Source organism: Pan troglodytes, chromosome 20 (genome assembly GCF_028858775.2).
Source record: "Pan troglodytes isolate AG18354 chromosome 20, NHGRI_mPanTro3-v2.0_pri, whole genome shotgun sequence".
NCBI lineage: Eukaryota > Metazoa > Chordata > Mammalia > Primates > Hominidae > Pan > Pan troglodytes.
Window position 1 is genome coordinate 3,648,683 of NC_072418.2, and position 120,806 is coordinate 3,769,488.

A 120,806-nucleotide genomic window follows, 5' to 3' on the forward strand; every position below is an offset into this window, starting at 1 on the left:
CCTGGGCCACAGAGCCAAACTTCGACTCAAAAACGTAAATAAAAATTTAAAAAAAGTGAAAGGTGAACATTCTCAACTTAATAAAGGAAAAAAAAATCAGTCGCTGAGGTTGCTGGGATCGACCGAAGACACAAACCTTCTATTCCCGCAAGTGTGAGAAGGAAAAAGAAGTTAGAGCCAGCTTTGCTGTCGCCCCTTCCCCTTGAGGAGTCGGGGTCAGTGCGTGACGAATGCTGCTATAAGTCTTTTAATTTTTTCCTTTTTTGAGACGAAGTCCCACTCTGTTGCCCAGGCTGGAGTGCAGTGGCGCGATCTCCCCTTACTGCAAGTTCAGCCTCCGGGATTCAAGCGATTCTCCTGCCTCAGCCTCCTGAATAGCTGGGATTACAGGCATCGCCACCACGCCCGGCTAATTTTTGTATTTGTAGTAAAGACGGGGTTTCACCATGTTGGCAATGCTGGTCTCGATCTCCTGACCTCATGTGATCTGCCCGCCTCGGCCTCCTGCTGGGATTACAGGAGTGAGCCTGTATCTTTTTTATAGAGATGGGGTCTCGCCATGTTGCCCAGGCTGGTCTCCAATCCTTGGGCTTAAAGGATCTGCCAATTCGGCCTCCTTTGCTTTTAAAGAACTGTGGGGGCTGGCGAGGTGGCTCAGGCCTGTAATCCCAATACTTTGGGAGGCCGAGGCAGGCGGATCACCTGAGGTCAGGAGCTTGAGACCAGCCTGATCAACATTTAGTATTCTCTACTAAAAATACAAAAATTAGCCGGGTGGGGTGGCGCGCACCTGTAATCCCAGCAGGAGGAGGCTGCAGTGAGCTGAGCTCGCGCCACTGCGCTCCAGCCTGGGTGACAGAGCGGGACTCCGTCTGAAAAAAAATCAAAAACCGCTCAGGGAAAGGCCTGACACTGATGGAGCGACTGCTCCGGGGCTCCCGCCACCCGCGGCTGTTTCCGGTGCCCCCGGCGGTCTTGGGACCCTCCCAAGGTGGGTCCTGCTCTCGTTCAGAAGCTTATGACGCCTTTGCGGGGATGCCTGGCTTTGGGATCGGTTGGGATCAGCCGGAATTGGGTCCGTGGCGCGCAGCTCCCGGGCTGGGAGGTGCCGCAGGACCTGGAAGATTCTCGAAAGTTCTGGAAGGTTCTCTCAGGGATCGCCGCGGGCGGGGGAGCCTGTTTTCCCACCGAGACCCGCGAGGGCGGTGTCCGGGGTCTGACTGGAGGACAAAGGGCCGGGAGCGCGGGAGGGCGGCGCCCGGGAGCGGCCACACATGCCCCGCCAACCGGTCTCCTCAGGCAGCACTCGCGGGAAAAAGGGGTAGACGCGTGGCGGAAGGGGCGGGGCCGGCGCGCGGCCGTGGACGCCGGAGAGGGTGAGGCCGGCGCTCCTTGGGAGCGCGCGCGTCCCATTGGGCAGCGGGCGGAAGGGGGCGGAGCTTGGCGCCGCCGCGAGGCAAACCCCGCCCCCGGCCCCGCGGGGAGCGGCGGCGGCGGCGGCGGCGGCGGCGGCGGCGGCGGCGGCGGAGGCGGTGAGCGCGGGCGGCGCGGACGGCAGCGGTTGGCGGGCGGGTCCTCCGCTGTTGGGGCCGCCGCGGCCTCCTTGCCCGGGCTTGGGGCGCCGCGCTGGGGAAAGCCGGGGGCCCGGTGAGCCCGCGGGATGCGTCCCCTCGGTTCCGCCGGGCGGGGCTGAGGCGAGGAGGCCGGGCCGAGGCGAGGAGGCCGGGCCTGTGGGGAGGGGGGGCCCCGGCCTAGAGACTCCTCCGGGAGCGCCCGGTCCCTACCGCCGTGGGCCCCCCACTCTGCCGGGACCCCCTTTCCCGCCCCTGGCAACATGGGTCCCCCACTCTGCCCGGACCCCCTTTTCCGCCCCTGGCGCCGTGGGCCCCTCACTTTACCTGGACTCCTTTTCCCGTCCCTGCCGCAGTGGGCCCCTCCACAACTGCCCGGACCCCATCTCTTGCGTGGACCCGCTCCCCGATCCTTGCTGCCTGGACTCCTGTCTCCTTCCCTGGATCCCCCTCACGTCTGCCGTGAACCCCATCTCTTGCCTGGACCCCTACCTGCTTCCCTGGATCCCCCCCCCCAACCGTGAAATCCCCCATCCCTGCCACCTGGACCCTCCGCTCCACCTCCTCCGTGAGCCCTCATTCTTGCTCCTTGAGCCCCCCCGCTTCTGCTGTGACCCCCTTCTCTGTTGCCTGAATCCCCCGTTCCTGCAAGCCGCAACCCTTCCTCCGCCATGAAATCTTGTCCCTGCTGCCTGGACCCCTACTTCTGCTGCTGCTGTGATCCCCTCTCTTGCTGGAAACGCCACCCCTACCTCTGCCGGGAACCTCCTCTTCCCTGCTGCGGGGACGCCCCCCTCCGTTGTTGCTAAATTCCACCCCCACCCCCAAACCGCCTTTTCATTTCTGTCAACAGCCAAGCCAGTCCTTCCCATTGATGCTATGAACGGTCTGCAGCTGTCCCCGTTCTTTCAGGGACATGGCAGCCAAAAGAGCAGTCGTTTTTCCGCTCTTATTTGTGTGTGTGTGCTGTGGTCAACTGTTAACTCCCCAAATTGGGGAGGGTTGTGAGCTTTGATTGTGTAAAATGCCTCTCCTGCCGAGGTCGGAGGCAGGTCTTCCGCACGGAGATGATTTATTCAGGAGCCTTTTAAAACTAATCTAGACAGAACCTTTGGGAGGGACTGTGCTGTATTTTATTTATGAAAAAATGCAGGCGCCTCCCTGGATACCGAGCCTCGTCGTTTCTGTTTGTCAGTCTGCTTTTTGGCATTGAGCATCTCAATGCAAGATTGTGGAATTAAACCATCTACTTGAGGCTAAGTCGAGCTAACCTTTGCCCCTGAGGGCCGTGTCTGCGTTAACATCGCCAGCAAACAGTTGTATAAACCACCGTGCAAATTTCGTTCCAGGACACATTGGCGTCAGACCTGGGAGTACGTTGTGCCAAATCATTGCCACTTGCCACATGAGTGTAAATGATGGCGGATGCCAAGTATGTCCTCTGCCGATGGGAAAAGCGATTATGGCCTGCAAAGGTGACAGCCATTATTCTGTAATTTCAGGAATTAGAAATGACTTTCGGGTGACAAGTAAAATCTTTATCAGGAGATACCTAGGATTTGCTTCAGTGAAATAATTGAGCCAGAACGGTTGGCACTGATTCTCGTTCCCCATTTAATGGGGTTTTGGTCTAGTGCTTCCAAGGTTACACTTCCAGAAATGTCTTTTTTTTTCACACTAAAAAAAAAAAAAAAAAAAAAAAAAGAATCAGCTATAAAAAGGCATGTAAGGCTGTAACTCCAGGAAAGATCTGGCAAGAATCCGTGTGATAGTAAATTATGGTCGTGTTCAGGGAATGCTTTCCAGCAATTCAGTAGACAGTGCTCAGCTGCAATGCAAAAGCCCGGGTCCTTGTCTTTGTCTGCCACTGGCCTCTCATGCCTCAGTTTCCCCATCTGTGAAACAATGGGGATTGGACCAAATATCTGAAATCCCATGGTTATAGGCCTTCAGGATTACCTGCTGCATTTGTGCTAAAGTTTGCCACTGTTTCTCACTGTCAGCTGTTGTAATAACAAGGATTTTCTTTTGTTTTAAATGTAGGTTTTGGCCCGAACCGCGACTTCAACAAAAAATAAGAGAAGAAAGGAATATTTTCTAGCTGTGCAAATCCTCTCCCTAGAGGAAAAGTTAAGTGTTGTGTTGTTTTACTACTGTTTTTTCCTGTGTAGATTTCTGATACTTCAATCCCCTACTCCCCCAAAACAGTTGAAGCCCACTCTTAATGGGCTTATTCACCATTTGTGTAATCCATTAATGCTCATAATAACCTCATGAGAAAGCAACTAGTTTGATTTTATGTCAGTTTGGAAGCTGAAGATCCAAACGAGGCATTCTGTGAGATCTATGGAGAGATTGGTACAAACACTGAATACATGTAGATTATACTCAGGGTAGACCCTATTTGTGGTTAAAATAGGGATATTTCCTTTTTTTTTTTTTTTTTGACTGTTTCTTAATCAGTGCCATGCCAGGAAAATAGGGATATTTCCTTCCCAGAGATCTGTGTGTCTTTTTTCAGAAACATCTGTGACAGGCCCATCAATTTTGAAATATTTGGTTTTTGAGCCTGTCACTCTAAACTAGTGTTTAACGTTCAAAAGGCAAATAACTGATGGCCAGGCGGCACATTGTTCTGCTCCGTGAGTGTCTGGCACTGGGAAGGTGTAGATTGTCTAGAATGACAGCAATTCCGACGCCCCAGTCAGTCCTGCGTGATTGTGGCGAGGGCGCGTCTGGCACTGGGAAGGTGTAGATCATCTAGAATGACGGCGATTCCGACGCCCCGGTCAGTCCTGCGTGATTGTGGCGAGGGTGCATCTGTCGTGAGAATTCCCAGTTCTGAAGAGAGCAAGGAGACTGATCCCGCGTAGTCCAAGGCATTGGCTCCCCTGTTGCTCTTCCTTGTGGAGCTCCACCTGCCCCACTCCCTCCTGCCTGCATCTTCAGAGCTGCCTCCGAAGCTCTCTTGGTCCCTAGCTCACACTTTCCCTGCGGCTGGGAAGGTAATTGAATACTCGAGTTTAAAAGGAAAGCACATCCTTTTAAACCAAAACACACCTGCTGGGCTGTAAACAGCTTTTAGTGACATTACCATCTACTCTGAAAATCTAACAAAGGAGTTATTTGTGCAGTTGAAAGTAGGATTTGCTTCATAAAAGTCACAATTTGAATTCATTTTTACTTTTAAATCCAGCCAACCTTTTCTGTCTTAAAAGGAAAAAAAAAAAAAAAAACCATTCACCAGGGTTCTTGCTGCCTGTAACCTCAGGCAGATGAATTCCTAGTTGGCTGTGACTTTTGGTTTAAGTGGAAGGTTGAGGAGGAAAATGAAAATAATTCTTTTGTTATCTAAAGGAAAACATGTTTGAAAATGTCTTGGCGGCGTTGGCTGGTGGTGTGTAACGTCGATTTTGTCTCTGCAGAATTAAGGTGAAAAGCACTGAAGTTGAGATCCTAGAGAAGTCTCAAATTGAAGCCATTGCTTCCTCGTTAGGTAAGAGCGTATTTTTAAGTGGCCACTAGGTTTTCATAAAATAAGAGGTCATTTGGGAGAATGTGAAGGCTCAGCTTTCTGGGTAAAAATTCACCCTGTTCACCATGTTTTTCTTCATACAAGGGAACGCGAATCCCCTGAGCTGAAGGAGAAGGAAAAATGGATCTGCTTTCTTAAACCTTTCCAGAATTTGCCCCTAGAACCACTCCTATTCTTGACGCCCAGAATGGTCAGTGGTGAGCATCAAGGTCATCTCGTACCCCCGTGGCCTCCAGTACACAAGACGAGGAAGGACTTTGCTGCCATAAGGGGGGAGGCCCTCCTTTTTCCTTTCCTCTTCCTGTAGTAAGACTTCCTGTGGTACTGTCGCTGCCTGGCCAGTCTGGTCTCAGCCCAAGGTTTGAGAAGCAGTTGGTTGTGTGTTTAAAATTCCAGAGCAGAGCCCAAGGGAGAGAACGGGTGGCCTGGCACCGGGGTTGGTGGCACCCATTGTTTGAGGCACTGTCATGGGGGGCACGAGGCAGGTCGGAAGTGGAGCTCTCGGCTTCCCATCCATCCGGGTGCGCTTTCTCCCAGGCCTTCAGTTTAGCACCCACCTCCTTTGCACACTGTGGGTGAGAAAAGCTTTGCCTGAGCCCAGCCGGGGACTGGTCATGCACACACATGACAAGTGAGGAGCACTGGTGACTGCCTGCCCCCTAGCCACAGTTGTGCAAACCCAAACCTGCCAGCCTTCCTTCTCAAAGTGGAACTGTTTATCCCATTTGCAAATAATTGTTTCTCTTGTGAAAAGATGGACCGGAATTCCTTCCAATGATGTTTATAAAATCAGGTCTATTTTCCTGTGTCTTCCGAAAAACAGCTCTTGTTTAAAGCAGGATCCATCTCTGCATAACTTAGGCAGGGCTGACCATCATCTTGGATGGCGTCGTCCTTGTTGGCGCAGATTGTGTTGGGGGGCTGGTTGTTTGTGGGTGCCTTTAATATTCAAAGGGGAGAATACTGTTCTGATTGAGGCATTATGCCCGCTGAGTTGTGATATTACATCCATCATCTTGTTCAAATAAATAGCGCCGTATCTATATGTTGGAATGAATAAATAAAAGTGCTGCAGCAGGGAGGTTGGGCTGGAAACCAGAGGCCCACGATGCTCTTTGCTGGCTTTGAAATGCCCTTGCAAAGAAGTATTGAAAATTTACCAGCCCACAATGAGTCTTTTAAATCTCCTATTCCTTGCTACCACCGACCCCCGCACCAACCAAGAATACGTTGCCAGCAGAGTTCTTTATTTAGTTGGCATTGGTTTTTATTGACCCTGATTGAATTTGAAATTGTAAGGCTGAGAGAGGATTTGCAAAACATTTGAATACATTTTGCTCACGGTATTGTTTTGTAACTTGGAGGAATTTATCTTTTTAGCCAATCAGGTTAAGGTCAGTAAATTTGGTTTTTAAAAAAATGAAGCCTCGAATCCCGGAATGAATAGCTGTCGTTCTGTAGCCTCGTCTCCTTTTTGGGAAAATGTAGGTGAGAAATGTTAGTCCTCCCCTTCAGTGATTTAGGTATGAAACTAGCCGTCAGAATGAGACAAGCGGGCTTCTAAAGCGATGCCGTGACCGCAGTGCCTGTGCAGTGAACGTAACCGGCATTGTGTGTGTTCGGTCCTTGCAGCCTCACAGAATGAGGTTCCTGCGGCACCCCTGGAAGAACTGGCCTACAGACGGTCGCTGCGCGTGGCTCTGGACGTTCTGAGCGAGGGCTCGATTTGGAGTCAAGAAAGCTCTGCAGGGACAGGTAGAGCCGACCGGTCTCTGCGAGGGAAGCCCACGGAGCACGTCTCCTCGCCCTGTGATTCGAACTCCTCATCTCTTCCCCGTGGAGACGTGTTGGGCAGTTCCAGACCTCACAGGAGGAGGCCATGTGTGCAACAAAGCCTGTCAAGTTCGTTCACTTGTGAAAAGGACCCCGAGTGCAAAGTGGACCACAAGAAGGGGCTCAGGAAAAGTGAAAACCCAAGAGGCCCGTTGGTCCTCCCAGCTGGAGGTGGTGCCCAGGATGAGAGTGGGTCCAGAATCCACCACAAAAATTGGACTCTTGCAAGTAAGAGGGGAAGAAACTCAGCGCAGAAGGCTAGCTTGTGCCCGAATGGATCTTCCCTTTCAGAGGACGACACGGAGAGAGACATGGGGAGCAAAGGAGGCAGCTGGGCAGCCCCGTCCTTGCCCTCCGGGGTCAGGGAGGACGATCCCTGTGCCAACGCTGAGGGACACGACCCCGGTCTGCCGTTGGGCAGCCTCACTGCGCCCCCAGCCCCTGAGCCCTCGGCCTGCTCAGAGCCTGGAGAATGCCCTGCGAAAAAGAGGCCGCGCCTGGATGGCAGCCAGAGGCCGCCTGCCGTGCAGCTGGAGCCCATGGCAGCAGGGGCCGCACCATCCCCCGGGCCGGGGCCAGGGCCCAGAGAGTCTATGACCCTGCGCAGCACCGCCAGGCTCGGCCCGCCTCCCTCCCACGCCTCTGCGGATGCAACCAGATGTCTTCCTTGCCCGGATTCCCAGAAGCTGGAGAAAGGTAAAAGTTTCTCGTGGAGGAGGAGAGCGCAGAGGGTGGAGTCCTGCTCTTCCGCAGCCAGACTGGGAGCCAGGCACGTGGGTGTTTTTGACCAGATTTTAATGAGATCGTTGCCAAAACAGACTTAGAGCAGAGACTTCCTCATTCCTTTTTGTTTGTCTCCCCACTGGGCTATAATTGCTTCAACTTCTAAATATTTGTCTTCTTATTTTTGTTTAGAAGGGAAGGGAGTTGAGTGAGTGGGGAGCCCGTAGAGGGGCGGCGGGCCACGATTGTCTGCGGCGCGGCTGGGAGCATTGTGGCTGTGCTGAGGCCGCAGCTGCGGCTGCACCCCGAGGATTAACTCTTTTACGGAAGCAGTAACGCATTCCTATTAAATTGGGCAGGAATCTCAAAAGTGATTCACTCACTCAAAAGACTGACTTTTTAAAGAATTCCTGTGCAGATATATTTTTGTGTGGTTGCAGGCAAGCACTGTGACTTTTTTCCTTTTAACACTGTAGCATCCTTTATTTTTTAAATGCTAGTTGAGAAATCTTAATTACCACATGATCAAATGTCTGGAAATCTACTTGCTACAAACTTACCGCGCAGATATTTCAGTGTGTACTCTGAACTTCTTTCCTGAGGTCATCATCTCCTTAGCACGTTGGAAGCGGCAGGGAACTGAGGTTGCCACGCTCTGAAGACAAAGTGACCGCACCCCTACCCTGTTCCATAGTCAGCTCCTGTCCCGGCCCCCTCCCTGCGTATCCGCACCCCTGTCCTGTTCCATAGTCAGCTCCCGTCCCGGCCCCCTCCCTGTGTATCCGCACCCCTACCCTGTTCTATAGTCAGCTCTTGTCCTGGCCCCCTCCCTGCATATCCACTGATTGCTTCAGATGTGAAGGGGCAGCCAGGCCGGGACAAAAGGGATTCCCACCCAGAGTGCGCGCAGCTTCTGTGGCCGAGGTGGCTGCTGCTTACGGCCCGCCTTCCCTTCACCGCAGGCCTCTCTCCCTCCCTCCTTCCCTCCTTCCCTCTTGCGTTTTTCTTTAAAATGTAGTTTATTAGAAGCGCACTCTGTTTGAATTTGGCAGTGTGGAGTTGTGTATAGCATGGAACCTTTTCTTTATGCATCGATGGTCATGTGTCATGAAATGTTTTCTCGGGATGAGTCATCAAGACAATGCAATGACCATGAAAGTCTAATATCACATTATTGGCAGAGTGCCAGTCTTCCGAAGAGTCCACGGGGTCTAATTCCATGCGTTCTATCCTGGAGGAAGACGAGGAGGACGAGGAGCCACCAAGAGTCCTTTTATACCACGGTAAGAAACGACCAGGGGGCGCCGGCAGTCCTAACGGTGCGCTCAGAGGCAGTGGCGGCGGGGCTCCGAGACCGGGCCCCACATTCTCCACGAAAGGTCTCCTGCGAGTTCATTTCTCTCCCGCTGAACCGAGACCTGGAAGGGACCTTCAGAAGTGTCACGTTTTCAGTCCTCTATCTTAAGAATAACCTACACAAAGGGACGAGAGACTCCTGGGAAGAGACGGCCCAGCCCTCCCTGTTAGAGCATTACTCCTGTCACTTACCTCAAGCTCTTGTCCTCCTGTCCCCTCGCGGGGAGTGAGGGATGGCCCAGTGAGCCGAGGGGCTGCGTCGCCATTGCTCGGGTGTGGCCACGTACTGTCTCGCGGCTTCCGTTGGTGATGGCGTTTGGGGAGCTGTCCAGGGAGGCAGGGTCTTCAGCCCAAGGGTGAACTACTCCCGCGCCCCTCCTGTAAGTAGCTGCTTGCACTAGAGGAAAACCTGCCTTTAGGTGCCCCTGAGCATCTACGTGGAAGGGACTAGAAATGAGAGACCCAAAGATCTGAGCCAGCCGCGAACAGAAAGTCGGCTTCGCAAACCAAGTCCCAAGAACCAGCCCCACTTGAGACTCGCCCGTGAACCATTCCTCTTAACCAAGTCTTGTTTTTCTTTTCTTTAACCTTCTAGTTTCAGAATAATTATAGATTCACAGGATGTTGCAAAAATAGTAAAGGGAGGTGAGGGGGCTTCTCACCCGGGCTTCCCCACTGGCAGCATCCGTAAGGCGCAGGATGTCCCCGGCCAGGAAGCTGGTGCGTGTGCAGCCTCGGGAGCACCATTCCACGCACACTTGCGTGCCGGTGGCCTTGTTATGTCGTTCTTTTTTTGTCCACACTGTTTGAGTGCTTTTCCATCATTGAAAGGGCTTCATTACAGTCTCACATTTTCCCTTTTTTTTGCCTAATGCTAATGGTCAGACTTTTTAACAGTTTTCCACATGCTCTTCTGATCCTTTTCCTCTGGGGTGAGCAGTCACCACTCACCAAACCCTGCCCCACCCATTGGGCACCTGTCTGGATGGTCCCAGGACCGCAGGTGCTGTGGGGCACCCATTGGGGACTTCCAGGAAATCATTTCTGCAGGATCCGTTCGCACACACGAAGAGCACAGTGTCCTTGGGAAGGGCCCTTTCCGACCACGCTGCCCCACTGGGGTCGGGTCACCGGGGACATACAGAGGCTGGTGCTGCCTGGCTTCTCCTGCCTGCAGTGGGAGCTGGGTTTTGCTCCCGTTTGGTTTTGTTTTCTACTTGTCAGGCTGGGCGTCTTTCTGAGGGTTCCCTGACCGGCCTCTGAATTGATTGTTTGTCCACGTGGGCCTGGAAGTTTCTCTTGAAGACTAAATGCCCCTCACTGGGGAAACGACGCTGTGCCATGTTCACAGCAGACACTCACCCCAGTGGGCCTCCCTTTTTCTCTGGTCGCGTTGGTTACTTCATAGGCCTTTAGGTTTTGATCTGTGTTTATGGACCACGGCACTTCCTTCCTTCCACAGTGCGGTCAGACACAGGCTTTGTGTGTCTAACGACAGACTGTTTCCAGTAGTTTTTCTAATACTTTAGTTTTAAAATTTTAAATAATTCACTTGTTTTTTGGCATTGAAAATATTTCATTCATAAATAGTTTCTAGTTATGATTTAAATAATTTTCCCATTTTTGACTGTAGTTTCCCAGAATCCTCTTTAGAATCTCAGTCCTTGTGTTTGGGTCTTCTCCGCGTGCCATTACCTCACCTCTGTTTTGTGCCACACACTCTTTAAAAATGTCTTCCCGCGGGGTTTAGAGTTATAAAAGTCGCGCACACATAGGACAGAGCCCCAGCCGCCCCTCATGGCACCCCTCCCATCCCAAGGGTGCGTTTGTCACAGCTGGGAACCCAGTGCAGCACCCCACTCAGCTGCTGGTTTCACTGTCTCATCATTGGTGGTTAGACTCAAGTAGTGTAGGGTATGTGAATCTGCCTTTCAGATTCTCCTGATCTTTTAAGCGAATGACACAAAGTCAGGTTTTAACAATATCGTGCTAACTGTGTTTTCTCAGGCTGTTACACCTGGTGCTTGATATGGATTTGACTTGTCTATTCTTTTTTTTTGTTTTTCTTTTTTCTTTAATTCTAGAACCACGTTCGTTTGAAGTAGGAATGCTAGTCTGGCATAAATATAAAAAATACCCCTTCTGGCCAGCAGTGGTAAGAACAGCTTCCTCCGTCTTCTAAGATGTAGTTACTTAAATTTCATGAATTTTTATTCCATCCATCTTTAGTTCTTGATAATTTGATCAGGATAAATGTTTTCATTGTTTTGTTTTTCCTGGGAAAAGTTGGTGGGTTTTTAGAAAAGACTTCAGGAGATGCCTGTACCTAAATTAAGGCACAATGGTGTTAAGTTGATAGGCCACATTTTCACCAAGCAGGCTTAGAAAGACCTGCTCGAAAAAAATATTTGCGGCCGGGTGCAGTGGTTCACGCCTGTAATCCCAGCACTTTGGGAGGCCGAGGTGGGTGGATCACCTGAGGTCAGGAGTTCGAGACCAGCCTGGCCAACATGGTGAAACCCTGACTGTACTAAAAATACAAAAAATTAGCCGGGCATGGTGGCGTGCGCCTGTAATCCCAGCTACTCGGGAGGCTGAGGCAGGAGAATTGCTTGAACCCGACAGGTGGAGGTTGCAGTGAGCCAAGACTGTGCTATTGTACTCCAGCCTGGGTGACAGAGTGAGACTCCGTCTCCGGGGGAAAGAAAAAGGAAAAAAAAGAATTGTGATTCGCTCATTTAAAATATTGTGCATTTCACCCCATTTTCCCCCAGGAGAACTCATTAATTTGGATTTTGTGGTGGGGTTGGTTGCATGTGTACAAACAGGAATTCGAAATCCTGTCCAAGTTCCCGGTGTGGGTGATGAGTTCAAGCCGGGGCAGATTCCCTGCTTCTGTCTCTGCAGGCCTGGAAGTTGCAGGTCATTAGTTTGATTGTTGTCCTGGGCACAGGTGCTGTCCTGGCCTTCACCTCTCCTTCATATTTTACCCCTTTTTTTCCTTTATCCTCCTAAGACACAAATGCCAAAAGGCATTGGCCCTGCAGTAATCCAGAGACGCCTTTGTTGCTCTAATGACTGACCTCACTCGAGTCACCCAGGCTCCTTGCATGTGACTGATTATGGTTCCGGGAAACCGGGGATTGAATCTGTGTGGTGTTTGCTGGGGAGGTTCAACACGTTTATGGCCTAGCTGGGCTCCTTGTGTCGCCTACTGGCCGGCGGTGATGGAGGCCGGGCTTCTGGACCCTCCGCCCTCCCTTGGCACTGGTTTCCTCTCCCGCACCTTGGTAGTCTTTCCCTTGTTTTCATCAGTTTCTGGGGTCCCTGCTGGGTTAACAGGTCACTGATGTGACAGGTTCCTGGGGCATAAGAGCAGGCAGCCTCCCTGAGAGCGCAGGGCGGAAGGGCCATCGGAGGCGCTGGTCGCCAGCGCTCCTCACTGCCTTCTCACGGTGGCCCTGGGAGGCCAGGACTGGGGAGGCTGTGGGGAGGTGGCAGCGCCCTGTAGTCCCTGCCCCTCCCCGTGTGGCCTGGGCTTGTTCCCGAGCCTTTCTGCACTTCCTCCACTCACCCAGAGCATTAGGAGGACAAACCTGCCCTGCTGAGCCGCTGGAGAATCTCAGGACGCTTATTTAAAGAGGCAGCTGGTAGTGGTAGCTGTGGTTCTTTTTATTAAAAAACCCAAACAAAACTGGCTGATTCCGCTCAGATGGGAAAGCGTTCAAGTGATGCGTGTGGCAGAGCATGGGGCCGTTTCTCAGCGCCGCCTTGCGGGAGACTTCGCTGGGGTCACCCCCAGAGCTGGGGTCAGCACCTGTTAGATGTATCATGTGATGTCACAAAAAAATATTTAAAATCCACGATCTCTTTCGTTTTGACGTTTTATTTTCTTGGATTTGTGAACAGGTCAAAAGCGTCAGGCAGAGAGATAAGAAAGCAAGTGTGCTATACATCGAAGGACACATGAACCCGAAAATGAAAGGGTAACCCGCTGTTCTTGGTTTCTGTGAATGGGCCTGAGGGGGCAGGCTGGCCGCTCTCAGAGTCAGAGCCAGCGTGGGGATGGAGGGACAGAGGGGAGACCCCGGCAGGAGTCCAGGCCCGGGCAGGGCTAGTGGGGTCTCACTGGAGGTGTGCCCTTCTTGTGACCTCTCACTCACTGGGATGGGTGAGTCAAACAGAGGCTGTGTGTGAAGGGTCTGGTCAAACACCCCAGTTTTCACAACTTGATTTGCTGGCTTTGAAAGGCAGCCCAACCAGACACTCACTGGGGCCCTGTTTCCCACAAACCAGCAAAATGTCCACGCAGGTGTGCAGACAGCATCCCTGCGTCCACCTGAGTTTGCCCCTGGGTTACCTGGTCGTTCCTTAGTCATGGGATGAAAGCACACGTGGATGGATCAGCCGGCTGAAAGCAGCCTTTAAAACCATCGCATTGCATATCCCCAAGTCGAACGCGCAGAACCGGTGTCATCTGGTACTTCTGTGCTGCCCCCGAAGGGTGGGAGGTGGAGTGGAGACCCAGGCCCCAAGGTCGGCCTGTCCTGGCGGGGCCCAGTCAGTGTTGCTGAAGTCACTGGACCCACCATGGTGCGTTGGGAGCTTCTTGGCAGCTGGGGAAACAGTCACCTTCCATAAATAAGCTGGGGCTGGTGGGGCCTCCAGCGGCCTCCACTAATCTTAATCAGAGACAGGGAAAGGTTTTAGCTTATTAGAGGAAGTTCATGTTAACTTTTCCCTCTCTCTTCTTCAAGTTTCACAGTGTCTCTTAAAAGTTTAAAGCACTTTGATTGTAAAGAGAAACAGACGCTTCTGGTAGGTGGATGATGTTTTGTGCTTGCTTTAAATGGTTTACTCTGTGATTAGTAAATGTGTCCTCTGTGTGTAGCTCTTGAAATCCATGGCTGCGGTGTACGCGTGTGAATGATTGTGGGAAGTAGCAGAGCCAGGCTGCGCTCTGGCCGTTAAGAGTTAGATCGTGGGCTCAGTCACTGCGCTGAATTCTCACAACTGTCCTGGGAAGTTGCGGCCCCATTTCCCCGCTTTACGGGTAAGGAAGCTGGGGCTCCGGCGAGGACAGTTTACCCAGGGCCACCAGGCAAGGCTGCAGCAGAGAGCCCCTGTGCAAGGCCACTGCCTTCCCTGGCTGACTGTCTCAGTCCACCCCATGGCACGGGGGCCTCGGTAGCCAGCCCCTTGCGGCCGGGGGCGTCCCTAGCTCAGCGTCGGGAGCCCTGTGGGCCCTCAAGTGCTGCAGTGAGCCTGGCCGATACCACGTGGCAGACGTCTTGCTGCAGAGTGGCTTCCTGCTCCCTGGATCTGCAGCCAGCTTTCATCATGTGCTGTCGATGAACTGCAAGGGATTTGTCTAACTCAGAAATGTCTATTTTCCCTCTGGAAATACTCATTTTGTTGTAGCGACTGCCAGCACCAACACGTCAACTCAGTGCAGTTATTTTTACTCCTCTGGAAAAAAAAGAAAACGTGGTGGTGTCTTTTCCACTCTCAGGGATCTGAGTTACTTTCTTTTGTTTTTTTTGAGACAGAGTCTCACTCTGTTGCCCAGGCTGGAGTGCAGCGGTGTGATCTCAGCTCACTGCAACCTCCACCTCCTGGGTTCATGCGATTCTGCTGCCTCAGCCTTCCGAGTAGCTGGGACTACAGGCGCGCACCAGCACACCCGGCTAATTTTTGTATTTTTAGTAGAGACGGGGTTTCATCATATTGGCCAGGTTGGTCTCGAACTCCTGACCTCATGATCCGCCTGCCTCAGCCTCTCAAAGTGCTGGGATTACAGGTGTGAGCCACTGCGCCCGGCTGGAACCGAGTTACTTTCTAAAAATGGATGAAGGTGTGGGGTGAGGAGAAGAGCAGAAAGTTCTGTGCCTTAAACGCAGAAGGGCTGCTGTTTATATAAAAAACCCTGGGTTCTGAGAGCACAGGGTGCCCGCTTCTTCTTCCTAAGAGTGCGCTCACATCTGCTTGTGAGTCAGGTGTGTGGTGGTCCCGAAGCCCACTTGATTCAGTGGTAGTCACCGTGGCTTCTGAGGGATGATATTGGGGAAGCCGTGCTTTAGGAAAGTGCGGGGGCTGCTGGGCAGGCAGAGAGCGGCGTCCACCCGGCCCTGGGATGTGCTTATGGGGCGCCCCCGTGCCCTTAGTGGCCCTCGGCTCCAGAGTCTTCCCTGGGTCATTGTGTGATGGTCGTGGCTTTGTGGCATCTTTGGGACGGCTGTGTCCTTTTCTGGGGACCAACCCTGCTGCCAGCCCAGGTGCTGTTAGAGCAGCCCAGGTGCTGGCCTAGCCTGGCTGCAGACAATAGCTCCCAACAAAAACGGCTGTTAGAGCAGCTTATTTCCAGGACTTGATGTCCTGTCATGTGGCACAGTGGCCACAGGGGAGGTGTTTGCACCGTCGATGCGTTCAGATCAGCCCAAGCCATCAGGTCCCCGGTGCCCACCTGCGTTCAGATCAGCCCAAGCCATCGGGTCCCCGGTGCCCACCTGCGTTCAGATCAGCCCAAGCCATCGGGTCCCCGGTGCCCACCATTTGGGCAGCTCGGGGCCCAGACCTGTGCCTGGGGCGTTTCCCATTTACCAGAGGGTCCCTGTGCGAGGCGTCTGCCAGAGCCCCCTTTGTCAGGGAGGGTCGGAGGTGCGGGCTGGAGCGTGAGCAGCCTGGACACCTGGCTGGTCCCTGGGCTCTGCGTGGCTTCTGAACCCAGGGTGCTTGGCACTACCTCCCACTGACGCCTGCTGCCCGGATCTCATTGTAGAATCAAGCCAGGGAGGACTTCAACCAGGCCATCGGCTGGTGTGTCTCCCTCATCACCGACTACAGGGTCCGGTTAGGTACGTGGGGTGCTGGGGAGGGGTGGAGCCGGGCAGCAGGCGTCCAGCCTCTGAAGAGCCCTCGGACGGGCTGGGCCGGAGCTGCCTGGAGGCGGGGCATATTTCCGTGGGCCTGGGGCATTCCCTGTGGGTGGGCTGGGGTTCTGGCCTGGCCTGATTATTTCCTAAACAGAGACGCCGGGCCAGCCCCTGGAACACACTTCCTGGGACTCCTCTTAGTTCTACACAGTGCTCTCTCCCCTCCACCCCCTGCAGGCTGCGGGTCTTTTGCTGGCTCTTTCCTGGAATATTACGCGGCTGATATAAGTAAGTCTACAGGCACATCTTGGAAAATGTGGTCTGCCTTTTAGCCCTTTGGAAAAACAATCTTGTATGTCTGAAGCTGTGGAAGGGGACGTTGGGGTCAAGGCACTGTCCGCAGCCACACAGCATTGTTCAACCTCTATGAGGTTTTGATGTGACCCCGAGGCTCCCTGGGACCTGGGGCTGCTGGTGTCCACTGGCACAGCTTCCCCAGCCTGCCCTGGGGCCCTCATCCCATGGGCCACATCCAGCGTGTCCCTGCTGTGGCTGGTGGCTGCACACATTAGATATTGTGAAGAATGTAGGCCAGGTGCGGAGGCTTACACCTGTAATCCCAGCACTTTGGGAGGCTGAAGCGAGAGGATTGCTTGAGGCCAGGAGTTCAAGACTAGCTTGATCAACAGAGCAAGACCCCATCTCTACAGAAAAATAGAAAAAAATGAGCTGGGCGTGTGGCTTGCGTGCCTGCAGCCCCAGCTACTCGGGAGGCAGAGGCGGGAGAATGGCTTGAGCCCGAGAGTTCAGCCAGGCTGTGGTGACCTATGTGGTTGCACCGCTGCACTCCAGCCTGGGTGACAGAGCAAGACCTGGTCTCAAAAAGAGAACGTGTCACGAACACCGGGATGTTTGGCCACCACTTCACTGTCGATCCAGCATTTTCCTTTATCGACAGTAGTGGAGTTTTCCATGCCTCCTGGTTGGTGGAGGAGTGGACGTGGCTGAATTGATTCTGCTTGGGCAGTGCTGCACGGGCAGGCGCTTTTCTCTGCTCTAAGGGTTAAACCTGGCTGCAGGGCCCAGTGAGGGGGGAAAGGCCGGGGGTCCCAGCAGAGGAAGTGTCTTTAGGAGCTTGAATGCTCCACTCCCGTGCTAACATGGAGCTCGAGCGCTAGGGTCTGCCCCCACCCCTGCCATGTCGCAGCCTCCCATCGGCCCTGACCCACAGCCGCCCGAGGAAGACAGCCCACGCGCTGGTCCCACGACAGGTGCTTCTTTTGCAGGCTATCCTGTCCGAAAATCCATCCAGCAGGACGTCTTGGGGACCAAGTTTCCTCAACTGAGCAAGGGGAGCCCCGAGGAGCCCGTGGTGGGGTGCCCCCTGGGGCAGAGGCAGCCCTGCCGGAAAATGCTCCCCGACCGCTCGCGGGCTGCCCGGGACCGGGCCAACCAGAAGCTGGTGGAGTACATTGTGAAGGCCAAGGGCGCGGAGAGCCACCTGCGGGCCATCCTAAAGAGCAGGAAGCCATCTCGCTGGCTGCAGACCTTCCTGAGCTCCAGCCAGTACGTGACTTGTGTGGAGACCTACCTGGAGGATGAGGGGCAGCTGGACGTGGTGGTGAAGTACCTGCAGGGCGTCTACCAGGAGGTGGGTGCCAAGGTGCTCCAGCGCACCAACGGCGACCGGATCCGGTTCATTCTGGACGTGCTTCTGCCCGAGGTGAGCCGCCGCGGACCGGTGTGTCACGTGGGCAGGGAGGGGCCTGCGCTGGGATTTTGCAACTCTGCACGAGGAGGCTGCCACGGTCCTCGCCCCTGCTCCCTGGCCGTTCGGCGGCCAACGGAGCGTGGAGGCCTCCTGTGTTTACATCCTGTCAGTGCTGGGAAATGCGAGTGCGTGCGCTTGACCCTGTGCGGAGACGGAGCCGCTTACTTGACCCCTGTGCAGAGATGGAGCTGCTTAGAAGCTGTCAGCACCAGGGGGTGCGAACTCCCTCCCCACTGCGGGCGCACAGATGCTCCCCAGCCTCGGTGGGTCAGTCCTGGGAAACCCACTGCGAGTTGGAAATTCCCAAGTCAGAATCGCATTTAGTACCCAGATAAACCCACTGTAAGTTGAAAAACTGTAAGTGGATAATGCGCCTCATACTCTGATAAACCCGTGGTAAGTTAAACACACAAATTAGACTGTCTGTGATTTCGAACTTCAGCTGCGGGTTTGGGGCTTGGTGAGGAGCAAATACAGATGATTTTGAAGTTTGTATCTGAAATTTCAGAGAGGACATTGCTGGGCATATGTGTACCTCTGTGGGAAAAAAACATACTCAAAACTATTTAACTTTATAACTATGGGAATTTTCAAATAGACCCAAAAAGAAAATAGTATAATGAACTCTATCTAATGTGCCCATAACCTGCCTGGAATTATTTTTTGGAGCATAAAAACCCTCAAGCTTTTTTTTTTTTTTTTTGAGTTGGAGTCTCGCTCTGTCACCCAGGTTGGAGTGCAGTGGTGCAATCTCGGCTCACTGCAAGCTCTGCCTGCCAGGTTCACACCATTCTCTTGTAGCCTTCCAAGTAGCTGGGACTACAGGCGCCCGCCACGACGCCCGGCTAATTTTTTGTATTTTTAGTAGAGACGGGGTTTCACCATGTTGGCCAGGATGGTCTTGATCTCCTGACCTTGTGATCCGCCCACCTCGGCCTCCCAAAGTGCTGGGATTACAGGCGTGAGCCACCGCTCCCGGCCACAGTTTTTTTTTTAAGCCCATAAATACTTTAGTGTGTGTCTCTAAAAGGAGGGTGATTCTGCCCCCTGGGGGACACTGGCAGTGTCTGGGGACATTTGTGCTTGTCACAGCTAAGGGTGCTTCTGGCATGGAGTGGGTTGGGGCAGGGACGCTGCTCAGCACCCTGCAGCGCCTAGGACAGCCCCACCTCAGAGAACAGTCTGGCCCCGACGTCCACAGGGCCGAGTGGGAGAGACTCTGCTCTGAACCAAATGGACTCTGTTAAACATGTGTTTACCATAATCACAAAAGTAAAAAATAGGGATGATTTCTTAATGTCAGGTATGTATTGTGTATTCAGGATACTCTTTTTTTTTTTTTTTTATAACAATAAACTTAAGGCCGGGCGTGGTGGCTCGCATCGGTAATTCCAGCACTTTGGGAGGCCGAGGCAGGTGGATCATGAGGCCAGGAGCTTGAGACCAGCCTGGCCAACATGGTGAAACCCCGTTTCTACTAAAAATACAAAAATTAGCTGGGCATGGTGGCGCGTACCTATAATCCCAGCTACTCGGGAGGCTGAGGCAGGAGAATCACTTGAACCCGGGAGGCAGAGGTTGCAGTGAGCTGAGATTATGCCATTGCACTCCAGCCTGGGCGACAGGGCGAGACTCTGTACCAGAAAAAACCACCACCAAAAAAAAAAAACTTAAAATTTTTGAGAAATGCTCTTGTGGGTTTGGGTCTTGCCTTTTATTCTCTGCTTTTAGTGATCTGAGCTACTGTGTCTAGTCTGAAAGATAATACTGATTTAATTAAGAAACATCATTACAAGCAGGGATTCATGGACTAGGTTTGCACCTTCTGAACCATGAGCTAGACCATGTCTGGAGGCTGGAACCTGGTGACCCAGGCTCCCTGTGGCCTTCTTAACCGCAGGCCACTTGGGGCCAGTTGGGCAGTGCCTGCTGCTATTGAGCCCCGTGCCCTCTCACAGGCCATCATCTGTGCGATCTCTGCGGTGGACGAGGTGGACTACAAGACGGCTGAGGAGAAGTACATCAAGGGGCCTTCGCTGAGCTACCGGTAGGCCGCTCCCGGCGCTATCTCCAGCCACTTGCGTCTCTGCCTTGCAGTTTCTATTTCCACACCCACAGGCAGTTTGACTCCAGGCTGCCGCGGCCCCTCTCCCTCATGAGGTGGCCCAGGTGCTGGGTGGTGAGCTGATCACATATGCTGAACTCACCCTGTGGGTCACTCCTGCCCCCCAGGAAGGCTGTGCCCGGGTCTCCCAGCTGGTCGCTGTGGGCAGCGCGGGGCCACGGGCGCGTGCCTGGGCCGTGTCTGTTCTTAATCTCTTTTTGCAGGGGCTGATGTTTGCTTTTTGCACTTTCCTCCCCTCTTTCCACAGCCCCATGGCTGTGTGAGAAATACAGCAAGATTAAGCAGCAGCACGGCCCGGTGCTTTCCAGCAGCCTGAAGAATGCTGTGATCAAGATGTTTCTCTCACATCCGTGTGCTTAGCCGCCCTTGGATGTTTGGCCCCCAGAGCGCCTAATCCTGTCTCTGGGCACGCGGCCAGGCCTTGCTGGGAGCCAGGCGGGGCCCACGGGGCAGTGACAGGCTGAAGACTCAACTAGAGTCAAGGACAGGGTCTCCGGCCAGGGTGGCTTGCGCAGCCACCGACGTCTCCCGGGCCCACAGTCACAGGAGACTCCTGGTGAAGACACTGAACTCCCTCACCAGCCCCATGTCCTCCCTGGGCAGGGCAGGAGGGGCCCCTGGAGAGGCCAGGGAGGAGGTGTGGGGCCTCGGTGGCATTGGCAGGCCACCCCCGCAGAGCTGCACAAAGGTGGAATTTGGCCTTGTTTAGGGAGTGTTGGCCCAGCTGGCTTACCAAAACAGGAAAGGCCTTTGGATACAGAAACTGGGTGTTTTCCTGCTGGATCTTCATGGTTCCCCCGTCATGCTTGCCGTAAGAATAAGTGAGGTCCGGGGAGGGGGTAAGGTCGGAGCCAGGACACCTGGCCCCAGCCTGCTGGTTTGTCCTCTCCCTCCGTCTCAGAAGCCTCTTCACCGCTCCACGCCCATCTGTGGAAATCTTTCATCCTCCTGATTTTTTTTTTTGAGTCTGGGTTGCCGACATCAAAACCCGTTAGGAGTTCATCACAGCTTCCAGTTGCCATGAAAGCCTCCCGTGACCTGTGAGAATGGTGCTGGTGCTGATGGAGAAGTTACTTGGGCTGAGCACACAGGCCGTGATTTCATCACGCCAGGGACATGCTCAAAATAACAAGCCAGTGAGCAGCATCGCACTTGATCTTTGGCCTCGGTGGAGCGTCGGGTCACACACTGGGCGTCCTGGGACCCAGTCTGCCCCTCGCACGGCGTTTCCCAGGCCCTCTTGTTCTTTTAGAGTTGCACCATGAGCCTCTCTGCACTCTTCCCAAGGCTGTCCTCCTCAGGTCTGCCTTTCTCTGGTGCTGCGGCCGGTGTGCTCTCCCCTATTTCCAGGTCTGCTGGGGCGCACATCAGAGCCAGCAGCCGTTGTTGATCTCTCTTGATCCAGGGCAGCCCTATTGCTGAGAGGGGTTGCTAGCTAAGCAATTGTTATAATTTTCCTTTACAGGGAGGTCACTTAGGACAATTTGGCATCTCATACTCTTTCGTAAAAAATTATTTTTAGTCAGTCACAGTGGCTCATGCCTGTAATCCCAGCACTTTGAGAGGCTAAGGTGGGAGGATCCCTTGAGCCCAGGAGTTTGAGGCTGTAGTGAGCCATCATTATGCCACTGCACCCTAGTCTGGGTGACAGAGCAACACCCTGTCTCTAAAAATAAATATTATTTTAAAACATTGTTAAGGCCTGGTGCGGTTGCTCACGCCCATAATCCCAGCACTTTGGGAGGCCGAGGCAGGTGGATCACGAGGTCAGGAGTTCGAGACCATCCTGGCCACCATGGTGAAACCCCATCTCTACTTAAAAAAAAAAAAAAAAAAAAAAAAAAAAAAACCAAGCATGGTGGCACGCGCCTGTAGTCAGTCCCAGCTACTCGGCAGGCTGAGGTGGGGGAATCGCTTGAACCCGGGAGGTGGAGGTTGCAGTGAGCTGAGATTGTGCTACTGCATTCCAGCCTGGTGACAGAGTGAGACTCCGTTTCAAAAAAAAAAAAAATTACACATCGTGTAAAAGTTACCATCCTAACCTTCTTAAGTGTATGGTTCGATGGCGGTGAGCACTTTCACAGTGCTATGCAGCCGGCACCGCTGCTCATCTCCGAACTTCATCTTTCCAAACTGCAGCTCTGTCCCCATCAAACAACTGCCCTCTCATATATATATAATATATATTATATATATAAAATATATATAGCCATATATATATAATATATATTATATAAAATATATATTTTATATATAATATATAAAATATATTTTTATATATAATATATAAATTATATATTTTATATATTATATATAAAATATATAATTTATATATATAATATAATTTGTATATTATATATAAAATATATAATTGCATATATTATATATAATTTTATATAATATATAAAATGTACAATTTTATATATTATATATAATTTTATATATTATATATACAATTATATATAATATATAGCAATTTTATATATTACATAATATATAATTTTATATATTATAAAACGTACAATTTTATATAATATATATAAAACGTACAATTTTATATATTCTATATAAAATGTATAATTTTATATATAATATATATAAAACGTATTTTATATAATATATATAAAGTATGTATACTTTTATATATATTATATATAAAATATATAATTTTATATATTATATGTATATGTAGACATACACACACACACATATATATTTCTTTTTTTTTTTTGAGACAGAGTCTTGCTCTGTCACCCAGGCTGGAGTGCAGTGGCACAATCTTGGCTCACTGCAACCCCTGCAACCCCCCCACCGTGCCTTGGTTCAAGCGATTCTTCTGACTCAACCTCCCGAGTGGCTAGGATTGCAGGTGCCCACCACCACGCCTGGCTAATTTTTGTTATTTTTAGTAGAGACAGCATTTCACCATCTTGGCCAGGCTGGTCTTGAACTCCTGATCTCGTGATCCACCCACCTCGGCCTCCCAAAGTGCTGGGATTACAGGCGTGAGCCAACGTGCCTGGACTCTCTGTCATACTCTTTTTTTTTTTTTTTTTTTTTCGAGACAGAATTTAGCTCTGTCGCCCAGGCTGGAGTACAATGGTGTGATCTTGGCTCACTGCAAGCACCACCTCCCGGGTTCAAGCGATTCTCCTACCTCAGCCTCCTAAGTAGCTGGGATTACAGACATGCGCCACCACGCCCGGCTGTTGTGTTGTTGTTGTTGTTGTTGTTGTTTTTTTTTTTTTTTGGTATTTTTTGTAGAGACAGGGTTTCACCGTGTTAGCCAGGATGGTCCTGATCTCCTGACCTTGTGATCCGCCTGCCTCGGCCTCCCAAAGTGCTGGGATTAGAGGCGTGAGCGACCACACCCAGTCCTCTCTCTCATATTCTTTAACACACAATGATTAATTACTAAAATGAAGACTCTTGTTTTCTGAAGGGAAAAAGAAATATTTGACAACCAGCTCCTTGAAGAGCGGAACCGGCGCCGTTGGTGAGGGAGCAGCCGGCTGTGCTGTCAGCGGGGCCTGGCGGTGGAAGCGCCTCCAGTGTGCTTGAGCGTGTCTGAAGATGGGGAACTCGGGGCACGTTTGCGTTTGGACCTGTCTGTGCTTTCTCCTGCGTGGCAGTCCTGATTTCCATACTTCTGGAAAATCCATTTCGTTAACACTGAAAGCCAGTTCTCTTTTCCTGGCAGTTTTGTTCATTTTATTTTTGGCATTTTTTACAAGATACCGTTCGGGAAAGGCTTTTGAAAGGACGGAAGCGTATTCACTGTGCGCCAGTACTCCTGGCTGTGCTGTGGTTTCTCCCGACGTGCACATTGATCTCGTGTGTGTGGCATCTGATATTAAACGGGAGGTTTTAAGAAGCGTCTGCCGTGATCATGGAGCTTCGGAAGCGGGAATGGTTCTTCTGGGTTTGCTGTTTTGTCTGTTTCCCCCTTGTGTGGTTTCCGCCTGCGACAGTTCCAGAATTTGCTCTCCCACTCAGTGTGCTCTGCAGCTGTGAGGAAACAGTCTTCGTTAGAGGCGGGAGCAGAGACGAGCCGCTGCTCTGTGTCGTGTTTGCTGTGGCCGCAGGGAGAGGAGCGGGACACGCACCTTTCCAGGGGCCTCTGTGCCCCGCACTGTGTGTGAGTGGACCGCAGCGTGCAGCCACATGCCCTGGCTGCCATGGGCCAGACCGCCTCCACCTCCCCCGCCCGCCTGGCCTGTCCTGAGTGCATTTCCCTGCACTGTGTCGTCACTGCACGGCCAGTCACCGCGGTCTCAGTCATCGGCGCGGATGGCTATGCTGGGGTCCCAGGGTGGCCGCAGCAGTCAGGGTCACTGTGGGAGCCCTGGGGTGGAGTGACAAACCGCATTGTCCTGTGCCCGCCATGGCAGAAGCGCAGCCTTTGTATGGAGACCCAACCGCGCTCCCGTCTGGAGAAGCGGCTTCCGGGGTGTGGCTGCCAGGTCGGCTCTGGTCCACAGCATGGTGCCGGGGCTGCAGGTTGTTGAAGGCTGTGACTCCGTGGGGCTCAGCCAGGCTCCAGCAGGGTCAGACGTGCTGTTAAGAGCAAAGCCACAGACGATGACTTGTCCATTCTCAGCGGATGCTCCAGGCTGTGCCTACACAGCAGTGCTGGTGACATGTCCAGGGTTCCAGGGCCCGGTGGCCTGGGAGCTGCTTTCTCCTCACTGGCTGGGCTGCATCTGGCCCTGGCTGGAGACCTTGCTTTGAGGGGCTGTGACCCTCTTCCCCCAGGCCCTCTCCAGCCAACGACAGCCACCGGAGAGGAGATCGGAACACGATTGTCTCAGATGCAGGGCGCTGTGCGGGACGAAGCCGCAAGGACTCTCGTATCAGGCCCTTGGGACTCGGGAGGTGCCAGAGGCGGCGGCTGCTCTGGACCTCCGTGTTCACTGACCTTTGTTTCACTTGCCTCTGCTCGACTCCGAGAGCAGGAAACCCGGCCCTGGCCTGGCAGCTCCGCTTCCCATGCCCGCACGCTGGGGTCTGTCTTGTCTGGAGCAGTGGGGCACACCCCGGAGGAGGCGGGGGTCAGGGGCGTCGGCCTTGGCCCCCTGCTGGTCGCTCTTTCGGGGACTCGGGGCGGCCAGTACCACCGCCTGAGGCGGGGCTCAGCAGCGTTGCATGTACGGGCCTCGTACTGCCTCATGGAAAATCCTCCGGAGCCGCCCTCCATTGTGGGTTCCTGAGAGTAGGACACATTGCCATGGTTTTGTGGGAATCACGTGCCCCTGATGGAACTTTTCTGCTGTTTTGAAGTACTTTTATCCATTTGCTTCTCTGCTGACCTTGCCAAGTTGTTCGAGGGGGAATTAAACACCTCCCAGACCTCTGGCTTGTCTTTTCTGAACCCCCAAACACATCCCACTGCATGGGTTGTCCAAGCTTGGAAATGGGAGAGTGACCCTGCCATCCCCAGGGACACGGCCTGGCCTTGGGGTGGATTCCCACCTCACTGGCGGGCCTAGGGTGCTGTTTAAACAGCAGTCAGAGGCTGGGCGCGGTGGCTCACGCCTGCAATCCCAGCACTTTGGGAGGCCAAGGCAGGTGGATAACCTGAGGTTAGAAGTTCGAGACCAGCCTGGCCAACATGGTAAAACCTCATCTCTGCTAAAAAAAATTAGCGAGCATGGTGGTGGGCGTCTGTAGTCCTAGCAACTGGGGAGGCTGAGGCAGGAGAATTGCTTGAACCCGGGAGGCAGAGGTTGCAGTGAGCCGAGATCACACCACTGCACTCCAGCCGGAATGACGATGAGCACCTGTGTTGCAGCATAGCCCTGCCCAGCAGGTGGAACCAGAATGTGCCAGAGGCCCCCTTGTGCGTCCCACCCCGCCTGCACCCTCTGCCCTTACTGTCCTGTGGGCTCTGAGGGTGTCAAGGCCGCTGGGACAGGCCCTGCCTGGGTGCTTCCCTCAGTAATGGGGGGTCGCGGGTGCTCTGGGTTGTCAGCCGGGCAGTTGAGTGGGAGTCAGGGGTGCTGACCTCACAGGCACGGCTAGTGAGGAGCATTCCGGGGCCCTGAGGATGCCAGCATGGGTGGTCCTGGGCTCGCCCTCTCCGCAGCATGGCTGGTGTTCCTCGACTGCCGCCGGAGCCCCAGGAAGACAGGCTTGACCCCGTGCACACACGCAGGGAGACGCCAGGAGCCCTGCCCTCAGAAGCCTGCACGCTTTGCCCCTCTTCTGGCAGCTAGCTAACCCTGCAGCCCCACCTGAGCCTGTCCCTGGCACTGAGGACACTGGACCTGTGTCACTGGGGTGGGGTGTCCTGGGTCCTGCTGGGTCCTGCTGGGTGCTGAGTGGCTCCATGCCAGGAGCTCCTGCCTCTACCATCGAGATGACCACAGATGTCCCCAGACGTGGCCTGGTGCTCCGTGGAAAACTGCTGTCCACAAACCATGGCGTCCTTCCCCTGACCCCCGCCCCTTCCCTCTCTGGCTTGGCCCAGCGGGTGTCTCAGAACCTGGGTGCGTGCTTCTGCCAGCCCCCCAACCACCTGGCCCACACTCCCCAACCCCCTTCACTGAGCCGCAGAGACCCCCATGTCCCTGCCAATGCTTTTTCCGAAGCTGGTCTCACTTGTTCCCGCCCTGGCAGTGTGAGGGGAATTGGGGTCCCCCCTCAGTGGCACAGCTGTGCCTGTCTGATGACTTCCACCAAGCCCCCTTCACTGAGCTGCAGAGACCCCCATGTCCCTGCCAGTGCTTTTTCCGAAGCCGGTCTCACTTGTTCCCGCCCTGGCAGTGTGAGGGGAATTGGGGTCCCCCCTCAGTGGCACAGCTGTGCCTGTCTGATGACTTCCACCAAGCCCCCTTCACTGAGCTGCAGAGACCCCCATGTCCCTGCCAGTGCTTTTTCCGAAGCCAGTCTCACTTGTTCCCAGCAGTGTGAGGGGAATTGAGGTTCCCCCTCAGTGGCACAGCTGTGCCTGTCGGATCACTTCCAACAAGGTGGCCTTGGTGGCCGCACGGGGCACTTCGTCCATCTTAAAGGGGCAACACAGGCACGCAGTGAGAATTCCAAACCACAGAAACCTCACTCTCATGGGCCCCACTGCCTGAGGCATTTTCTGTTTTGCTTTTGTTGGTTGGTTGGTTGGTTGGTTGGAGACAGGGTCTGGCTCTGTTGCCCAGGCTGGAGTACAGTGGTGCAGACGTGGCTCACTGCAGCCTTGACCTCCCTGGCTCAAGCGATCCTCCCACTTCAGCCTCCCAGGAAGCTGGGACCACAGGTGTGCACCACCATGCGCGGCTAATTTTTGTGCTGCTTGTAGAAACGGTGCTTGCTGTGTTTCCGAGGCTAAGTGATCCCCATCGGCCTCCAAAGTGCTGAGATTGTAGGCGAGAGCCACTGCAGCTGGCCTGCCTGAGTGCTTGTGCCTCTCTGCCTCCCTCCCTGTGCCAGCCTCACGCCCCCTCCTCACCTTCCCCAATTCCTACTCTCACCCCGCTCTGGGTCCTTCCCCTCTCACTGGCCCGAGCTGTTTCTGGAACTGCTGCCTGCCCTCTGCTCATGTCCTGCCTCTGCCCCGTGAAACCAGCTCCTCCATGTTCCCTGTCTCGGGTGTCCTCCAGGGCCCGGAGTTCCTGAACCAGATTCTTCTCCCCACCTACCTCACCTTTCTGTCCAGTCCGCCTATCAGTCAGCCCCCTTTGCAGCAGAATGCCACCCCAAAACCCAGCGCCTGGAACATTCTCCACACAGTTTCTGTGGGGCCGGGATCTAAGGGCAGCCCGGCCAGGGGCTTCTAGGGTGGCTCGTGGGGCTGCAGTCCACATGCTGGTTGGGGCCACATCATCAGAAGGCTCCAACGGGGCTGGGGGTCTGAGGAGCCTCGCTGGGGGCAAGGCATGGGAAGGAGGCCGCGGTTCTACTCCACATGGGTCAAGCCGCCTGCGTGCCTGCCCTCTGTGATGTCCAGCTTGCCTCTGAGTCAGCAGCCGCACACGAATATCACTGCCATTCTGTTGGTCACACAGAGCAGCCCCGGTTAAACGTGAAGACCCTATAGGGGCTGGGCTTGGTGGCTCACACCTGTAATCCCAGAACTCTGGGAGGCCAAGGTGGGCAGATCACCTGAGGTCAGAAGTTTGAGCCCAGCCTGGCCAACATGGTGAAACCCCATCTCTACTAAAAATACAAAAATTAGCCGGGTGTGGTGGTGGATGCGTGTAATCTCAGCTACTCAGGAGGCTGAAGCAGGACGATTGCTTAAACCCAGGAGGCAGAGGTTGCAGTGAGCTGAGATTGTGCCATTGCACTCCAGCCTGGGGGATAGAGCAAGACTCCAGCCTGGGGGACAGAGCGAGACTCCGTCTCAAAAAAAGAAAAAAGACCCCATAGGAAGGCAAGAGCCTGAACAGCAGACACAAGCCCAGGGGCCCTGTCATCCCAGCGGCCGGAGGACCCTCCCCCTTGGCTCCCACTGAACTCAGCTGCAGTCCCCACCCCATCCCCCACCACCACCACTACTAGGGCTAAGAGCCAGCAGAAATCCTTGGGCTGGCTTCATTGTTCCTCCCGGGAAGAGTCCAAGGCAACTGACACATGATCCCAGCATGGCACGCTGGGGACAGGGGAGGCACTCTGCTGTCCCTGACTGTATATAAAAAAAAAATCCACAAGCAAAATCCCTTAATGAGCAATGTTCCACAGTAAGCCCTGCCTCAGAACTGTGCAGGCATCAGAAACAGGAATGCCTGAGAAACGGCCACGGTCCCAGGAGCTGAGGAAACACCACGCCTGATGCCACGTAGGGTCCTGGATGGAGCCCTAGGCCAGGAAAGGGCATTAGAGGAAACCCAGGAAACTTGGATAGACTGTAGATTTTGGTCAGTAATAATGTATCATGTGACAAATGTATCACACTCAGGAACTGGGCATGGGGTACTCACAACTCTAAATTATTCTAAAAATATTGATATAAATTTAAGACCAAAACCATGGCCAGGCGTGGTGCCTCACTCCTGAATCCCAGCACTCGGATCTGCCGAGGTGGGCAGATCACCTGAGGTCAGGAGTTCGAGACCAGCCTGGCCAACAAACCCTGTCTCTATTCAAAATACAAAAACTAGCCGGGCATCATAGTGTGTGCATGTAATCCCAGCTACTCAGGAGGCTGAGGCAGGAGAATCACTTGAACCAGGGAGGTGGAGGCTGCAGTGAGCTGAGATCTTGCCACTGTACTCCAGCCTGGGTGACAGAGTAAGACTCCATCTCAAAAAAAAAAATAAATAAAAATAAAACCAAAACCCTACAGCACGGGCAGCTATGAGAACTATAGAAGGAAGAGGGTTTTATGCACCTGCCAGCCTCTTAGGTTCTTGTCAGCTTTTCCCCCAAGTCTTTATTATTATTATTTATTGTAGAGATGGGGTCTTGCTATGTTGCCCAGACTGGTCTCAAGCTCCTGGCTTCAAGTGATCCTCCTGCCTCGGCTTCCTAAAGTGCTGGGATTGCAGGTGTGAGCCACCATGCTGGGCCCCTCCAATCCTTTTGAGCTGCCCAAGAACAGAGACCAGGCCTTGCTTTGCTCAGCAGTGGGTCCCCAGCCCATGGCACGAATTTAGTAAACACTTGTTGTGGTCCTCAAGGGGCCCCCAGTCTTGCTAGTCACCTGTGTTCACCTAATTTGCGCCTCTGTTTTCTTTACTTTTTCTTTTTCTTTTTTCTTTTCTTTTTTTTTTTTTTTTTGAGATGGAGTCTCACTCTGTCGCCCAGGCTGGAGTGCGGTGGCACGATCTCAGCTCATTGCAACCTCCGCTTCCCGGATTCAAGTGATTCTCCTGCCTCAGCCTCCCGAGTAGCTGGGATTTAGATACAGGGTTTCGCCATATTGGCCAGGTTGGTTTCGAACTCCTGACCTCAGGTGATTTGCCTGCCTCAGCCTCCCAAAGTGCTGGGATTACAGGCGTGAACCACCGCACCGGCCTTTGCCTCTGTTTTTGTGATCATAAAACAGGCAGACAAAACCTCCAGTGGAATTGTGAAAATTAAATGATATGCATGCAGAAAGCGTTCTGCAAACTCTGTTTTGCTAGTTTGGGTGTTTAGTGTTAGTTTTTATATCATTAGTACTGGTTGTAAACTTATCAATTTAAGCAAGATGGAAAATCGAGGGTGTGTCAGGGAAGGGGGAAGTTTGAGCTGAAATTATGACCTCTTAGGGGTGGGAAGAGGAGGCTTTGGGGTTGTGAGGTCTGAGCCCCCTTACTTTGGGATGAGTCCACATCGCGGCGACTCCTCTGCAGAATGCGGTGATGTTGCGGTAAGGGGTCCGGGATAGCTGCAAGGCAGCTGGACCAGTCCTGAACGAAAGACATCAGTGATCGCAAGGGGCGCTAAAACTTCTGCCGAAACCCGGGATCGAACCAGGGACCTTTAGATCTTCAGTCTAACGCTCTCCCAACTGAGCTATTTCGGCTGGGCGGGAGAGTCGCTCTCGCCAGGACTGCGTCCCGCGCTGCACCTTCCCCGCGCAGGCGCAGTCGTTTCGCGTCAGCAGGCCCCCACATCCTTTATAAGGTCTCCCCGGGCGCCGGGGCGCAGTGTCGTCTCTGTGGCGCAATCGGTTAGCGCGTTCGGCTGTTAACCGAAAGGTTGGTGGTTCGAGCCCACCCAGGGACGCGTGGTGACTTTTGCTCTCGTGGAATAACAAGAAAATGAGTGTCGCCTCTGTTTTTGTCGGTCCGCCGCAGACCCGGGGCCCCCACGTGCGCACTCCGATGACCTTTCCGCTTCGGGTCATCTGGGGGTGCACGGCGCAGGCACGACCACGGAGGCCGAAAGCGCAGCGGAACCTCCCGGCTCCAGGTTCCGGTTTCCGCATGCGCTCCGAGCCGCTTTGGGCGGCGGCCCCGGGAACCCGGAGCGCTAAGGAGAACGGACCTCAGAGGTTGTCTGAAGGCCGAGGCCAAGATGGCGGTGCTGTCAGGTGAGCGCGGCACCGGCGGCGGGTGTGGGGCCGCGCGGGTCTGGGGCCGTGGGAGCCTCGGGTGTCGTGGTGGCGTCGGGGGTCGGTGCCGGCGTCGTGGCCGCGGTCCTCTCCGGGCTTCTCCGAGCCGGCCGCTCCTCGGGCTCCCCGCCCGGCTTGCGATGAACGGTCTCCGTTATTGTGTCCAGAGTACAGTCGGGGAAACCGAGGCCCGGTGGGTCATGACGCAAGCCTCCAGCCTCAGGAAGGCGCTCGGGGTGGAGGCTGGAGGGGCCCCATTCACGTCCCCGAGACCAGGGCACGGCCCGCGAGGCTGCCCTTGAGATGCCCTGGAGAGAGCGGGGCCTGCCTGACAGGCTGGGAAACTGAGGCCCATTGAGGGTCTTCGAGGTCACAGGGCCGGGCCTGGGAAGGAACAGGACCCAGGACATCCACGCCACCCTGCTGGACCCTCCACCTCCCTCCCCACCCCTGGGAGGTAAGGGCCTCTCGCAGAGCCTGTCCTGCTCCAGGGACTTTTTTGGGATCAGCTGAAGCCTGCGGACCTCTGCTCAGATAAAGTTATTAAATGCATGGAATAAAATCCATAGAATTGCAAGGAAATCAGTTACACGGAGAGGCAGTTATTAAAAGATTGTCTTGAAACCTGATTGGCGACTTAGTAATCTAAGTGCTTCCCTTATGAACGCGATCTAGCGGCAGGTCTAATTGCGACTGTGATTTGGAAGGAGTGAGGAGTGGAAATGAGGCTTTGATGATACGGAAACGTCTGCAGCCCCTGCACCATAGCTAGGAAACATCTGTGATTCCGCTTGGTGAAAAGTTACAGGTCCTGCTAATACTGCCGTATTTTGTTGTCTATGCTAAGAATTTTTTTTTTTTTATTTATTAAGACAGGGTCTGCCTCTGTCGCTCAGACTGGAGTGCAGTGTTGCCATCTTGGCTCATCACTGCAACCTGTGCCTCCCAGGCTCAAGCGATTCTGGCACTTCAGTGTCCTGTGTAGCTGGGACCACAGGTGTGTGCCACCATGCCTGGCTAGTTTTTGTATTTTTAGTAGAGATGGGGGTCTTGCCCTGTTGCCCAGGCTGGTCTCGAACTTCTGAGTTCAAGCAATCCTCCCACCTCAGCCTCCCAAAGTGCTGGGAGCCATAGCACCCAGCCTACGCTAAGAATTGAATGAAGGGCTAATTTTCCATAAGATGCTGGTGACAACAAAGACATATATTTTTTTTATTCCAAGCAAATTCACAGTTCTGAATCCTCACCAGGCCCCTTGTTAAGAATGCCTGGCCCACCCGCGGTGGCTCACGCCTGTAATCCCAGCACTTTGGAAGGCCAAGGTGGGCGGATCACCTGAGGTCCGGAGTTTGAGACCAGCCTGGCCAACATGGAGAAACCTCGTCTCTACTGAAAATACAAAATCAGCTGGGTATGGTGGCGCATGCCTGTAATCCCAGCTACTAGGGGGGCTGGGGCAAGAGAATCGCTTGAACCCGGGAGGCGGAGGTTGTAGTGAGCTAAGATTGCACCATTGCACTCCATCCTGGGCAACAAGAGTGAAACTCCGTCTCAAAAACAAAAACAAAAACAAACCAGCTGGGCGTGGTGGCTCAGGCCTGTAATCCCAGCACTTTGGGAGGCCGAGGTGGGCGGATCCCCTGAGTTCGGGAGTTCAAGACCAGCCTGATCAACATGGAGAAACCCTGTCTCTACTAAAAAATACAAAATTAGCTGAGCGTGGTAGCAGGCGCCTGTAATCCCAGCTACTCGGGAGGCTGAGCCAGGAGAATAGCTTGAACCTGGGAGGTGGAGGTTGCAGTGAGCCAAGATTGTGCCGTTGCACTCCAGCCTGGGCGACAAGAGCGAAACTCCGTCTCAAAACAACAACAACAACAACAAAAACCCTGACCCAGAGGCACAGAGTCCCATCACCTCAGAGGTTCTCAGAAGAGTATCTCCTCTGCTAGGAGCTCATCCAAAGTCCTGCATTTTCAGCTTGGGAAACTGACACCTGGAGTGGGGCAGCTCCCACCAGAGCCTGGGGCTTGGCAGTTAGCCTGTCTGCTGTGCCCAGCCTCAGGCATGCCAAGGAGTAGGTCACAGGCTTGTGTCCTTCAGAGAGTTGCGGCCTGGACGGGGCCATGGGAAACAGCAACCCCGGATGAGGCTAAGGCTGGGGTGAGGGAGGGGCTCAGAGGCAGGAGAAGGCCCCGTGGATCGCTGCATTCAGGGGCATCAAACCCTGGCCCTGGCCCCTGGAGGCTGCCCACAGCCTCTCCATTGGGCCTCACCTCACCCACAGCGACAAAGTACCATCACCTGGACAGCTTCAACAGAAGCTGATGTTCTCACAGTTCTGTGGGCTGGAAGGCCAAGATTGGGGGTCAGCAGGGTTGGTTCCTGCTGAGGCCTCTGTCCTTGGCTTGCCCGTGGCCATCTTCTCCCTGCGTCTTTCCTCTGTACGTGTTTGTGTCCTGATCGCCTTTTCTTACAAGGACATAAGTCATATCGGATGAGGGCCCACCCTCGTGACCTCACTGTCCTTTATAATGACCCTTTATTTTTTGAGATGGAGTCTCCCTCTGTCACCCAAGCTGGAGTGCAGTGGCGCGGCCTCTGCTCACTGCAACCTCTACCTCCCGGGTTCAAGTGATTCTCCTGCCTCAGCCTCTCGAGTAGCTGGGATTACAGGTACCTGCTACTACACCCAGCTAATTTTTGTATTTTTAGTAGAGACGGGGTTTCACCATGTTGCCCAGGCTGGTCTCGAACTCCTGACCTCAGGTGATCCACCTGCCTCGGCCTCCTGAAGTGCTGGAATTACAGGCATGAGCCACCACGCCCAGGCATTAATGATCCCTTTAAAGACCCCATCTCCAAAAGCAGTCACATTCTGAGGTCCTGGGGTTAGGGCTTCAGATGCAGGTCGGGTGGAGGGACACAGTTCAGCCATCACCAGCACCAAGCCTGCCTTTCTGGATTCTTCCTTGTGAGCCAGGATTCCTGGCACCTCCAGGTTTCCTCCCGCTGAGTGCCCCTGGGCGTGGCAAGGCCCTGCTCTGGCCTTAGTCTTCGCCTCGGGAAGGATCTCCCAGGAGACTTCGTGCAGGCGCGTTCCCTCCTCTGCGCTTCCTTTGAGGCTGGCTCCTCTAGGGGTGCTTTGCTGTGTAGGTTGACGTGGGCAGCGCCCTCCCCGCTTAGCGGACTGCAGATTCCTGCAGGATGGCGCCTGTGCTCAGCTGCGTGGGAAACGCCCGAGCAGCAGCCAGGGCCTGGAGCACCCAGCACACGCTTGTCAGGCACAGCTGAGGCCAGGACGAGCACTGGGTGCCCAGGGAGGCCCCAGCATTGCCGGAGTGGCAGGCACCCCACAAGCACGCATAGATGGAGATAGAACCGGGTGCCGGCAACCGGAGGACCTGGGGCCCTGGTGTAGGCGGGACGCCCCGGGTATCTGAACTGAAACCTGCCTCGTGAGAAGGGGCCAGCAGTGTGCAAGTGTGAGGCGGGGTGTCCCCCGCAGGGCAGCAGCCAGTGTGCAAGTGTGAGGCGGGGTGTCCCCCGCAGGGCAGCAGCCAGTGTGCAAGTGTGAGGCGGGGTGTCCCCCGCAGGGCAGCAGCCAGTGCGGGGCCCTGGCGCAGGAAAGCGGCAGGTGCCAGTGAAGATCGCCAGGGCGGGGAGACGGGGCAGCGTTTGGGTTCCTTCCGGGGCCATGCGGTCTCAAGCAGGGGACTAAGACTCGCTCGTGTTCTGAAAACCCCCTCGTTACCTAACGTTTGTTAAGTGGCACTCGAGTTGGGATCAGAGCTAGGCTGTGCGGGCAGGAGCCTGACGGGGAAGCGCCTGGAGGCCAGCCCTGCGTGCTGCCCGCAGCTCACTGTCCCCACCCCGTGGTCCTCTCTGCAGCTCCTGGCCTGCGCGGCTTCCGGATCCTTGGTCTGCGGTGAGTGCCTGAGTCTCCAGCCCTCAGCTGGGAGGGGCCTTCAGCAGCGACAGACGAACGGGGCGGGGGGGTGGGGGGGGGCGCCTTGTTGAAGGTCACGTGTCATGTTAGGGACAGGATGCAGGTGACGGTCTGCACGCTGCCTGTGATGTACCAGGACCCTCCCTGGGACAGTCCACGCAGTGGCAAAGGCTGGACAGTCAGGAGGAAAACCCCGTGGGCCCGGCTCAGTGCCGTCAGAGCTCACCGCCACCTCGGGTGGGAAGGCATTCTGTGAGCCGTGTGCAGATGGCAGCTGGGGCAGGCCTCCTGCAGACCCAGGTGACTGACAGGGCGGTGAGGGCGCATGCCCAGGGATCTTACCTTGGTCATGTGTGGAGGGCCTGCTGCCAGTTTCCTTCTGTGGATGATCCTGGGACCGTCCTTGCTTGGACACTGTTGACCTGCTGGGTACGTCACAAAAGAAATTCCCTTCAAGTCTGGGCCATCATTGGGGGTCGGGGCGATGGCCGCACGGCCCCAGCGGTTCTGGCCAGTGGCCCAAGTGTTGACAGGCAGAGGCGAGAGCAGTCTCGCAGCAGGGAGGGGAGAGGCAGGACAACAGTGAGTGCGGCTGGGGGAGCTGGAGGGGCCTGGGACAGCCACTGACCCGCGTTCCATCTCCCGGCAGCTCCAGCGTGGGCCCGGCTGTGCAGGCACGAAGTGTCCATCAGAGCGTGGCCACCGATGGCCCAAGCAGGTGAAGCTGGCCTTCTGGGGGAGGTCGTACCCCCCCGCCCCACCCCCATCCCTTCCTCATTTTCTGCATCAGTGCCGCAGCCACTGAGGTGCATGGATGGGGCAGGGAGGGGGTCACACATCCCAGTCCCTGACCTCATGTGGGTCCAGGCCTCTGGCAGCGGCCGTGGGGGCTCGCATCCGCCTCTGGGAAGCACCTGCGTGGCTGACACCTCCTGTGCCCGTGTGTCTCTGTGCCAGCACCCAGCCTGCCCTGCCAAAGGCCAGAGCCGTGGCTCCCAAACCCAGCAGCCGGGGCGAGTATGTGGTGGCCAAGCTGGATGACCTCGTCAACTGGGCCCGCCGGGTGAGTACTATGAGCTGCAGGCCCTCCTCGAGCGCCAGGGCCTCTCTGCACACTCACAGGCACACATATACACACACCAACGTGCAGACACGTACACACACAACACATGCATGCACACTCACATGTATGGACAGATGTGTACACGGACCACACGCACACAATGCACATATGCACACTCGCACACATGCACACTCGCACACATGCACACACAAGCACATGCGCACACACGCTCGCACACATACATACACACATGCACACTTGCACTCATGCACACACTCATGCGCACACATACACATGCACACGCACACTCGCACACACGTGCACATATATGCACAGTCATGCGCACACATGCACACACACACATGCACACACGTACTTGTGTGGACGCATGCATGTGCGCCTGTTGGCATGCATGCACACAGGCACACTCACTGATGCACACGCACCCCTGCGGCCGTGGAGCAGGGCAGACCCTCCCGGAGGCCCCTGTGCTGGCCTGGTGGCCTGTGGTTCCATCTGAGGATTCGGACCCTGCTTGAGATGAACCCCTCCGTTTCCGTCATTCTCTTTCTGGCTTCCGTGTGTTCCTCTTGTTTCTCTTTTAAGGTGAAAGCAGTGTTTTAAGTTAAAAGGAGCGCGTGTGAAGGCAGTAGATCCTTCTCGGTACCCGTTTAAAGCCTCCCCTGCCTGTGGCGCCAGCCCCCACGCAGCCCCTGCCATCCCCCTGCAGCGTGAGCACGTGCAGCTCCCTCCAGCTCCTGCGGCACTTGCCGTGACAGCCCGGGTTCAACAATCCCCCATTGATGGACGTTCACTGTTTCCTTTTGTTTTTTGTTTCCTAAACAATGCCACGGCGAACGTCCTGCCAGGGCCGCAGTGGTCGAGACAAGGATAGTTTTTAATGCAGGATAGTTCTTTTCTTTTTCTTTTCTTTCTTTTTTTTTTTTTTTTGAGACGGAGGCTCGCTCTGTCGCCGAGGCTGGAGTGCAGTGGCGTGATCTCGGCTCACTGCAAGCTCCGCTTCCCGGGTTCACGCCATTCTCCTGCCTCAGCCTCCTAAGTAGCTGGGACTACAGGTGCCCGCCACCACGCCCGGCTAATTTTTTGTATTTTTATTTTTAGTAGAGACGGGGTTTCACCGTGTTGGCCAGGATGGTCTCGATCTCCTGACCTCGTGATCCGCCCACCTCGGCCTCCCAAAGTGCTGGGATTACAGGCGTGAGCCACCGCGCCCGGCTAATGCAGGATAGTTTCTAATGGAGGGAACCTGAGACATGGCCAGGGGCCGTCCCAACACAGGCTTCTGGCGGGCAGGTGGACCTGGCCATTTCTGCCCGGGCAGCCCTGCCTCACTCTGTAGCCTGACCCTCTCACCCGCCAATACATGCAGCAGGGCCCCTGCCAGGTCTCAGAGCCACGTGCAGGGAGAGCGGGAACCGTGGGAGAAAAGAGAAGCCACGGGGATGGAGGAGAGGGGAGGGAGTGGCCAAGGAGATCTGAGAGGGCTTCCTGGAGGCGTCGCACTTGGTATGCGGACCCAGATCTAGTTAAGGCAGAGTTCCCGGTTAGACCTGCGCTACTACTCGCCTGTAGCCCACGTGCTCAGAGAGTGGCTGGAGCCCCCTGTTGAAATGGTGGGACTTAGGATACACTGGGTTCGAGGAACTATGTGATGAGGACAGATCTCACCCGTTTCTCTCTATTTTATGTATTTGAATGTGGCTGGTGGGGCGCGCTTTACAACTCTTGGGGCCCAGAGGCCACCTGCAGGAGCCGCTGTGCCTCTCACCTCTGCCGGCTGCCACCCCGGGACATGAGTCGGGGGTTCTGGGTGCTCCACGTGGAGTCTCACGCTGGGCCACGCGGGGCTCCGGGGGTGGCGTCTGACCCGAGCCCGGCCTCCGCAGAGTTCTCTGTGGCCCATGACCTTCGGCCTGGCCTGCTGCGCCGTGGAGATGATGCACATGGCAGCACCCCGCTACGACATGGACCGCTTCGGCGTGGTCTTCCGCGCCAGCCCGCGCCAGTCCGACGTCATGATCGTGGCCGGCACACTCACCAACAAGATGGCCCCAGCGCTTCGCAAGGTAGGCCTCGTCCCAGCCGCCCAGCCGCCCCCAGAGTGAGCTGCGCACGGACCCCGCCTCTCTTCCAGGTCTACGACCAGATGCCGGAGCCGCGCTACGTGGTCTCCATGGGGAGGTGAGTGCAGGGCGGGGGGTCTCCAGGGACAGACGTAGCGTGAGTGCTGGCCTGGCTGTGCTCTGATGGCGCTTATCAAAAGTGTCATCTACATTCAGTGAAATCCCACGTGGTCCCGGCGCTGCCCTTCAGCCGTCTCGGTGCCTCCACCCGTCTCGGTGCCTCCACCCGTCTCGGTGCCTCCACCCTAGGCAGATGCGCTGGTGGGCCTCTCCCCAGAACGATTCCTCCCGTCCACCCCCACGCAGCAGACCCCACATTCCGCCCAGTTCTCTGCTTTACTCACACATAAGTGATGACAGGTGCTGTAGATAGTTTTATAATCTCAGCCTTCTCACTTGCCATTAGTTTTTTTTCTTTTTTTTTTTTTTTTTTTTGAGACAGAGTCTTGCTCTGTCAACCCAGGCTGGAGTGCAGTGGAACCATCTCGGCTCACTGCAACCTCCGCCTCCCAGGTTCAAGCAATTTTCCTGCCTCAGCCTCCCAAGTAGCTGGGATTACAGGCATGCACCACCACACCCAGCTAATTTTTGTATTTTTAGTAGAGACGGGGTTTCCCCATGTTGGCCAGGCTGGTCTTGAACTCCCTCAGGTGACCCGCCTGCCTCGGCCTCCCAAAGTGCTGGGATTATAGGCATAAGCCACCACGCCTGGCCTTGCCATCATTTTTTAGTCATTTCCCCATAACATTGAAAGGTATTTAGTCTCTTAACATTTTAAAATATTTATTTATTTACTTAAAGATGGAGTCTAGCTCTGTCGCCCAGGCTGGAGTGCAGTGGCACGATCTCGGCCCACTACAACCTCCGCCTCCCAGGTTCAAGCGATTCTCCTGCCTCAGCCTCCCGAGTAGCTGGGATTACAGGCACCCGCCACCACACCTGGCCAATTTTTGTATTTTTAGTAAAGAAGAGGTTTCACCATGTTGGCTAGGATGGTCTCGATCTCCTGATCTCGTGATCCACCCACCTCAGCCTCCCAAAGTTCTGGGATTACAGGCATGAGCCACCATGCCTGGCCAATATTTATTATTTTTATTTTTTAGAGACAGAGTCTCACTGAGTTGCCCAGGCTGGAGTGCAGTGGTGCAGTCATAGCTCACTGCAGCCTTGACCTCCTGGGCTCAAGCGGTCGCCCAACCTTAGCCTCTCAGAGTGCTGGGATTACAGATGTACTCCACTGTGCCTACTTTTTAAAATTTCTGTAGAGATCAGGTCTTGCTAAGTTTACCCTTTTAAAGTGAGCAGCTCAGTGGTTGTTAGGCCACCACCTCTAATTCCAGAACATTCTCATCACCCCCAAATGAAACGCTGTCCCCATCAGCAGTCACTCTGCATCCCCTTCCGAGCCCCGGTGCCCACACCTCCCCTCCCTGTCTCTGTGGATGGGCCCATCCTGGACATTTCACAGAAACAGGATCACACGCCGCGTGGCCTTCTGTGTCCGGCGTCTCTCACTGAGCGCGACGTCCTCAAGGTGCATCCGTGCTGTGGCCTGTGTCCGAGCCTCGCGCCTTTTCTTGGCTGAATAATATCCCACTGTGTGGACACATTACTAATCTAATTCTAAACAGTTAATTAGAATATTCCAGAGTTTTCAGAACCGTCTCCCACTGCTGGGCATTCAGGGTATGTCCATTTTTACGGCTGTGGGAAGCAGTGCTGGGAGTGGAGTCTGTGTGGTCTCCTGGGGTTTCCAGCTCCCTGCCCCGGGTGGACCCCAGCGCCTCACTGACAGAGCCGGAATCAGGCGAGGGTGAGGCTCAGCCGCCCCATAGACAGGGGCTGGGTGTTGGCACTGTGGCTGTCTGAAGTGGCTTTTTGTTGACACATGTGATCTGACACGTCCCAGCCCCGGGAATCGGTGGTCAGGAGCCCCCTCGGGAGGGGAGCACTTTTCCCCGAGTTATCAGCCACGTGTGAGCTTGCGCCCCACGGGTCCCACAGAGGCTCTGGGAGCCTGTGCGTGTTTGCTCATTGCTTCTCCGTGACAAGTTCCAGCCTCGTAGGTGCCTGGCCTGCAGTTGAAGGCGGGTGGGGATGGGGCGAGGCCTCGTGGAGGGAGGGTGGACAGGGCGGGTCCTGGGCAGGTGCTCCTCACGGCGCCTCCCCCACAGCTGCGAGGAGGGAGGGTGGGCAGGCGGGTCCTCGGCACACTCCCCTCACAGTGCCTCCCCCACAGCTGCGCCAACGGAGGAGGCTACTACCACTACTCCTACTCGGTGGTGAGGGGCTGCGACCGCATCGTGCCCGTGGACATCTACATCCCAGGTAGGGCCGGGACCGCACCGCCCACGAGGAAGCTGGAGACAGGGCCAGCGCCACACGGAGCCCGGCGGCCCCTGTGAGGGAGTCCCACACCCCCAGCAGACGGCGGGCTCCCCCATCCTATGGATGGGCCGACTCGGAGCGCTGCCTCTTAGTGGAGTGTGTCCCCTGTGAGAAGTCGGCGATGTATTCAGGCATCAGAGGGATCAGAGGGAGCAGGGGAAGCTGAGTGGAATTCCTGACACTCGCCTGGTTTACAGCAGTTTCATATGGTCCTACCTGGCACAAACCAAAGACCTGCAGTTAGAAATACCAAGAGAGAAGGTTCCTGGGGGCCAAGGACACTGTCCCGCGCCCTCAGCCTTACAGAAGGGCACGCAGGACTCCCTGGGACCCGGGGTGGCCGGATTTGGCAAATGAAAACGTGGGAGGCTTAGTTTGACTGTGAGGTTAGGGTGAATTTGACCATCAGGAAAACTGTTAGTAGTAATTGTTTAGTACGAGTATATCCCAACAATATTTGGGCTATACTGACACTACAAAGAGCATTGGCTGCATACCTGAAATTCACATCGCACCTGGAACATTCTTTATATCTGGTGATCCCGTGGGACTCTTGCACCTCACGTGGTCCCACGAGGGCCACCCCCCCGGGCGTTCACCTTGACAGTGGTCCACGGTAGGCAGGCTTGGAGGTGGCGCTCATGTGGGACAGGGGACAGAGTCCTGTCCTTGGCCACCCTGTGCTGCGTGCGGCATTAGCTCATGCGCAGAGAGCCCAGCCCTGTGTCCCGAGTCTGGGGGTTTGGGCAAGCGAGAGGCACATCCTGGTGCCTCTCAAAAGTGGAGGAACAGGCTCTGACTTTGGATTCCGCTTCCCTGGAAAGGGCGTTGATTTGTTCAGCGTTCCGCACGGTTCAGGTCACCCCGGGGGCAGTGGAGAGGGCAGCCTGGGCCTCCCCGTGACTTGACAGCACAGAGAGGTCCATCCCGGGGTCAGGAGCTCAGCCCATGCCCCTGGCGTCTTCCCCTGCAGTGCAGACCAATGGGGCAAGTTGCGAGTGTGGACTGTACTCCTCCCTCCTTGCAGACTGAGCTCCTCCCTCCCTGCGGACCATGCTCCTCCCTCCCTGGGGACCGCGCCCCTCCCTCCCTGGGGACTGCGCTCCTCCCTCCCTGGGGACCGAGCCCCTCCCTCCCAGCGGACCGTGCTCCTCCCTCCCTGGGGACCTCGCTCCTCCCTCCCTCCCTGCGGACTGTGCTTCTCCCTCCCTTGGAGCAGCCTGGACTTGCCAGAGCTCTGCCAGGTGGGGCCTGGCCGCCCTTTCCCAGGCCCTGCAGTGGCCTTGTCCTTTCTCACCTGTTTCCACTCCCGCTGTCCCCGTTGGGCCCTGGGCTTCGTCCTCTTGCTCAAGCCCTTTGCTCTGAACCTGCGTGGCAGCCGGGACTGGGGGATCCCCAGCAAAGAGCTCTGGCTTGAGGCTCAGAAAGAGGGTCATCGGGTCCTAGTGGGATGCCCGGGCTCTGGGCCACCTCCCCTCCCTCCGCCCAGCCTCCCTGCCTCCATCTCCGTCCAGGGCAGCCCCGGGCCCTGCTCCCCACTGCTAAGTGTGTCTGCTGAGCGCTGGCCCCCATGGAGTCCTGAGGGCTGGGGCCGGGGGCCGGGTTAGTGAGGTCAGCGTCTTGTCCGAGAGGTCCCTGTGACAGCCCGGGATGAGCCACGGGTGGAGGGCAGTGGGGCCTTGCCCAGGGGAGGACCCCACTCTTCCTGCAGGGACCTCCCCTGCGCCGGCTCCCAGCCCCTGGCACTGCGCCCACCCAGGGCTGTCAGCCTCCACCTTCAGAGGCCGGCCCGGGAGACCCCTCCAAAGCCGAGCCGGCTGCGCTGTGCACGCGGTCACGCGGGCTCCGGCTGCGGGAAGCGAGACTGAGGCAAGGTCCCTGCAGGCTGCCCACCTACGGCCGAGGCCCTGCTCTATGGCATCCTGCAGCTGCAGAGGAAGATCAAGCGGGAGCGGAGGCTGCAGATCTGGTACCGCAGGTAGCGCCGCCGCCGGAGCCTGTCGCCGTCCTGTCCCCAGCCTGCTTGTGTCCCGTGAGGTTGTCAATAAACCTGCCCTCGGGCTGCCGCCTCCCAGTGTGGTGTGTGGGTGAAAGGAGCCGGGGACGTGGGGGGATCACAGACCCCCTGCGGCGTGCCGCCCTTGGGCTGGGGGCAGTTGGAGCAGAGCCGGGGGCAGAGACGGGCACTGTGCCTGCCAGCAGGGTCCTTTCCCGCTGCTCTGCGAAGACCCTGGGGTGGACATCGTGGCCCAAAGTCCTGAGCGTGGAAGGCCGCACACCCATCCTTCCTGGGAGGGCCCTGACTCAGTCTCCCTCTATGCCCTAAGGCAGGCTGAGCAAAGCCCGTCTGAGCCTGCCCCGGGGTTCAGAGTGTGGCCTGTGGCCTGCGTGTGGACTTGGGCAGGTCGCCACTGCCCTCTGGCCCATTTCCAGGCGGTGGGATGGGCTGGTTAGCTGAGGGCTGGGGCCAGGGAGATGGGGAGGTGGCACCTGGTCCAAACCAAAGGGCTGCAGGGCAGGACTGTGAGCCTCACAGGCTGTCTGACCCCACTCTGGGGACCCTCTCCACCCAGGGCTTTCGGGGAACCCTGACTCCACCCCACCAGCCCCTTCATCCGTCGAAGTCCAGGCCTCATCAGGGACGTGCATTCATTCAGCAAACATCCCATCTTCCTGTGTTCAGCACCAGATGCCGCCGGTGCTGGGACCTCGCTCTGCAGGCCCACCCTGCATGCCTGCTGCACACCAGGGACAGTTCTGGGGATCGGCAGTTATGACGGGCCAGGCTGGGATGGGGCCCAGGAGACTGGGGCAGGGGTGGGGAACAGGCACCCAGCCCAGCCGGGTCAAGCAGCCTGGAAGCAGGACATGCTGGGGTGGGGACAGGGCGTCAGCCAGCAGAACAGCAGCCCTGGGCCAGAGTGCAGAGCACAGGAGCCAGCCTTCTCTCAGGGCAAGGAGGTCAGTGGAGGGGGCGAGCAGGACGGCCCCAGGAAGATGGGCGGGCTGCACACATGTGGATGCAGGGGGCAAAGTGGGAGGCATGGGGTGACCAGCTGGGCACAAGGGCACAGACAGGCAGGACCCGGGATGTTCCTGGGGCCGGGCAGGTGGGGCTGCCCCTGCAACGGGCCCAGCAGGGGCGATGCCTCCTGAGAGGAAACCACATCTGGAAATGGGAGGCTTGGGGAACGGGGCTGTCAGCAGCCACGCCCCTCCTGGGGCGGGAGGAGGGGAGCTCAGGGTGTGCTGGGGCGGGCAGAGAAGTGGGTTCCTGCCTGAGGTGGGCAAAGATCCTTGTCTCACCCACACCCCGGCCGTGGTGCTGCCACCCTCTGAGACCCTGACCTGGTTACGCCCTTCCCTGACCCCACTGCAAAGGGTCAGGTGGCTTTCATCTGAGGAAGGGACTTCGGGCATCAGCTGGAGATGTCTGCCATGGGCAAGACAGTGGGGGGGTGGGGCGGATCTTGGGGCCGCTCAGAAACCTGGAGGGGAGTCACCCACTTTTCCTGTGTCCGTGGGATGGGCGGGAGGTGAGGGAGCAGCCGCTGGAAGTAACAATCGCACACTCACTGCCGACTGGCCAAGCCCAGCGCCGGCGTTTACTTCACCTCAGGGACCCTGCAGCGGGCAGCAGTGACCCTCAGAGAGAAGCCGGGAAAGCTGCTGGTGACACATAGCTGGGATCAGCCTGGGGCTGGTGGGACCCTCACAGAGAAGCTGGGAAAGCTTCTGGTGACACACAGCTGGGATCAGCCCAGGGCTGGTGCGACACCCTGGGCTCCCGGCCAGGAAGGCACGGAGGAGGGCATGGGTGTGGCCGGGCCGGGGTGGGGGCTCAGCCTTTGGTCACCAGGGGCGTGATCATCTGTGGGAAGGCGTAGTAGCGGCAGTCGGCCGGTGGGACCAGCGCCATCACCTCCGTACGGATGTTCTCCCTCCGGAAGCCGGCCTCCAGCAGCGCGGGCACCTGCGTCTCCTGGTCGGGGATGGCACCAGGTCACCTCTGAGGGCCATGGGGGTCACGTGCACCCTGGCGCCCACCCCTCATTGAAGAGTGTTTACAGATGGCAAGGCCCGGGTGGGCGGCTGCAGCTCCCGTGGGCACATGGCAGGGCAGCCCTGGAAGCCCAGGTGTGAACGGGAATCTCCAGCTCCCCAGTGCGGGCAGCAGCTTCCCGGCTGTCCTGGAACCCCAGCCCCACACTCGAGCCACCCCCGGGCACCTACTCCACAGTTCTCCAGACCTTGCCAGTGTGGCGGGTGGAGCCAAAGAATCACAACAGAAAAAGAACACAGGCCACTAGTTCCCATTTTGGAAGAAAAGCTGCCCCAAGGGCCACAGGCACCCAGCCGGCTCTCACAACAGCGGCCCAGGGCAACCACATAGAGCCCTTCTCAGATAGGCCGCCTCCACCAGGCAGAGGGAACAGCGAGACAAGCACTGCTGAACCAGCAAAGACAGCCAGGTGGAGGCAGCTGGAGGGAGGGGAACACGCAGGGCTTAGGCTGAACCACAGGGCACTGGGGAGCCATGGGAGGTTGTTGAGCTGGTGAGGGACTTTGATTTCCATTTTTTTGTTTTTGTTTTGTTGAGATGGAGTCTCGGTCTGTTGCCCAGGCTGAAGTACAATGGTGCAATCTCGGCTCACAGCAACCTCCGCCTCCCATGTTCAAGTGATTCTCATGCCTCAGCCTCCCGAGTAGCTGGAATTACAGGCGCCCGCCACCACGCCTGGCTAACTTTTGTATTTTTAGTAGAGATGGGATTCTGCCATGTTGGCCAGGCTAGGCTCAAACTCCTGGGCTCAAGTGATCCACCCGCCTTGGCCTTCCGAAGTGCCGGGATCACAGGTGTGAGCCACCACGCCCAGCCTGATTTCCATTTTTTTAAAAAATTTTCTTTCTTTCTTTCTTTCTTTTTTCTTGAGACAGGGTCTGGCTCTGTTACCCAGGCTGGAGTGCAGTGGTTCGATCTGGGCTCCCTGCAACCTCTGCCCCTGGGGCCCAAGCAATCCTCCTACCTCAGCCTCCCAAGTAGCTGGGAGTACAGGCACACGCCACCACGCCCAGCTAGTTTTTTGTATTTTTTTTTTAGGAAAGATGAGGTCTTGCTCTGTAGCCCAGGCTGGTCTTGAACTCCTAGGCTCAAGCCATCTGCCCACCTCGGCCTTCCACAGTGCTGGGATTATAGACCTGAGCCACTGCTCCTGGCAGCCACTGCGCCAGGCAAAGGACTTTGATTTCTAAATGAACCAGCACAGTCCAGCCCACCCAGGGGGTCAGGAAGGGACCCTCCCCAGGTAGCAAGGTGGCTCCAGCAGCCCCTTCCCACCCCCATCCAAGGTCACTTCCTGGAGACCCATGGGGAACTTCAGGTGGGCACACCTCAAACATGATGGTGATGTCTGAGTACTTGGACTTCATCAGCTCCCCCCAGGAGGTGAGGTTGCAGTAGGTGAGGACGCCCCCCGGCTTCAGCAGGCGAAAGGCGTGGTTCTGTGGAAGGGGAGTGGCCAGTGGTCAGGACCGAGGTGGGGGTGTGGGCAGAGGGGCTTCCCCGAGGGCCTCCCGCATCCCAGCAAGTCAGAGAGAACCACCTTGATGAAGTTGAACTGGTGTGTGTGCCAGGTCTCCTCCGAGAGTGGGTACGTGTCGTACAGGATCCCTGCACGGAGAACAGAAGCCCACGCGGTCAGGGCCGGGCTCAGCGCCTCGCCCAGCCTCACCCGGCTCATCCCCCAGCGGGTGGAGGTGCAGTGAGACGGGGCCGTGGGTAGAGGTGGGGCTCCCACACAGGCTTGAGAACCCCGAGATCGCCTCCAGAGCCCCTCCGTGAGCATGCCCATCCCCGGTGCTCCGCCATCCCACAGCCAGGCCCACACCCACTTGGGCTCTGTCCCCCCAGTGCACATCAGAGGGCCCCCCACAAGCAAAGGAGGGGCTGCATTGGAGCTGGGGAGGCCCACCCTGTGATACGTAACCTCACCCCTCACCCCTCACCATCAAAGTGACCGTCAGGCAGGGTGGGTGCCACATCCTCCCACAGGCCTTTCAAGGGGACGACCTTGCAGAGGGGAAAAGAAAAAGAGAGGATAGGGTAGAGAGGTCCCCAGGATCTCCCCACCTGCAGAAAGGGAGCGGCCAGGGGGACTCCCGAGAGAGAAGACCACCTCTTCCACCTCTGGCAGCCCCAGGTCCCCAACCCCCAGGAAGCAGTGCCCTCACCCCAAGGAGTGGGGGTCCTGGAGGGCCTGCGGGCAGAGGGGCACCTTGTGTGTCTGCCGTGGGGCCCAGTCCTGGAGCCGCTGGAAGACGCCGTCATTGCACTCGATGATCCAATGCTCATCAATGGGCGCCTCCTGCACCTTTGACGCTGCGATGGCCATGCCAAAGCCCACCTCCAGGACCCGGCCCCCTGGGCAGACACAGGGCGCCTGGCATCACTAGGTGGGCCGGGCTTAGGAGGCTGCCTGGAGGAGGGGCACAGGGCAGGGCAGGGCTGGGGAGACTGCCTGGAGGAGGGGGTGTGGGGCAGTGCTGGGGAGGCTGCCTGGAGGAGGGGGTGCGGGGCAGGGCTGGAGAGGCTGCCAGCAGGAGGGGACGCAGGGCTGGGGAGGCTGTCTGGAAGAGGGGTGCAGAGCAGGGCTGGGGAGGCTTCCTGGAGGAGGGGGCACAGGGCAGGGCTGAGCTGGGGGTCTGCTTGGAGGAGGGGGTGCAGGGCTGGACTAGGCTATGAGTCACATTTGCCACAGGACGGGAGGGCACCCTGGGCCAGCATGGACAGAGGCGGGCAGAACACAGCAGTCCTGAGCGGGAACAGCGTGGGCCCTGGCCAGCGGCCAGAGAGAGGATGACCAGCCAGGGAGGCCGAAGACGGCCGCTTTTGGGGCCAGGCCTGTGGGGAGGCGAGAGCCTTGGACTTTGAGCCCAGCCCACGCTGTTTGTCCCGGGTCCCTTATCTCTCGGGTTGGTTACTTTTCTCTCCCCCTCCCTCTATCCGAAAGTTGGATTTGCAAGAGTGGCCAGGCAAGACCTGGACTTGAGACTATCTGGGAGGGGAAGGACTGGTCCCCAGTGGGCCACACATGGGCCCCCCGCTCAATCCTGATTGGCACTGGACACTGGACGTGCCCATTTTCAGGGTGGGAACACTGAGGCCCAACCCCTGGATAGGGCCTGTGTGGGGCCAGGGAGTCCTTTCTTAGCAGCCCTTAGCCTCTGACGCCAGGCAGGCCAGGGCCACCCCGGGGACAGCTGTCTCCCTGAGCTCAGCTTTCCGAGTGCTATTCTTAGCCGGGCGAGTCGGGGCTGCTCTCCCAGGCAGGCAGAAGGGCAGCCTCTCCCTGGCACGACCCCTTCCTCCCGACCTCAGACAGGGAGCTGGGGACCCGGTTCCACCCAGTTTCACCCAGGTCTCACGTTTGAGGTCCCCATCTGGAGAGCGGGGGGCCTCACTCCCCCTGGAGAGGAAGTTTCTGGTACTTAGGCGGTGCCTAACGTGTGCGGGCCCCACGCCTGCCGCACTCCCCGTGAACGCCTCCGTGTGCCCCCACCTGCAGCCCCACTTCCCAGGCGAGGAGACAGAGGCGCCGCGGCGGGAGGGTGGGCTGCAGAGTCCCCGGGTCGGGGCAGCCCCGGCCTCAGTTTCCCCTGCGACCCCGGGGGCGGTGCAGGCCGGGCGGGGGCTACCTTTGGAGGAGGCGGCGGCGGCCAGCGCGTGCATATAGGGGGTCTCCCAGCGCTCCATCACCGGCTTGCCCAGGATGCGCAGGTGCGTGTCCGCTGCGTCGTAGGCCGCGGGCGCCGCCCCCCACGCGGGGCTGCAGTTCTCGCCGGGCGCGAAGATGGGGGTCGCGCTGGGGGCGCTCATGCTGCAGGCTGGACGGCGACCCGACCTCGATCGCGCCCCGCCCGGGCCCGCTCCCTGCAGGGGCTTGTGGGCCGGGGGCGGGTCCAACAGGCCCGGGGGGCGGACCCGCGAGAGGACGCGCGCGCGCGGCTCCGGGAGCGGCCTCTAGCGGCGGCCACGCGAGAGGTGGCGGGAGTGGGGTCGGGTCCCGGCCGCCCCCTCCCCAAGGAGCCTCGGTGCCCCCTCCCCAAGGAGCCTCGGTGCCCCCTCTGCGGAGCGGGCACCGCAGCCCCGCGCCCGGGGACGCGAACCTGCAGGCTGGGGACCGGAATCCCCGCCTTGCCGCTTACGCGCCATAGATTCCTCATCTGTCAGCACCGCAGAAAGGCCCCCTCCTCGCTGGGGTGTGAGAATCTGAGGATCTTCCAGGCGCTGTTGGAAGTGCTTTAAGTGTTTAAAATCATTTAATCTTCAGAAGATGCTACAGTGAGTTCTGTCTTTTTTTAATAGAGACGGGGTCTTGCTATGTTGCCCAGGTTGGTCTCAAACTCCTAGGCGCAAGCGATCCTCCCGCTTCAGCCTCCCAAAGTGTTGGGATTACAGGCGTGAGCCACCGCGCCCGCCAGGTTCTATGATGACTGTCGTTTTTCCTTCCTTCCTTCCTTCCTTCCTTCCTTCCTTTCTTTTTTGAAAGCAAGTTTATTAAGGAATAAAAAAGAATGGCTACTCCATAGACAGAGCAGCCGACTGTCATTTTACAGATGTGGAAACTGAGGCTTTGAGAAGCAAAGCCGGTGGTCTGGTGGCCACGAGGGTGGGGACCCAGCATTAGAGCTCTGATGCCCCCCTTTCATGAGCCCATGTCGCACCCCCATAGGCTGGGGTCATCTGAGACCCCGGGTCCCTAATGGGGGGTTCTGCCCAAAGACGCCTCCAGTTCTGGAGACCAGGACTCAATCCCAGCAGTGCCCTTTCCTCCGGCGGCCCTGCAGCTGGGGTGTGCGGGGGTGGAATTAGGCCTCCCCCAGCCCAGGGTAGCCCCTTAGGGTCAAGCACACCCCCCGCTTGTTTCCTGGGGGCCCCCAAGCCCGCTGCGGTGGCGTCCTGGCTCTGATAGCCGGTTTCCTTCCCCCTCTGAACGTGGGGCCACAGTCATGAGCCCTGAGCACTGCCTGCCTGCCTGCCTGCCATGCGTTCTGCACGGGTTAACAGATGCAGTTATGATGCCCATTTAACACATGAGGGAAACTGAGGCCCAGAGAGGTTGAGGTTCACAGGTTGCAGCAGAGCCACGGTGTGAACGTAGGCAGCCTCTGAAACAGCTCCCGCGCACGGCCTTCCCTGCGCCACCTTGTCTGGGTAGCTGCCTGCCCCATCACTGCCTGCTCAACGCCTCCACATGTCCCTGCCACCTCTTGCACAGCTCCTTAGCCCTGGGCCTTGGCACACGCTCTTCCCCTTGCCCAGACAGCCTCTCTCCTGGTCAGGCCGCTTTCTCGTTCTGTCTCAAGCTGAGCCCACGTGTCCTCTAGGAGACACCCCCATTCTGCCCCAGGACAGGCATGTCCTGGTCAGAAGCTGTTTTGTTTGTTTTTGTTTTTCTGAGACAGAGTCTCACTCTGTTGCTCAGGTTGGAGTGCAGTGGCATGATTTTGGCTCAGTGCAACCTCTGCCTCCCGGGTTCAAGCGATTCTCCTACCTCAGCCTCCTGGGTAGCTGTGATGACAGGCGCCCGCCACCACGCCCGGCTAATTTTTTTTTCTTCTTCTTTTTTTTTTTTTTTTGTATTTTTAGTAGAAACGGGGTTTCACCATGTTAGCCAGGATGGTCTTGATCTCCTGACCTCGTCATCCACCTGCCTCGGCCTCCTAAAGTGCTGGGATTGCAAGGTGTGAGCCACCGCACCCGGCCAGAAGCTGTTTTATCTCTCTTTGGTAGTTCACTAACGGAAGGTATTTCTTCATGGTCCTAGCGTCCCTCTCACAGGGCTGTCAGTGATCCTGGCACACAGAACATGCTTGATAGGCTGGGTGCAGCAGCTCCCACCTGTGATCCCAGTGCCTGGGGGAGGTGCAGGGGCTCAGGCCTGTGATCCCACCACTTTGGGATGCCAAGGTAGAAGGATTGCTTCAGTGCAAGAGTTAAGACCAGCTTAGACCACACACAGAGACCTTGTCTCTACAAAAAAAAAAAAAGTTTTAAAAATTAGCCAGGGCCGGGCGCAGTGGCTCACGCATGTAATCCCAGCACTTTGGGAGGCTGAGGTGGGCGGATCCCCTGAGACCAGCCTGGCAACACGGTGAAACCCCATGTCTACAAAAATACAAAAATAGCTGGGCGTGGTGGTGGGTGCCTGTAATCCCAGCTACTCAGGAGGCTGAGGCAGGAGAATCGCTTGAACCCGGGAGGCGGAGGTTGCAGAGAACATCACGCTCAGTGAAATAAGCCAGTCACAACAGGACAAATCCTATGTGAGTCCACTCCTAGGAGGTCCCTGGAGTCCTCAGATCCACAGAGACAGAACGTAGGATGGCCGGGGGATGCCAGGGGCTGGGGAGGGGACAGGGAGTGAGTATTTCACGGGGCAGAGTTTCAGTTTGGGAAGATGAGAAGGTTCTGGAGAGGACGGTGGTGATGGTTGCACAACAGTGGGAATGTGCTTAATGCCAACGAGCTGTGCACCTACAAATAATTAAAATGGGGCCGGGCGCGGTGGCTCACGCCTGTCATCCCAGCACTTTGGGAGGCCGAGGTGGGCAGATCACCTGAGGTCAGGAGTTCGAGACCAGCCTCAACATGGAGAAACCCCGTCTCTACTAAAAATACAAAACTAGCCGGGCGTGGTGGTGCGTGCTTGTAGTCCCGGCTATTCGGGAGGCTGAGGCAGAACTGCTTGAACCTGGGAGGCGGAGGTTGTGGTGAGCCGAGATCGAGCCATTGCACTCCAGCCTGGGCAACAAGAGAGAAACTCCCTCTCAAAATAAATAAATAAATAAATAAATAAAATAAAAACAAAATTAATTAAAATGGAAAATTTTATGTCACATATATTTTACCACAAGACAAAAAGGAGACCAAAACTACATACCGTGTGTTGGATCTGTTTATAGTCACACTGGGAGTAAATTCAGATCAGTATCTGCACAGCCTTTTTCTCGCTGCCTTTGCCCTGGAGTGGAAGGAAGGAAATGAATGGGGAAGAGGGAGAAGCAGAGAAGTAGCCTCTTCTAGTTCTTTCTTCCTTCCTTTCTTTTTCTTTTCTTTTCTTTCTTTTTTTTGAGGTGGGGTCTCGCACTGTAGCCCAGGCTGGAGTGCAGTGGCGCGATCTCGGCTCACTGCAACCTCCACCTCTCATGATCAAGCGATTCTCCTGCCCCAGCCTCCTGAGTAGCTGGGATTACAGGCATCCGCCACCACACCTGGCTTTCTTTCTTTTTTTTTTTTTTTTTGAGATGGAGTCTTGCACTGTCGCCCAGGCTGGAGTGCAATGCTGTGATCTCGGCTCACTGCAACCTCTGCCTCCTGGGTTCAAGCGACTCTCCTGCCTCAGCCCCCTGAGTAGCTGGGATTACAGGCACCCGCCACCACGCCTGCCTAATTTTTGTATTTTTAGTACAGACAGGGTCTCGCCATGTTGGCCAGGCTGGTCTTGAACTCCTGAGCTCAGGTGACCCGCCCACCTCGGCCTCCCAAAGTGCTGGGATTACAGGCGTGAGCCACCATGCCCGGCCTGTATTTTAAAAAATATATTATTTGTAATCAGCTTGTGCCCGACTTCCTTCTTTGGGCCACATTCTGTGCATTTCATCCACCCACTGCTTCATTGTTCATTTATCCAGTCACCAATAGATGGATGTGTGGTTATTTCAAATGTTCCAGTCTTGTTTTGTTTTGTTTTGTTTTTGATAGAGACAGGGTCTTGCCATGTTGCCCAGGTTGGTCTCGAGTTCCTGGGCTCAAGCAATCCTCCTGCTTCGGCTTCCCAAAGTGCTGGGATCACATGTGTGAGCCACTGAGCCCAGATTTTTTTTTTTTTTTTTTTTTTTTTTGGCAGGGTTTGGCTCTGTGGCCCAGGCTGGAATGCAGTAGTGCGATGTCGGCTCACTGAAACCTCCAACTCCTGGGCTCAAGCCATCCTCCTGCCTCAGCCTCCAAGTAGCTAGGACTGCAGGTGCATGCCACCAAACCTGGCTGATTTTTGTATTATTATTATTATTATTTTTTGTAGAGATGGGGTTTCGTCATGTTGCCCAGGCTGGTCTTGAACTCCTGGGCTCAAGCGATCCTCTCATCTCGGCCTTCCAAAGTGCTGGGATTACAGGCATGAGCCACTGCATCCGGCCTGTTTTATTTTAAATGGGGTTTTAGTCCCAGCTACTTGGGAGGCTGAGGAGGGAGGATAGCTGGAGTCCAGGAGTTCAAGGCTGCAGTGAGCTATGATTGCATCATTGCACTCCAGCTTGGGCAACAGAGTGAGAGCCCGTCTCAAAATAAAAGAAAAAAAAGTGTTTTGTACTATTTGTCTGTGATCTTGTTCCTTGTATTTTTTTTTGAGACGGAGTCTTGCAGTGTCGCCCAGGCTGGAGTGCAGTGGCACGATCTCGGCTCACTGCAAGCTCTGCCTCCTGGGTTCAAGCAATTCTACTGCCTCAGCCTCCTGAGTAGCTGGGACTACAGGCGCCTGCCACCATGCCTAGCTAATTTTTTGTACTTTTAGTAGAGACGGGGTTTCACCGTGTTAGCCAGGATGGTCTCGATCTCCTGACCTCGTGATCCGCCCACCTTGGCCTCCCAAACTGCTGGGATTCCAGGAGTGAGCCACCATGCTCGCCCTTTTTTTCTTAAGAGGGAGTCTTGCTCTGTTGCCCAGGTTGGTGTGCAGTGGCACGATCTTGGCTCACTGCAACCTCTACTTCCTGCGTTCAAGCATTTCTCCGGCCTTAGCTTCCCGAGTAGCTGGGATTACAGGCGCCCACCACCACGCCCGGCTAATTTTCTTTTGTATTTTTAGTAGAGACGGGGTTTCACTATATATGTTGGCCAGGCTGGTCTCTAACTCCTGACTTAAATTGATCCTCGGCCTCCCAAAGTGTTGGGATTATAGGCGTGTGCCACCTCACCCGGCCTTGTTCCTTGTATTTATTTAATTCTGTGATGATGAATAAATCAAACGATCAGGCTGTCAATGTGCTGTGAGATTAAGGAGAAAAGCAGTAGGCAGCACGTACCCGGTTTTACAAAACCCTGCGGGTCACCTGTTTACTACCGTCAGCCTAGACCGGTTTTTCCACCTCCTTCTGCTGACATTGGAGGACGGGTATCATTCTTTTTGGGGGGTCGTCCTGTGCACTGCAGGGTGCCGAGCGGCATCTCTGGTCTGGACCCACTCGATGCCAGCAGCACCCCGCACTCAAGTTGTGACAACCAAAACCGTGTTTTCAGACATTGCCAAGTTATCCCCTAGGGGGCAAAGTCACCCAGAAGAACCACTGATGTATGCAATTAACAGATGCAACTAAAACAGTATTTGGCTATTAATAGTAATAGCACTTGGGGGGGGTCAATAATATCTTTTCATAGTCACTGAATTTAGTTAATTGTTTTGATTTGATTCCAGTTCAGCCCCGAACTGGGTGACCTTGGCCAAGTGACTCAGCCTCTCGGACCCTCGGGATCCTCTTCTGTGAAATGCGGACAGGGGAAGGAGCCTCGCGCGGGACGCTCACGTGCCGTTCCCGCTCCGTCCGCCCGCCTGGGGTGCGGGCGGGTACACTCCCACTCCCCGCAGCGCCCCACGCGGCTCCACCGCTTCCGAGTGAAGAGTTAAAGAGGAAGCGGCAGCCGCGCCTGCGCCCGCAGTGCCTAGCCCGGAGCGCCGGACGCGCAAGCGCGCACACGCACGCAAGCCCGCACGCGCGCGCACGCACGCACGTGGCTCGGCCCGCGCGCATCCTCCCCTTGCAGGGGCGGGGCCAGCGCAGGGACTCCACTTCCCAGCGTGCCCCGCGGCAACGCCAGGAGCCTCCGAGGAGAAAGGAAAACGCGCGACGGCCCCGACTGCGGCGGCGCGAAATCCGCCTCAGGGACGCACGCACAGACGGAGTACCCCTGGACCCGCCCCCGGAGGCCCCGTGCGGGAGCGCGCCCGGGCGTGCGCAGGGGCGGCGGCGCGGCGGCGCGGGGACGCGCGGTGACCGTTGGCGCCGAGGGGAGGAGGCAGCCGCCGCTGCCGCCGCCGCCGCCGCCGCCGCCGTTGCGCAGATCCGGGCCGCGGTTGTGGGGAGGGCGACGGAGCGGGTGACCTTCCGGAGGCGGGAGCGAGCGAGGAGGCCCGGGAGCGCCGAGCGTCGCCGCCGCCGCCGCCATGAACAACTCGGGCGCTGACGAGATCGGGTGAGGACGAGCGGCGCGGGCCTGCGTCTCCGCCCCGAGCCCGGCCCGCCGCTCCCCGCCGCCCGGCCTCAGACGCCGCCCCCCGGGGCCGCCCCGTCAAGGTCACGCCGGCCGGGGGCGGACTCGGGACCCGGACTCGCCGCGGCTTCGCGCCGGGGGCCCTGGACGGGTGCCCGGGGTCTGGGGGGGGTCCTGGCGCCCCCGCCGCCGCTTCCCGGCTTCCCGTCCTGGGGGACCCTGAAGGAGAGCTTGAGGGGTCCGGGGGGCCCCGCCGCCGCCTCCAGACTTCCTGGTCGGGGGAACCCTGAACGGCCACCTGGGGGGGTGTCCTGGGGCGCCCGTGCCGCCGCTTCCCGACTGCGCGTCCTGAGGGACCCCGAATGGGAGCCAGAGGGGTTCAGGGGCCCCCGCCGCCGCTTCCTGGCTGTGGCGGCCCCGAACGGGAACTTGGGGGGTCTGGAGCGCCCCCGTTGCCGCCTGTAGGGCTTCCTGGCCTGGGGGACCCCGAATGAGAACCTGAGGGAGTCTGCGGGGAGTCCAGGGCGCCCTCGCCGCCGCCTCCCGGCTTCCTGGCCAGGGGGACCCCGAACTGTGGCGTGGGGGGTGGTCCGGGGCGCCCCCAGCGCGCGCCCAAACTTGGCGGGCGGCGCACGTGGCGAGCCGAGGCGAGGGTTCCGGTTCTGCCACCGCCCAACTTATCCCACTCGGGGCTCCGGGCTCCCCGCTCCCATCCCACCCCCCCAAAGTGGTAAGGTCGGGAGGGGTTCGCAAACCCAGGGCCCGGGGGGCTCGGGTCAGCCGGGGCCTGCTGTGTTTACGTTGCCTCGGCGCCTCCCCGCCGGGGGTGGGCTTGAGCTGCGGAAGGAAGAGTCAGCGCTTCCGAGGCGGCGACGGGCCCGCGGATCTTTGCTGAGCCGAGGCGTCCCCTCCTATAGGAGCCTGACCTGCTCCGGACCCCGCGGGGCCGGGAAACCTCATTTCGCTGTGCCCCGGGGCTCGGCGCCATTCTTTGGTAGGAGCGGCTCCTGCCGCAGCGACGTCGTTTTAGAGTTGCATTCTTCCGGCAAAACAGTCTGGGTTGGGTTTCCTAGTGGTCTGGTGTAAATTTCTCGGTGCCCTTAGCTTTGAGCAGCGCCCTGTGTTCTCAGCGCTGGGCTTGGCTAGTGCGGGAGCGGTTGCTGCTAAGAGGGTTGCCTTGGCAGGCGCCTCTCGCACCAGCTACAGGTCACACTTGTGGATGGGAAATGCCTTTTGTGGGTTCTCCCCTTCCCCAGACAAAACAAAAGAGCACCTTCCGTTGGAGAACCAGGATGAAAGCACTTAGCCCCTGCCTAGCCCGTGCTGTGAGTCCTCTCCAGGCACTTTGACTTGGCAGGGTCCGTGTGCCTGTGTGGGGGACATTGCAGGGATGGGCCTGAGCAGGGAGTCCACCGGCCATGGGGGATGGAGCCATCGACTTTGGGGTGAGGCACGGAAAGGGCTCCCAGATGGGGTACCTGGATTAGGTCCATTCAAGCCGCGGGTGAACGTGGGCCCGCTCCACCCAAGCCGTGGCTGTGAGGAGGCTGGAGAGAGGTGAGGGCTCCTGTCCCCTCCCTGCATGGACACCTTTGGGAAGTGGGGCAGCTGGGGTCCCAGCCTGGGTCTGGAGGGGTCCCACCCACAGCACAAATAGGCTCGCAGGCCACCCGGACGCCCCGGGCTGCGTGGAGGAGAACTGGAGTGCATGGACCCTGCTCTCCTCCCCGGCTGCCAGGAGCGTCCACTGCTTTCTAAGTCAGACTCCTTGGGCAAGAAGTGTTGCCACAGCCGCCCCTCGCATGGGAGACCGGCTTCCATTCTATGCGGAGTCCACGGTCTACTCTGATCTTGCTGTGTGGAGTTGTTGTGTGGGTGAAATGCTTGTGACCCTGCGAAGCGCCCTCCTGGCAAGTCCCCTGCAGGTGCGGTGGGTGCCATGCGGGAGGGTGCTGAGCTTGGATGGAAGCAGGCCCTCTCTGCGGCAGATGGCAGCTCTCAGGACGCCATGGGTCTGTGGTGTCCCTTACCCACTGGGGGGGCTCGGCAGCCTGAGGAGCTCCCTCTTCCTGAGGCAGAGCCCTCACTGCTCACTGCCATGGAGGAGGCAGGAGATCCCGCCGGACCCCGCTTGGAGGGCTGGGCCTGGAGCATGCATGGGTGCGGGGTCAACGCCTCAGGAGACTTGGAGCTTGGGAGCCCCCTGTTCTGGGACACTTGTGGCCGTCCAGCTGCTGCCCTGGGAATCCACACCTGGAAGGTGGGTTAGGGAGCCATCCTTGGGGGAAGCTCTGCTTTTGAGTCTGAGAAGTCGTCCCAAGTTTCGAGGGTCCCTGTGCTGGCTTAGAAGTCCACGTAAAGCTTGATGGGGGATGAAGGTCAGCTGAGGCCTGCCGGTGATAACGGATGCCTTACACACACTGACTTCCAGTCAGCTTGAGGGGGGCTGCATGCAGGAGGAAGCGCATACGTGTGGTGGGGTGTGGGGAGTCCCTCTCTGGATCATGGTGGGTTTGGCACGCGGACCCTACATGGTGGATGTGATGGACAGTGTCCTCATTTGGGAGCGGGGCCTGTCCTGGTCCTCTTGTGAAGGGTGGGGGACAGGCACTGACCTGTCAGGAGGGTTAGAGGGTTGGCACCAGCAGGTGGCCTGGAGCGCTCAGAGCACGCGCGATCAGGAAGGCCTGAGTCTCCAGTGTGCCCTCCCTGCCCTTGTGAAGTCATCTTAAAGTCTGGCTTGAGCGCCTCTGACTTGGATTCTGGGAAGCTGACACAGCGCGGCCGGGGTCGCCACATCCTGTTGAGTAGCCGCTGGGTGCTGGGCACCTGGGTGGTAGACCAGGTGTCAGGGATAGGGCGCATGCCCGGCTTACTGGGGAGAGGACAGAGGCTCAGAGGTGTCACCTCGAGCGCCCAGGCCATTGTGTTCTGCTGGCTTCCAAGGCAGCACACGGTCATGGAACTGGAGAGAGAGGTTTATGGAAGATTTTATCTGGTACACTGGGGAATGGTAAGACAGGGACACCTGGAAATATTGTAGGAAAGTCACAGAGGGAGGAAGGACTCAGCGGAGAGAGGAGAAAGCCGCCTCTGGGCAGCTTGGAGGATACCCAAGACTGTGGCCGGGGGCCATGCAGCTCAGAGCCAGGCCCATGGCAGGTCTCTGGGTTTATTGGGTGGCTGTGGAAGGAGACATCCTGAGTGGGGCTTCTGGCTGGGCCCCTAGAGGCCGTGACTGCTTGTACCTGTGCAGAGTGAGCACAAGGCACCTGGCAAGATTGTTGGTCAGGCCAGAGAGGGCCGTGATCTGGGGGAGGCTGTTGCAGTGTGGGGAGTGATAGGGAACCTCATGGGGCCGTGCCGGCCTTTCTGGGGCTCTCTTGGTGCATTTGGAGTTATTCTGAGGCAGGTCTCCTGGGCTCTGTCAGCACTCTGGCCTGGATCACTCTGGGGCACCGTGGGCACTGCAGGGTGCTGGGCAGCATCTTTGGCCTCCATTCACTCCGGGTCAGGAGTACCCCCAGTCGTGACAACCAGAAATGTCCCCAGACATCACCTAGTGTCCTGCTGGGGGGAGAGCCACTGTCTGGGAGCATGTGTGCTTTTGGCCTGGTTGCCCCTGCGCTGGGGGCACCTGCTCCTTGTGGTTTATGGCTTGTCCTGTGTCAGCTCCTTTGATTCCTGTGAATGGGCCTTGAGGGTGGATGTGCTCCTGACTGGCTCGCCTTGGCTCCGATGGTCTGGAGCAGGCCGGTGTCTAGAAAGGCAGCAGCATGGACCCTGGCGCTTGCCCTTCACACAGCAGCTCCCCAGTGGTCCAGAGCTAGCAGCAGTGCGCAGCGTGCCCAGCTGTGCTTGTAGCCTTGGCTCTAACCCTTGGCTTTGCCAGAGAGACTGAGGCACAGAGGAGTTGAGGGATGGGCCCGGGGTCACCCCCGGGGGTGGAAGAGCCGGAGCTGGGAGTCCACACTCCTGCACTGCCCGCCCCGCACAGAGGGCGCTCCTGGTCAGGCGGCTATGTTCATGGTGCGACCCATCAATCTGAGGTTGTGCTGTCTTCTGTGAACTGAGGCCTTTTCCCATCCAGGCCTGGTCCCCGTGACACCATGTCATGATGTCAGAATCCCTGAGAGCTGTGACAGGGCTTTTGGCAGAGGCCAGTCATTCGACAGATGCTTATAGGCTGAGCTTCCAGCTTGGCTCCAGGCGTTGCCAAGGAGAACACTGGTCTGCCTGGGAGGGCGGGGCTGGCAGGGAGAGGATGAGGGTGACCACAGTTAGCACCCAGGATGTGGGCATTCAGGGGCTCCTTCAGCACACAGCAGCGCGTTCCAGTTCACGGACCGCTCCTGTGTTCTGTGGACCCCACACCCTGCAGGCGTGGGCTGGAGGGGGGGCATCTGACCCTGCTGGGGAGAGGGAGTCCAGGCTATGGAGGGGCGGGCTGGGCTCACTGGCCTGAGGCAGTGGGTGAAGTGGTCCTGGTTTCCCACCTGGTCTTAGGGGCAGGAAAGTCCCTAGAGGCTCTTCCTGATGCTCTGGAAGAAGAGAAGGGTTCCCCACACATCAGCCGCCACTGGGCCTGGACTTCTGCCTCTTGAGATTGTGCACGGAGCTGAGTGTGACTGGCGGAGCCCGGAGCCGGGGGGGGTCTGTGGGGAGGCAGGCTCCTCCTGGCTTGGTCCCCCGGCCCAGCAGGAAGGGAAAGGTCGCCTGCCAACTGCCCCCATTGAGGCTGTTGGCCCCGAATGGCCGGGCTGGCCATCGGTTTTTGAAGCCCACTCTGGTGCTGCCAGGAGGTCAGGGCTCTTTGTGGTCAGCCTAGGCCAGAGGAAGCCTCTGCAGATGGACTTTACGCATAAATACAGCACAGCCACCCGAATGGCACGCAGCAAGCGAGGTTGCCATCCAAAACGGCTTTTGCTTTAACAGGCAGAAGAGGGTGGCTGCGCCGGCCACCGTGGATTGAGCACCTGCCAGGTGTCGAGCTGCAGGTCCTGGGTGCCAGGCTTGCAGATCCTGGGAGATGTTCCTCATGACCTTTGATGGGCAGACTGCACGCTGGACTCCAGGTTGCAAGGGGAGAAGTGGAGCTCATCCCACGCCTCCCCCACTAATGAGAACACCCCTTTTGGGTTTGTGGGGTGTGAGGTCTGTGGGAGCCACGACTTCCAGTGTCGGAGATGCTGTCAGCTGGGTGATGACTCTCCCACCCAGCGGGCCCCTCAGAGGCAGGGTGCAGGAGCCACATGGCTGGCCGACCCCTTCATCTGCATAGGCCAGCGTTGCCTTGCCCCGTTAACGTCCTCGGTCCACACGCCGCCAGCCAAGGTGCAGGCTGAGCAAGCCTGGAGCTGAGGACAAGCGGACTGCCGGCCCCGTAGCAAGCCCACGAGAGCCAGCAGCTCCTCCTTTTGGCCTCTGCCCGCACCCGGCTTCCTGGACTCCGACGTTTACTTGTGTGAGAGTTGGTTCTGCTGCCTGGGCAGTTGATGGACAGTGTCTGGGAGGTGCCTGCCCAGGGCCCCGCATGTTTCTGATGTGCCGGCTTCTCACTCGCGACCTGGTGAGGTTGGCAGCCAGGAGCTTTCTTATTTTATTGATTAAAACATCCTGAGATTCAGAAGTAGGGACTTTGTGCCAGGGCCCTGGAGGCAGTCCCTGCGACTGAGGAGATGACCCTGCCTTCTGGGACTTCCTGGAGGCTTCTGTCTGTAGACCAGGGAGAAGGTGTTCGTCGGTGGCTCCTGAGCGGTAGTAAAAGACACATGGACACAGGGAGCTTTAGCGTTAGAAGCTGCTCTCAAATATCTCAACAGAAACACACAGTGTGGCCGCGCGCGGTGCCTCACGCCTGTCATCCCAGCACTTTGGGAGGCCGAGGCGGGCGGGTCACCTGAGGTGGGGAGCTCCAGACACAGCTACGTGAAACGAAAGCTATCTGCTGCTGTCTCAGATTTCATAAGGACTGAGACTTGTTTCAAAAGAAACTGAAATTCTGTCTTGTTCTCAGTAATGAAAGTCTTTTATGCCATAATTGTATATATAACTTCTGACTTACAGGAAAATTACAAAAATTCCCATATCCTCTTGGCCCTGCCAGACTCACCATTGGCTGACATTTTACCCTTTGGCACGTGGTGCCTCTTGCCCCACCCCCAGTGAACTGTGTGTGTGTGTGTGTGTGTGTGTGTGTGTGTGTGTGTGTGTGTGTTTAGATGGACCCTCACTCTGTCGCCCAGGCTGGAGTGCAGTGGCTTGATCTTGGCTCAGTGCAACCTCCGCCTCCCGGGTTCAAGCAGTACACCTCGAGCTCAGCCTCCCGAGTGGCTGGGATTACAGGTGCGCACCACCGAGCCCAGCTAATTTTTGTATTTTTAGTAGAGATGGGGTTTTGCCATGGTGGCCAGGCTGGTCTCGAACTCCTGACCTCAGGTGATCCGCCCACCTCAGCCTTGCAAAGTGCTGGGATTACAGGCGTGAGCCACTGCACCCGTCCCCACTGTGTGTGTTTCTACTGAAATATTTGAGAGTAGCTGGAGACCGATGCAGTCCCCTTTATGTGGACACTGAGATATCTATTGTTTTCCAAGAACAATGACATTCTCTCACATGAACACAGCACAGTGATCAAAATTGAGAAAGTGGCCGGGCGCAGCAACTCACGCCTGTCATCCCAGCACTTTGAGAGGCCGAGGCTGGTGGATCACGAGGTCAAGAGATTGAGACCATCCTGGCCAATATGGTGAAACCCCGTCTCTACTAAAAATACAAAAATTAGCTGGCGGGCGACTGTAGTCCCAGCTACTCGGGAGGCTGAGGCAGGAGAATCACTTGAACCCGGGAGGCGGAGGTTGCAGTGAGCCGAGATCGCGCCACTACACCGCAGCCCGGGCAACACAGCGAGACAATTTTTCAAAAAAAAATTGAGAAAGTATTTATTATTTTTTAAAATTTTATTTAAGAGTATTTTTTTTAATTTTATTTAAGAGTATTTTTTATTTTTTTTTAATTTTATTTAAGAGATGAGATCTCTGTCACCCCGGCTGGAGTGCAGTGACACAATCACGGCTCACTGCAGCCTCGACCTCGACTCAAACGATCCTTCTGCCTCAGCCTCCCAAGTAGCTGGGACTACAGGTGCCTGCCACCACCTGGAGTCTCGTTACGTTGCCCAGGCTGGTCTTGAACTCCTGGCCTCCCGTAATGCTGTGATTATAGGCGTGATCTGCGCCCAGCTGAGAAAGACAGTACTGATACCAGGTTATCTAACCCCCTGGCCCTGTTTCAGGTTTCTCAGCTGAGCGTTTCTAGCCCTTCCCCCTTAATACACAATTTTTGAAATTTAAATGAAGACCGAAACTGGACTGGTCTGACAAGTTCCTTCTGCCAGTGAGGTGGGGGTGGAGGGGGTACTGGGCTGCTTGGAGGACACCTGCCTGTTACCTGGCTGTTGGGTGGGTGCAGTGCTGACTACAGGCTGCTGTTTCTTCAAGTGACTTGGATTTGGTTTGGTTTTCAGGGTTTTGTGTGTGTGTGTGTGTGTGTGTGTGTGTGTGTTTTTTTTTTTTTTTTTTTGAGACTGCTTGAACTTTAATTCCAAAGGATTGTGTAAATGAGCATTTTTCCGGTCGGTTCCAGCCAGGCTTGGGGGCCCTTCCTTCATGGGGTGGGGGCTGCTGCTGGCTCCTGCTGGGTGCCGGGCCCTGCTGGCAGGGATGTGGGCGGGGCTGGCCCTGACTCAGCGCGGGTACAGCCTATGGAGATTGAGGCACGCGGAGGCCTCGCTCCTCCCACGGTCTCTAGGCCTGACCTCAATGCTCCCTGGCCTGATTGCGAAGGGTGCGTGGGAGACGTAGGATTTTAAGTTAATGAGGCCTCAACCTAAGCCTGTTGCTGTTGCGTGATCAGCATGGTTTTCCCTGAAATTTGCCTTTTCAGATCTCGTCTCTAAGGGTCAGGAAGCACAGGGCGGCTGGCACACCCCGCCTCTAATTCTTCCCGCCTCAGCCCTCCCCACCGAAGAACGGGGCTGGGGGGTTGCTTGTTGACGTTTTGAAGACGGCAGTGGGTGCCTTTCCTGTGGTGGGAACATGCTTTGTTTTTCACACACTAAATTTAAATTAGTCGTTCTTAGGGAAAAAAGAAGGAACAGGGACAAGCTCCTGGCGGTTGGCTGTGGCAGACACTTCACCAGGGGCTGACTCGCGGGGGCTGAGTGTACAGGCCCCAGGTGGTGGTTGATGAGAGGTGATGAGTGTGCCAGCCACCTTGCAGGGGTCTTTCCTGGCGAGCTGGCAGGAGCAGGGAGGAGCACGTTGCTCCTGCTGCTGGTGGGGCAGTAACGTGTTCAACCTGCCAGCGACGTTTTTGCTGAAAGCCGAAGCCAAGGGTGGTGTGGTTGGCCGTCAGGGATACAGGGCCCCGTGTGGGAATGGTGCTTTCAGTGAGGCTGGCAGGATTCTTGCGGCTCAGGTGGGAGCTTTGGCCTGCACGGTGTTTTGCTCTCTGGAGACCAAGGGTGATGATGGTGCTGGCACTGAGTCACAGCTGAGATTCAGCTCGGGGACTTCATTTCTGAATGCGTGTCCTCTTTCCCAGGGAAAGCAGGCAGGATGGGAGAGTTGCCGATAGAACCACCTCTTCCCTGCCTCCTGGGCTTGGGGGAAGCTTGAATGACATCTAAGGCCCCGTGCCTGGGTAAGCCTTGTGGTGTCTCAGACATGCCCAGTGGGTGCCATGGCTGACTCAAGGTGGCACAGTCCCCATTGGGAGTTGGCACAGTCCCCATTGGGAGTTGGCACAGCCAAGGCCCTGGGGCCACCTGGAGCGGCAGTGAGGTGGAAAGGTGAGTGGGCCCTTGGGCGTCGCTGCAGGGTCGATGGCGGACGCCTTGGGAGAGCTCCAGCTCATCTGCCCGGAGGAGACAGCCCCAGGACGGGGGTGGCGCGGGTCTTTGGTGGGGGCAGGCAGGAAGTGCCAGTGCTGAGACTGAATTTCAGGCCCTTCTCATCTGCCAATAAGAGACATCCCCAGAATGGGGGTGGCGCGGGTTTGTCGGGGGTAAGTAAGTGGGGCCAGTGCTGAGACTGGAGCTTCAGGGCCTTCACCTTCATCTGCGGGCCTCTCGTTCGTTCGTGAGTGCAGGCTCATTGGGAGGCTTCTGTCTGTGTCCCCCCACCCCCGCCCCAGGCTGTAATTCAGAGGCCGTGTGGCATAGGCTTCTAGTTTACTGTGCATCATTTCAGATGTAGACTTCTAGATTCTTTTTCCTGATTATAAAATACTCGTAAAAGCTGTAGGAAAGCGAGCCTGTGTCCCGCTTGGCAGCAGTGCAGGTGAGCGTGGTGCCGTCACCACTGGCCTGTCCCAGGAACTCATCGCCCGCCGCGCATGAGGTCGGCGTGCGGCTCTGTGGCACGGTCCTCTCCCCATGGCAAGGATTGGGATCATCTTTCATGTCTGCAGACAGCATGGGCGAGGCTGACTCGCCATTGCTGTGAGCTTTGTATGCCGTCACGTGCACAAGGACGTTCGCGTCAACTGCTTCTGTGGTTTGAATTAAGACCTCAGCTTGGCTTGGATGGGGGCATTTCTAAGGCGAGCGCTGTCTTGATCCTGAATGTTTTCTCATTGAATCGCAGGAAGCTCTTCGTGGGCGGTCTTGACTGGAGCACGACCCAAGGTAGGTGGGGAAGGGGTGTCAGGTGGGTACTGCAGATGGGCTCTAGGACCTCGGCCTTCAAGTTGTGTCTGCCCGCCTCTTGCTACTGTCTTGGATGTTTTAAAGTCCTTTTGACGTTGTTCTGATTTCTGGGCAGGGGACAGAGTAAGTGTGTATTTGCTGTGAGACTGTTAATTTGGTATTTCCATCCCAAGTTACAGGGAAGACCTCAGGCTGCAGGTTCCTAGCTCCGGGCTGAGGTGGCTTGTGGAGGCAGACAGCTGTTGTCTGGAAGTGCAGAGGGCTGGGGGCTGGCCAGGCTGTTACTGAGTTCAGAATAGGAGGAAAGAGTGTGTAGCAAAGTCGGCGCTCCTTGGCCACTGCCAGCATTCAGAGTTGTCGTGTTTGCCTTGCCTTAAACGTTGCCTTCCTGGACGCCTACAAAGTCAGGTTGTAACTGCTGGCCACTGCTGTGCTCACTGGCAGCCCCTGATTTACGTGAGGACCTCAAGTGTGTGTTGGGCAGAATTCCCCAGCGCTTCCCGTACACCCCCCACCCCCAGTGCAGCATCGCTCGGTGCGTGGCTGGTGGACTGGAGGAGTGTGCGTGCCGGCAGCACTGCCAGGCATGTGCCTAATGCTCTGGCCCTGTGTGTTTGTGTTTTCTTCCTGATTTCTGAGCAGAGACTCTGCGCAGCTACTTTTCCCAATATGGAGAAGTCGTAGATTGTGTTATCATGAAAGATAAAACCACCAACCAGTCTCGAGGCTTTGGGTTTGTCAAATTTAAAGACCCAAACTGTGTGGGGACGGTGCTGGCCAGCAGACCGCACACGCTAGATGGCCGAAACGTAAGTGCCCTTCCGGGAGCTCACACCCGCTCTCTGTCTCCCCTGTCCTTCCTCTGCTTCATTTTTTTCCTGGACTCTGACCGATGTTTGCGTTAGAGCATGTTTGAACGTGGGGTCGATTGGGAAGGATTAAGCCTTGGTGCTGAGGCTGGATATTGCAGGAGGATACAGGGTGAATGGAGCCGGCGGGGCGGGGCGGGCCCGGCTGCTGTGCCGTGGCTGCTGTTGTGCTGACACCCTCTTTCCTAGAGAAACAGCCTCTTATTCACAACCAGCTGATTTGAAATTTCCTGCAGATCGACCCCAAGCCATGCACACCCCGGGGGATGCAGCCGGAGAGAACACGGCCGAAGGAAGGATGGGTAAGGGGCTGGGCCGGGCGGCCTCCTTGTGTGTTCTCCACTCCACGTGGAAAGGAAATGCGTGCCTTCAATCTGCTGTTGTCGCTCGTTAAGATTGAGGGCGACACAGGTCTTCTGGGTTGGCACTCGAGCAGCTGAGGATCACCCAGATTTATCAGTGCCGTGAGTGTTTTACAGCCAAGAAAATTCTTACTAATCTGTCTTAGGGAAAAAAAAAAAAATGACAGCTCATGCCACTGATTATCAGGAGCCAGTCAGCTTCCCTCTGTGCCCTCTGTGCCGGGCCTGCCCCCTCCCACTGCCTGGCCCTCCTCAGAGGTGGGCCATCCTTCCACTGCCGGGGCTGGGCCGGGCTGTGTCAGCTCGTGCTGGCCACTTTACTGCTCCACTTGGGATCCCCTGACGTGGCAACTTGGGTTCTCTGACCTGCGCCCTGGTGCTTGCCTGGCCGACAGGGCACCGTCCTGGCATGGGGTCTCCTTGGCATTTGGGTCTCACCACCACCCACACCTCACCTTCCTCCAGCCCTGCAGTTCTCACACCGGCACCAGGAGCCTGGTGGGGCAGTGCAGATGGAAAAGCTCTTAGCCCCATAGAACGTGCTGGACGGTGCAGACCTGGAGGCCTGCTGAGGCACCGGGTGCCAGCCTCTCCACAGTGTGGGCAGCAGGGTGGGGTCTATATGTATTTACATCCATCTCTGTCCACATACACCATTCCTAAGGACCGGAGGGTGCGTCTCCTAAAATGACGGCCACCCCTCGCATGCACCCACCGTCAGCACGCTGGAAGCGGCTGCAGGGAATCCCGTGTCATCTGTGTCCAGGCTGTGTTCCCAGCTCCAGGATTGTTTCACAAGTGTCTCTCATAGCTGATTTTTTCAGACTGGAATCCAAGGTTCATATTCCATCTGGTTATTAATGTCTCTCTAGCTTTTCTTAAGATATAATGGGCACGTAGTAAACTGCACCACTTGATGATTCTGACCCATACACTCATGAAACCATCCCGACCGTCACGGCAGCGAGCACTCACCCCACGCACACACTCATGAAACCATCCCGACCGTCACGGCAGCGAGCACTCACCCCACGCGCACACTCATGAAACCATCCCGACCGTCACGGCAGCGAGCACTCACCGCACGCGCACACTCATGAAACCATCCCGACCGTCAACGGCAGCGAGCACTCACCCCACGCGCACACTCATGAAACCATCCCGTCACGGCAGCGAGCACTCACCCCATGCGCACACTCATGAAACCATCCCTACAGTCACGGCAGCGAGCACTCACCCCACGCGCACACTCATGAAACCATCCCGACCGTCACGGCGGCGAGCACTCACCCCACGCGCACACTCATGAAACCATCCCGACCGTCACGGCGGCGAGCACTCACCCCACGCGCACACTCATGAAACCATCCCGACTGTCACGGCGGCGAGCACTCACCCCACGCGCACACTCATGAAACCATCCCTACAGTCACGGCGGCGAGCACTCACCCCACGCGCACACTCATGAAACCATCCCTACAGTCACGGCGGCGAGCACTCACCCCACGCGCACACTCATGAAACCATCCCGACCGTCACGGCGGCGAGCACTCATCCTCAAAGGTTTATAGTCTCTTAATTCAAAGCAGTTGGAACAACTTAAAATGTGATAGCCTTGGATAGGAAAAAAAAAAAAAAAGGATGGTTGGTGGGTGGGGGCAGGAGGAGAGCAGCCCCAGCCCTAAGGGCAGCCCGGGAGCTGGACCAGAGACTCCTGGCTCTGGCCACCCAGTGAGCGCCGAGGCCCCGGGAAGTGGTGCCCAGGAGCAGGCGCCCTTGCCAGTGGGAGGCCGGCAGAAGGGGCTGTGTGCTTTGGGCCAGTGTTTCACGCAGCTCTTGAGCTGCTGGAGGTTTCCGTAGTCATCATTGTCACCTGCTGGAGATGTACAGCCTGAAATCCAGCTTCCTCTCTGCTCATTTCGTCGTCGCTGCTGCCTTTCCCCTGCCGTCCTAAAGTCCCTGCCTTCACACTGGAGCACTTTTCCACGTGGCAGTGGTTTAGCTGAGGCAAGGCACGCACTGTGTCGTGGGTCCGTTTAGCTGAAATGCAGCTCTGCAGAAACGCTCAATCCCTGTCTCCTTGGGTCTCTCTAGAAAAATGAGAAAGCGTCTCAGCAGAGCCCAGTGTCTTTGGACTTAGCGGGCTTGTGGAGTGTTCTGCTCTGGCTTTCAGCTGACTCTTAAAACCAGCGCGGATTGGCCTTTATGTCCTCCGCAGCTCGCGGGAAGGTTTGGAGGGTTCCCGTGTGAACTAACTATCCTTCCCTTCTTCAACAGCAGAAAGGACCCAGGAGCGATAACAGTAAATCAAATAAGATATTTGTCGGTGGAATTCCTCACAATTGTGGTGAGACAGAGCTCAGGGAATACTTCAAGAAGTTCGGAGTGGTGAGTTTCTCCCCACCCCGGCAGCACTGTGGGGACAGAGCCGCTTCTGCTCAGGCCTGGGCCTTCTTGGGGCTGGAGTGGCCGAGCCACAGGTGCACGGGCCTTTCAGGCTGGGAGCTCGCTGTCTCGTATTTCCCCAACGCCTGCGCCCTCCGGAAAGGTGGAAAGCCCAGCCTTTGCCTTCATGGCCATTTTGTGTCCCAGTAGGGTGGTTGGGCGGTGAACCAGCCTGACAGCCTTCAGGGCGGCCGCCCGATTCCATTGTGAACACCGTGGGGTCCAGTGTCAGACAAGGGCAGTTACACGGAAACGGGGTTCAGTGTGGCCTGGGCGAGCCAGCCCCACAGAGCTGACTTTCCACTGGGCAGGTGGGAGAATGCCCGAGCTCCGTTGAGCCCAGTGCCAGAGGGAGCTGGGACAGCCGGAGGGGGCCGGCGGGGAGCCCTCCTAGTCACCCGAGGCAGGGGCGTGTGGTCACCCCAAGGTTCTGCTGGGACTCACGCCGTGCCCCGCAGGTCACACTCCGAGCCCCGCCAGCAGGACAGCCCTGCGTGTCTGAGTACTGTGCACGTTCATCAGGTGGTACCTGAGGGTGCCACGGGCCTGGGCCAGGAATGAGAGGCCCTGAGCGGGGCCTGGAAGAGCAGGGTCTGCAGAGGAGCTGTGTGTGGCTGCCCCGCCACTTCGAGTGAGGGCCGAGCGTGCCCTTTGCTTCCCGCGTTTGGGTGGGAAGGGCTTCTGTGGGGTCTCCTGGCTCCCACGTCCCCTGCTAGGATGCGTGGTCGGCGTTGTTGGCCCTTCATGTCCGTCAGCACACACGTGAGTGGGGCCATGGGCAGCCCGGAGGCGGGTATCCAGACGCCTGTCCTGGAGCTGCTTCTCCCTGCCTGCGTCTGGCCCTGGGAGTGTTGGGGCTCCAGCCTTTCTCAGACAGCAGCCCCACGGAGCAGCTGTTGCCCGTGCACCTCCCCCGCTCAGGGAGGGTGCACCCTGTGCGAGAGTTTGGGTTCATGGGAACAGGCTGTGCCCTCGGAAGAACACCCGTGGCGCTGGCCCTGGTGCCCGTGCTGACGCCACTCTCTCCTTCCAGGTCACGGAGGTAGTCATGATCTATGATGCTGAGAAGCAGAGGCCCCGAGGTAAGGGCAGATCTAGTTTGACCTCGGCCTTCTCCCTGCTCCTCCCTCAGATGGCAAACTATCTCACCCGCCAGGCACACACAGGTGGCGGCTGTAGCAAACAGCCTCAGGAAGGGACGATTTGGAGACAAATGACTAAAATGTGGGCTCTTCATGTGCACCCCATTCAGCCTGTCTGTGCTTCCCGAGGTCAGACGTCACACATTGTTTTTTGGCTTGTTCTTTTGAAGTTTTTACGACTTGTCATGAGTCTCGGCCTGGCTTCTGTTTTTCACTGTCCGGAAGAGTGTGGTCCTTCTGCATTTGACCTTCCTTCACCCTCATCCAGTCCTCCCAGTGTGGCCGGTCTCATTTCGTGTCGTCAGCTGGGTCAGCTGGCTCGGTGTGGAGCTTGGATTTTCCGTGATCCATCCCATGCTTTTTTTTTCTTTCTTTTTTCCTTTTCTTTTCTTTTTTTTTTTTTTTCAGTTTTCTCCCCTCTCTGAAGTCAGCAGGGCAGGTGGGAGGAGGGGTGAGGAGTCACCTCAGGGCCTCCCCTCATTTTCCCTCAGCTTCTTGCACACCCATCCATGCTGGTTTGTGGAGCTGGGACGATGGGCGCCCAGTTTCTGTGCCCCTTTTCCGTGGCTGCTGCTGTCTGTCCCGCCCGCCCGCATGGTTTTGGTTCATCAGCTGCTTTTGGCCGGCCACGTGAGCAGACCTGCAGCCTGGGTCTGCCCGCCACGTCCGTGCCGCCCCCGCACCAGCGGCCCAGGTCAGTCGGGGCAGCCCCGAGCGCCAGGTGGCGCCGCAGCATGCCCGCCATGCTGGAGCATAGTTTGCCATTTGAACCTCCCTCCCCACGGTCAGGAGTGCTCCTCCTCCATGTCGGTTACGCTGTTAAGTCTTAGTCGTAACTTAATTTAGACATACATGCTTAGTGACGTACTTAAGTGTTTCATAGTAAAGTACAGTGATGTTAAGTAAGCTGTTTTTCCTTTTCTCTCTGTGAATTGTGTGTGATTAACGATATCTCTTTAGATTTCTCTTCTCCAGGTGCTAAATTATATCACACAGGTACAGGCCAGTCCCGCAGTCAGAGGAGGGAGCGGCTTTGCTCCAGTGGGGTGTAAACGAAGTTTCAGGTGTTTCTGTCCCGCTTCCTCAGTGGTGATGTCGCCTCTTGACAGCCGCATTCCTAGACAGCGCTCAGGGCGCCTCCCCCAGGACCCAGCGCCTCTTGCACTGTGCCCGGACCAGGCGAGCCCTGTGGTTTCAGACACTCCTGCAGTTTGCGAAAATGTCTACTTCTAAATACGTTGTTTCATCACCGATGCTGTGTTCCAATACTGCCTCTGATCTTGGGAAACTTGAGCGCGCGGGAATCTGAGGGTTGCTTCTAGATCCTCCCGGTCCCCCTCCGGCTGCCCAGAGCTGGCGCCCCTTCTCCTCGCGTCCTGTCCTGTCCCGTGTGGACGGGACGTGGCGAGTGTCGCTGAGTCCACACTGGTGTACAGAGCACTTCGGGGCCAGCACGTGGCCACATGTCCTTAGCTGTTGGGCTTTGAAAGTGTCCCTTGGGTGTCAGGCGAGTGGAGGGCCGGAGAGACGCCGCGGCGCTGCTTAGCGGGTCCTCCCAGAGAGCGTGTCCCCTTCCCTTGGCCTTTCTGCATCTTCTGAGACGGGTCTGTGTCCCCCTCCCCGCCACCTCCTCCCTCTTCCTCTCCACTGACTGAAGGTCATGGCCATGTCCCTGTCAGGGACCCCGCCTGTGTCTCGGGCACACAGTGTCTGTGCGGGTCCCTGCTTGGCCCTCCCACGTCTACCCTCGGCCCGCCCGCTCCAGCCGCTGCCTCGTTCGCCTCTCAGTCCCCTCAGGTCTTCTCCATCCCGCGCTCCTCTCGCTGTGTGCCTTGCCCTCCTGGTCCCTCCTCCTCTTCCTCCTCCTCTTCCCCCTCCCCCTCCTCCTCCTCTCCCCCTCCCCCTCCTCCCCCCTCCCCCCCGTCTGGTTGCAGACACTGCGTGCACAGTCACGCTCAGGTGCACACGTGTGCTCAGGACGGTGGGAGGCTCCTGAACCACAGTGACCTTTGTCCCCTCACAGTCTGAGCTGCCCTTTCTGCCCCGTTTCCATCTTTCCCTGCCCCCAGTTTTGCTTGTCCTGTTTCTGCCTGGTCCCAGCTACAGCAGCCCTGGCCCCTGTCTCTTCAGCTTGAGAGGCCCCACGGTAGGCTGCTCCTTCCGGGGGCCGTTGCCTGTTCCCACCCCCCACGGCCCTTCTCTGCCGCACTCGTTCACGCCTCACGCCCGTGCTGCGCTGTCCCCTGCTGTGTGGTGCCTTGTCACGCACCCTGTGCCTCTGGCGCGGGCAGCCCATCTTCAGCCCGGTCTCAGCTCTTCCCACGTCCGTCTTTGTTCTGTGAGGTCTTGGGCAGCTGTCTGCCGGGCACTTCCATCTGGGGAGGGGCTGGTGCCGCCTAGGCCCCGCCTCGGGAGGACGGTGTGCTTTGCGGTGTCGCGCTCCACCTAGCCGGGGAGGCCTGGAGAGCCCGGCGTGCTCCTGCGCCTAGAGGAGGAGACCCACCCCGTTAGCCGGGGGCCGCGCCCACCCCAGACCCACTAAACTTCGTTTATACTGCCACTCTTGTGTTTGGGAAATGCTAAATTTTTTTTGCCTTTAAAATTTTCTGTTTTGATCCCATGGTGCATCTCGCTCTTGCTGCTGGCAGCAGAGTCTGACCTGCTGGAACCCGTTGTGGCCTGTATCTTTGTGCATTGTTTCTCTACCTGTATAGAACATGCATAGATGTCTACGATATGACCTCTTCTAGGACTCCTTGGGCTTACCCAACGGTGTTGCGTAAGCCTAGCGAGGCACCAGCTATGATAGATACTGTATCTGTTAACGCTTTAGAACGATATATGGCTGCTGTCAGCACTAGCTGCAAAGCAAATTGCAAGCCAAGGGGGAGAATCCTGGGTTTCAGAGAAGCAGACACACATCCACGGTGCACACCCCTGACTAAGGTGGCGCATTCCACGCGGGCCCCCGGCCTGCAGGGTTCACTGGCAATCTCTCCGCAGGCGAGAGCCAGAATATTCCAGCACGGGCCTCTGACCCTCCCCTGGGGGGCGCTTTGTCTGCCAGTAGCGATGGAGGCCCTCACCGTTCCCCTGTCTCCGCTGCTGCTTTCTAAGATGTGCTCCTTGTTCCAAATCTGTGACACGGAGCCCCAGCCCGGGGTGTCTGGGGCGGAGGCTTGACTCAGGCCTCAGTCAGCAGAGCCGTCACCGGGAGTGCGGACGTCACCGTCTGTCCACTCCGTGTGCAGTCGAGTGGTGGCTCCTGGGGAGGGAGGCAGCTGCCCCAGGGGCCTGCAGCGCCCCACACACAGCTTAGCTGAAACCCAAGGTCGATCCCTCGGCCCGTCCCTAATACTGTTCATCATCCTGTTTTGTGTCACAACACCCTGCTACCTTGATTCACTCTTCGTCGTTGGCTAGGTTTTGGATTTATTACTTTCGAGGACGAACAATCAGTGGACCAGGCTGTCAACATGCATTTTCACGACATCATGGGCAAAAAAGTGTGTAGTTGTAGTTTTATTTTACCTTAAGACCAAACCAAGTCTTAGGCAACTTAGGGGTTTCACTGGAAAGGAACATTCCTTCACGGAAAGGGTCGGGCGAGTTCGTCCTGTGAACCTTCGCTGCGTGAGGTGGGCCTGGGTCTGTAGACGTGAGGAGGGTCCCATCCTTCCCCAGCACCCTTCCTGCGGGGTGGGCATCTCTCAGCTTTGCTCCTGGAGCCCCTCCCTCTGGGTGACCTGGGACTGGGCGGGTAGGGGGCTGGGGCTGGGAGGCTGTGGCGGTGTTGGGGCTGGCTCCAGTGAAACCGCAGCGTTGCCTCAGGCTTGGTTTCCACGACCACTCCTTCAGATGTCTGCAAATCCCCATTGTCTGACACTGACCTGTAATGTGATCAGCAAGGGACCTTTGAGAGCCGAGGTTCCGCTTAAAATGGAAAGCACAGTGGAAACATCATGAAGGACTGGTTGTTTGAATTGGGTCACTTACTGTGGAACTCCGGCACCAGCCACATGCTCTCGGTAGTACTCAGCCACCATGCAGTCAAGTGACCTCTGGTTGTGTCATCTTCATACTGTGTTACCCCCGGAGGTGAGAGGGACAGGAGGCCACCCCCCCAACCCCCAGGCCAGCCCTTGGAAGGCATGTGTCAGAAAGGGGTCCCTAAATCCTTGTTTTACCTGGACCCTTGGAGGTTCTTGAGAAGTGGACTCTGAAATAAATAACTGGTAGAAATTCTACAGTGTGGAATTTCTTGCAGTTAGCAAAAGCTTAGGGGTCCAGGTTTTTGCAGGATTCCTGTCTTGGTCCTTTCAAACCAAGGAGGTCTGCTGGCTCTGCCAGGCCGCCTCACACGCCCAGTGGGATTCTGACCCGGCCTCCTTGGTGCGGCAGCGTCTCCCGTTAACGGAAGAAGACGCTTAGCCCCTCTGACAGGGCCATGGTTGTTTTTTCAATTAAAATGTCCTGGAGGGAGCATCGCGCTCATTATCTCCTGCCCCTGCCCTCTACCCCAGCCAGAGGTCTCGATCGCAGAACTTTTTTAAAAACAGTAGCATGTGTAGTTATTTTTGTATACATGTGGCTTAGATTGGGTTGCAGACTTCATTAATTCCATTTGAACCCAACTAAAACAGGAGACACAATCCTTGTTCTGACATCGAATGCAGCTTGTGGTTTAAAATGAGCCTGCCGGCTGCATGGGTGCACGACAGTACAAGCAGGGCTTCAAGGAGTCTGCGCCCAGTGTTTTAAGCGACTACCACACTGACAATTTGGGGAAAGCGTGGTCTTGATATATGGGGCAGAAAGAGCTCTGTACAGTGCACACACCTGCTGCTGTCCCTGGGCAGCCCCTGGGTCCCCCCAGCCATGACTGTTCTGCGCGAGCTCCTGAGCTGGGCGACCTCAGTGTGGGTCTCGCCTTCCAAGCCAGACAGTCGTTGGAGTCCAGCTTGCCCGGCGCCGGCCTTCACTGGTTGGCTGGAGCGGCACTTGGCATCGCCGCCGGCCCCTCATGGGGGTTTTCCGTTTGTGGAGTGTTTGGTACCGCGTGGTAGTTAACCCTCCATGCCAGGCGACTGCATTGCTGCATTCGGGTAGGAAAGGGTGAAAGAATTTTTTTTTGTTTTTTTTTTTTAAAGTACAAGGACCGCTCTGCTTTGTAAGCAGGAACCGCAGTCCCCTGAGGAGGGTGTGTGAAGACTCGCTCATTTGAGTTCTTTGAAATGGGTCCCTTGGTCCTGCTGTCACATTGCCTTGAGCTAACGGATCCTGTTCCCATCATAGGCCGGTCCTTGGGGCATTGGGCAGGTGGGGGCTTTGTGCCTCTGCGGCTGCTGCTGTCTGTTCTCTAACAGGCAGAACTGAGGGATTCTGAACTCAGGATGTGCAGCTCTCCAGACTGAGACCCCAAGGCTGACTCCAGGTGGATCCATTGTCTCTTTATTCTCATTACAATTTATCAGAAAAGTAAGACAAATTCAGGATTCTCAAATGCTGAGGCAGCCCCGGAATTGGGGGATCTTTCTGTTGTTAGTCCGCCCATATTTTCAAGCAGGCATTAAAGGAAGGTCAGCCACTGCGCCTAGAATAAGTAGGTCAGGCCTGCTCCATCCATTGTCCCCGGCCCCGCACCCTCCTCCTGAGAAGACTGTGGCTCCTGACACGTCTAGAGAGGAAGGGCCCCGGGCTGCTGAGCGAACACAGTATGAAGATTGCTTACTGATCCAAATGTCCATTTTATTGCATGTTTGTTACTTTTTTTGTTAGATGTAATGTAAGATTCTCTTATCACATCCATTCCCTCTGACATTAGTTTTGAGTTAATTGAGATTCTTTAAGCGTTAGCCTGGGGAAGGTAAGTCTTTATCTTCCATTAGACATTTTAAATTAAAAAATCTTAAGTAAAACACCAGCCGTGTTTCTCAGGTATGAGTTAAAAGCACAGGTGGGCGGGCTCCAAGCAGTCCAGAGGGCGATGAGGATGCCGATTGCTGGGAAGATCCTGGTCCCTTTTTGTCCCCATGTTTTCAAGAGGAAGGAGGACGCTGCCATTTTACTTGAGTGAAAGACCCTTCATCACGCACGAAACCCCCGAGGGCTCTGGGCTCGGTCCTGCTGCCCCGCAGCGGGCGGGCTCTGTGTGTCTTACGGTTGCATCTGTTGTACCTGAGAAACATTTTTTAAACAAAAAAATTCAACACAAAAGAATTTTTTAAGAAAAAAATGCTACTGGCCTAAATAAGGTTTATAGTTAAGTATTTAGTCTTAAGTTGTAAGATGCTAAGTGTAGTCGTAAGTTACCCGAGGGTGTGTCTAAAGGGAAGGGGGTGCTGGGACCCGCAGCCTCGCCCTAAACCAGAGCTCGGTTTGTTTAGGTGGAAGTTAAACGAGCTGAGCCTCGGGACAGCAAGAGCCAAGCGCCGGGACAGCCAGGTGCCAGCCAGTGGGGGAGCCGGGTTGTGCCCAACGCTGCCAATGGCTGGGCAGGCCAGCCCCCGCCCACGTGGCAGCAAGGATATGGCCCGCAAGGTAAGGCTGACGCAGAGGCGCCCACGGGAATGTCCCACTTCTCGGACTTGGCCCGCGCGCCCTGGGCTGTGCCGTCGCTGCGGCCTCCCCACCTCTGCTGTGCATGCACAGAGCCGCGGTTCACAGTGTCCTTGAGCCCCCGCGAGGTGCCGGCTGACAGCCAGCTCCCGGGCAGCACCCGCAGCCTCCTCAGTAGCGGGGTGGCCACGGCTCAGGTGCCCGTCCAGGGCCTGGGACTCATTGTCACCGGGAAGAGCTGCAGTGAGCGTCTGCACCTCGCGACCGTGTGCCATGGCGGGTCTGAGCACGAAACCCTGAGAGGGCTGGCATTGCCAAGCTGAGCTCAGAATCGGGGTGCTGCCCCCGGGGGGCTTGAGGAGCCAGCAGGCTTTGGATCCTTGCCACCTGCCGTTCCCTCTGCAGTGCCGTGGGCCCTCTGTGGTTAGGCCCACGTTGTGGGCCGTCCTCGGAGCTTCCAGCAGCCACGGAACCCCTGGGCTTGGCCGCAGCCCGACCCGAGTTGTGGGTCAGGGTTCCAGATGTACGTCGTCCGGGTCCCGAGACTGTGGCTTCCCTGCACCTCGTCTAAAACCTTTTTCTCTGGAGCCTCCCTTGTTGGAAACTCGGAGGTGCTGTGGGGACTGTCCCTGCCCTCTCGAGGCTTAGAGGTCTCAGGTTTCTCTGGGGTCCTCAGGTGGAGCCGGGAGGTCACCCGTGCCCCAGTCAGCAGACACAGTGCCCGCCACCTGGCAGGGCACAGAGGAGAGTGGCTTTAAGGCCTGTTCTACAAGGGGTGAGGAGTGCTTCTCTGCTCAGGGTTCAGAGGGCTCTGCCCTCAGGACGAACAGGCTCTAAGCACAGGAGGCTCCGGGGTTGGTCCCAGCCCTTGACGTCCATGCTCTGCGGCTCCTTCTCTGCGTCGGACAGCTGGGTGGACACGGCGCCAACCTCCTCTTCTGTTCTCTTATCTAGGAATGTGGGTGCCGGCAGGACAGGCGATTGGTAAGTCCTTGTTTATAGAGCAAAGGCGGGGACAGAAGCCACATGGCAGGCTGACTTGCCACGTGTCCTGGGGCAGCCGGCAAAGCCTGGTTCCCGTGTCCTGAGTGCTGGAGAGGAAGAGAGGGTGAGGGGCCTGCTAGGGCCCCTGGCAGGCCTGGGTCTAACTGTGGCCAGGCTGTGTCGTCCAGCGCTCTCTGTCCATCACCCCCGTACTGTGTGTTTCAGGTGGCTATGGACCGCCCCCTGCAGGAAGAGGAGCCCCCCCGCCACCCCCACCGTTCACCTCCTACATCGTGTCCACCCCTCCCGGAGGCTTTCCCCCTCCCCAGGGCTTCCCTCAGGGCTACGGTGCCCCGCCACAGTTCAGTAAGTCTAGGGGGCCTTGTGGGAGGGCCTCCCGCCTGCTCCGGAGATGCCAGGTGGTGGGCGGGGTGATGGGGAGTCTTGTGTCACACGTCCGGCCTCAGCCACAGGTGGGGTGCCGGCTGGTCAGCAGGTCACCTGCCACCAGGCCCTTCACCTGCAGATGGGCTCCGTCGCCTCTGGCCTCGCTGGTTAGGCTAAAGGGCAGCCCGGGCTCCTGCGGGTTGGAGAGCTCATAGCAGGAATGTCTGGGCCCGACCAGTTCTCACAGGCTCCTCAGGAGACAGAGCCTGTACTTCGTGTCTTAGCCTCATACTTCAGGATTAGGGGGGCATTTGTTTAAGGGTGCGCAAGCTCTAATTCTTTTTTTTTTTTTTTTGAGATGGAGTTTCACTCTGTAGCCCAGGCTGGAGCGCAGTGGCGCAATCGCGGCTCACTGCAAGCTCCGCCTCCTGGGTTCACACCATTCTCCTGCCTCAGTCTCCCAAGTAGCTGGGACTACAGGCGCTCGCCACCATGCCCGGCTAATTTTTTTGTATTTTTAGTAGAGACGGGGTTTCACCATGTTAGCCAGGATGGTCTCGATCTCCTGACCTTGTGATCCGCCTGCCTCGGCCTCCCAAAGTGCTGGGATTACAGGCATGAGTGACCGCGCCCAGCCTCACAGGCTCTAATTCTTGACTAATTTTCCTGTACACGTCACTTGTAATTAAAAAGCTGAGTGTAAGATCAGCCGACACACCCAGGGTTTTATTTTATTTTATTTATTTATTTATGGTTTTTTTTTGACATGGAGTCTCACTCTGTCGCCCAGGCTAGAGTGCAGTGGCGCCATCTCGGCTCACTGCAAGCTCCACCTCCTGGGTTCACGCCATTCTCCTGCCTCAGTCTCCTGAGTAGCTGGGACTACAGGCGCCCGCCACCACACCTGGCTAATTTTTTTGTATTTTTAGTAGAGACAGGGTTTCACCGTGTTAGGCAGGATGGTCTCGATCTCCTGACCTCGTGATTCGCCCGCCTCGGCCTCCCAAAGTGCTGGGATTAGAGACGTGAGCCACCGCGTCCGGACTATTTTATTTATTTTTTTGAGATGGAGTTTCACTTTTGTTGCCCAGGCTTGAGTGCAGTGCCCCGATCTTGGCTCACTACAACCTCTGCCTCCTGGGTTCAAGCGATTCTCCTGCCTCAGTGTCCTGAGTAGCTGGGATTACAGGCGTCTGCCACCACGCCCAGCTAATTTTGTATTTTTAGTAGAGAACAGGTTTCACTATGTTGGTCAGGCTGGTCTCGAACTCCTGACCTCAGTGCATCCAGAATTTTAGACGGGGCCCCCAGGGTGAGGTCTTGGCACCCTCCAGTAGAGAAGAAGGGACATGGGCCATACGTGGGGTGTCCTTTCTGGGAGCCTTGCATCCCTTATCTGCCTAGCCAGGGATTGCACCTCACAGCACGCAGCCAGCAGGAACGGCACCGTGATCTGATTTCACCTGCGGGCCCTGGGCCCTGGGGGTGTTTGACAATTGGGGCATATCACAGTGTGAGCTAGTCCCGTCTCGGGGGTTTGGAGGCTCCATGTGGCCGTGGTACAGGAGCAGGCAGTTCCATCCTCTGGCCTGGATCAGGCTCTGCACACGGAGGCCTGTGGGCCAGATGACTGACAGGAGGGGAGCTGGGTGGAACCTCGGCCTGCCTGATATCCAGCAACAGAGGGCAAGGGCGGCAGCACCTCCAGCATGACAGTCCCTTCCAAGCACGTCAGGATGCTCCCTTGCCTGTGCTGGCAGCTTCCTAAACATGGGGACTGGGCATGGTGGCAGGTTTTTGTCCTTCTGAAAGAGCAATTTTGCTGTGAGGTTACTTGCTCCTTGAGTTCTTGTCTGAGGCCCACCTGGCGGCTGCTCCGTGAGGAACGAGGTGGCCCTGCTGCAGCTCAGCATCCCGCCACGCTCCCAGGAGCGTGTGTTTCCTGGGGGGAGCGGCCCGGGACCGTGGCTCTGTGGTCCATTCTGTGGATGTCCACAAGGCCTGGGCGTTCTATGGGTTTGGGTGGCAGTCCCGTCTGGGCAGCTCCTGCTGGGCTGGGCGTGGGTCTCCTGCTGGTCTGCCCCCAGCTGCACAACGTGTCTTGTGCCTTGCCCTCTTGTACCTCTGCAGGTTTTGGCTACGGGCCTCCACCTCCACCGCCAGATCAGTTTGCCCCTCCGGGGGTTCCTCCTCCACCAGCCACTCCCGGGGCAGCACCTCTGGCTTTCCCACCGCCTCCGTCTCAGGCCGCCCCGGACATGAGCAAGCCCCCGACAGCTCAGCCAGACTTCCCCTATGGTCAGTATGGTAAGTGGTCTCCTGCCATGCTGCGTCCCCGCTGGCCCCAGGACCCTGGGCACGGCCTGCCTTCTTCTGCTTCCTCCCCTGCTGGACGCCCCCCAGCCTTTACCTGGTGGGAAAGGGGAGAGGGAGGAGAGGGGGGTGTGGGGGTTGTTGGAGAGATCTCGTGGCAACTCGGGTCCAGCAGAAGGGAGCGTGGGAGTCTTGTCGCAGCAGAGCACTCGTCGTACAGCAGGTGCTGCAGGGCCTGCATGTGTGGGAACCTGAGTGGCGACTGGGTCGAGGGAAGTGAGTCCCAGGCAGCTGTGATCATTGTCTCGAGGTTCAGGCCCTTGGTGTGGGTCCCGGGTGCACTGGCCCCTTGGTGGGTTCCAGTTTCTGGCGTCATCAGCCTCCCGCTGGGTCCAGACCCCGCTTGGGGCAGAAGCTGGGTCTGTAGTAGGCGTGGCCTGGACGTGGGCTTCGCCCTGGACTGGATGGCTGTCGTGGCTTGGGTCTGCCTGGACGTGATCTGCAGGCAGCGCATGTGCTTCCGGGGCAGGAGCTTGTGGGGGGGCGGGGTCAGCATGGGTCAAGGTCTGCATGTCAGTAGTTCTCGCCCTGCACTGAGCCAGGAGTCCCAGCAGCCTTGCTCAGGACCAACGCGGTGGCCTCAGTGGGCAGGGCTCCAACCACGGTCAGCTCCTCCAGCACCAGGGGTCATTCACAAGCAGGGTTTGAGAACATGGGGCACCTGTCTCCAGGTGGCCACGGGCTTCCGGGGTGCCTGTGAACACGCTTCCTTTCGGCCTGGTGGAGGCCGGGGCGTGGGAGCTGTGTTTGGCCCACCCACCTCGCATGGCTGTGGTTCCCCTGCCCCCACGCCCAGGCCTTGGGCCGAGGTTGCCGCATGTGTGGGTTCTTGACCCACTCACCACCAAACCCTGGCGTGTCTGAGACTGGCAGGGGGGTGTGAGGCGCCCGGTTGGGGCGTGGCGTGTGTCAGCCGCTGCTCTTGGTGGCGGCTGCTTGGGTTGGTCACCCTGGTCTCGTCTCTTGCCAGGCCTGGGTTCCTATTCTCCAGCCCCGCCGGGCTGCGGCCCACACTTTGTTTACAGTCTTATGGTCAGGCTGAGCAGTGATGTGGCCTAGGTAGGTGCCGCCTCCTTCTCCAGGGTCCTCCCACCCGCCTGCACCGGGAGGTGGACGTGGCTTCCTCTGCCGTCCCGGGCGGGGGTGGACGCTGGCGGTGCCCTCTGGGAAGGGGCCCTTGCCGGTGCCAAGACATTGGCCACAAGCCTTCAGCGGGCCCAGGATCCCCCAGAGAGAGCCCACGCCCACCTGTGCCCACGTGCACCGGAATGGGAACCCAGAGGTCGTGGGAGGGGCTTCCTGCAAGGTGTGCAGCGGGGTGGGGAGCGGCGTGAGCAGCTCTGTCCTTGTAAAGACACCGCTGTCCACGCTCCTGAGGTCGGCTGTGTGGGCCGGACGGGCTGCAGGGTGTGCTGGCCCCTCAGCCAGTGGTGTCACTGGGGCAGTCAGGTTGGGCCCAGAAACCCTTCCCTGACACGTGCCACCGATGGACGTGCCCTGACAGGAAGGACAACGTGGGGTCTGGTCTGCGATGGAGGGGCAGGCCCTGTATCGCTGCAAGGGCCCGTCAGGGGTTTTCTGAAACTCCGAGAGCCAGCTTTCTAGAAGCCTGGTCCACCGTGCCTTGGGCCATGTGTGTCTCCAAGCCCCGAGGCTTCTCTACCTCCCCTCACCGCCCCCAACCACGTCTTCGGGATTGAACAGGGAAGCGGTGAGGTTACGTGGGCCATGGAGGGCTCTGGAAGCCGCTTTTCTCTGTGTGTGCCCCTGCTCACATGTTTTTGAGGGAGAGAACACGCCCGGGGTCCTCTCCCTGGCCCAGGTGCTGGCCTCAGAAGGGCCCCACCCGCACCCCGTGGGGCCTGTGGACTCAAGGCAGGCTCGGCGGAGCTGTGTCCAGGTGGCCTCGCTCGATGGCAGTGCCAACCGCCCGGGGACCGCCCCGAGCTCACAGGACTCTCTCCCCCAGCAGGTTACGGGCAGGACTTGAGTGGCTTTGGACAGGGCTTCTCGGACCCCAGCCAGCAGCCTCCTTCCTATGGGGGTCCCTCCGTGCCAGGGTCGGGGGGCCCCCCCGCCGGTGGCAGCGGCTTTGGACGAGGGCAGAACCACAACGTGCAAGGGTTCCACCCCTACCGACGCTAGCCCGCGGCGCCGCGACGTCTGCATGGCCCAGACCCAGGATTCCAAACTTGTGAACTCGTGACAATCACAAACGTGGCGGCAAAGTAGCGACTCAACCTTGGGGGGGGCGGGGGGAGGGCGCGAGGCTTTTGGAGCGGCTGTGGGTGTCGTCTGGACTGAGGTTTTTAAATATTTCTTTCTCTAACCCATCAGCACAATAAAAAAAAAGTCACTGGTTCAACAACAGGGTTTAAAAAAAATGTCTTCAGCTTTAATTCAAAACTTCAGGTTTCTTTTTCTTCCTTTTTTTGGAAATTATTTTCCTGAGCCTTTTGTTTTACAGTATATTGTAAACTTTTATGTTAAAGAAAAAATATACATTTACAAATTGTGAGATTTTTAAGAGAAATTTTCTACGATGTATACTGGCTTATTTTTTAATTTAAAACAGGGTTTCCGTCGGCACTGGTGGAGGGGTGCGCTGTTAGTCCCCTCGCTCCTGGCTTTGGGGGTTGGGACTTGGTGGTCCAGAAACTCTGGGAGCTTCAAGAAGAAATCTACTGAGTGTATTTCTGTTTTTTGTTTAATTCCTTGCTTTTGTCGACCTGCTTGGTAGCGTCTGAGGTGAACTGTGGGGGTTGCGCACAGCCAGCCGCGTGGATCCCACGTGGCGCTGAACCGAACGAGTAGGAAGCCTTTCTCCCCAGGCACGTGGCTTCAGGGCGTTTCCCATTGACCAGTTTGACCCTGGTTTGAATAAAGAGAAGTGCGTTTGCATTAGAAACCACTTTGTGTCCGTTTTTTCCCTCCTTGGTCTTGGCCTGTGCCTCCCCTTCCGGTGCCTAGGAAAGATCTGAAACGGGGCGGAGGCGCCCTCGCCCTCCCCTTCGCTCTTGGTGGTCTCGGCAACCCCGAGGGCTTCAGGGCAGAGGCTGAGTGGCCAGCTGGGCCCATCCCTCCGTGGGTCTTGAGTGGCCAGCTGGGCCCATCCCCTCCGTGGGTCTTGAGTGGCCAGCTGGGCCCATCCCTCCGTGGGTCTTGGGATGCTGTGACTTTGAGGATGTGGCCACCACCGGTTTTCTCGGGGAATGTGGGCTCCAGGCTTTTCCCATCTCAAGACCTTTAATCATATCTTTTGCCGTGGAAGGTGACATATCCCCAGGTTCTGGGGATTAGGACAGGGGCATCTTTGGAAAGGGATACTCTGTCACTGTGGCAGGGAAGGCGAGACTTCAAAAGGGCCAGGCGTGGTGGCTCACGACTGTAATCCCAGCACTTTGGGAGGCCGAGGTGGGCGGATCACCTGAGGTCGGGAGTTCGAGACCAGCCTGACCAACATGGAGAAACCCCGTCTCTACTAAAAATACAAAAATTAACCGGGTGTGGTGGTGCATGCCTGTAATCCTAGCTACTTGGGAGGCTGAGGCAGAAGAATCGCTTGAACCTGGGAGGCGGAGCTTGCAGTGAGCCGAGATTGCGCCATTGCACTCCAGCCTGGGCAACAAGAGCGAAACTCCGTCTCAAAAAACAAGAAAAAAAAAAAAAAGGACCATGAAGTCCCAAACTGGAAGCCTACAGCGTGCCAGGCGTGAGACTGTGCAGGCGACAGCCAGAACCACCCGCCCCGCCCCCCCCCCCCGCCCCAGTTCATATTTTGGGGACAGGGAAGGTTTGACTTAGTTTGGAGAGAACCAAGAGAAGGGGTACCCCCAACATCCCTGTGCAGTGCAGTTTCCTCACTGAGACAGTACCCCTCAACGCCTCAGCCCAGGAAGCCAGCTCCATTCCCTGCCGTCAGAGCCTTCTCCCATGTCCTCAGGAGCTGCTGCCCCAGCTCCCAGGAGGGCCAGGCGGGGGCGGCTGTCTATCCACACCACAGGTCATCATGGTGTTGAGTGTCAGCCCCTCCCGTTACATTAGCTCCCCCAGCCAAAGAGCAGCACTCACAAAATCAGCTTTCCAGCCAGGACACTATCTGCTGCAGGAAAATGGGTAACATGGACGGGCCCGACACATAGGTCCTGTGCTCCTCGGGACGGAGACTCAGCCCTCCCTGAGTACAGTGTAATTGGCTTCCCTTGGGACTGTGGGGACGGCTGGGGAGAGCTCAGCTCCCTGGACAGTGCCACAGCTAAGCTCGGGTTCCCAGAGGTTTTGTGCTTTTTTTTTTTTCTTTTTCTTTTTCTTTTTTTTTTGAGAAGGAGTCTCTGTCGCCCAGGCTGGAGTGCAGTGGTGCGATCTCAGATCTCAGCTCACTGCAACCTCCGCCTCCCGGGTTCAAGCGGTTCTCCTGCCTCAGCCTCCCAAGGAGCTGGGATTACAGGCACCCACCACCACGCCTGGCTAATTTTTTGTATTTTTAGTAGAGTTGGGGTTGGTCAGATTGGTCTTGAACTCTTGACCTCAGGTGATCCGCCCGCCTTGGCCTCCCAAAGTGCTGGAATTACAAGCATAAGCCACCACGCCCAGCCAGGTGCCACATCCATAGTTAATAGTCACCTTCAACTTTATACTTAATTCCAGTAAGATACAGAAACATCACTCCTAGGCCAGGCGCGGTGGCTCACGCCTGTAATCCCAGCACTTTGGGAGGCCAAAGCGAGTGGATCACCTGAGGTCAGGAGTTCGAGACCAACATGGCCTGGCCAACATGGAGAAACCGTGTCTCTACTAAAAATACAAAATTAGCCGGGCATGGTGACAGGTGCCTGTAATCCCAGCTACTTGGGAGGCTGAGGCAGGAGAATCGCTTGAACCCAGGAGGCAGAGGTTGCAGTGAGCCGAGATCACACCACTGCACTCCAGCCAGGGCAACAAGAGTGAAACTCTGTCTCAAAAAAAAAAAAAGTCACTCCTACATAGTTCTAGTTACTTTTCCTCTTTGAGCTATCATTATTCATATTACATTTACATATCTTAACAAACCCAGTGATATTCCTAACTTTATTTTTGAGGCAGGGTCTTGCTCTGTCGCCCAGGCTGGAGTGCCGTTGGCGCGATCACGGCTCACTGCAGCCTTGACCTCCTGGGCTGAAGGCTCAGCCTCCCGAGTAGCTGGGAATTTTTTGTACTTTTTATTCTTTTATGTCCGTGTGTACACAAATTTTTGTATTTTTTTGTAGAGAGGCAGTCTCACTGTGTTGTCCTTACTAACTTTATATACAAAATTTTATCTGTTAAAGCCGGAATGGTTCTTTTCAGCGAGGCCCTGTCCCTGCTCCAGTATCTGTAATGACCTCGTGTTCCTCCCACAGTGGGACCTGAACCGCCAAACCGCACCTACGAGCAAACAGTAGGCGCTCCATAAATACTTGTTGATGTGGGTGCCATCGTGTAGATGACGGAGCACGAACCCGAGGCTCAGACAGGGGCGGCGACTTGTCCAAAGTCCCACTCCGTGGAGGAAGCGGCTCTGCAGACCTCAGGCGGCGGCTGCTCTAATCCCCGCAGCCTGTGTTTTGCCCTCCAGACGGCAGAGGGCGCGTGTTCGCCGCCGGGAAAGCGGAAGCGCGTGTGCGCGCACGGCCGAGGGGGCGGGACATGCCGGCAGTCTCGCGATAACTGCGCAGGCGCGGACCGAAGCGATCTCTTCTGAGGATCCGGCAAGATGGTGAGTGCTGCGAGTTGGCGCGTCTCTGCCGGGCCTATCCGGCTCCATCCAACCTCTGACCGTCTCGCGGGGGCCGCAGTTCGTCCCCGCGGCTACGGCGGCTTGCTCCCGACCCTGCAGGCGGCTGGATGTTGGGGCGAGGGGCGGACTTGGTGGGTGTCGGGACGACGCGGGGCTGGGAAGGCCTGTCCGGGCCTTCATGTCCGGGTCCTCGTAACCCGGAGCCGCGAGTGATCCCCGAGGACGGGTCGAAGCGGTGTGTCCCTGTCGGGCTTCTGTCCCCGGCGGCGCCGCGCGTCTTCCGCGGTGTCCTCGGGCCCGGTGTCCTCGGGCCCGTTGGCCCCGGGAGGTGGGTGTCGGGATCCCGCTGACGCCCGATCCGCGCTCGCACAGGCAGAAGTAGAGCAGAAGAAGAAGCGGACCTTCCGCAAGTTCACCTACCGCGGCGTGGACCTGGACCAGCTGCTGGACATGTCCTAGTAAGGGCGGCCGCGGGGGTCGCGGGCAGGGGCTGGGCCAGCGGTGGGGCTTGTCCGGGTGAGGGCGGCGGGGCGGGGGTCCAGGCGCCTCTGCGGCGGTGGGCGGGCACGGTCTCCGCGCGGGTTTGGAACTGAGTGTGGTCTTGCGCCCAGAAAACTGTCCAGAGACGTTGAGGTTTTTGCTTATTTTCAACCTGCCCCCCGTTGTTAACTTTTCCGAGGCTTAGTTGGAAGGTGTAGCCACTGTCTGTAGCCCACGTGACTTATAATAAGGGGCTGCTTAGATTCTAAGGGCGGTGGCGGTCGCTGGGTCCTTTCCAGGCAGGGTGGTGGTGGGCATCTGGCTTGCGCTTTTATTTTTAAATTTTTTATTATTTTGAGACGGAGTCTCATCCTGTCGCCCAGGCTGGAGTGCAATGGCTCCGTCTCAGCTCACTGCAGCTTCCGACTCCCGGGTTCAAGCGATTCTCTTGCCTCAGCCTCTCGAGTAGCTGGGATTAGAGGGGCCCCCCACCACGTCCGGCTAATTTTTGTATTTTTAGTAGAGACGAGTTTCAGTGTTGCCCAGGCTGGTCTCAAACTCCTGACCTTAGGTGATCCACCTGCCTCGGCCTCCCAAAGTGCTGGGATTACAGGCGTGAACGCCGCGCCCGACCTTGACTTTTGATTATTTGTAGAAACAGGGTTTCTCTATGTCGTCCAGGTTGGTCTTGAACTCCTCGGCTCAAGCGACCCTCCCGCCTCAACCTCCCGAAGTGCTGGGATCACAGGCGGGAGCCACCGCGCCCTCCCTGCCTTCCCCTGCGTTTTTAGAGGCCTTTGGCCCGAGGTGTACGCTGCAGCACCTTGTCTGAGGCTGTGGTCTCCGGGCCGCTTGTTCTCTCTGAATCTCTGCAGTCACACGGTGGCTCTTGCATGTGAGGGGTGAGTCGCGCATATCTGGCGGGGGTGCCAGAGGGACTTGGCGTGTTCATTGTAGTCACTACAATGGACAGTGACAAGTCCACTGCGGCTCTGTCCCTGGAGAGAACCAAGCCTTAGTTCTCTGTCCCCTGGAGTGCGTAGGGTCTCCCCAGGCCGGGCCGCTCACAAAACTGCCTGGTGCATCCTCCCCAGCGAGCAGCTGATGCAGCTGTACAGTGCGCGCCAGCGGCGGCGGCTGAACCGGGGCCTGCGGCGGAAGCAGCACTCCCTGCTGAAGCGCCTGCGCAAGGCCAAGAAGGAGGCGCCGCCCATGGAGAAGCCGGAAGTGGTGAAGACGCACCTGCGGGACATGATCATCCTACCCGAGATGGTGGGCAGCATGGTGGGCGTCTACAACGGCAAGACCTTCAACCAGGTGGAGATCAAGGTGCGTGCGGCCGTCCCTGCCGGCTGGGGTGGGCTGGGGTCGCCTGATGCAGGCGGGATCAGCTGACACCCAGCTTTGCTCTTGGTCTCCCGCAGCCCGAGATGATCGGCCACTACCTGGGCGAGTTCTCCATCACCTACAAGCCCGTAAAGCACGGCCGGCCCGGCATCGGGGCCACCCACTCCTCCCGCTTCATCCCCCTCAAGTAATGGCTCAGCTAATAAAGGCACACATGACTCCAGTCCTTTGCGCAGCTTGTTCTTCCCGGCGTCCCGAGCTCTGGGAGGGGCCTGGGCCTGCTTCAGGTTCGTGGTGTGAGGAGGTTCAGGTTGGACGTTCGGGGGTGTGTGGTAGTGTTGTGTGGATGGTCTCTTGGTGTCGAAGACTGACAGCTGTGCGGGCCCCGTCCCTGCTCCTGTCTGCAGGGACAGCTGTGGAGCTGGGTGCCCAAGCCCAGGTGTGTAGCTCCGTCCCTTTTGGCCCCTCAGCGTTCTTGACCTCGGGGCAGCTGCCTGGCCTCACGCTGTCTTCTGGGTACCCCACGTAGAGGGGGCCACTCCTGGGCTAAGTGCAGCCCCTCAAGCCCTCACCTGGCCTGGGCTCTCCTTTCTGGCTTCCCTCATCTCCTATGGAGGGTTCCCGCAGGAAGTGAAGCAGCAGCAGGAACCTTTGGGCCACCTGAGCCCCTCCCTTCTATCCTCACCCCTGCTTGGCTTCTTAGAAGCTCCTGACTCTCCTCCTGACACCACACTGCTGGCATCTCCTCTCCCAGCAGGCTCCATGGCTGCAGCCAGCCCCATCCGCCCAGCCTGGGGCTTTGTGTCCGGGACAGAGCCATGTCCCGTGGTTAGGCTGCACCATCCGTGGCCTGGCCAGCTCTGTCTCCTTTGCACAGAATGCTTGAAAGAACAGGACAAAGTGGCTGTGCCTGTGGGTGGGGGGGCACCGTCCAGCCCTCCATGGGCTCTCTGACGGTCGTACGTGGGTTGGAGAACACCATTAAGAACTACCCCCGTTCAATGCTGGAGTCACCTCAGCCCAGAAGGTGGTAACTTTGCTCACTAAGCACCCAGCAGAGTGGCCCAGGGATGTGGGGGGGGCCTCCCCTTGGGCAGTGGACAGGAGGGTGAGAGCTCAGCCAGGCAGGTGGGGGCAGGGGAGATGTGAGGAGCCCCACCTTCACCCTCAAATGGCCCACAACAGCCTCCTGTGGGCCCTCTTCTATAATGTTTCTCCACTTTTTTTTAATTTGTTGCCCAGCCGGAGTGCAGTGGTGTGATCATGGCTCACTGCAGCCTAAATCTCATGGGCTCAGGTGATCTTCCCACTGCCTCCCAAAGTGCTGGGATCACAGGCATAAGACACTGCAGCTGGCTGTATCTTCAAATTTAAACATGATTTGCAGCCAGGCGCGGTGGTTCACGCCTGTGATCCCAGCACTTTGAGAGGCCGAGATGGGTGGATCACCTGAGGTCAGGAGTTCGAGACCAGCCTGACCAACATGGTAAAACCTTGTCTCTACTGAAAATACAAAAAAATTAGCGTAACTGGGCATGGTGGCATGCGGCTATAATCTCAGCTACTTGAGAGGCTGAAGCAGGAGAGTCACTTGAACCCAGGAGGCGGAAATTGCACTCTAGCCCGGGCAACAAGAGCTAGACTCTGCCTCAAAAAAAAAAAAAAAAAAAAAAACATGATTTGCTCGTGTTCTTACCTCTCTATTTGGAATCAAGTTACATTACAGAGAAAGTGTGGGTCCGTGTTTTTCTCTCTGATTGGGAAAAGGTGGGTTGGACAGAGGAAGGATGGCCCAGGGTTATAAGCTTGGCTCCAGTACAGCCGGGAGACCCCCAGGCAGCATGAGTCGGTGGGACTGGACCTGCTTGGCTGGTGTCCAGAGGGGCCCGTAGCCAGTGGGACAGTGCTGCACGTGGCTGTGCCTCAAGCCCTCCACTGCACCGGGCGCCCTGGCCAACCCTGCCAGGAAGTCAGGAGACCAGGGAGGCCACTGAGGGCCTGGACCTGGCTGGGTAGTCAGAAGTGGGGGCAAGTCTTGGCTGGCAGCCCCTGAGATATGTAGAATGTTTGAAAATTCGCCTGTGGGCTGACCTGAACCCACCGGGCTTGAAACCAACGGTCCAAAGTTTGGAGTGTGGTCTTAAGGAAGGAGACCACTACTCCTCCTGCTGCCTTCCTCCCACCACCTTGCCTAGTTCACAAGACAGGAGGAGAGAAAATGCAAAAAGTTGGAAAAAAAATGCAAAAGTAAGATAAATAGACAACCTTGGCACCACCACCCGGCCCTAGGAGTTAAAAAAAAGTAATAATAACATCAACCACTGAACTAAACTACTTGTGTTATCTGTAAATTCCAGACACTATGAAAAAGCATTGTAAAACTTTCTGTTGTGTTAGCTGATGCATGCAGCCCCCACTCACGTTTCCCACACTTGCTTGATGTATCACGACCCTTTCACGTGGACCCCTTAAAGTTGTAAGCCTTTAAAAAGGCCAAGAATCTCTTTTTCGGGGAGCTCGGCTCTTAAGACGCGAGTCTGCTGACGCTGCCGGCGGAATAAAAACCTCTTCCTTCTTTAATCCAGTGTCAGGAGTTTTGTCTGCGGCTCGTCCTGCTACAGTCTGGCTGCTAGGTGGCCGCCGGAGGTCTCTGGGCAGCACTGGCCAGGTTCACTTCAGCGTGAACAGAAGCTTGTACAGGACCCAGCTTCGAAGGCCCACCCCAGGTCCAGCTCAAGGAGAGGGAGGGAAGGCATGTGTAGGCAGGGTTCATTGTAGTCTCGGTTGTCAGCATTCAGAATTCTTTTTATTTTTTTTTCTTTTTTTTGAGACAGAGTCTCGCTCTGTCGCCCAGGTTGGGGTTGAGTGGCACTATCTCGGCTCACTGCAGCCTCCACCTCCCAGGTTAAAGCAATTCTCCTGCCTCAGCCTCCCGAGTAGCTGGGATTACAGAAGCACGCCACTACGCCTGGTTAATTTTTGTATTTTTAGTCGAGACAGGATTTCACCATGTTGGCCAGGCTGGTCTCCAATTCCCAACCTCAGGTGATCCGCCTTCCTCGGCCTCTGAAAGTGCTGTGCTCCAGCCTGGGCGACAGAGACTCCGCCTCAAAAAAAAAAAAATTGCTGAGGTGTTAGGTGCTTTTCGCCTCAGATACGCAAAGTGGGAAATTAGTGGATGTCCCACTGAAACAGCTTTATCTGCAACATGGTTTTCAACCCTGAGCCTTAGAAATCAAAAGTGCCGGAAACCATGGTGCACACTTGAAGTCTTTACCGAGGCCCCGTCTAAAAAAAACAAATGGAGCCGGGCGCGGTGGCTCACGCCTGTAATCCCAGCACTTTGGGAGGCCGAGGCGGGCGGATCACGAGGCCAGGAGATCAAGACCATCCTGGCTAACATGGTGAAACCCCATCTCTACTAAAAACACACACAAAAAATCAGCCGGGCGTGGTGGCGGGCGCCTGTAGTCCCAGCTACTGGAGAGGCTGAGGCGGGAGAATGGCGTGAACCCGGGAGGCGGAGCTTGCAGTGAGCTGAGATCGCGCCACTGCACTCCAGCCTGGGGGACAGAGCGAGACTCCGTCTCAAAAAAAGAAAAAAATAAAGGGAAATGACAGAGCTTTTGAGCTACCAGGTCCATCTGCAGAGCAAATGACACAGAGATGTGTGGGGCCGCGCCCATCATGAGGCAGCTAGCTGGGAACAAGCCCCAGGGGGCCCTCCCGGAGGAAAGCGTAATAGGAATGGGTGCTGGGCCTCACTTCGCTTTTGCAGAGCTTTACTGGCACCCAGCTGTGCCCATTCATACCTGTATTACTTCTGCCAGGCAGACGCTGAAAATTTACTGTCTGGACCTTTACGGGAAGTTTCCTGTCCATAAAAGCCCTCCCTGCACACGCCCCTGCTGGCCAGCACGTGGCTGCTAATGGGTACTTCCCTTGGTTTTCTGCAGTTGGAATCCAGCATGTGTGATCAGGGAAAATATGTATTAGTATTTAAAGCAAAAAGATACCCCCAGTTCAGAGAGACACATGTCTTGGTGGCCAGGTGGTGCCCTAGGTCCACAAGAATTTGGGGGGTGTCCAGGAGGTGGGGTGGGAGCCTCTAACTAGCACTAGGGTGCCACTGTCGGGGGCCACTCCCAACTCAAGGCCCAGGCTCTGTCTTTAGGCCTCTCTGGCCATATCCGCACTTCCTCTTTTTTTTTTTTTTTTTTTTTCTGAGACGGAGTCTAGCTCTGCCGCCCAGGCTGGAGTGCAGTGGCAGAATCTCAGCTCATTGCAACCTCCGCCTCCTGGGTTCAAGCGATTCTGCTCAGCCTCCGGAGTAGCTGAGACTACAGGCATGCGCCAAGACGCCGGTTAATTTTTTGTATTTTTAGTATAGACGGGGTTTTGCCATGTTGGCCAGGCTGGTCTCGAACTCCTGACCTCAAGTGATCCACCCGCTTCGGCCTCCCAAAATGCTGGGATTACAGGCGGGAGCCACCGTGCCCGGCCCCACGCTTCTGTTTCTACCCTCTGGTCCCACACCCCGCTCCAGAATCTGCATGGACTCTCCCAGACCTGCCCGGCCGCATCTGTGCCGGCTCAGACAGACAGCTCCGTCCTCATCAGGTTCAGGTCTGGCCCCGGCGCTGCGGGTCAGCTGCCTTCAGGCCCTGTCCTGGTTCCCGCCGCTTCTCACATCCCCGCGGCCTCCCCCGTGGACGGCAGTTTACACTGAACTCGGCGCCCTCCCCTGACTTCTGAAGGAGGAGTCCTGGGTGGCCCCGAAGCCTCCCCCGCAGCCGCACGGCTCCGTCCCCGCTCCAGGGTTCAGCTGAGGCACCTGCTGGAGGCGGCCTGTCCCCGCCGCCCTGCTAAAGCGGCGCCCCTTTCTCCGGCCGCTCGTTCTTTGGTTTCCAGGGACTTTGCACAATTCATAACACCCCTCTTAGCCCCCATCCTGCCCAGGCCGCATCTTCCGCCCCATCATCCGGCCCTCGACCCGCGCAGCCGCCTCCGCCCTCCTCTCCCGGCACCGCCCACGGCCTGTTCTCCCCGCAGCCGCCAGCGGGCGCCCGCGAGCCTGGAGCCGGGCGCGGCCCTGCTCTGTCCACAGCCCGCGGTGGCTCCCACCTCCCGCTGGGCCTGCGCGACCTGCCCCGGGGCCTCCCAGGCCTCACTGCCCTCGCGGGCTGCACTCTCCCCCAACACTCCCCAGGGCTGTTCGGCCTCCCCAGCAGCTCCCCATGCCCTGCCCGCCCCGCTGGCGTCTCTCCCAGCCCGCTGCAGTCCCCTCGTTCACGTCAGCTTCCCAAGGGCCCGGATTTTGTTTTGTTCAGTGCAGGGGGCCCAGCACACAGTAGGTGCTTAATAAATGCTTGTTGCATGAATGTCCGCGTTCGGTGTCGCCCCCTTACGGCGGCCCCCCGCGCGCCCAGCTCGGCGCCCAGCAAGCCTTGTGCGCGCAGGTGATGTTTGCTGAATGACTAATGAACCTCAGCGCGCCAAGCCGGGCTGATTCGGGGGTGGTTCCGAGCTTCCGCAGGGTGACCGTCCGCGGGCAGCGGACCACAGCCGCATGGCGACGCCGCCTCTGGCCCTCCGCGACCCCCATTCCCCGTGGGACCTCTCGTGCCCCCACCCCCACCCGGCCTCCTCCCCGCCGCCTCGGGCCCCCCAGCCTCCTCCGCATTCGAACTCCCCAGCCTGGTCGGACCCGGACCCTGGCGCCGCTCGGCCCACGCGAGTCCCCTCTCCTCTCTCCCATCCCCGGATCTCCCACCGCCCCTCCGCAGCCTCGGTGCCGCGAGACTCCCCAGCCCCCGCGAGCACCTCCAGACCCCACGGCACGCCCTCGCCCCTTTCGGGAGGAGCCCCGCCCCGGGCCCGCGGACTGACCCCTCCCGCCCCTCTCCGCGCAGGCGCAGGGCGGCCCCGTTCGCGTCCCGCACCCCCACCCTGGCCGCCGAGGGGCGGGGCGCGGCGGGTCCGGGGCGGCCGCGGCTCCATGGGGCTCCTGGGGCTCCTGAGCCTGCTGCACTCGGCCTTCTTCGGGGACCAGGTAGGGCGCGTGGGTCGGGCCGTTGGGGAGGGCTCCGGGCCGCGCAGGAACGGGGCGGGGTCCACACCGCGGGAACAGCGGGCGCGGCGGCGGGGGGCGCATGGGGCGAGCGCGCGGAGGCTGCAGAGTCGGGGGTCTAGTGCGTTCGCCGTAGAGACCGTTGCCGGGGAAACCGCCTCGGAAGGCTGGCGGGGATGGAAGCCCCTCTCGTGCGCCGCTGCGACCCCCAGCCCGGGTCTGCGCAAGCGCAGGGCTCGCCCAGCCCAGCCCTCGGCCTCTGCAGGAGACCCTCGGACCCCTCCTCACTGCGCCGACGCGGAGGCTGCGCCAGCTGGGGCGGCGGGGGCGGCTGCGGGGGCATCCTGCGGAGGCTCGGCCCTGCGCAGGGTGGGGGCCTGGGCCACGCCCTGCGCTTCTTTGGGCCTCAGTTTCCCCTTCTGGGCGCGAGCGTATGGCCTGCTTTGACGTTCGCCGCCGCTGCTGTTCGTATCCGTCCGCTCCCGACCCCAGCGCTTCTCCAGCCTCCGGAATCGTCTGAATTTCGCGGCTGTGACATCCCTCATTGGAGGGGAAACTGAGGCTGGGGGGGTGCAGCGGGGAGCCCAAGGTCACGCTTCGAGGCCGGAGCCTCGTTGCGGAGCTAAGGCGCCCGCAAGAGAACGCGGGGCGGGGGCCGGGGAGCTGTCCGCGGTGCTGACGGAGGCGCACGTCTGCCGACTCGCCGCCGGGGAAACTGAGGCCCATAGCGGCGGTCAGGCTTCAGGGCACGGCCTGGACCGGCCTACCCCACCCTCCCCCACCTCCGGTGGCCTCCTCACCGGTTAGGGCTCTGCCCGGCCACCCAGCCGGCGGCGGCCCGTCTCTATCCTCCCGCGATGACCTGGTGCCTTCTCTGTCCCCACCCAGCTCCGGATGGGGGCCGCCCCTGTTTCTGCCTCTAGCCCCTGGCACAGAGGAGGCATCAAGGGGGCGGGGACAGCTCGAGGTCAGACTCAGAAGGCTCAAAGACACTCCAAGAGTGAGCCGTGTGCCAGGCTGCGGACTTGCGGGGAGGTGTCACAGGACAGGGGTGGGGGAGTGAGCATTTCATGCAACTTCCCCTTTAGCCCAGCAGCAGTAGGGGGCGTGGAGGACCCCAGGGAGGAGCCTAGGTCGGAGTCTTGGGCTAGGCCCTGCGTTCTGCAGTGGGAGAAGGGGGAGACCTCTCTCAGTCTCCTGAAGTCTTAGGGGGCTGTGGGGGGTTCTTGAGGCTCTGAAATGTCTGGTGATGTCTGAGTGTGGCTGTGGTTCAAGGATTTACAGGGTCGAGGATTTTAGTGTGTAGAGGGGGATTGTTCAGGGACATAATGTTTTGTAGATTTGGGGCCAAGGGCATCTTGTCTTGGGGCCTCAGCCCCCATGTACCCTCAGCCCTCCAGGCCCTGGCCACCCCCAGAGGGATAAGAAGGGAGGCTCAGTGTCACTCCGGAGGCCTGGCTGGCACAGATGAACTCAGGCAACACGTTCCCTGGCCCAGGCCTCAGTTTCCCCATGTATACAAGGACAGGACTGACCTTGGATCCCCCAAACCCCTGCCTGATGGGGGCCTGGGGAGCTGAGACATCTGAAACTACACAGGGAGGTGGGACTTAGTTCCTCTTTGGGGGGGAGGCAGGGATTATCCAACCCACCCTTCAGTAAACAAGACTGGAAACTGAGGCCAGAGAGAGACATGCCCAGGGGGACACAGGGACAACAAGGCTGAGCTGAAGCCAGGGCCCTGGGCTCTGCATCCCCAACCCCATTTCAGCCTCGCCCAGCTCTGCCCCGGCTTGACCTGTCAAACCCCACCACGCGCCCTACCCCATGGCTCCACCAGACACCCCCTGTGTCCCAAGCATGCATTGATCTTCCCTCAGCCTGGAACGCCTCTCCTCCTGATCACTGCTGTTCACTTCTCAGGGCAGCCTTCCAGCCTCCAGAAAAAAATCCCCTTCGAGGCGGGCGGATCATGAGGTCAGGAGTTTGAGACCAGCCCGACCAACACGGTGAAACCCCCTCTCTATTAAAAATACAAAAATTAGCTGGCATGGTGGTACATGCCTGTAATCCCAGTTACTGAGGAGTCTGAGGCAGGAGAATCACTTGAACCCAGGAGGCGGAGGTTGCGGTGAGCCGAGATCGCGCCACTGCACTCCAGCCTGGGGGACAGAGCAAGACCCCATCTAAAAAAAAAAAAAAAAAAAAAAAAAGGCCGGGCGTGGTGGCTCACGCCTGTAATCCCAGCACTTTGGGAGGCCGAGGCGGGCGGATCACGAGGTCAGGAGATCGAGACCATCCTGGCTAACGCGGTGAAACCCCGTCTCTACTAAAAATACAAAAAATTAGCCGGCGTGGTGGCGGGCGCCTGTAGTCCCAGCTACTCGGGAGGCTGAGGCAGGAGAATGGCGTGAACCTGGGAGGCGGAGCTTGCAGTGAGCGGAGATCGTGCCACTGCACTCCAGCCTGGGCTACAGAGCAAGACTCCGTCTCAAAAAAAAAAAAAAAGAAAAAAAAAGAAAAAAAAGAAAAAAGAAAAGATCCCCTGTGTCTGCCCACTGCATTGCCTCCCCAGACCCAACCAGTGGGGACAGCTGCGTCCAGCTCTGGGGGCTCCCAGATAGCCAGGCCAAAGGGCTCTCAGCCCCTGGCAGTGCTGGCCCGGGACAAGGCCCTCGGGTCTTCAGCTCAAGGCCCAACAGGAAACAGCACGGGTCCTCCCTTGCCTTTGTCTGCGGGGCCTTGAATACTCGGACCTTCCCACCCTCTCCTATCATTCCCTGCACCAGCCCTTGCAGAATCTTCCGCCTCCTCTCCATTTTACAGAGGAGGAAACCGAGGGTTGAGCGGCGAATGATTTGCCTGCATGCCCAGCACGGAAAAAAATCACTCTTCTGGCCCCAGTCGCCTCCCTTTCTGTGCTGTGAGTCTGTGTCCAGAGCAGGAAGGGCTGCTCCGAGCTGCAGGTACGGGCTCTGTGTGTTAAACCTTCAAATGGCTTCCAGGGACTCATGGAGCATCCAGGACACCTGGAGATGGCGACTCCTGGGACCCCTGGCCCTTCCCTCCTCTGGCCTTCGGTCCGTGAGGGTGAATTAAGTGTGCGACCGACCAGGGGCAGAGACACATGGACACAGAGATTGAGAGACAGAGAACAGAGGGGGAGACAGAAAGAGAGAGGGACATGAAGAGCAACGGAGTTACAGGAGGACCTGACGCTCCGTTGGGGAGACAGGGAGAAATGTGGGGAGATGCAGCGTCCCAGGTGCTCCCCAGTGGCCTGCCCCTCCTCCCCTCTCCCCTCCCCACCAGGCAGGACCCTCAGGGAGCTCCAGCCTGGACCCGAACCCTGGCCCACCCTGACGCATCTGCACCAGGCCAGGCTGGACCTGTGGGGTGGGTGCAGGCCTGGCCCCAGCCCGGCCACTGCCCTGGAAACCCCTCCCCCGCCAAGATGCTGATGTAACATCCAGGATTTGATGTTTTACTCTCCAATTCTGCAAATCCAGACGCAGGAGGTTTTAAGAGGCCGTTGCACCCTGCAATAAAGTGCGGGACACAGGAATCTTGGTCCTCGGGGCACCCCCTTCCCTCGGGGGGGTTTCGCCCCCCGCACTCACGGCCCCTGAGCCCGCGCGGAGGCCCGACGCCCCGCGGTAGACGCCGGTCCCCGCCCCGGGCCGCCATTGGCTGTTGCCATGGCACCAGCCCGTCTTCCCGCGCCCTCATTGGCTGTCTCACCCGCATCCCTCATCCCGCATCCTCCCCCGCTCGCGGTGGTCTCGCCCAGCGCTAGGAGCGGCAGCGCCGCCTGCCCAGGCCCGGACCGGGCTTTGTCCGCCCCGGAGCCCCTGCCCGCGCCGCGGAGACCCCGGAGCCCGCGCGCTCCGAGGCCACCCCGGGCCGGGATCTCCGGTGGGGCCCGCGGAGCTGCGCAGAGGGAGGAGGCCCCAGACCCGGGCGCCCCGCGAGCCCAGCTGCAAGTAAGCGGGTGTGTGTCCTCGGGGAGGAGGGCAGGGGCGCGACCTCCGCCTCGCGTCGAGGTTTCCATCCCTGTCTCTCAGCACTGCCCGTCAGCACAGACTCTGGACCCTGCATTTCCCCAGAGTGGGAGCTGGAGGGGAAACTGAGTCCCGGTGAGCTGGGCGTCAGCGTTTCTGCAGCCGGTCCTGCGCACACACCCACTCACAGGCTTCATTATCCGGACCTCCCTGAGGTGATCGGAGGAAGGGATGGGCAGGCCTGTGGTGTGTCTTCAGGGGTGTTGCTGCACCTCTCTGGGTGTCAGTTTCCCTCTCTGGAAAGAGGGGGTTTGGATTAAAGGAAGGAGAAAGGCCCCTTTGGGCCTGGCTTCCCATACCTATGCCTCCCTCCCCTGAAATGCAGCCCACTCAATAAGACCAGCCCCCAGTCATGGTGCCTTCAGGGAGTGATCGCTCAGGAAGGCCCCCAGGAGGCCACACGATGCAACCTGGGGGTGAAAGTAGGCAGAAGAGCTTCGTGGAAGAAGCTGCACTGTGTGGGATGGCAGGACTTAGAAAAGGTGCTCTAGGCAGGGCAACTGCACGTGCAAAGGCCTGAGAGAAGAGAGCCTCCAGCCTCTAAGTGAGTCGCGGTGTACATGGAGGAGTCGGAGCGTATCCTGAGGGCACTGGGGAGCCATGGAAGGTGTTTGAGCATGGGAGAAATGGGATCTCACTTGTGACGTTTAAAGCTCCCTCTGGCTGTGCACGGGGGACTGTGGGAGGCCAGGAAGAGGCTGATCAGAATGTCCTGACAGAGGGGCGTCAGGAGCTGGGGGAGGCACGATCCCGCTGGGCAGAGCTTGGAGGGACTAGCTCAGTCTGATGAGGATGCAGAAATGACCACCGAATGTGGGGAGAGGGAAGGTGTCTGAGGCTTGGCGTGGGTCAGCTGAGAAGAGCCATGTGGGGGAGGCCTGGGTTTGGGGAGCAGGAGGCAGACGTGTGTTGCTTTGCATGTCATCTGGTCCTTCCACCTGGCTGGGCATGGGATGGTGACCTCAGCTGGAACATGGGGCTCGAGCCAGACCCCAGGGTCTCCCTGCGTGTAGCCCCCAACCCCAAGCCTGATCCCCACCGGAGACCTGAACAGCCTTGGACATCATCGGATCAGGGTGGGAGGTGATGGCTGCCAGCCTCTGCCACCTGACTTCCAGTCCCTGTGCCCCTCCCACCCTGCCCTTGGGCACTCCTGCCCTGCAGGTTCCTCAGAGGGGCAACCCAAGGCCAGAGAGGGGCGGGTCTTGTCGGGCCTCCAGCCTGGACTTCCCAGCCCCTCTGGGGCAGCATCTGGGTGCCAGACCTCGGTTCCTAGGGCCTCGTGTCTCCCTCTGGGAACAGCCAAATGGTGGTCCCTGAGACTCAGGACAGACCGAGAAGGAGCCGGATGACATGGCAAGCCACACACTGCGTCCCCTGACGCAGGACGGGACAGCCGGACTCCATCCTCCTACCTGCGACTGAGCCCCCACCCCTACTCCTGTCCCAGCCGTGCCCCTGGTGACATTTGGGTGGGAGGGGAGGGGATGAGGGGGCACCTGGGGGTCAGAGAACAAATGACGGGTGAATACATGTGTGTGGCCAGGTGGAGGAGGGAGGGGAGGAGCAGGTGGGCTGGACAGGGCCGGTGTGAGGAGGGGGCTCAGGCTGGCAGGGGGAGGTGGCAGAGGGATGGGCTGCCATTGGTGCGTCTGAGACAAAGGCGGAGGGAGGAGGCGAGCGCTGATGGGAAAGGAACAAAGAGGGAAGGGGGGCATGAAGGGGGGCTCCGGCGGGAGGGCCGAGCCGAGGGAGGAGGCGCCGGCCGGCTGGACAGAGGGAGGAGGCCAGGCCAGAGCCAGAAGACGGCCAGAGGCACAAAGAAGCCAGCGGTGCTGGCAGAGTCAAGGGATGGGGCAGGGGCTGCCGGGGCCGGCAGGGAACAGCTGAAGGCTGCGCAGGGGGTGCGGGCCACACAGGTAGCCACCCTGAGCTCAGCCACCGATGGAGGGTGGTGGGGCTGCTGCGGTGATGGCGGTGGGCTTGGGTCCATCTGTCCTGCCGTTTCTGCACAGCTTAGGTGTCACCCACTGGCCTTCGTGGTGTTTTCATTGTCCATCGGCAGGGACAGCTGGTGGTCTGTCCGCCCCGCGTGTCTGGCTGTCAGCCTCTGGGCAGGCTTGCTTTTATGGGGGAGGGTCCTGTCTGTCTGTCTGTCGCCCTCTCTGGCTGTGAGCCTGGGGGTGCTGGGCTGGCCAGTCGGCTTGCTGGGTTACGCTGTCCCAGCTGTCTGTGTGTTTGTCCGGCTGTCAGGATGTGTCCTGGGGGCTGGGAAGGAGAGGCTGACCCATCGTCTGTCGGTCGACTGGTCAGTTGGACGTTCAGCTGTCTGTACGTCTGTCTGCTGGCCCCTCTGTCTCCCCTTGGGGCCACCTCTCACTCCACCTGCCCCTCTGCGCCCCGGATTGCCTGGCCAGCACCACGTGGGCCTGTACTTGTCCACACCAGTGACTCCTGCCTGAGACCCCCCCAACCCAGGATCAGGCAGGATGGCTGGGGCTTAGGTCAGGGGCCGTCTGTCCGGAAGGCATCACCGCGCCCTCCCCAGACCATCAGCTGAACCCTCTGACCCTGTGATCCCAGACGCTGCAGGAGCTGAAGATGGCGAGCTCCGTGGCGCCCTACGAGCAGCTGGTGCGGCAGGTGGAGGCCTTGAAGGCTGAGAACAGCCACCTGAGGCAGGAGCTAAGGGACAACTCCAGCCACCTGTCCAAGCTGGAGACAGAGACGTCGGGCATGAAGGTGGGGGCCTACATGGAGGAGGTGGGCTAGGGTCCCGGGGTGGTGTCCCCCGGCAGCCCAGTGCAGTGGCTGATGGCTTCCCGCCCTCTTTCCCGCCCCTGCAGGAGGTCCTGAAGCACCTACAGGGAAAACTGGAGCAGGAGGCCCGAGTGCTGGTGTCCTCGGGGCAGACGGAGGTGCTGGAGCAGCTGAAGGGTGAGCGGTGGGGCCACCCGCAGAGGGAGTGGGGGAGGCTGGGGGGAAAGGCAGGCAGGGCCGCTGACCTCCGCCCTGTCCCCGCCCATCCAGCCCTACAGATGGACATCACCAGCCTATACAACCTCAAGTTCCAGCCGCCCACCCTGGGCCCGGAGCCTGCCGCCCGGACCCCCGAGGGCAGCCCAGTACACGGCTCCGGGCCCTCCAAGGACAGCTTTGGGGAGCTGAGCCGGGCCACCATCCGGCTGCTGGAGGAACTGGACCGGGAACGGTGAGTGGGCGTGGGAACCCAGCCTCGGGCAGCTGGAGCATGACTCGGTCCCCAGCGGGCTCTGCCCTCTAATTCGCCCACCCGAATATGTCTCCGCCCACACCTCACACGCCCCACCCACTTGCATATGGCACCGCCCACCGAACAACCCCGCCCACCTCAGAGCTTCGTCCCCACGTGGCCTCCCTCCCCCTCTCCAGCCGGGCTGACCTCTGCTGGAGTTCAGAGACGATGGGGGACGTTCCTGGCTGAGGGAAAGGCTCCTTGGAGACGTCCCCAGGGGTCCGCGACACGCAGGCGTCGCCAGGGACCGGGCTGTGTCCGGTGCCAGGGCTCAGCCAGGCCTGGAGCCAGAGGGGCTCAAAGCAGTCTTTGTAGAGAGAGAGCTGTGGCCCAAGAAACGTGGGCTCAGGGCCAGCAGAGGGAGGCAGGGTCCGGGCACCCTGTGCAGCTGGGTGGGGTCATGTGGGGTCAGATGGGGCCATTGAAGAGCCGCATGGGGTTGTCTGTGCTCTGCTGTGGGACCTCACTCAGCTCCCCTAAACCCTCCCAGCCTAAGACTCCTGCCCTGTAAAATGGGAATGGCCGTGTCTCCCATGAGATTAAGGGAAACCTCTGTTGCACCTGGAGCAGCACTTTGAGCCTGAAGCTACCTTGTAAGCTGGAGGGAGGTTAGCAAGTATGGGAGAAGTGTTAGAGGCAGGACAGCCTCCCTCAGTCTTTCTTCAAGGAGGAGAATTTCCAAAGGAATTGCTTTCTCTCTCTCTCTCTCTCTTTTTTTTTTTTTGTTTAGTACATATAGTTTGAAACAGGGTCTCACTCTGTCACCCAGGCTGGAGTGCAGTGGTATGATCATCGCTCACTGCAGCCTCGAACTCCCGGGTTCAGGTGATTCTCCCACCTCAGCCTCCCATGTCAGGGAGTAGCTGAGACCACAGGTGCGCACCATCATGCCTGGCTCATTTTTTGTACTTTTTTTTTTTTTTTTTTTGAGATGGAGTCTCGCTCTGTTGCCCGGGCTGGAGTGCAGTGGCGCGATCTCGGCTCACTGCAAGCTCCGCCTCCCGGGTTCACACCATTCTCCCACCTCAGCCTCCCCGAGTAGCTGGGACTACAGGTGCCCGCCACCACGCCCGGCTAATTTTGTTTTTGTATTGTTAGTAGAGACGGGGTTTCACCGTGTTAGCCAGGATGGTCTGGATCTGCTGACCTCGTGATCCGCCTGCCTCAGCCTCTCAAAGTGCTGGGATTACAGGCGTGAGCCACCGCGCCTGACTGGCTATTTTTATATTTTATATTTTTATTTTTTCCTTTTTAGAGAGGGGGTCTCACTATGTTGCCCAGACTGTTTTCTCTCCTTTAATTTTTTTTGCATCCCCCAATTAATTTCAATACCCACCCCCCTTACCCTAGCTCGGGGAGCGCCACGGGAGAGACATTGCCATGTTGCCTATTAAACTTGGCATACAGTAAGCGCTAACAAGTGATTACAAATATCAAAATAAACACACACGGCGCCGGCCTCTGAGCCCGCCCCCGCTGACTTGCTCCCCAGGTGTTTCCTGCTGAATGAGATTGAGAAGGAGGAGAAGGAGAAGCTCTGGTACTACTCCCAGCTGCAGGGCCTGTCCAAGCGCCTGGACGAGCTGCCGCACGTGGAGACGGTGAGCCGGCCGGGGAGCCAGGGGGCAGCGCGCCCGCCCCACTCAGGGTGCGGGAAGCGGCGTGGGGGAGGAACGGGGCCTGGCCCGGGCGCCCCTCACCGTGGCCCGCCCGCCTGCCTTTGCCAGCAGTTCTCGATGCAGATGGACCTGATCCGGCAGCAGCTTGAGTTCGAGGCCCAGCACATCCGCTCGCTGATGGAGGAGCGCTTCGGCACCTCGGACGAGATGGTGCAGCGGGCACAGGTGCGGCGGTGGGCGGGGTGGCGCGGCGGTAGGCGGGGCCCTGCGCCACTGGGCAAGTCAGTGCAGATATTATGGGCGGGGTCTGGGGTAATGGGAGGAGTCTTATGCATCCTGGGTTGGGGGGCGCGGGTTCTGGTTCAGGAGGCGGGGCCAGAAGCTGGAGGTGTTGGTGGGTGGAGTCAGGAGGCTCAGAGCCTGAGCACAAGGGCGGTGGGGTGCGACAGTGGAAGGTGGCATGGCCTGTGGGCAGGGCCAGATCAGCAGGTGGGTGGGGCCTAGAAGGACGAGGTCTAGGTTCTGGGTGGAGCCCAAATGGGAAGTGGGAGGAGTCAGAGCCTGGGATAGACTAGGTAAGGGCGGGGTTTAGACAGTGGGTGGGGTCATATCTTAGGAGGCGGGGCTTAGGGAGCTGGCAGGGCTGGATCAGGGAGAAGGCAGAGTCAGAGCCCAGGGCGAAGTCATCCCAGGAAGAGGTAGGGTCAGGGCCTGGGGCGGGGTTATCAGGAAGAGGCGGGGTCAGAGCCCAGGGTGGGGTCATCCCAGGGAGAGACGGGGTCAGAGCCGGGGGCGGGGTCAGAGCCGGGGGCGGGGTCAGCTCCAGCACTTGCCCTCGTGTGGTCCTGAGCAGATCCGCGCCTCGCGCCTGGAGCAGATTGACAAGGAGCTGCTGGAGGCGCAGGACCGAGTGCAGCAGACGGAGCCCCAGGTACCGGGTGGGGCAGAGCCAGGGCCCAGGGGTGGTGTCGGCCCAGGCAGAACGGGGCTCCTCGAGTTCTGCCCGCCCCCGCCCACATCATCACGGGTGAGCAGACTGGGTGCTCTTTGGGGTGCTCTGGGACTGTACCCCCGACCCTGGTGCTCTCCCTGCAGGCCTTGCTGGCGGTGAAGTCGGTGCCGGTGGACGAGGACCCCGAGACAGAGGTCCCCACACACCCTGAGGATGGCACCCCTCAGCCGGGCAACAGCAAGGTGAGGGGGAGGGTGGAACGGGGGCTGGCGCAGCTGTCTGGGCTGGAAGGGGGATCAGGTCTGCATCCTCGCCAGTGGTGGTGCCCTCCTATGCCTCCATCCAGCACCCCCTCGGGTGTAGGAAGGTCCCTCTGGCGTGCGGCTCATGCAGAAGCTGCGGGCCTGGCGCGGTGGATGGGGAAATACGTCCCGTAGCGGGGGCTGAGTGGGGCACCATAGACGTCCCCGTGGAGTCCCTTGGCTGTGCGCTGCCACCCTAGGAATGCCAGGTGAGGGGGGCCAGCCTCCCCGAAGCACGTGTGCAGCCTCCTAGTGTCCCCTCATCTGTCCCCCAGGTGGGCGTGGGGCTGCCCTTGGGGACGGGGCAGCGGTCACAGGGCTCCGACCGGGTTTCCAGGTGTGCGGGGGGCAGGTGAGGGACCCCACCCTGACCCTGCCCTCCCCCCAGGTGGAGGTGGTCTTCTGGCTGTTGTCCATGTTGGCGACGCGCGACCAGGAGGATACAGCGCGCACGCTGCTGGCCATGTCCAGCTCGCCTGAGAGCTGCGTGGCCATGCGCCGCTCGGGCTGTCTGCCTCTGCTGCTGCAAATCCTCCACGGCACCGAGGCTGCGGCCGGGGGTCGCGCCGGGGCCCCAGGAGCACCGGGCGCCAAGGACGCACGCATGCGCGCCAACGCGGCGCTGCACAACATCGTCTTCTCGCAGCCGGACCAGGGCCTGGCGCGCAAGGAGATGCGCGTCCTGCACGTGCTGGAGCAGATCCGGGCCTACTGCGAGACCTGCTGGGACTGGCTGCAGGCCCGAGACGGCGGGCCCGAGGGAGGCGGCGCCGGCAGCGGTGAGTGCCCGGCCTGGTGGGCCCCCTCCGCGCAATTAACGTGCAGCTAGGGCTTCCCGGGGGATGGGCGACTAGGACCTCCAGCCTTTGCTGCCTGCCTTCTGGCGTTGGAGGCTGCAGTACCAGGCTCCCGCCGAGGCCTGTGGGGGCATTTGACGTTGGGAAAAGACCCGCCCATGATGGTACCTGGCGCAGAGTAAACGCTCGGGAAGTCGCTGAATGCATGGACGGATCGTGGGTAACTCTGGAAAGTTGGGTGCAGACTTTGAGATTCTTTTTTTGCAGTTGATCGCAAAGTTAATATGGGGGGCCGGGCGCTGTGACTCACACCTGTGATCCCAGCACTTTGGAAGGCGGAAGCAGGAGAATTGCTTGAGCCCAGGAATTTGGGGCTGCAGTGAGCTGAGATCATGCTACTGCACTCCAGTCTGAACAACAGAGCGAGACCCTGTCTCGTCAGTTTTATTTTTAAAAAGGGCAGAAGCACAGCTGAAAGGTGTGGTGCTCCAGAACTACCTCGCCTCCCTTCCCAAGGCTGAGTGAGAGAGGCCACCCCATCATCCCATCTTAGAGAGGCTGGGAAAGGAAGTCCCAACTTTGCAGCCATTTGCGAAACTCCCGGGATCCTTCAGGCCTGGGGCGGGCAGGTTGCGGGGGGGGGGGGGGGGGGACCTTCGGGAGTCACCTGGGTCATTTCCTGGGAATGGGGGCTCTGATCTGGTCCCTGTGCCCACAGACCCGATCCCCATCGAGCCGCAGATCTGCCAGGCCACCTGTGCTGTTATGAAGCTGTCCTTTGAGGAGGAGTACCGCCGTGCCATGAACGAGCTAGGTGAGTGTCCCAGGTCCTCTGCGAGGCCATCCTCCAGCCCCCGAACAGGTGGTGGCTCCTCGGCCGCTAAAGGGACAGAGGCTGGGTCATCTGAGCTTGTATGGTCAGGGCTGGGGATTGGAGCCCGGAGAGGGACAGACTCCCTGGAGTCACATAGCACCTCTCCTGAGTGGACCGTCACCCTGGGCCCTCTGTCCCCATGAGCTGCGTGTGGCCTCCGGATCTGGTCTGAGGCCTCGGGGGTGACTTTCAGCCCTAAGTTCCCTGGGGCTTAGAACAGGGAACGGACCAGAAGGGCAAAGATAGATAGATAGAGACAGGCCCAGAATTGGAACTGTAGGGGGTGTTTTACGTTTGAGGACATTGCAACATCTTCTCTTTGTCAATATAAAAAGTAATTGAGGCCGGGCGAGGCTGCTCATACCTGTAATCCCAGCAGTTTGGGAGGCCAAAGCAGGAGGATCACTTTAGCTCAGGAGTTCGAGACCAGGGTGGGCAAAAATAGTGAGACCCCATCACTACAAAAAAAAAATTAGTCCCAGCTACTGGGGAGGCTGAGGTGGGAGGATCTCTTGAGCCCAGGTGGTTAAAGGTGCAAGGAGCTATGATCATGCCACCACACTCCAGACTGGGCAACAGAGCCAGACCCTGTCTCAAAAAGAAAAGTCTTGCTGTAACTTTCTTGAGACAGAGTCTCACTCTGTTGCCCAGGCTGGAGTGCAGTGGTACAATCTCAGCTCACTGCAAACTCCACCTCCGAGTAGCTGGGATTACAGGTGCCCGCCACCACACCTGACTAATTTTTGGATTTTTAGTAGAGATGGGGTTTCACCGTGTTGCTCAGGCTGGTCTCAAACTCCTGGCCTCAGGTGATCCGCCCACCTCGGCCTCCCAAAGTGCCGGGATTACAGGCGCGAGCCACTGCGCCCGGCCACTTTACATCTTCAAACTCTGTCCCGGTGAAACATTTCCTGCCCATCCTGTCCCCAGCCCCTGGCACCCACCCCCATCCTACTTTCTGTCTCTGTGAATCTGATGGAGCTAGGGAACGCCTAGGAGTGGAATCACACAGGATTTGTCATTTTATGCCTGGCGTCTCCCACTGAGCGTGACATCCTCAAGGTGCACCTACACCATAGTCTGTTTGTTTCAGAGCCTCATTCCTTTTGAGACAGGGTCTTGCTCTGTTGCCCATGCTGGAGTGCAGTGGCGCGATCTCGGCTCACTGCAACCTCTGCCTCCCCGGTTTAAGCGATTCTCCTGCCTCAGCCTCCCAAAGTGCTGGAGTTGCAGGCAGAAGGAGCCACCGCACCCGGCCAAAGCCTGGCTCCCTTCTGAGGCTGCGTGACATCCCATCGTGTGCACGGGGCACGCTGGGCTGACCCACTTGTCCTCCTATGGATGCTCTAGCTGCCCCCCACTCCTGGCTCTGTGAATCGTGCTGTGGTGAACCTGAATGTACGCGTTTCAGGCTGGAAGTTTTCTGAGATATGTCCCTAGCTCACTTCCCCAAAGGGTGTCTCCACTGACCCACCCCTGCCCTGAGAACAGTCACATTGGCCTCTGTTGTCTTTGAAGAGGGAGAAAAGTGTTTTGGTGACAAGTCCTCCTCTCCCTCTGACTCACAGGCGCCATCTCCCCGTTGATTCCCCCTTTTGTAATGGGGAAGCCGGGCGAGTGAAGAGGGTGGGTATGGCCGTCACCCATCCCCACAGCCCTGTCTGTGCTGGGGATGCTGCTCTCCATCTGATGGTCTTGGGGTGGATTATTAGAGGACTCAGGGGGCCTTCCCCGAGGCACCTATCAAACAGGGCAGGGAAGAGCATTCCAGGCTGAGGGCACAACAGGTGCAGAGGCCCAGTGGCTGGAGGAAGCGTGAGCCAGGGCCGAGGGCTGACAGGAGGCGGGGGTGGCAGTCACAGGGCACTGGGGGTACCCCTGTGGGTCTGGCAGCAGGGTGAGGCCATACCGGCTCCTGGAGGAGATCTCAGACTTGGGCCTGGAAGGGGAACTTGAGGGCAGGTCTGGGGCGTAGGGAGGGCCTCTGGGCAAGGGAGTGAGGTGGGGCGCTGGGCAGCAGGCAGGGCCGTCCCCGCCACCCACCAACCTTGTCGGGTCCTCACAGGTGGGCTGCAGGCCGTGGCAGAGCTGCTGCAGGTTGACTATGAGATGCACAAGATGACCCGGGACCCGCTGAACCTGGCGCTGCGCCGCTACGCGGGCATGACCCTCACCAACCTCACCTTTGGGGACGTTGCCAACAAGGTGCCCGGGGGCAGTGGGTGGGCTGGCACTTTCCTCATCCGGTCTTCCAGGGACTGAGCCTCCTTCCAACTCATCCCAGCCTCGAAACAGCCCTGAGAGCTGGGGCCACTTGTCCCCAACTTACAGACGGGTAGACTGAGGCCCAGAGAGTGTGGTGTGGGGGGACGGGAGCCCGTGCTGAACCTCCCCACCTGGCGGTGTCCTCACGCCCACCCTGTTGCTGCCTCTGCAGAAAATGGCCCTCATTGTAGAGGGGGCCTCAGGGCCCCGAGGCTGGGTGTCTGCCCCTGTCTGGGCCTCAGTTTCCCGACCTGAGCATGGGGTAACCGTCCCCTGTAGTGGTCAGGATCAGCAGGTTTGCAGCTGCAGCACACAGACGGGGCTGGGAGGTGAGGGGCACAGTCTCCCTTGTGTCCCAACCCCGTGACCCCGGCTGCATAACCCCCAACAGGCCACCCTGTGTGCGCGCCGCGGCTGCATGGAGGCCATCGTGGCCCAGCTGGCCTCCGACAGTGAGGAGCTCCACCAGGTACAGGGCGGGTTGCTGGGAAAGTCTTCCAGGGTGTCCCCGATAGGCAGAGGCCCCTCCCCAGCGGTGTGGTGGGCTGGCAGGGGTGTCCCGTCCGACTCTCTGCAGACTCACGTTTGCTGGGGGGTTTGGGGGGCCTGGACCCTAGTCCCACCACACTTGCCCCTCACCCCACCCAGGTGGTGTCCAGCATCCTTCGGAACTTGTCCTGGAGGGCCGACATCAACAGCAAGAAGGTGCTGAGGGAGGCGGGCAGCGTGACTGCCCTGGTGCAGTGTGTCCTGCGGGCCACCAAGGTGGGCACCCGGTGGGCGGCAGGGATGGTTCTTCAGTCACTGGAAGGAGACGGCTGGCGGCAGCGGGCGAGCTCTCCGACTTGGGAGGAAATCAAGTTGAACAGCTCACTGCTTAGCAGGTGGTCCAGCCTCAGACCGGCTGGGGCTCACTCCTCATGTCACTGCTCTTTGAAAGCAAATGTGGGCTGGGCGCCGTGGCTCACTTGAGGTCAGGAGTTTGAGACCAGCCTGGCCAACATGGTCAGAGCCCATCTCTACTAAAAAAAACAGCCAGGCGTGGCAGCGCGCACCTGTTAATCCTGCTACTCGGGAGGCTGAGGCAGGAGAATCACTTGAACCTAGGAGGCGGAGGTTGCGCCACTGCACTCCAGCCTGGGCCACAGAGCAAGACTGCGTCTCAAAAAAACAACCTCACTGGGCCAGGCGCAGTGGCTCCCGCCTGTAATCCCAGCACTTTGGGAGGCTGAGGCGGGCGGATCACAAGGTCAGGAGATCAGGACCATCCTGGCTAACACGGTGAAACCCCGTCTCTACTAAAAATACAAAAAATTAGCCAGGCGTGGTGGCGGGTGTCTGTAATCCCAGCTACTCGGGAGGCTGAGGCAGGAGAATCGCTTGAACTGGGGAGTCGGAGCCTGCAGTGAGCCGAGATCACGCCGCTGCACTCCAGCCTGGGGGAGAGAGATTCCGTCTCAAAAAAAAACAAAAAACAAAAAAACCCAACTTCACTGAATGTGAGCGTGGGAGCCTTTCCTCCGGGCCACTCAGGCCCTGACCCGCCCCTCTCCCGCCCCTCGTCCAGGAGTCCACCCTGAAGAGCGTGCTGAGCGCCCTGTGGAATCTGTCTGCACACAGCACAGAGAACAAGGTGGCCATCTGCCAGGTGGATGGCGCCCTGGGCTTCCTGGTGAGCACCCTGACCTACAAGTGTCAGAGCAACTCGCTGGCCATCATCGAGAGCGGCGGCGGCATCCTCCGCAATGTGTCCAGCCTCGTCGCCACCCGTGAGGACTACAGGTCGGCCCCCACCCCCCCACCCGCACACAGGCAGCTGCGCTCGGGGCGGGCACAGGGCTGGGCTGGGCACTGTCCTCCCGTGAATGCATGCTCCCAAGGCTTCCCCAGGGGCTGCTATTTAAAGCATAAATACGTCCCAAATACTGCGTGAGATATACTAAAATGCAGACCTATTTATTACATTGAAATTACTTCAGGCCAGGCGCAGTGGCTCATGCCTGTAATCCCAGCACTTTGGGAGGCCCAGGCAGGCAGATCACCTGAGGTTGGGAGTTCAAGACCAGCCTGACCAACATGGAGAAAGCCTGTCCCTACTAAAAATATAAAATCAGCCAGGTGTGGTGGCGGGCACCTGTAATCCCAGCTACTCGGGAGGCTGAGGCAGAAGAATCGTTTGAACCCAGGAGGCGGAGGTTGCGGTGAGCCGAGATTGTGCCACTGCACTCCAGTCTGGGCAACAAGAGCGAAACTTCATCTCAAAAAAAAAAAAAAAAAAAAAAAAAATTCAGGCAGCCAGGCGCAGTGGCTCACACCTGTAATCCCAGCACTTTGGGAGGCCAAGGCGGGCGGATCACGAGGTCAGGAGATTGAGACCATCCTGCCTAACACAGTGAAACCCCCATCTCTACTAAAAATACAAAAAATTAGCTGGGCGTGGTGGCGGGTGCCTGTAATCCCAGCTACTCAGGAGGCTGAGACAGGAGAATGGCATGAACCCGGGAGGCGGAGCTTGCAGTGAGCTGAGATTGTGCCACTGCACTCCAGATTGGGCCACTGCACTCCAGATTGGGCGACAGAGCAAGATTCCGTCTTAAAAAAAAAAAAAAATTACTTCAGGCTGGGCTCGGTCCCTCATACCTGGAATCCCAGCACTTTGGGAGGCCGAGGTGGGCGGATCACGAGGTCAGGAGATCGAGACCATCCTGCCTAACACGGTGAAACCCCCATCTCTACTAAAAATACAAAAAATTAGCTGGGCATGGTGGCGGGTGCCTGTAATCCCAGCTACTCAGGAGGCTGAGACAGGAGAATGGCGTGAACCCGGGAAGCAGAGCTTGCAGTGAGCCGAGATTGTGCCACGGCACTCCAGATTGGGCGACAGAGCAAGATTCCGTCTTAAAAAAAAAAAGAAAAAATTACTTCAGGTTGGGCTCGGTCCCTCATACCTGGAATCCCAGCACTTTGGGAGGCCGAGGTGGGCGGATCACCTGAGGTTGGGAGTTCAAGATCAGCCTGACCAACATGGAGAAACCCTGTCTCTACTAAAAAATATAAAATTAGCCAGGTGTGGGCCGGGCGCAGTGGCTCACACCTGTAATCCCACTTTGGGAGGCCAAGATGGGCAGGTCACAAAGTCAGGAGATCCAGACCATCCTGACTAACATGGTGAACCCCGTCTCTACTGCAAATACAAAAAAATTAGCCAGGCATGGTGGCGGGCACCTGTGGTCCTAGCTACTCGGGAGACTGAAGCAGGAAAATGGCGTGAACCCGGGAGGCGGAGGCTGCAGTAAGGTGAGATCACACCACTGCATTCCAGCCTGGGCGACAGAGGGGACTCTGCCTCAAAAAAAAAAAAAAAAAAAAAAAAAAAAAATTAGCCAGGTGTGGTGGCTCATGCCTGTAATTCCAGCTACTCGGGAGGCTGAGGCAGGAGAATTGCTTGAGTCTGTGAGGCGGAGGTTGCAGTGTGCCAGGATCATGCCATTGCACACCAGCCTAGGCAACAAGAGCAAAACTGTCTCAAAAAAAAAAAAAAAAAAGAAAAATTAGCTTGGCTTGGCGTCCACATGTAGTTCCAGCTTCTTAGGAGGCTGAGGCGGAAGAATCACTTGACAATAGGAGGTTGAGTCTGCAGTGACCTGTGATCATGCTACTGCACTCCAGCCTGGGTGATGGGGGTGAGACCCTGTCTCAAGTGTATTTTAAATCATATTAATATAACTGTCTTCATTAAAATATTTACTAAACAATAGAGAATACTTATTCATAAAAATAAATAATATTTTTAATTGAAGTACATCTCAAATACACATCGGATATACTAAAAATTAACTTATTGGCTGGGCGCGGTGGCTCACGCCTGTAATCCCAGCACTTTGGGAGGCCGAGGTGGGCGGATCACCTGAGGTCAGGAGTTTGAAACCAGCCTAGCCAATATGGTGAAACTCCATCTCTACTAAAAATATAAAAATTAGCCAGTGGGGTGGTGGACGCCTGTAATCCCAGCACTTCGGCAGGCCGAGGTAGGTGGATCACCTAAGGTCAGGAGTTTGAGACCAGCCTAGCCAATACGGTGAAACTCTGTCTCTACTAAAAATATAAAAATCAGCCAGGCGGGGTGGTGGGTGCCTGTAATCCCACCTACTTGGGAGGCTAAGGCAGAAGACTCGCTTGAACCCAGGAGGTGGAGGTTGCAGTGAGCCGAGATCATGCCACTGCACTCCAGCCTGGGCAACAAGAGTGAAACTCCATCTCAGAAAAAAAAAATTATTAAAATAAAAATGTTGTTAAATAAGAAATATTAAAATAAAAATATTTACATGTTATTTATGAAAACACAAAATATTATTTTTACCTGGTCATCGTGGCTCACGCCTGTAATCCCAGCCCTTTGGGAGGCTGAGGCGGGAAGATTGCTTGAGCCCAGGAGTTGGAGGCTGCAGTGAGCCATGATTGCACCACTGCACTCCAGGCTGTACGACAGAGCGAGACTCTCTCTCAAAAAAGATAGATATAGACAGAATCTATCTAAGTATATCCCAGATACCACATAGGATATGTGCATGCTGTTTTTTCCTTTTTTTTTTTTTTTTTTTGAGATGGATTCTTGGTCTCTTGCCAGGCTGGAGTGCAGTGGCGCGATCTCGGCTCACTGCAGCCTCTACCTCCCAGGTTCAAGCAGTGCTCATGCCTCGGCCTCCCGGGTGGCTGGGATTACAGGTGCTCGCCACCACACCCAGCTAATTTTTGTATTTTTAAGAGAGAGAGGGTTTCACCATGTTGGCCAGGATGGTCTCGATCTCCTGACCTCAGGGGATCCACCCCACTTGGCCTCCCAAAGTACTGGGATTACAGGTGTGATCCACTGAACCCGACCTACTTTTTTTTTTTTTTTTTTAACTCCATCTCAAAAAAAAAAAAAAATAATTTAGTCTCTGTCATGCAATCTCTGGGATATACTTATACCAAAAATTAGTCTTTCCAAGATCCAAACCTAACCAGATGCGTTTACTTTTACCTGCCACATCTGGCCCCCCCATCCTTCGGTGGGCAGGGGAGGGTGGGGGGTGGCCCAGGCTAACCCGCCCTGTGCCTACAGGCAGGTGCTCCGGGATCACAACTGTCTGCAGACGCTGCTGCAGCATCTGACTTCGCACAGCCTGACCATCGTGAGCAACGCGTGCGGCACGCTCTGGAACCTGTCGGCCCGCAGCGCCCGTGACCAGGAGCTGCTGTGGGACCTGGGCGCCGTGGGCATGCTACGTAATCTGGTGCACTCCAAGCACAAGATGATCGCCATGGGCAGCGCCGCCGCCCTGCGCAACCTGCTGGCCCATCGGCCCGCCAAGCACCAGGCGGCCGCCACCGCCGTGTCCCCAGGCAGCTGCGTGCCCAGCCTGTACGTGCGCAAGCAGCGGGCGCTGGAGGCCGAGCTAGACGCACGGCACCTCGCGCAGGCGCTGGAGCACCTGGAGAAGCAGGGCCCCCCGGCTGCCGAGGCCGCCACTAAGAAGCCGCTGCCGCCCTTGCGACACCTGGACGGCCTGGCCCAAGACTACGCTTCCGATTCGGGCTGCTTTGACGACGACGATGCACCGTCATCCCTGGCTGCGGCCGCGGCCACCAGGGAGCCAGCCAGCCCTGCCGCACTGTCCCTCTTCCTGGGCAGCCCCTTCCTGCAGGGGCAGGCGCTGGCTCGCACCCCGCCCACCCGCCGAGGCGGTAAGGAGGCAGAGAAGGACACCAGTGGGGAGGCAGCCGTGGCGGCCAAGGCGAAGGCCAAGCTGGCGCTTGCAGTGGCGCGCATCGACCAGCTGGTGGAGGACATCTCCGCCCTGCACACCTCGTCCGACGATAGCTTCAGCCTCAGCTCTGGAGACCCGGGGCAGGAGGCGCCACGGGAGGGCCGCGCCCAGTCCTGCTCGCCATGCCGCGGCCCGGAGGGCGGGCGGCGAGAGGCAGGAAGCCGGGCGCACCCGCTGCTGCGGCTCAAGGCGGCCCACGCCAGCCTCTCCAACGACAGCCTCAACAGCGGCAGTGCCAGCGACGGGTACTGCCCACGCGAACATATGCTGCCCTGCCCGCTGGCCGCACTGGCTTCGCGCCGCGAGGACCCCAAGTGTGGGCAGCCTCGGCCCAGCCGGCTTGACCTTGACCTGCCCGGCGGCCAGGCCGAGCCCCCGGCCCGCGAGGCCACATCCGCTGACGCCCGCGTGCGCACCATCAAGCTGTCGCCTACCTATCAGCACGTGCCACTGCTTGAGGGTGCCTCAAGGGCGGGGGCAGAGCCCCTCGCGGGGCCTGGAACCTCTCCAGGGGCCCGGAAGCAGGCCTGGCTGCCGGCAGACCATCTCAGCAAGGTTCCCGAGAAGCTGGCGGCTGCCCCGCTGTCTGTGGCCAGCAAGGCACTGCAGAAACTGGCGGCGCAAGAGGGGCCACTCTCGCTGTCCCGATGCAGCTCCCTTTCCTCGCTGTCCTCGGCCGACCGCCCAGGCCCCAGCGAGGGTGGTGACCTGGATGACAGTGACTCCTCCCTGGAGGGGCTGGAGGAGGCCGGCCCCAGCGAGGCTGAGCTGGACAGCACGTGGCGGGCGCCCGGGGCCACCTCGCTGCCCGTAGCCATTCCGGCTCCCCGCCGTAACCGAGGCCGGGGCCTGGGGGTGGAAGACGCCACGCCGTCCAGCTCGTCGGAGAACTACGTGCAGGAGACACCGCTTGTGCTGAGCCGCTGCAGCTCTGTGAGCTCGCTGGGCAGCTTCGAGAGCCCGTCCATCGCCAGCTCCATCCCCAGTGACCCTTGCAGCGGGCAGGGCAGTGGCACCATCAGCCCTAGCGAGCTGCCCGACAGCCCCGGACAGACCATGCCTCCCAGCCGGAGCAAGACGCCACCGCTGGCGCCCGCGCCACAGGGTCCCCCCGAGGCCACCCAGTTCAGCCTGCAGTGGGAGAGCTACGTGAAGCGCTTCCTGGACATCGCCGACTGCAGGGAGCGCTGCCGGCTGCCATCTGAGCTGGACGCAGGCAGCGTGCGCTTTACCGTGGAGAAGCCAGACGAGAACTTCTCGTGCGCCTCCAGCCTCAGCGCCCTGGCCTTGCACGAGCACTACGTGCAGCAGGACGTGGAGCTGCGGCTGCTGCCCTCGGCCTGCCCCGAGCGCGGCGGGGGCGCCGGGGGCGCCGGCCTCCACTTTGCAGGGCACCGGCGGCGGGAGGAGGGGCCGGCGCCCACGGGTTCTCGCCCTCGCGGCGCCGCGGACCAGGAGCTGGAACTGCTGCGGGAGTGCCTGGGAGCCGCCGTGCCTGCCCGGCTGCGCAAGGTGGCCTCCGCGCTGGTGCCAGGTCGCCGCGCACTCCCCGTGCCCGTCTACATGTTGGTGCCCGCCCCAGCCCCAGCCCAGGAGGACGACTCCTGCACTGACTCCGCGGAGGGCACGCCGGTCAACTTCTCTAGCGCCGCCTCGCTCAGCGACGAGACGCTGCAGGGACCCCCCAGGGACCAGCCTGGGGGACCAGCGGGCAGGCAAAGACCCACCGGCCGCCCCACCTCTGCTAGACAGGCCATGGGGCACCGGCACAAGGCGGGAGGCGCCGGCCGCAGCGCGGAGCAGTCTCGGGGCGCGGGCAAGAACCGAGCAGGGCTGGAGCTGCCCCTGGGCCGGCCCCCGAGCGCCCCCGCAGACAAGGACGGCTCAAAGCCCGGCCGGACCCGCGGGGACGGGGCGCTCCAGTCGCTGTGCCTCACGACGCCCACTGAGGAGGCCGTGTACTGCTTCTACGGCAACGACTCGGACGAGGAGCCCCCGGCGGCCGCGCCCACGCCAACCCACCGGCGCACATCGGCCATCCCTCGCGCTTTTACGCGGGAGCGTCCGCAGGGCCGGAAGGAGGCCCCTGCCCCGTCCAAGGCTGCACCAGCCGCCCCGCCGCCCGCCCGGACCCAGCCCAGCCTCATTGCTGACGAGACCCCGCCCTGCTACTCCCTGAGCTCCTCCGCCAGCTCCCTCAGCGAGCCCGAGCCCTCGGAGCCGCCGGCCGTCCATCCACGAGGCCGGGAGCCCGCGGTCACCAAGGACCCGGGCCCAGGAGGCGGACGCGACAGCTCGCCCAGCCCGCGGGCCGCGGAGGAGCTTCTGCAGCGGTGCATCAGCTCGGCCCTGCCCAGGCGCCGGCCCCCCGTGTCTGGCCTGCGGCGCCGCAAGCCCCGAGCCACCCGGCTGGATGAGCGGCCCACAGAGGGGTCCCGGGAACGCGGCGAGGAGGCAGCCGGCTCGGACCGGGCCTCCGACCTGGATAGCGTGGAGTGGCGCGCCATCCAGGAGGGCGCCAATTCAATTGTCACGTGGCTGCACCAGGCAGCAGCTGCCACGCGGGAAGCCTCGTCCGAGTCCGACTCCATCCTGTCCTTCGTATCCGGGCTGTCGGTGGGATCCACCCTACAGCCCCCCAAGCACAGGAAGGGACGACAGGCGGAGGGAGAAATGGGCAGTGCCCGGCGGCCAGAGAAAAGGGGCGCAGCCTCAGTCAAGACCAGCGGGAGCCCCCGTTCCCCTGCAGGCCCCGAGAAGCCACGTGGCACACAGAAGACCACGGCCGGGGTGCCAGCTGTGCTCCGGGGACGAACAGTGATCTACGTCCCCAGCCCGGCACCCCGTGCCCAGCCCAAAGGGACCCCCGGCCCCCGCGCCACACCGCGGAAGGTGGCGCCCCCTTGCCTGGCACAGCCCGCGGCTCCAGCCAAAGTCCCGAGCCCCGGGCAGCAGCGGTCGCGGAGCCTACACCGGCCTGGCAAGACCTCGGAGCTGGCGACGCTGAGCCAGCCCCCCAGAAGCGCCACACCGCCCGCCCGCCTCGCCAAGACCCCCTCCTCCAGCTCCTCCCAGACCTCGCCCGCCTCCCAGCCCCTGCCCAGAAAGCGCCCCCCGGTCACCCAGGCTGCTGGGGCCCTGCCCGGCCCCGGAGCCTCCCCGGTGCCCAAGACGCCGGCGCGCACCCTTCTGGCGAAGCAGCACAAGACGCAGAGATCGCCCGTGCGGATTCCGTTCATGCAGAGGCCGGCCCGGCGTGGGCCGCCACCGCTGGCTCGGGCAGTCCCGGAGCCGGGCCCCAGGGGCCGGGCGGGGACCGAGGCGGGCCCGGGGGCGCGCGGGGGCCGCCTGGGCTTGGTGCGTGTGGCCTCAGCCCTCTCCAGCGGCAGCGAGTCCTCCGACCGCTCGGGCTTCCGGCGACAGCTGACCTTCATCAAGGAGTCGCCGGGCTTGCGGCGCCGCCGCTCCGAGCTGTCCTCGGCCGAGTCCGCGGCCTCTGCCCCCCAGGGCGCCTCGCCCCGCCGCGGCCGGCCCGCGCTGCCCGCCGTCTTCCTCTGCTCCTCGCGCTGCGAAGAGCTCCGAGCGGCACCCCGGCAGGCCCCGGCCCGGCAGCGGCCCCCCGCGGCCCGACCCGGCCCTGGCGAGCGCCCTGCCCGGCGCACCAGCTCCGAGAGCCCGTCCCGCCTGCCTGTGCGCGCGCCCGCCGCCCGGCCGGAGACTGTCAAGCGCTACGCGTCGCTGCCGCACATCAGCGTGGCCCGCAGGCCCGACGGCGCCGTCCCCGCGGCCCCTGCCTCAGCCGACGCCGCGCGCCGCAGCAGCGACGGGGAGCCCCGGCCGCTCCCCAGGGTGGCCGCGCCGGGCACGACCTGGCGGCGCATCCGAGATGAGGACGTGCCCCACATCCTGCGCAGCACGCTGCCCGCCACGGCCCTGCCACTGCGGGGCTCCACGCCCGAGGACGCCCCGGCCGGGCCCCCGCCGCGCAAGACCAGCGACGCCGTGGTCCAGACCGAGGAGGTCGCCGCCCCCAAGACCAATTCCAGCACGTCCCCGAGCCTGGAGACCAGGGAGCCCCCCGGGGCCCCCGCCGGCGGCCAGCTCTCCCTCCTCGGCAGCGACGTGGACGGTCCCAGCCTCGCCAAGGCTCCCATCTCCGCACCCTTCGTGCACGAGGGCCTGGGGGTCGCCGTGGGGGGCTTCCCCGCCAGCCGGCACGGCTCCCCCAGCCGCTCGGCCCGAGTACCCCCCTTCAACTATGTGCCCAGCCCCATGGTGGTCGCAGCCACCACCGACTCGGCCGCGGAGAAAGCCCCGGCCACTGCCTCCGCCACCCTCCTGGAATAGTGGCCTAGGCCGGCCTTCTGGAACGTTCTCTCCCGGCCCTGCGGCGCGGTCTGGCTGCCCCATGGGCCTGCGCTGTAGACGTCCCCCATAGGTCGCCCCAGGGCCTCTGCCCACCCGAGCCCCACCACTCTCAGAACCCCCGCCCAGCGCACGGCGACCTCGCGCCTCACCGGAAGACCTTGCCTCTGTGCCGCGGAGGTCCAGGAGGAAACGGGGCGGCCGCTAGGCCTCAAGTCCCGACCGTGGAGCGCTGGCAAGGGCGTCCTGGCCCAGCCCTGAGCGCGCGGCCCTTCCCCTGTCGGAAGCCGTTGCTTGACCCCGGGCGAGGGAGGCGGTAGCCTCCAGGTCCGCTGCTTCGCAGGGGCAGCGCTGGGGAGGTGACGGCGCCCGCCGCAGGTGGGGCGAGGCTGGGGGAGGGCGGCGCCGCGGCGAGCCTGCCAGCTGGGGGCCTTCGCGGCGCGCAGGGGCGAAGCCTGTAATCACTGCAGCCGCTGGTAATTCGCTAATGAGGGCTTTGCAGGGATTGTTTTCATTCTCAACCCCAGCTGTGGGAGTGCGGGTGGGGGTGTGGCCGAGCCCCGGCAGGAAGCCCCGCCCAGACGGTGTTCAGGGAACCCGGAGCCCAAAAGGGTGGGGGTGGGAGGGGCAGAGGCCAACGGATCCCCCTGCCTGTCGCACCCCTTGGCGGAAGACTGGAAGGCAGCGGGCTGCGTACGATGGGACCCTGGTGCAGACGCCGGGCCGGCTGACATTTGGACCCCATCCCAGAGGAGATGCTGGCTACCAGCTGGGGCGACCCCAAGGGTCGCTGGAGTCAGTATCGGCCCGGCCCAGCCGCGGCGGGCGAGGCCAATGGAAAGGAGACTGAGGGGAGTCCCGGCAGTGAGCCCGAGGCCCTGGGACCTGGAGCCCGCGCTGGCCTCTCCCCAGCGGAGCCTGCACGTTACGGAGACCATCACATGTGGGCGTGGTCAGTGCCCAGGACTGCACCGCTGCTCATCTTGTCCCTTTTCAATTCCCTTCTGGTTCATGATGCATAAAGCGCTAGGCCCTAGAACTCCAGAAACAGCACAGCTGGGGCGGGGACCCAGCCTTGCCCTCCACCCGAAGCTCTGGGACAAGGCGGGAGGTCCGGGGGCCTTCCGGCAGGTGAACGCAGGGCTGGAGAGTATTTGGTGCCAGATGAGGTGAAAGCTGATAGAAGGGCCTGAGGGGCTCGGCTGCCTCATCCCCTGGCGGGGGAGGCTGGGAGCTGGGCCTCCTGCGCGGGGTGGGACTCGCAGGGGCCGGGTCTCCGTGACTGGGGCAACGCCTCGTCCTGCAGAGGGAGCCGACGACCTCTTTTCTGCAGAAAAGCTCCAGCAGGCGCTGCCTTCACCCACGGATCTGCCCAGGCTGAAGGCACACGCTCAATGCCCCACGTGCCTTCTCCAGGAGGAACGAAGCAGGGTTTGAGGGTTGGGTGGATGGAGCTCAGAAGGAAACCCCAGCCCCACCACGGATGACACCATCCCTCCCGTCCCATCCCCAGCATGGGCAAGGCCAGCCTTTCTGGCAGAAGGAGCTGTCCTCAACTCAGGGCCGCTGTGAGCAAAGCTGACCCCAGCCCCCACCCCCAGTTAACACTGCTGCTTCTCTGAATGCATGTCACGCTGCACCCCATGCTCCGGGCCCACACCCTGCAGGACGAGGAGCTCCAGACAGGACGTCCGTAAGTCACCGAGGTGCGCCACCCAGCAGGTGCTGGAGGTGCCCAACGCTCCCTCCTAGGACCTCGCAGCCAGGCAAGGCTGTCAGGTTGTTTTGGGGGAAGAGGGGGACATGGATGGCTGAGCAGAGAGCGGGGAAAATGCAGGCTGAGTGGGGCGACCTCCTGCCTGCCAGGAGCCCCCTTTCAGGACACAGCGGGGGTCTCACACTTGCTGTCCCCATCCATGGCCTGAGGGGGAACCTGGTGGTCTCTTCTGAGCTTTTGGACTTGGGGATGCCAAACACGTGCTCACCCTCACACTCGCCCCGGCCCGCTGCGCCCCTAATCGCCAAAGGGTAGGGAAACGGCGAAGCCAGCCACCAGGTCGCTGGTGACAGGGCCAGGGTTATGCAGGAAGGAGGTGCGGCATTGCCTTCCACATATGTAAGTCTCTGGGCGGCGCCCTCCCAGCTCCCTGCCTCTGTTTCCCCATGTGGGCCGTGGGGAACTAACTCCCAGAGCTACCTCTTGGGGGAGCGTGGTGGCAGCGATGACGGGGAGACGCCTGGTACTGCTCACAGAACTTGGGTCTGGCCGGCTCCTGCCCGTGACGCCTTGCCCAGCAGCAAGGTGCGCAACATGGCTGCCAGCCCCGCCTCCCACCCCCACCCCGAGTCCTGAGCTCACTTTCGCCTTCTCCATCCCCTGCCGTGGGGGCCACAGCCACACCTCACCGCCCAGTCCAGCTGTCTCCAGAAGGGGACAGGCAGTCCGCGGTCTCTGGACAATCAACTCAAGGTACGCCCACTGCAAGGCCTCCCTCCCACCGTGGCCCCTGCCTGGCCACCTGGCCTCTCTGCACCAGGGCGACAAGGTGTCCTCGTCTGCCCCCCAATGCTCCAGGGCCAGTCCTAAGGAGCTGAGGGTCTGAGGACGCGGGGAGGGTGGAGGTGTCCTGAGGCTGATGGACAGTGACCGCCACTGGCCCCCAACATGACCACACGTGGGTGCTGAACTCGGGGCGCCGTGCCCACCGGCATGGTCCTCCCGAGCTCCGACAGCATTACCTCACCCCGCCCCATCTGTTGCCCCGGTCCAGCCCTGACGGCGCGCGCCTGGTCTGTCTGATTCCCCTAGCCACCACCCCACGTTTCTGTACCGGGTCTCTGCAGTGTTAAACGGACGTGTAAATAGTGGTAAATAGTGACAGCCTGTCCTTCCCTAAATGTAAAGCCATCTGTCCGGCATAAGGACGACACCGTCAGCTGTCCGACTCACGCACATTTAATAAACTGAGCTGTTGCATTGCCTGCCGCCATCACCCGTTCCTCAAAATGGGCTGTGGGCGGGCAGGTTCATCGCTGTCTATGTGCTGCCGCAGAATTGCTGAGACCCCCCCGAGGTTAGATCCCTGGAAGCAGAGCCAGAAAGCAGAAACTGCGGGCACAGGGTTTGTGGGCACCCCACCCAGATGGGCCGGGGAGGCACTGGCTGAGGCCAGGAGTCTCCCCCTGGTCCCAAGGGAGGGCAGGCTCCAGGGGGTGCACAGCACCCCAGACAGGGGGTCCAACCTGGGCATTGGTACCTGGGCCAGTTATTATGGCAGGCCCCAGTGTGGGGCAGGAGGCACCCATGAGCCACTAGGAGCTGTGGCTGGTGCAACAGCTGGGATGGGGCAGCCACAGCAGCCACTACCGGGGAGAGTCAATGGTGGACAGGGGCTGCGGGAGCTGGGACGGCCCCACGTCAAAGCCACTTCAGGGAGC

The 120,806-nt window shown here is 58.6% G+C and overlaps 6 protein-coding genes and 2 non-coding genes across 50 annotated transcripts; 6 read left to right on the top strand and 2 right to left on the bottom strand.

Moving 5' to 3' along the window:
* Window positions 1-1,458: 1,458 nt before the first annotated feature.
* PWWP3A (PWWP domain containing 3A, DNA repair factor) lies at window positions 1,459-25,136 on the top strand. 13 transcript variants are annotated; one of them, XR_010153646.1, is made up of 16 exons: window positions 1,529-1,647; window positions 2,921-3,046; window positions 3,615-3,700; window positions 4,997-5,067; window positions 5,191-5,303; window positions 6,739-7,635; window positions 8,844-8,945; window positions 11,103-11,173; window positions 12,928-13,004; window positions 13,776-13,836; window positions 15,797-15,872; window positions 16,128-16,178; window positions 17,177-17,613; window positions 19,620-19,708; window positions 20,496-20,597; window positions 23,229-23,660. XR_010153646.1 is itself a non-coding variant. In XM_009434269.5 (15 exons), the coding sequence occupies exons 2-15, from the start codon at window positions 2,987-2,989 to the stop codon at window positions 23,284-23,286; spliced, it is 2,238 nt and encodes a 745-aa protein (XP_009432544.1). In that variant the 5' UTR covers window positions 1,468-1,532; window positions 2,921-2,986; the 3' UTR covers window positions 23,287-25,136. The 13 variants fall into 13 exon arrangements, 10 of the variants coding, with proteins under 10 accessions (XP_016790034.1, XP_009432544.1, XP_024207271.1 ...); XR_010153647.1 differs by lacking the exon at window positions 20,496-20,597 and having other exon boundaries at window positions 1,459-1,647; XM_009434269.5 differs by lacking the exon at window positions 5,191-5,303 and having other exon boundaries at window positions 1,468-1,532; window positions 23,229-25,136.
* Window positions 25,137-30,157: 5,021 nt separating this feature from the next.
* On the bottom strand, window positions 30,158-30,230 carry TRNAF-GAA (transfer RNA phenylalanine (anticodon GAA)). Its single transcript has one exon. It is a non-coding gene; the product is annotated as a tRNA-Phe (tRNA).
* Window positions 30,231-30,359: 129 nt separating this feature from the next.
* On the top strand, window positions 30,360-30,433 carry TRNAN-GUU (transfer RNA asparagine (anticodon GUU)). The gene has a single exon. It is a non-coding gene; the product is annotated as a tRNA-Asn (tRNA).
* A 185-nt stretch (window positions 30,434-30,618) lies between these two features.
* On the top strand, window positions 30,619-42,371 carry NDUFS7 (NADH:ubiquinone oxidoreductase core subunit S7). 3 transcript variants are annotated; one of them, XM_016933979.4, is made up of 8 exons: window positions 30,619-30,740; window positions 34,650-34,686; window positions 35,357-35,425; window positions 35,665-35,770; window positions 37,678-37,857; window positions 37,926-37,972; window positions 40,154-40,242; window positions 41,276-42,371. In XM_016933979.4, the coding sequence occupies exons 1-8, from the start codon at window positions 30,725-30,727 to the stop codon at window positions 41,332-41,334; spliced, it is 603 nt and encodes a 200-aa protein (XP_016789468.1). In that variant the 5' UTR covers window positions 30,619-30,724; the 3' UTR covers window positions 41,335-42,371. The 3 variants fall into 3 exon arrangements, with proteins under 3 accessions (XP_016789468.1, XP_016789469.1, NP_001103713.1); XM_016933980.4 differs by having other exon boundaries at window positions 30,620-30,740; window positions 41,330-42,371; NM_001110243.1 differs by having other exon boundaries at window positions 30,725-30,740; window positions 42,187-42,284.
* Window positions 42,372-43,874: 1,503 nt separating this feature from the next.
* On the bottom strand, window positions 43,875-48,263 carry GAMT (guanidinoacetate N-methyltransferase). Of its 2 annotated transcripts, XM_016934565.4 has the most exons (6): window positions 47,998-48,263; window positions 46,578-46,723; window positions 46,309-46,372; window positions 45,906-45,973; window positions 45,694-45,804; window positions 43,875-44,284 (listed from the first exon to the last, which is right to left on the bottom strand). In XM_016934565.4, exons 1-6 carry the CDS (start codon window positions 48,176-48,178, stop codon window positions 44,144-44,146), a joined length of 711 nt encoding a protein of 236 aa, XP_016790054.1. In that variant the 5' UTR covers window positions 48,179-48,263; the 3' UTR covers window positions 43,875-44,143. The 2 variants fall into 2 exon arrangements, with proteins under 2 accessions (XP_016790054.1, XP_016790053.1); XM_016934564.4 differs by lacking the exon at window positions 43,875-44,284 and having other exon boundaries at window positions 45,380-45,804; window positions 47,998-48,258.
* A 6,025-nt stretch (window positions 48,264-54,288) lies between these two features.
* On the top strand, window positions 54,289-82,305 carry DAZAP1 (DAZ associated protein 1). Of its 22 annotated transcripts, none has more exons than XM_063800958.1 (13): window positions 54,315-54,550; window positions 64,216-64,256; window positions 64,920-65,086; window positions 65,383-65,448; window positions 67,786-67,896; window positions 68,987-69,035; window positions 72,519-72,601; window positions 75,482-75,635; window positions 76,608-76,637; window positions 76,863-77,003; window positions 79,155-79,331; window positions 80,368-80,456; window positions 81,370-82,305. In XM_063800958.1, exons 1-12 carry the CDS (start codon window positions 54,522-54,524, stop codon window positions 80,454-80,456), a joined length of 1,137 nt encoding a protein of 378 aa, XP_063657028.1. In that variant the 5' UTR covers window positions 54,315-54,521; the 3' UTR covers window positions 81,370-82,305. The 22 variants fall into 22 exon arrangements, 21 of the variants coding, with proteins under 21 accessions (XP_024207273.1, XP_054529714.1, XP_054529713.1 ...); XM_063800959.1 differs by having other exon boundaries at window positions 67,789-67,896; XM_016934559.4 differs by lacking the exon at window positions 54,315-54,550 and adding an exon at window positions 54,649-56,828.
* Window positions 82,306-84,775: 2,470 nt separating this feature from the next.
* RPS15 (ribosomal protein S15) lies at window positions 84,776-87,202 on the top strand. 3 transcript variants are annotated; one of them, XM_512237.8, is made up of 4 exons: window positions 84,776-85,131; window positions 85,525-85,610; window positions 86,727-86,961; window positions 87,057-87,202. In XM_512237.8, the coding sequence occupies exons 1-4, from the start codon at window positions 85,129-85,131 to the stop codon at window positions 87,168-87,170; spliced, it is 438 nt and encodes a 145-aa protein (XP_512237.1). In that variant the 5' UTR covers window positions 84,776-85,128; the 3' UTR covers window positions 87,171-87,202. The 3 variants fall into 3 exon arrangements, with proteins under 3 accessions (XP_512237.1, XP_063657033.1, XP_003953356.1); XM_063800963.1 differs by having other exon boundaries at window positions 84,991-85,131; window positions 86,669-86,961; XM_003953307.5 differs by having other exon boundaries at window positions 85,101-85,283.
* A 5,718-nt stretch (window positions 87,203-92,920) lies between these two features.
* Window positions 92,921-120,350, top strand: APC2 (APC regulator of WNT signaling pathway 2). 5 transcript variants are annotated; one of them, XM_016934567.4, is made up of 15 exons: window positions 92,921-93,031; window positions 99,694-99,852; window positions 99,957-100,047; window positions 100,141-100,321; window positions 101,877-101,985; window positions 102,112-102,228; window positions 102,857-102,934; window positions 103,099-103,197; window positions 103,646-104,036; window positions 104,773-104,868; window positions 106,994-107,133; window positions 107,585-107,662; window positions 107,842-107,958; window positions 108,761-108,975; window positions 112,298-117,435. In XM_016934567.4, exons 1-15 carry the CDS (start codon window positions 92,978-92,980, stop codon window positions 117,348-117,350), a joined length of 6,978 nt encoding a protein of 2,325 aa, XP_016790056.3. In that variant the 5' UTR covers window positions 92,921-92,977; the 3' UTR covers window positions 117,351-117,435. The 5 variants fall into 5 exon arrangements, with proteins under 5 accessions (XP_016790056.3, XP_016790057.3, XP_016790059.3 ...); XM_016934568.3 differs by having other exon boundaries at window positions 92,922-93,031; window positions 102,115-102,228; window positions 112,298-120,350; XM_016934570.4 differs by lacking the exon at window positions 92,921-93,031 and adding an exon at window positions 96,680-97,032.
* The last annotated feature ends 456 nt before the right edge of the window (window positions 120,351-120,806 follow it).

Coding starts and splice junctions, on each gene's coding strand:
- GAMT (XM_016934564.4), bottom strand. CDS start 48,178: ATGAGCGCCCCCAGCGCGACCCCCATCTTCGCGCCCGGCGAGAACTGC. Junction 45,974..46,308: donor GCCTGACGGTCACTTTGATG/GTGAGGGGTGAG, acceptor TTCTCCGTGCAG/GGATCCTGTACGACACGTAC. Junction 45,805..45,905: donor ACCAGTTCAACTTCATCAAG/GTGGTTCTCTCT, acceptor CCCCTTCCACAG/AACCACGCCTTTCGCCTGCT.
- NDUFS7 (NM_001110243.1), top strand. Junction 34,687..35,356: donor TTCCGGATCCTTGGTCTGCG/GTGAGTGCCTGA, acceptor ATCTCCCGGCAG/CTCCAGCGTGGGCCCGGCTG. Junction 35,771..37,677: donor TCGTCAACTGGGCCCGCCGG/GTGAGTACTATG, acceptor CGGCCTCCGCAG/AGTTCTCTGTGGCCCATGAC.
- PWWP3A (XM_009434269.5), top strand. CDS start 2,987: ATGATGGCGGATGCCAAGTATGTCCTCTGCCGATGGGAAAAGCGATTA. Junction 13,005..13,775: donor ATGAACCCGAAAATGAAAGG/GTAACCCGCTGT, acceptor CTCTTCTTCAAG/TTTCACAGTGTCTCTTAAAA. Junction 15,873..16,127: donor CGACTACAGGGTCCGGTTAG/GTACGTGGGGTG, acceptor CACCCCCTGCAG/GCTGCGGGTCTTTTGCTGGC.
- APC2 (XM_016934569.4), top strand. CDS start 98,598: ATGAGGGGGCACCTGGGGGTCAGAGAACAAATGACGGGTGAATACATG. Junction 102,935..103,098: donor TGCAGCAGACGGAGCCCCAG/GTACCGGGTGGG, acceptor CTCTCCCTGCAG/GCCTTGCTGGCGGTGAAGTC. Junction 103,198..103,645: donor CTCAGCCGGGCAACAGCAAG/GTGAGGGGGAGG, acceptor CCCTCCCCCCAG/GTGGAGGTGGTCTTCTGGCT.
- RPS15 (XM_003953307.5), top strand. CDS start 85,260: ATGTTGGGGCGAGGGGCGGACTTG. Junction 85,284..85,524: donor TGGGGCGAGGGGCGGACTTG/GTGGGTGTCGGG, acceptor GCGCTCGCACAG/GCAGAAGTAGAGCAGAAGAA. Junction 86,962..87,056: donor TCAACCAGGTGGAGATCAAG/GTGCGTGCGGCC, acceptor GGTCTCCCGCAG/CCCGAGATGATCGGCCACTA.
- DAZAP1 (XM_016934552.4), top strand. CDS start 56,371: ATGGGAGACCGGCTTCCATTCTATGCGGAGTCCACGGTCTACTCTGAT. Junction 56,829..64,215: donor TGGGAATCCACACCTGGAAG/GTGGGTTAGGGA, acceptor ATTGAATCGCAG/GAAGCTCTTCGTGGGCGGTC. Junction 77,004..79,154: donor CGGTGCCCCGCCACAGTTCA/GTAAGTCTAGGG, acceptor GTACCTCTGCAG/GTTTTGGCTACGGGCCTCCA.